The sequence below is a fragment of the Oryzias latipes genome, chromosome 4, assembly GCF_002234675.1.
Source record: "Oryzias latipes chromosome 4, ASM223467v1".
NCBI lineage: Eukaryota > Metazoa > Chordata > Actinopteri > Beloniformes > Adrianichthyidae > Oryzias > Oryzias latipes.
The window spans coordinates 13,228,050-13,372,228 of NC_019862.2; the positions used below are offsets into that span (position 1 = coordinate 13,228,050).

General features: G+C 39.2%; 5 protein-coding genes and 1 pseudogene across 9 annotated transcripts; 5 read left to right on the plus strand and 1 right to left on the minus strand.

Annotated features, from left to right (window-relative positions):
• Positions 1-9,205: 9,205 nt before the first annotated feature.
• Positions 9,206-15,772, minus strand: LOC105353938. The gene is made up of 5 exons (XM_011474093.3): positions 15,533-15,772; positions 13,832-14,146; positions 13,387-13,539; positions 11,344-11,390; positions 9,206-11,272 (listed from the first exon to the last, which is right to left on the minus strand). The coding sequence occupies exons 1-5, from the start codon at positions 15,600-15,602 to the stop codon at positions 11,075-11,077; spliced, it is 783 nt and encodes a 260-aa protein (XP_011472395.1). The 5' UTR covers positions 15,603-15,772; the 3' UTR covers positions 9,206-11,074.
• A 5,625-nt stretch (positions 15,773-21,397) lies between these two features.
• mast3 (microtubule associated serine/threonine kinase 3) lies at positions 21,398-54,001 on the plus strand. Of its 4 annotated transcripts, XM_023954235.1 has the most exons (28): positions 21,398-21,690; positions 24,590-24,679; positions 34,019-34,107; positions 35,327-35,399; positions 36,548-36,568; positions 36,864-36,942; positions 38,816-38,973; positions 40,408-40,483; positions 40,742-40,951; positions 42,272-42,373; positions 42,467-42,599; positions 43,423-43,490; positions 43,600-43,691; positions 44,021-44,229; positions 44,302-44,440; positions 44,561-44,693; positions 44,788-44,953; positions 45,219-45,320; positions 45,519-45,641; positions 45,822-45,934; positions 46,113-46,279; positions 48,343-48,464; positions 48,571-48,771; positions 49,523-49,749; positions 49,904-50,026; positions 50,120-50,256; positions 50,518-50,702; positions 50,820-54,001. In XM_023954235.1, the coding sequence occupies exons 1-28, from the start codon at positions 21,644-21,646 to the stop codon at positions 51,941-51,943; spliced, it is 4,509 nt and encodes a 1,502-aa protein (XP_023810003.1). In that variant the 5' UTR covers positions 21,398-21,643; the 3' UTR covers positions 51,944-54,001. The 4 variants fall into 4 exon arrangements, with proteins under 4 accessions (XP_023810003.1, XP_023810004.1, XP_023810006.1 ...); XM_023954236.1 differs by lacking the exon at positions 36,548-36,568; XM_023954238.1 differs by lacking the exon at positions 24,590-24,679.
• Positions 54,002-54,741: 740 nt separating this feature from the next.
• ndufa7 (NADH:ubiquinone oxidoreductase subunit A7) lies at positions 54,742-58,237 on the plus strand. The gene is made up of 4 exons (XM_004067908.4): positions 54,742-55,044; positions 55,292-55,341; positions 57,707-57,844; positions 58,032-58,237. The coding sequence occupies exons 1-4, from the start codon at positions 54,994-54,996 to the stop codon at positions 58,117-58,119; spliced, it is 327 nt and encodes a 108-aa protein (XP_004067956.1). The 5' UTR covers positions 54,742-54,993; the 3' UTR covers positions 58,120-58,237.
• A 664-nt stretch (positions 58,238-58,901) lies between these two features.
• LOC101161302 (low-density lipoprotein receptor-related protein 8) lies at positions 58,902-72,053 on the plus strand. 2 transcript variants are annotated; one of them, XM_011474008.3, is made up of 13 exons: positions 58,902-58,920; positions 59,011-59,088; positions 60,681-61,058; positions 63,763-63,882; positions 64,108-64,233; positions 65,077-65,248; positions 65,622-65,837; positions 66,243-66,361; positions 66,869-67,008; positions 68,100-68,241; positions 69,048-69,236; positions 70,504-70,661; positions 71,210-72,053. In XM_011474008.3, the coding sequence occupies exons 2-13, from the start codon at positions 59,028-59,030 to the stop codon at positions 71,243-71,245; spliced, it is 1,857 nt and encodes a 618-aa protein (XP_011472310.1). In that variant the 5' UTR covers positions 58,902-58,920; positions 59,011-59,027; the 3' UTR covers positions 71,246-72,053. The 2 variants fall into 2 exon arrangements, with proteins under 2 accessions (XP_011472310.1, XP_020558035.1); XM_020702376.2 differs by lacking the exon at positions 58,902-58,920 and having other exon boundaries at positions 58,953-59,088.
• Positions 72,054-87,125: 15,072 nt separating this feature from the next.
• LOC101161544 lies at positions 87,126-97,217 on the plus strand (annotated as a pseudogene).
• Positions 97,218-104,633: 7,416 nt separating this feature from the next.
• ptger3 (prostaglandin E receptor 3) lies at positions 104,634-110,850 on the plus strand. Its single transcript, XM_004067974.4, has 2 exons — positions 104,634-105,545; positions 105,849-110,850. Exons 1-2 carry the CDS (start codon positions 104,694-104,696, stop codon positions 106,158-106,160), a joined length of 1,164 nt encoding a protein of 387 aa, XP_004068022.1. The 5' UTR covers positions 104,634-104,693; the 3' UTR covers positions 106,161-110,850.
• The last annotated feature ends 33,329 nt before the right edge of the window (positions 110,851-144,179 follow it).

Consider the following 144,179-nt stretch of genomic DNA (forward strand, 5'->3'; position numbering starts at 1 on the left):
TTTCAAGACGTCAAAAAAAGACTCATTGTGCGCTGAGACGCTGTCACTTTAACCCAATGCATCATGAGAGATGTAGTGCAAACAGCCGCCGAATGCAAACAGATTAGCGTCTCTGAGCTTCATTGTTTTGTTCACTTGTTCGACGGTCTGATACCACATTCTGTGGAAAGCTACACCACTAAATATGAGCTTTAGCTGGTACTTTTGTAGGAACTAAGCAACTTTATGAGCAGAATCAGAACAAGGAAGTGAAGATTTTAACCACTTCTGATTGGTCAGACTGATGACCAATCAGAGTGATTAAGCCTCCAAGAATGATTGGTGGAGACAGTTAAAGGGGCATGACTTTTCCGAAAACAGCTGACGCTACGGTACCGTCATTCTTATCAAAATGTATTTAATTTAATCAAATAAACAGAAAGAAAAAAGTATTTTACTATCTTTCATATTCCTAACTACTCAGTGTTTTATCAGGCCTGTTTGGATGAACAAAGAACTTATATCCTGGAGATGGAAAATGTTTTCAGATCAGTTATTGAGGGCAATTTTCCACGGCACACCTGACCATCTCCCACGGCACACTAGTGTGCCGCGGCACACTGGTTGAAAAACACGGTGCTAAGACATTTGCAATTTGATGAGATTAATGAGAAATGCAATTCTGTTGTGAACAATTGCCAAGTGGTTTGGAGGTTTGTCTATGTTGTTATGAGAATGTAATTTCTGTTTCAAGAAATAAGCCAAACCAATGGAGAAAAACTGTAATACAGTTAAATTTGACTGTTTTGAACATAGATAAACCCAAATATTCACTTGACTTAAATAAAGTGTGGGATTACTTTTAGGTTTCTATACTACTGATGTGAAAGTTTAGCATTTTTTCTTCTGTACAATAACATTCTGGACATAAAAAAGCCACAATATGCAGAATAACATTTTTTTTTTGTTATTGTAAGACAAATGGTTAATAAAGACTAACAAAAAGGTAAGAAGTGTGTAATGGAGAACAGATGCAAGTGGAAAAAAACAATGTAAAAGCAAGATTTTAATTCTTTAATTCTCCACCTCTAAAGATTCAATTCACAGCAACGTTGAGCAGATTTTGTTACCAGGTTCTGTTCCATAAAACAATAAATGCCTCCATTTAGATGAGAGCCTGTGAGTATATGTTTCCACTTTGGTTCCATCTGCAAGATTCATTTTCCATTTGACTGGCTGCAGAGGCAAACTGTAAAATGGAACTGATAACGGGGCTTCCAGAATGCAGTGTGTTTCATCATAAGGTAGATAGATCATGATCCTGATCAGAAATAGTCTTCAAGGGGGAGAAAAATCAGTAAGTCTGTCTATTTCCACTGAAAACATCAGGTCATGTATAGGTGAGACCCTAACTCTGGGTCAGGGACTGAACAGCACAACAAAATTCATTAATGACCAGAACTAAAGGGTTCAGTTAAGTGGTGGCATCTTTTCAGATTTAATTTAAATAAGATTTTGTCACAGTTTTGTCACTTTCAGAGCTCCAAATTTGTTGACTTAAAGTGGCCAAATAGAAACAACAGCTGCTCAAAACAGTTGCTGTCCAGAAAAAATACTAACTCATTAGTGCCATTATTTTCCTACAACACCATGACAAGACACGTTCCAACCTCTATGTGACTCGCACTCCTGCAGATATAAGCTGTGAGCGCCGTTTTTCTTTTTTACTTGAAATGTCACATTTGTCACTTCTTCTCTTGGGTTTGCTGGATAATCTGCATTGACATTCTCACCAAACGACACCAGCCTTTGCACGAAAGTGAACCAAAACTCTTATATTTTGGTCTGCCTTGCAGTTCAGGTGAACCTAGGTAGGTTATTCCAGATAACAGACCAGGAAGTACAATAAAACCACTGCTAGAATCCTAATATCAATCCATCCGCACTCTCTTTATAGTGTTCTGGGCCGTTGGGGTCATCTCGTCAGCCATTTTTATTCAGTTATATTTGCCAAAACCCCATTAAAAATCCATACGTTACTATGTCTGTCATGCATTCAAAACCAAAAACCAAAAGCAAAACTCATGTTTCTCAAGGTACAGTGTGCCTGGAACTAATGATCCAAAATTCAAACTAAGAATTTATTAAGTGCTGATTGCTAAAAAAAAAAAAAAAAGAGAGAGAATTTTGAATGTTCTCTTTCATTTTCATTGATTAATACCTGCTTTACAAAGTTAAAAAGAGGACAGACCCATGCATGAGGAAAGATGTGGTTTTTAACAGTCTGTGTTACCACACTGATCTGCTCCTCACGCTTTCAGTTCATGAGAGCAAATTCTGATCAAGGGGTGTATCAGATATTTAAACCAATGCAAGGAAAAAATAAAGTCAGATGCGTGAGATTCCCGTATTCGACTCGTGAAACTTCTCCATTTTTAGACTCAGGTGGTTTTTGCGCTTTCTGCTAACGTGAAGCTGAAAACAGGATCTATGTTAATTTCACACCTATGAGTCAACACAACAGAGATACGAGTTTCACCAAAATTTACACCATCGAGTGTTTGTGTGCGTGCTTTTCTTCCAACACCAAACTGGTTTCAGCCTGGTTTGTGTCAACTAGCAAATCATTTAAAGTAACGTGAACTTATGAGACCCCAACTTCTGTGTGTTACTCAAGATATGTGATTTGCTGATGTAAACTCTGTTTTGGAATGTGGATGCTTTTTCTTGTAGTTTCTTCCTCATTAAACTTTAATTGTACAGCAACCTTTATAAACAAAGGTCATTCAAAATGCTTTACAAAGACAGAAAGTTTGTGGGAATTAAAACCAAATTTGAATAGTTTGACAAAATATGGCCGAAAATGAGAAAACATGGTAAGAAATGCATATGATCTAGTTTGAAAAGTGAGTAATTATGGTAAATCACTCTTGGAGATAACATATTTGTAAAGACTCTCATTTATCCAGGGTGGTTACATTTTTTTTCTTCTGGACTTATTACTTTAACTTGAAGATGTCACTTCCCATCTCTTATCCAAGAAGCTTTCTTAATTCTAAATTAGCCCAAATATTTTGGCTAAGAAGCAAAAAGAATGAAATGTTACCAACTTGAAAAACGTCTAGATAAATCTTTTGAAAAATTCCTATGCGAAAACTCACTTAAAAAAAGAAAAAAACATTAAGTTGGGATAAAATACAGTGGTGCTTATTGGTGCTTTAATGTGATTGCCATTGTTGCTTTACAGCAATGAGTTACTGGCCCAAATCCCAACAAAGCCTTGATCTGAAGTTTAATACAGGTACACCACTTTCCTGTCAAATTCTAAAGAATGGATTTAAACTTTTTGACCATAATTTTTCTTTAGATGTCATTTTATTTTTTATGACCGTAAGGCCTTAATATGGTTGATGATTCTGAGATTGATTATTATCATCCAGTTGGTACCACGTTTAAATAAATCATGTGTAGAAAATGGATGTGATGCTCATTTTTTTACTAGTTAATTGTCATTGCTCCATTCATTTTCTGCTTCACTGCTAAGACACAGCTGCATAGCGTCATGCTAATGCTCTTGGATACCATAGTGTCTTCACGTAGCATTCTTCCTGCTTCAAGTTCCAGGAAATATCCTTAATGCAGGCAGAAATGCCGTCATTGCTTTAGGTTGTACTGAAACCAATTTCAGTGTCGGATTAATTTCTTCTTCTTTGGATTAATGAAGGGTTATTCTATTCTATTCTATTCTATTTTATTCTATTCTATTCTATTATGAAGCAGCTGAGGGTAGACTAATAGAGGTGTCAGACTGCAATCTGGCTGGTGTCCTGCTGGTTTTCCAACACCCTCTGCCTTTGCAGCTTGTAATTGGACAAACACACCAGGTGATCAGCAGCAGGTGGGGCAGGGATTTCTGAAAAACCAGGAGGAAAAAATAAACCTCAAGCCTTGTAGTTCAACACCATGAGTGTCACAAATGACAGTGGTATTCACCATCGTTCAGAGGAAGATCCCAACTAAAATGCATTTTAAAGAGATTCCAGCTGGTTGTTCTCTTAAGCAAAGAACTATTGAATTAATCAAACTTGACTTGTTTATTAAGAGGTTGGCCTTTTGACTCCGCTCTGTCCTCACCATTATACAGTACTCAGCTCAGCCATGAGGATCTCATTAGAACCACTTGAGTCTGTGCCAGTTGGCTGATTTGCTATCACAACCATTTCCTCCATTGCTTACAACAAAAATTACCTGTTTTTATTTTCATATTTATGTATGAATGTTTAAAGGGATACTGATTTTAGACAGGGGGACATATTCAGAGACAGGCATTTGGGGAATGATTGACAGCTGGAAGTTAGGACATTAGCTGCAAATGCTAAGGTATCTATAAGAAGTTGGAAAATGTTTTTGTAGTTTTCTGTTTATTTCTGCGAGCTAACTCAGCTAGCTTGTAATTAAGTGAGTAACCTGGTAGGATTTGATTGATTGTTTCATGAAGTTTGAAACTGTGTGGTTTTGCCATACAAAAGTGGGGGACACCAGAACACACAAACGACGTGTGTGTCCAAAAAATGACTGCATTATCCACTGGATGTTAGAATTATTATTTTTATTTTAACATTACTTCGTTTTTTTTAAGTCTATAATTTATTGTAATTTATCAGAAATATTAGTCATGATAAGGAAAAAAAGGGTTGTATATTTCACAGTCATCTAATGAATCTAACTTTCTTCAATATTTGATGGGCAGAACAAACATTTAATTGTTTGCACTTTAAAATAGAAACATTATGGTTGATTTTTTAATAAAGGATAAAGTTCAACAAAAAACCTGTCCTAACTGTGCAAGCTGTCAGGAGTCAGGAGTCAGAGCTCTGTAACCTCCACCCGGTCACTGGCAGGAGGCGTTTCCGGAGTGCTAGAGCACTACATCTCCCAGCAACCCCACTGCTCACTTTCTGGATCCCGCTCACCTGAATCTCGTTTGCAAATCAATCACATGACACTTAAGCACTGCACAGAGCTTTGCTTAGAGTGAAGTATTGTATGCGCTGCTCTGCCTGCATTACTGAGCGGGCTTCTGATTTTCTGACCCTGTTTAAGCTCTGTTTGCCTGCTGCCTGCCCCGACTCTCGCATGGATCCTGACCACTCTAATTGCTTCTCTGATGCTGGTTGTTGACCTCTGCCTGCCTGACCCTAATTTAGCTTTGTGGACTTTTAGCTGTGCTAATAATAAACCTGCTGCACTTGCAACCAGCTGTCTGCCCATTTTGTGATACAAGCAAACAAATAGTGTTGTTTAAAATGTTTTTAAAGTCTCACTTCAATCATCATTTGATCTGTTTTAAACGTTCCCAGTGGTCTTGTAACCCTTGTGGTATCCTAGGCACTTTAACATTGGTAGTTGGGGTCATCTAGACCCACTAAACAGTGCTCTGAACCTTTTTTCTTCAATGATTTGTGATCTTCACTGGTGTCCATGGATTACATGAAATCTTTCCACCTTTATCCACCTTTGTCATGTCAATGTAAGGGTGGGGTCATCAGAGGTAGCACAAGGGTTAATCATGATTATGCAGCTTTTAGAGAAAAATGTTTAAAAAAACCCACTGTTTTCTAGAACATACTTTCTGTATAAAAAAAGCTCATCAATTCACATGAGATGATGCATGGTAAAATTAAAACTTAGTATTTCATTATTATCCTTTCCTTCTGGAGAAGAAAATTATGTCAACACAGAATTTCTTCAGCAAACGGATAAAGTTTAGCTTTGAAAAACGTTTGCTTCCACAATGGACATGACCTGTCAATAATGAAGTAGTACAATGTAAAACATTCTCTGAATTTGCTTTATTAATGTGTAAAATGCATAGCTCAATTAACGTCCATGTGCTGCCGGAATGAAGATCTTCTGAAGCTCATTTTTTTTAAATTGCAATATCTACAAGAAATGATATAATGTAGGTGGGCGTTTGGATGCGCACAGTGCACCGTGCAGATACATCATTTGTTTGTGACGCTGAGTGCAGCAGCAAACGTGCAGTGAAGCAGAAGGCATGTTTACCTCAAAGAGGTGGGTGGGCGGCCGCAGCTTTCAGTGATTATCTCTGCAGGCCTTTGCTCAGGAGATGCTGAGCTGACACAAATGCATCTGCTCTGTTGCAACTACACAGTTCAATATATTGGTTTGGAAAATGTTTGTTAGAAATTATTTTTGCTTGCTAATTCTGGGGAGAGGGTTATGTGGGAACGTGCCAAAAATGCACTGACCTGGATCAGAAATTCTAATAACTCTCTAAACTTATCCAATAATGTGTTTTCGTTTTCCATTTGTCTTCTGTACTCCTCATTCTTATTTTTTATGCCTATTTTGTCCAGATTGCTGAATTAAACCCAATTAAAGCTCATTTAGTGTAATTTAAAATGTTTATGGTATCTTTATACTTTTGGGTGTTAAAAACTACTTTACTGTCAGACCAATAGCATCAAAAACAGGTGTTAGTACATTTTAACACAGTTCTGACTGTAAAGCTCCACCATACTTGCTAATGCTACCTAAATGTGTGTAGTTTGGTTACTAAAAAGTTGATTTTGCAACAAATTACCTTTGCAAAAAGTGTAAGCTATTGAAACAGTTTCATACGGAGCCCGTGTCCTGACATTAAGATATAAAAATATATCTTGTTCCCACAGATTAATATCTTGTTCCCACAGGTTATTATGTCGTTCGCACGAAATACTATTCCGTTCCCACAAGATACTATTCTGTTCCCACAAGATACTATTGCGTTCCCTCAAAATACTATTCCGTTCCCTCGAAATGATTAACTCGTGCGAACGCAATAATTATGTCGTTCGAACGCAATAATTGACCTGTTCGAACGCAATAATTATTCACGTCATAAGTCATTCACGCGGATATGCTCTCTGTACGCCGGCAAAACTAAGCCGCTTTCAGCGGTAACTTCCGTGTCTCTGTGACCCATATTCGTTCAAAAAAGGAACATGAAAAACAAAAATGATCACTTTATTACCGTCTCAATGAATATAAGAAAAATATCAAAAGATTTATGATAACTAGGCTGCTTTGTCATACGATAGCTCCTGCTAGGCTACTACTAGCTCCGCCGCAGAGCTCTCTGATCATGTATGCCGGCATATGGGCAACTGGCTGGTCTGTTGTCAGACAGCTGATATTGTAGTTTAGGGTCGAATAGCAATAATAATATTCAGGACTTGTCTTTTATTAACTTTAGCAGTCAGTATCTTTACATTCGAAGCCTATTAGGCTACATGCTAACTGACTAGCCGATCATTTCCTGTTATTAATTTACGTCATAGATTTACAGCAGATACCTTCACATTTCTCTCTGTGTGTGTCTCATTACATCGCATTGAAGACACGGAGGATGTTTAGAGAACAGATTTATTTATTTCAAAAAGCACAAAAGCATCCATCGTATTCACGTTCATTCACATGATGATCTGGTACGCATCTTGCTGCAAAAGCCGCTCCCTGCCGCTACTTCCGTGTCTCTGTGAGCATTCAATAGGGGTAAAAATAAAAGCAAGAATGGTCGATCTGTTATTTTCTCGATGAAAATCTGAAAAATATCATATTAAGCTGGATGCTTCGCCTAAAGCACTTACCTTTAGCTTGTAACATAACAACAATAGCAGTACGTCCCGTTTCCCAGGGTGCTTTGCTGCCAATCACTGGCCAATCATTGGTCTTGTTGTTAGACCTTGGTCACAGGGACACGGTGATTGGCCAGTGATTGGCAGCAAAGCACCCTGGGAAACGGGACGTACTGCTATTGTTGTTATGCTACAAGCTAAAGGTAAGTGCTTTAGGCGAAGCATCCAGCTTAATATGATATTTTTCAGATTTTCATCGAGAAAATAACAGATCGACCATTCTTGCTTTTATTTTTACCCCTATTGAATGCTCACAGAGACACGGAAGTAGCGGCAGGGAGCGGCTTTTGCAGCAAGATGACTGAAGGCGTACCAGATGATGAGAACGTGAATACGATGGATGCTTCTGTGCTTTTTAAAATAAATAAATCTGTTCTCTAAACATCCTCCGTGTCTTCAATGCAATGTAATGAGACACACACAGAGAGAAATGTGAAGGTATCTGCTGTAAATCTATGACGTAAATTAATAACAGGAAATGATCGGCTAGTCAGTTAGCATGTAGCCTAATAGGCTTCGAATGTAAAGATACTGACTGCTAAAGTTAATAAAAGACAAGTCCTGAATATTATTATTCCTATTCGACCCTAAACTACAATATCAGCTGTCTGACAACAGACCAGCCAGTTGCCCAAATGCCGGCATACATCAAAGAGTTCTGCGGCGGAGCTAGTAGTAGCCTAGCAGGAGCTATCATATGACAAAGCAGCCTAGTTATCATAAATCTTTTGATATTTTTCTTATATTCATTGAGACGGTAATAAAGTGATCATTTTTGTTTTTCATGTTCCTTTTTTGAACGAATATGGGTCACAGAGACACGGAAGTTACCGCTGAAAGCGGCTTAGTTTTGCCGGCGTACAGAGAGCATATCCGCGTGAATGACTTATGACGTGAATAATTATTGCGTTCGAACGGATTAATTATTGCGTTCGAACGACATAATTATTGCGTTCGCACGAGTTAATCATTTCGAGGGAACGGAATAGTATTTTGAGGGAACGCAATAGTATCTTGTGGGAACGGAATAGTATCTTGTGGGAACGGAATAGTATTTCGTGCGAACGACATAATAACCTGTGGGAACAAGATATTAATCTGTGGGAACAAGATATATTTTTATATCTTAATGTCAGGACACGGGCTCCGTAGTTTCAAGCTTTTTTTACGCTATTATGTCACCCTCTCTGTGATAGATAGACGTCATTAATTTCAGCGTTGTGTTTACTGTATGTTGATTTTGCAGGATTCAAAAGGTTCTATAGTTACGTGCAACTATGTTGTAAAAAAAACATGGATGCAAAATACACAGAAAACTAATAAAATTACAGATTTGCAGCTGATTTTGAACTCTTTGGAGCCCTATTGACCTAGAGCAACTAGAATTCCCCCCTTGAAAATTAACTATGGTGCCAAATTACATAAATACCATAAATTGATGAAAATATTTTGATTGAATACATTTAAAAATAAACAAAAAAATAATTTATGGTAAATAAAAAAACACAGCTTCATTAAATAAAACAGCAGCTTTATTTAACAGTCAGAAAAATAATATGAAAACAGACAATAAAAATCTGACAAACACATTTTTCTCATTTAACATCTGCCACCTTTTTTATACCCCTGAGAAATTCTTTTTTAGTCAGCAGTTTTATTAAAATTAACAGCTGACAGAAAAAAGCAATATATGAAGGTCCATGTCAAATTAATTACAGTGGTTTAAAAAAAAAAGTCTTGAGTTGGTGTTTGGTTGCATGCCAATGAAAAAACCACACACCAGTCGAGCTTCCTTGGTTGGCTGCTCATCCTCTTGAGCAGCAAGCAACTTCCTGGACCTGATTGCTTTGCTGCACACATATATCTCATATATTGCTTCACACCCCAATTGATTAAAATGAGAACTCGATTCCGGTTCTTTTTTTTTTAGATGTCTGTCAAAGATCTTGGTGAGCACCATTAAACGGAGAACTTTCATGACCGTGTAAGAAACAATGACAGTGAGATATAGTGTTTGATATTTTGTGTTTGAGTAAATCTCCTGTGTTTTTGTGTAGATTCAGAAAACATCAGCATTTAATTCCCCAAATCAAACTGTGTGAATTCTCTGAGCATCGGTTTGGGTGGTGAACCAGAAGACAGAAAGTCTGAAAACCAAAGATCCAAACACTCTTTAATGGAGCATGCTCGACCTTTCAGTTATGCACTAAAAATTAATTACTTTAACAAAATAACTGATTACCTATATGTCACCTTAATCAACGTTCGACTCTCGTCTAATTTCATTTCATTTGCTCTCATGGAATCAGTCTATTTAAAGGTCCAATCATTTTTTTTTTAAATAGACAGGATTTTTTTTCTCTATAACAGTTTGTCTCGTTAGTCTACAGGTCAGTCAAAACACTTCTTGATTTTAAAAGTAGCTGCCTGGCAAATCCAGCTTTGTGATGTATTTTGTTGTTGTAAGGGAGCACAAAAACCTTCACATCAGTTACTGTATCCACTGTTTCTGCCTGATTTTAACATGCTTTAAAAAAGAATACCCTATTCTTCAGCCATAAGTCGCAGCAACCATAAAATGCATGGTAAAGAACAAAAAACTCATATATAAGTCACTCCTGAGCATAAGTTGCACCCCTGGCCAAACTATAAGGCGAATAACCAACAAAGATGTTTTGCTGATAACAAAAGGAAAAAAGTAACTCCTCTTCTGATCGTAAGATTCCAACTGAAAAGAATAGCAATTTCTATACAAACATAAAGTTTATGTTTATTATAAACAGTCAATGTAATAGCAATGTTTTTAGCACGCACATGTCTCTTTTAACAGGTCTGCTCATCTTCCTCTCTGATCTAGAAAAAGAAAAATAACTAAACGTGTATTTGTTTTTTCTAAATTAGAGTAAGCTGCAATGAAAACCCGTTAAGTTTTTAAAATCCATAAAGTAACAAATCTGCCTGACTCCCTGTAGTTTTTCCATGTGACATGCTCATTAATAGTTTCGTGTTAATTTCTGATAAAGTTGCTGTCCAATGAACCAAATTTCCTGAATCTAATCCTGCCAAGTCTTACTGAAAGGCTTAGTCATTCCTGTGCTGGATTATTTAAATCACAAAACGATAGTATGGACACGTCGGAAACTTTTCTAAAATAACAGAAAATGTTACAGGGTTAGAAAAGAAAAGAAAAGCAAAAAGCAGATATTGATTGTCCTTTTGCCCATGCAGTCTGTTATTTGATTGAAACTTTCGAATTTCTGTGTTCTAACAGCTTTACACAAAAGTGACATACCTGCCTAGAACAATATCTTTGTGCAACAATAAACTACAACCCAACTTCACCCTGAAATAATCAAAAATAAATATTTTCATCAACTTCACAAGGAATCCAGCAATCACATATGACACCAAGTCGAGTCAGGTTTGCTTTTAGGTCTGTGAGAGTCTTGTCTTTGGTCTGGGGGGTAGCTGACGTGAGCGTACTCTGTGTCATTGGGATCAAACTCCACCACTGTAGGAGGTCTCTTAGGGAAGTCCAGGACGCTGTAGATCACAGAAGGTCCAGGCAGAGATGAATAATCTTCTATCACTTCCTGTAAAGACAGAAAGTGTTTTTGGAGTCTGGGTTTTATGTTCGTTTGTGTCCAAGGAAATGTGTTTGTACCTGCATGGTAGGATTTGAAAGTCTTTGAGGTTCGTCGTCCCCCTGGTCTGCAGAAAGGAGAAAAGGGGACACATTAACTCAATTTTTATGCAATTTAAAAAAAAAAAGGTGCTGATGTCAGGAGTTTTTATCTAATTTCTGAGAAACTTTTACAACTTGTGTTGGATGGAATACATTATTGATGTCTAAATATCTACTTAACAAATTTTCAAATGTCTACATTTGTAAGGCAAAAAAGTTGTGACAGGATAACTTTCATATTATTAGTCTGTATCCAAATTGTAAGCTACAGCATTTAAAGGATCTTCTCATTAAATCAATCTAAAGTTAAAATTAAAAATAGATTTCAGCCAATTTCCTTTCTTTAAGTCCCAGTATGACAAACACAAAAGCAAAAACACATAAATATCTTAGAATTATGTGATCAAAGGAAAAAAAGATTTCAGTGTTATGTCTGAGAAAGGAAAAGGCCAGAATGGAGACAAAATCTGCCTTTGAAATGATTTTTTCGCCCTAAAATGCTGTTTTTTTTAGGTCTAAAGAGAATAAAATCAACTCGATGACTGCATAAATTTGATTCCTTTTGTCATGTTTTAACTTTTTTTTCAGACTTATAAAATAATTTGATTTTGGTTGTATGTTAAACTTTTAATTAAGTCAAGTTATATGGTCTCCAATGGTCCTTTAAGGTGATATTTTCACCCACTCATATGCAACTGCTCAGCTTAATGGACAGTTTTGCTGGACAGTGCTGATAAGAGCTGCATTTATAAGATGTTGATTCAATCCTGCTCTGTGCTTATTTACCTATTCAATTTCAATTGTTGTTGTTTTTTAACTCAGTCTAATAAGTAGTTAGAGGAATACCCAAAAACCTTTTCTTTTTCCAAAAAGTGCATTGAAGAACTTCTGATTTTGATCATATCCTCTGCTACAGCTTTAGAAAATAAAAATTAATAAAGTAGTTAACAGTGTTAACTTTCAAGACCTTTTTCTGACTCATTGCCGTCTGAATGTGACCTTTTTTTTCTTATCTCAGTAGAAAAGTGCAGCAGTTTTTTGCATTCAAGACACAAAATATCTACTTTTATCATAAGTATCTAAATGAACTGTGTAAAAGTTCATTTGTATTTGCAAAGAAGCTGATGTGTTATATCAGGAAATGTGTTAAACATTCTCAAAAAAAATTTAATCTACCTAAATAAAGACATTTTGTTTCAAATAAATGATTAAAAGGCAAGGTTCAACAAAACCGTGTTGATTGTTTATTCTTGTTGCATTGGTCAAAATGTATACAATTAAATTTATGTTTTATTAATTTTGTTAAGTTGAACTTTTTCAGTTAGATTGTTTTATACAAAAATGGAAAACTTTGACTATTTAGGAACGGAAACAACAAAACGCTGATGCTTGCTAAAGTATGAGCAATTATTATTTGTTTAAAGACCGCCCAGTCAGCATAAGTGTGCCGCTGGATGTGCATGCAGGCAACTGCTAGATGTGTTTTCTGAGGTCATTTCAAAGCTTTGGTGATCCTTCTAAACGTAGGACAGGAGAGGTTGCCTCAAGAAGACTGAAAACTCATTTGGCAAAAACAATAGCCTGAGTAATGGTTTTTTCCTTTTCCATTTTTCTTTCTTTGATAGTATTTGAGGCTACATTTGCATGTTGCGAAGGAGGAATTTATTTGCAAAAAATGTGACTCATCACAGGCATTAAAAGGATACGAAACTGCAATATGGTTTGCATTTTGGTGCACATCACCACACAGCTGCAAATATTTTCCATCAAATAAACATTAGCTTTCTTTTCATCCATGTCTTTCTTTGAAGAGTCAAGGTCATTTACATGTCTGTTCTTCCTAAATTAAACAGGAAGTGCTGCTTTTTAACTATAATTTCAATTTCCTTGTTTTTTTTATTTGAAAGTTTTGGTCACTTTAGTTCAGATTTACTTAAGATTTCATTTTCTCACTTTTATAATATCAGTTAAAGTTCTAATTAATGGTAAAAAAAAAAGTTATTGTTGTGGACTTTTATTTACCTCTGGTTCTCAAGAGACAGCAGATGGAGAATGGCAGCACAGCAGCAAACAGGGCCACTGGCGTAACCACGAGGAGCATGACGACATGAGAGGAAAAGAAACTGGAACTTCCACTGCTTGGAGGTTCTTTGTGGTCTGTCGTTACCGGAGGAACTGTGGGAGTTAAAAGAAAATGTTCAAAACAATTACTCATCCATGCAAAAAAAAAACAAACGATGAAAATATTCTGTTCTACCACGGTTGTAACAGGCAGTGAGTGAGTGTACAGCACAGAGGAAATTATTTGATGTGATTTTGTTTCTGTAAAGTTACGAACATCGCTGGAAATAATCAATGACTAAAACCATTTGTGGTGACATTTTTCCGAATGTGTGAAAAATACGAAGCTGAAAAGTTCATAAAGTTTTTACTTTTTTTTACCTTTAACCACAAAGAATGTCCTCACCTGAGGTGTTATTGTTCTCCTTAATAATCAGTTTCACCCTGTTGCTGCAATTTCGAGACAGGAGGTCATCAAACGAAGAAATCCAATAAATGTTGCTATGATTCATACTCAGGTTTGTGATATGGTATGAAACAGTATTATTTCCAGGGTTAATTCTAAAGCATTTGGAGTGTGGATATTCTGAGATCTTTTTTTCCCCTGTTGTATAAACTCCAAATTTGCTGTTCGTTGTGATGTTACATTTGCGTTTGTTAAATTTAAACTGAAGAGTCACATCCTTGTCAAGCATCCCAACAACTTCTGTGTGGCTCGAGTCTGCAAGAAAACAAAAGACACATGAGGGGTTAAGAATGTGATGACACTCTTTTGCACAAACGAAAGCAATAAAACTGGAAACAAAAAGCTCTTCACAAATAAATGTCTCCCTTTTTTTAATTCAAGAAAAATTAAGGCAGCAGAAATTCAGTATGCAGTCACCGGCAAAACATTTCTTTTTGTAAAATTTTCTAAATAAAAGTCTTGTAAAAATTTGATTTTCTTTTTTGGTCTCATGATGACCATCAGTTTTGTTGAGAAAGAGGAATTAATAAGAGGTAAGAATTCAGTCATCTTCTAAGCCAGTTTTGTCCCTTTTGGGGTCACGGGGCTGCCGGGGCCACTTGTGGGTGAAGGCAGGGGACATCTTGGACAGGTTACCAGTCTTACAGTGCCACAAATCACCCATGCACACTCATATTTATGGACAATTTAGAGTAACCAATTAACCTATGAAGCATGGTTTTTGGATGGTGGGAGGAAGCCAATGTCCTCGGAGAAAAGCCACACATGCATGGTGAGAACATGCAAACTTCACACAGGAAGGTCCCCCTTTGGTATTCTGTTTCAGGTCCCCCAGCCAGGACTTGAACTATGGCCCTTCTTGCTGTGATCTAAGACTGCTAACCACTGCACTGCACAAAGTTTTTTGTTTGTAGCAAAAAATGTATTTACCAAACCCAAAGGATGATATGAGAGTTAAAGCACTCAAAATCATTGTGTCCTAAAGTCCCAAACACACTGAGTTTCAGTTAAAACAATACGAATGCATACTATTTTGATGCCAAAAAAAACAACAACAGTTGGCGGAACTTTATGAAACTAAATTGTGAATAAATTTGCCATTAATTCGTGTTTATTTGCTTGTTTGTTCACATATTTAATTTACACTTCATTATCTTTTGAGAAATACGAGAAATCTGGAAAACTTCACCTAAACTTGTCAGTACCAGGTATTTATCTCTATGAAACACACTGGTTGAAATTTTGGCTAGAGATGTACTGGATCGATTTTAGGTCAGTGAATCGGATTGAATCGGATCGTTTAAAATGAACTAATACAGACTATGAAACAAATCAACAGGCACAAATTATGATATGAATTGAATTTTTGTTCAAACGAATTGTTACACACCAACTTAAATATTCTGAAGTAATAAAAACCCAAATTACAAAACAATCTCAGTATAGTAAAACTGAGTTTAAAGCTAATACTCTTAGCTCTTCTGAACCAACAACTCGCAGCTTTCACAAGTGTCATTTGGTCTTGCACCATGTGTAATCAAATAAAACATTAAAATGTTTGGAAGGATCTGAAGTTGTACAGGCTAAAGAATAAGAACAAAACTTTCTAATTTTCAAAGTCAAGTATAGAAAACATCTTACCATTCAAAACCGTGTGAGCCGTGACGATTAAAACCAACCCTGTTAGTTTGATGAAGAAATCACAAACCATTGTAGAGATTTTTCTGCTAATCTGTTTGTCTTAAAAGCCTCTCAAGTCTTGAATTGTATCTGTTTTTGCTTACTTGAGCAGTACTTTGAGATTTTTAAGGATAAGTGTCAGATTTAGAGTGTGACAGGAGGAAACTGCAGACAGGAACTTGCACACACACTCATTTATCTGCCTTCAGTCTCACAAACGCCTCCTGTAGCGGAAGACTTCAAAAAAGGTTCATGGACATGTGGTGATGACAGTGAGGAGCACAGCTGAAGAGGCTTTCACTCACAAGATGCGTGCACACTCAGAGGAGCAAACCTTTTCCTTTGCATGAAGCCACTGAAGATACAAAGCCTCTGCACATACACTGGGTTAGCTTCGTTTTTGGCAGAAATTGCTCTTGAATCTGCAATGCTTTTAGTATTTTTTTATTTTTGTTCATACAATTACATCTGCAGTTCAAGCAGGGTTTTTGCCATGCTCTTAAAACACAAACAAAAGAAGAAGAAAAAAGACTTTGTTGAATCATTTCACTAAGCTTGAAAAAAAAGCATGTTACAGGAAAAAGCTTTTTTTTTGTTTGTTTTACCTGGTTTACTTTTTAAAATATTATTTTTCAGAGAAATTCTGAATCAGTGAGTTTAACCCTTGAATGCACAAATTAACTAATGCAACTTCCACTTATTTCGCAACACTACAAAAAAACTGCTCTTAAAAGGTAAAGGGAACAGCATCTCTCCTCATATGTGTCAGACTAGAACTGCATAGAATTAGATTATCGTGCAAAGTGGAATATTTTAAAAAACATGATTCACTAATGACGCAACCATTATTTACTGCAATGTTTGTGCTGTTAACCGCCAACAGTGAGTGATATGGACAATAGGAAGCTGAAGCTGATAGTTTAATCGATTTGAACATGCAGGGTTGGATCTGTATGTAGATGTCAGTCAGCTGTAAAGCCCAAAAGCAAATATAGTTGCTTATATTTTTTGGACATCTTAAATCCCAGTGGTTAGTCTCCACGTTTGCAAAGACAAAACTAAAGCACATTGCATCTTGCAAAGTCAGGCTGCAAAAGAGTTATCTTAAACCAGTCGTGCTGCCATACCACAATTTCAGGAAATCAAAGATGAAAAGATTAAATTTTGCATGTTGGTGCAAATACCTGCATGTAAGAAACAATAAAAACAAGCTTTATTTATGCTTCGTGGCCTTTAAGCCATTCACCGATAAAATTTAGTTTTTAAAGATGAAAAATAATTGAATTATAAAAGTGTTATATGTCTATATCATTACTTTTGACTGCAGCCCCTACAAGTTCCTTTCAAAATAAAATACATCCTGCGTCAAATAAGATCTCGATACAGTAGATTTACCTGCAATCATACTTTAAGGACTTTGGCTCTGAACAGCAACTAGACATACAACAATATTATGAGTTTAAACCCATTCTAAAAATACACCACTCTGACAATAGATCTAACTCTTTTACCATAATTTAGCTTAGTTATCTGATGTGTTCATTTTGGAGAAATGGCAAAGTTCTTAATGCCTCTTGATTTAGTGTCATGTCAGCAGTGGTTAAAAAACAAAAAACAAATTTGAGTTAATTTTTATTTATGTAAGATCATTTCAGTTTAAAAAACTAAACTTAATTGACAAACCCCTTATATTTATTAAAATTGTTAGCATTTTTCTTCTAAGCCAAAGAGCCACACTGGAGGAGTAAAAGAGCCGTATGAGCTTCGGAGCCTCAGGTTGCAAACTCTTGTTAAGATCAAAATCCACACAATTCTGCATGAACTTTTGACCAAAATCTTGGTTTTTGTTTGACTGATGAGTACCTGAGAGATGGGTCATGTCGTCTCCGGCACGTGCAAATATTTCTCAAAGGGTTTGAGACCTGGACTCTTTAAGTCCACTAGTGAACTTTTTTTCATGCTCCTCTGACCCTGACATTGACTATTTAACTATGTTCATGTCAGTTGGAGAAGTCAGTCAAGATAACAAACATACTGGTCAGTGATGTGACTTCCCAGTGATACTTTAAAAACAAAAAAACATGGATTTAAACATAAAAACATAACATAAAAAATGATAACATTTCCCATTATTTAGCAATAAATAATTCTCAGCTCACAAATTTTGTTTGTTTTTTAAGAAAAACACAATTTATGGGTGTTTTTAACAGTAGTTTTAATCCTCTCTGACGTACATGACTCCAGTGAATAGGAAAAAAAAATTCATTAGAGCTGATCATAAAGTGTAAAGTCATGAAAAAAATGTGTTTATCTGCATATTCATGCCTGTAGCTATTTATGCTAAAAACACCAGTCAAAATCAGTAACACTTTCACCACAGGAGAGGAAGTTGGGGGGATTCTCTTGGTTGAATGTTTGGTTTCAGCATCACCACATAAACGTGACTGAAGACCACCCAGCTCCTACTAAAGGTCTAGACTCAGCTTTGGGGGGAAACACTTGTTATGCTTACAAGCAGGGGCGTGTTGTTGCACAACCAAGAGAAATTGAATTTTCAAGAGAGTGTGGTTTTTTGTTGTTTTTTTTTCTATAAAAGGGGCTTTATTGAGGAGTCACACTCCATTTTTTTTCCAGTTTGTGATTATTTAAAAAAAACATAGATTTATGCCACAGTAACCAGACTAAAATAAAGGTTCTCAGGATTACCATTTGATTGTTTGTTTACATTTTAAAGTAGATAACAATATTTTGAAGCTTCAGCTATTTAATATGGAAATCAGGAGATTTAGTTTTCCACCAAGGGGTTGCGGCAAGAACTGCTGCCTTGCAGCCATGAGTGTTTGAAGTTCAAATCTTTTTGTGCTTTTTTTAAATTCATCCTACATGCATTTTTTTAGCTTAAGTTTTATTTTCAGTGAAGCTTTTAAGTGTAAGCAAGCACTGTTTTTCCATTTTATTTGAATATTTCCCCTGCTTTCTACATAATATGGAATAAAAAACATGTCAAAATGTTTAGCCTTAAGATGCAGCTTCTAGCTGTAATTCTTGCAGCTGCTTCAAAGCAAAAGCAGGATACACCCTGAACATGCAGCCAGTCTGTCATGTGGCCCTATTGAGGGAAGACTTCTGACACACTAAAGAAGAGATTTGGGCGCAAACAGGGTTTTCCAGTCTCAACATTGTAGACCTGCGCCCTCTTGTGGACTGAATTGTAACAGGAAATTGACTTGACACGTGATGCCACACACCTCTCATGTTTTTCTCTCAGTCACGAGTTACACTTGCACAGATTACAATCCATGTCTTCTGTTTTTTCCCATCCAACACAGAATAATTAATTATTTCTGCATGCTGGTCTTTTAGAAACCTGTTTTTAATGACAACAACATTTAAAATCTTCTACTCAATTATTCCAATTGTATTGTTGATGCACTTTAAACTGGAATTTCATTATTTGTGATGCTTGCATGCATTGCATTTTTTATTTAAATCATAACATTTCTTAATCATTGTGCATGTAAAGTTGATATTTAATTAGGCTGGAATTGTCTTTTCTTGAACATAAACATGCATTTACTAAAAAACACAATTTTCTACACTACCAAGCATCAGATGAATCCCCATCAGCATATGTGAATTGTCAGTTTACAAGCACTTTCCTCTAGATGTCTGTAGAAAGTTGAGAATATTTTACATGAATTTCAAGCCTGCAATATGGGAAAATTTGGAAACGTGTTTGCATTTGTCACAGTTTTGACTGCAATTCAAACTCATTTTCAACGGTGGACTAGCACAGCAGACAAAACAAAAGATGATGTAATGCTCCCAATCTGACATTGCTGCAGAGCAATGCTTGTTAAAGCATTTACCTAAGCTCCATCTCACAGCAGAGGTGGGAGAGAGCAAACAGGCAGATGGGAAGAGAGGAGCAGGAAAGCCCTTATTGCTATGGTAACTAAGATATGGGCTCTCTTTTTTTTTTTATTAAAGGCGCCGGTATTAAAGCAAGTCATTTGAAAATGGGATTCCCATACCACCATGCCCCACCCACCACTCAAAAGCACATCCAGATGCAGGTTTGCGGAAAATACCACCAAGCTTTCTATGAAAATCAAGGATTTTCACAGAAAGCTGACTTTAATTTAAGCTAAATTCATGTGAGAGAGTTCTGCATCCCTCCTGCACATGGAAAAATAGAAACTGCATTCACATCTGCTGAAGAGTCAGATCCGTTGGCACAACAAAAAAAGAAAAAACAAACTCAATGATGATGGCTTTTATTCATCTGCTAAACAGGGCTTTTATAAGTCAAAGATGCTCACGAGCCCCTTTCTGCAAGTCAGTTTATGAAATACCACAAATAAAATGAAAGTATAACAATTGTAACAATTATTCAGCTTGACTGATGAATTGATTTATAACCCTATGTGATCCAACCAGATCAATCTGTCTGAGGCAAGTTATTAATTGAATCGGTCACACTGTTATATTATTGTTTCAAAAGGAAACGAGTGGATTACATTGATATTGATAAATACCATATGAATTGAAGCACCATAGATTTATTCTACTATTATATAAAAGCCGATCAAGTGTCACCACAGCAGACAACAGACATGTGATGGCTGCATAAAATAATCACGCCGTCATTACAGCCCAATATGTGTTTACTGTTATTTGGATGTGGAGAAACAACAGTGGGCTGAACTTGAAACTAAAATGGATTTGCCATTAATTCTTGTTTACTTGTTTGTTTGCACACATATTTAATTTACTCTTGATTATTATACAAGGAATCTGGAAAACTTCACCTGCACTCTTCAGTGTTTATCTCTGAGACACACGCTGGTTGAATTTTTGGCTAAAGATGTTCTGGATTGATTTTATGTCACGGAATCGGACCAAATCGGATCGACTATGAACCGGATCAGCAACCACAAATTATGATAGGAATCGAATCATTATTAAGATTAATCGTTTAACTCCTAGATAAGTCAAAGATGCTCATAAGCCCCTTTCTTCCAGTCAAGTGTAGTGGTTCAATTTGCATTTTACTGTCACAGACAGTCCTAAAAGAACTGATGGGGACACATTCAAGTTTTTCTGAAGCCCTGCAACTAAAATGTAAGTATGAAAATTGTGAAAACCACAGTGATGTCATGGAGAAAGGCGCAAATCCCATCTATGCCGATTTAAAGATGAAGATGGTCCTCAGAGTCATGGGTGTAAGCCAGGGAGATACCTGGTTGGTAACTGTTGCTGCACGGGTGTCACACCGCATTCCCTAGCAACCAGGCAAACCATCATCAGCTCCCTAGCAACCAGGATCAGGTGTGGAAGCTGCGGTACAAAGTGTGAAAATGACATCCCCCGCTGTTCTGACACGTACCTGCAGCTCAGACTGCCTTTCAAAGCACACGTACCTGCAGGCACGTGCGAGAGAAGGCTGGCTCTCGCGCGCGCTTCCTCGTTGAAAGTGAACAACAGTTCATTTCCTCTTACCTCAAACGAGAAAGTAAGAGTTTTTAAACGAGTGCGAGCGCTTTTCAAGAGCCACCTTTGAACCTGCAGCTTAAATCGTGATTCATTAGGAGATAAAACGCGAAAACTTTCATGTGGGAGTCGTGTTGTTTTGGTTTTGCATTGACAGAATGAGACCAAAACAAGAGTGGCGCGTTTTTACATGAATTTATTTAATGTTCTATGTTTCCCTCGCCTCCCCTGACCCCCCCCCCCCCCTCTCTCTGCCTCATCCCTCCCTTCACATCAATCACATGGCGGGTCAGCGGGGACCCGCCGCTCGCGCGCTCACTCGCGCGCTCGCTCGCTGCTTTTCAGTCTCGCGCCGGAGCTCCGCGCGGAAGGAAGACGAGCGAAATCTGCCCGCAGAGGAGCGCCTCCCCCGCCGCTGGAACCGGAGCTGCGTGTCGCTGCCTGCTGCTGTTTCCCACTGGAGTCTAAGGCTAAAAGACGGAACTCAGTATTTTTAGTTCGCCGCAGAGATGAGTGTGCGGACAGCGGCTGTCAGAACAGGCTGTGGCGCGCTGTGTTAAACCAGGCTGAACCTCCAGAATGAAGTCCAGGAGAGATAAGCTGAAGATCCCCTCTCTGACTCTGGAGTAAGTTCTGCTTTTTTTTCTTTATTTCCTACTGGAGGTTCTGCCTCATCCATTATAGTTCTGAGTTATGAAAACACATTGTTAATCTAAGAGGGACTTAAAGTGAAAATGAGTGAAGCTTGAAAGTGAAATCCTGCAGTGTGGTTTGGAGAAGATTTTCTCTTCGACTGTTTACCTCCAGATGCTTCAGGAGCAGGAACCAGGGGTCAAAACGGTCTTCCTGTCCATTAATCTTTAAGCGGATGTAGAAAAAGTGTGTTTACACACTTTTGTTTACACACACTTGATAAAATGTGGAGATTGGGCTATTTTGACCAAAGCCTGGACCTGTTGCAAATCCTGGAATTATTTCTTTTCTCTCTTTTTGTTTTGTTTGTCAGGTCAAAGTTTTTTGAGGATAGGCTCCAGCCCCTAATGTTTATCTTGATAATCTTTTGCAGTGTTTGTTTTTGTTGTCTCTCCACACTCTGATCCCTGCATGAACCACATTTACTCTCCTTCACATTGCTGTTGGAGTCTTCCAGTTGAATCATAGCAACTGGACTTAATGTCCCACTCTGATCATCTTCTAATCTATTTTAAAAGCATTCCCAGTGGTCTTTTAATCACGATTAAGACGCTTTTGCCCCCCGTATGGTTTTCTAGGACATTGTTTTTTTTCAGATCGCAGGAGTTCATTAGAAATCCCCCTTTGAGTTGTGGATGGAACTGTTGGACGGAGTAAGCGTCCACCTCACTTCCCATCATCCCTTTGTTTATTCACTCTCCCATTAGCTTACAGCTGCTCACATATGGAAGCGATTATATGGCATAATAAAAAAATAAAAGTCAATACCAGAAATGCTTTTTAATTTTCAAAATGAAGCTGCATCAAATGACTGAAAATTAAAAGGAAAAATCAATCCTTCAAAATGCTTTTTCCTTTTCTACTTCAACACCAATTTACAATACTATTTTCTTTATAATTTTAATTAGATGACAGAATAAGCAGTGTTGAGGAAGAAAATGAAAAAGCATTTTGAAGGATTGCTTTTTCATTTTAATTTTGAGTCAAAAATGCAGCTTCATTTTGAAAATAAAAAAGCATTTCTGATTTTGACTTTTACTTTTAATTATGCTCCGGAATCGCTTCTCACACCCCCAAGCCAACATTACAACAAAAATGGTGAGCAATATCGAAGCTTTCCATCAGACTGGAGCGGCGCAGGGAGCTTGTGGCCTGCAGATTTTAAAGCTTTTTCCAACAGCATTTTTTAATCTGCTCCTGATTCACGATTTGAACATAGAAATACTCAGATACTCTTTATATATGTCCTTCATCATGAGAAAAATGCCACAAGAACATGCTAAAACACCAAAAACACAATTTTCGTTGGAGTGGGTCTTTACAATCTTCTTCCTTGAAACGTTTCTGAGTGGTGACAGATTTCAAGGAAGAAGATCTTAATTCCAGTTGCTATGACTCAACTTCAAGACAATGCAACCTTGTTGGATGAGAACTTTCACCGCCACTGCTGTAGCATGTCCATCATGTTTAGACAGATTTGTTTCCCTCTAAAAGCACATGGATTCACCCACTCTTCCTCCACAATGCAGCTTTTGTCTTTATATGGAGGGGGATTCACGGTGCCCACTACATGCAGATCCATAAGGCGTAGGAGCTTCCCTTCTTACATCCTCATTCCCTGATCCATACATCTGCCTGCATTGGCTGCGGCTGAGCATGCGCTGCTCTCATGTCACTTTCATTTTAGACGCTCTGTTCCTGCTCAGGAGCAGAGCAGAAATACAGCGAGCTGGGAGAGGTTTAAACTTTTAATGAAAGCTGCATGGATGTTCTGAACTGCAGCATTACACTCCAGAAGTGACCCTTGTTTGCATTCAGATTCACTTAATGCAGAGAAGTGCGCCTTGAATGCACTCGGACAGAGACATGGTTCCCTGATATTTGAAGATATTTGAATTTGGACTACTGTGAGAAAATCTGCTCCTTCACCTCCCAAAAAATCCAGGAAAATCCGAAAACTAGGTGAAAATGTCACCGCTGAGCCCGTCTGACATTTTCTCTGAACTGGAGCGCACGTAAAGATAGGAAATCATTGTATTAGTCACCCCAAGCATTGCTGTGGACTCAAATTTGACAAAAATGTAATGACAGCAGCCATGTGTTGTATAATTACGAGCTAGCGCTACGCAAAGAGGAGTCTTTGTGCAAGGAGTTGTTTTTCCTGCCGTCCTTCCTCCATTACTATGACAACACATTCATTAGTGCCGCTCCTGTCAGTGCAGCGTTTAGGACTGAGAAGCTTGGGCAGGACCAAGACAATAGGAGCACTCTGGGGCCCAGAATGCAAAGCTTATATCCAAATAGAGAAATCAATTGGCAGAAGCCTCAATGCTGGGTCAGCATCAGTCCAAAACAGACTTTAGGGTGGCTAAGTATGCATATTTTGTTGTAAAATTCATGCATTAGGATGCTAATGATGTGAATTCATTATTATTCCTTTAACATGGTTCCTCTGGTAGTGTGGGGATTTGGGGAGGAAGCTTGCAACAACTATCTGGCACACCTAACGGTGTGATGACAAAACAAACATTCACTTATTTCATGCCGGGTGTTGAAATTTCCTCTCAGAATTTCCAAACTTGAGTTGTAAATATGTACATATGAGCTGTCAGAGAAGCAGATGAGGCCACGCTGCGAAGCCTCCAAACCCTCCAGAAATCAGCCCCCCCCCCCCCCCCCCCCCCCCCCCCCCCCCCCCCCTTAAAATCGGGGAGTCTCCTTCCATCAACTGAGGACGCCGCCAGAAAGTGGCGGGCGCCATAACCTCTTACCCGGGAACAAAGCTCTCCACCACCACCCAGTCGGGTTTTTAATTCATGTCTTGCCTTGCAGTTTATCCCCCACTTGCCAGAGCCCCACCCTCCTGAGCCCATGCAGTCCCTGCAGCCCCTGCAGCCCTTTGCAAACCCTTCATCCCTGGAGGTAAGAACCCCAGGAAAACACACAGGTTGAGCTTTCAGGAAGATCTTGTTCCTCTGAGCCACATTACCATTTGCCAGGATGTTCACAAAGACATTCCAAAGTTTTTAATAGTACTTAAATGCTTTTGTAATACTTTAAACCATTTTACGCCCCTAAGAGGCTAATAACCAGAAAATAAATTTAATGGATAGAAGGAAAAAAATAAGACATCCTTAGTTCATTTCATTTTAGTCTTTGTAGGAAGAAATCTTGTCCTATAACAACATGTCTAGTTTGTTTGGCACAGAAACTACAAAAAACAGCAAAAACTTTGACCACCTGATACTTTTTTGGAAAATCTTTTTTTTTGTACAAAGTTTGACAGCACCAAATCTATAATCTATGGCACTGTTCCTGTGGTGAAATATATTGGAACAACTAACATTACAATAACTTTCAGTATGTACCGTGAGCTCCTACAAACTGGACCAGTTTGCAAATCAATAGGATTAGATCTTTTTGCAGAAAAACAGATAGATTGACAAACTGAACACTTTCAATAGTCCAAAAATTGAGTTAATTGAGAAAAATGATATGTACCATAAGTTGTTTGTTTCTTATAATACACTGAGGTGCTTCTTTTTAGACCTATCAGTTGTCCCTGTGTGAGTTGCTTGGCAACCGTACTGGGTGCTGTGAAAGCGGGAGACAACACTGCAAACAGAGGCAACTGCATTCAGCATGTTTCTGCATGTGTGAGCGCTGCCTGGCTGTCACTGAACAAGCAGTAATGAATCTCATTTGCTCTGCAAAAGAAGCTGATTTTTTACTTGGAATGCAAACATCTGGGCATAAGATGCAAGGAGGGTTCCCTGTATCTGCTATGCCACACTATGGCACATCGTGCTTTTGTTTTTCACTCTGGTTTGCACTGAAGACACCCCACATCTCATTTTGTTTCACCATCCAGAAACATACTCATTCTCTTGCATCAGTTTCTATATTTGGATGCAAGTAAATTGCCTTCTCATATGAGATTTTGGCTCTGGTATCTTTCGTGTGCAGTAGTTTAGCTTTGTTAATGCCAAAATAAAGGTATGTTTACAACAAACATGATGACCACTTTTCTGGTATTGCTAGTTTCACTAAAGAATGAGAAGGAGACAATTTTTTTTTTATTTAAAACACAGGCCTTTGAAGGAAACAAACCTAATAATTTCTGTTTAATGCCTTTATAAGTGAAATATCATTATTTCGAGTTTTCTGAAAACTGGGGTTTTAAACATCTTATTATACTCCAAAAGAAACCCAAAAACAGATGTACTTTTCTTTTTTTAGTTTCTTAACAAATACCATGATTTACAAATCAAGCTCTAATTACATGCTCATAAACACAAAGATGTAAGACTAATTTTGTGCAGCGGAATGTACCACTTTCTACAAGTTTGGCAGGAACCTCCCATTAACCCTCCTCATGGTACAATCTACCAACATCTAAAGCTGCTTTCAAGTACAGTCAGGAATTGTGACTTTTTCAGAGCCCCCAAAAAAGTTCTTTTTTTTTACAGCTTAATTCTTATTTGGTTGCATATAACACAAGTTTCTTATCAGTGGTCAGATGTGGTTAAGATTATTCAACTTTACCATGTTTTGGTTGACTTTAATGTCAAAACAACACATCTACTGTTATATTAACTAAAAAAAATACTGCTGTTAAATAATATCAGGCAAAGCAGAAAATCTGCTGCCTAATCTTTAGCTACAATTTCTGTCCCAAATGTGACAACTGATAATTTTCTTAAAACAAGAACAAAAATTGTTTTCTTTTTCAGTTTTGCCCCTGTATGTAATATTTTCTAAAGATTAATCTTTTTTTTTTAGATATCCCTGATTGTTGTTTAGGTTTCCTGACACATTTAGCTTATTGGTTTTCAGTAAAATTAGTCGCATTAACCTTAAACACCTTAAAATATTAGGGGTTTTCTGAGACTGCAGCAAATTTTATTTATTTAAAAAAATGAATAATCCAGCTAATTTAGATTTGTTTTTAATATTTAATTTTCCCTTTTCTGGCCTAAATTATGCTAATCTAATGCTGTCAAGAAAGTAATTTTCTATCATTTTACGTAAAACTTTGATTTAATGCTTCTGCAGCCTAAACTCGCACACGGGCATTTTCAAGAAACGCAATCTTCTAGCAAGAATTTGCTGCGCTTAAACAGAAATAAGCCTCTATATTCTGAGCAGCACTTGAAGGCAGCATCAGGCTCCAGCTTCCTCACACGAGCAAACGCTGCCAGCAGCGGTTGTTTATCCGATGTAAAGTGTACAGCTACGTTAAAAACTCTCTAACTAGCCTGACGGTCTGACATGGGGGCGATATTCCGGGACCTGGACCTTTTACGGACGCCGGAACGGACTATGTAACTGCATCTCTGGTAGAATTAATACCAGCGGTAGAAAGACAGGGCTTGTTGAGCACAAAAGAAACCGCCGAAAAGAAGAGACGATGGACGCAGCGGGAGAAACAAGAACGGATCACGCATCCGCCAGAGTTGTGGTTCTCAGAAATCAACAATAAGTTTGAAAGGGGCTAATGCTGGAAAACATCCGCGATGTCGGATCCGAGTCAGTGGTCTGCGGTACCGAGCCAGAAGTCCAATTTCCTCTCTCGGACGTTGCTAAAGCGCTCGAAAAGGTACCCGTCAGAAGGTTAAAGCTACTTTAAAATGTTGCATGCTGGACTTTTTTGGGGGTATCCTTTCTGTTTTTACAGCTAGCTTGATGTCAAGCTCGCGCGACGTTAAGAGTCCTAGCATGATAGCTGCTGTTTTCATAAAGTCGATTTTAATCCCTCGTTTGTTCATCATGAATTTGTTTTCAAAAAACCGCCAGTTTTGAAACGCTGAAAGACTGATACAGTTGTTTTCTCAGACGAGTGAAACAGTTTTACCTAAAACACACACACAAAAAAAAAACAATCAAAAAACATGAATTCAAGCATTTTAATTTTATCTAATCTTTTACCCAGACTTCAGTGCATCACTTTTGGAGGCTGGGTTTAATGGAGTCAAATCAATATTCACTGACAAATTGTAAAATTAGCTCTTCAGATATGAGAAATAAAAAAAATAGTTTTTTTTTTTAAATTAAAGTGGTAAAAAAATGCTATTAGTTTTTATTGTGGTAGTGACAGTTTCATATGAAAACATTTTCATAACCAAGCTTTCCATTTAAAAAAAGGAATAACAAATAAGTATCATCTATTCAAGCTGAATTATAAAGTTGTGACTCAAAATAAAGATTTTTCCAGTGAGATCAAGCTTTAGCCAGCTATGATTTTTTTGTTTAAAATTTGAAAATAGCACTTTAAAGTCCCCTCCAATCATCTTTTGAAGTATTGTAAAAGTGTTCCTAGTAGTTTTTGATTTAGATTAAGCCATTTTTAGTCAAAATATTTAAAAAACAAAAACAAAAAAAACCCTGTGTGGTTTTCTAGGACATAGTTTCTGCCGAGTGGCAGGAGTTCATTAGAAAATCACCTCTGAGTTGTGGGCAGAACTGTTGAAGTGGAGTAACCCTGCATCATTCACCATCATCCCTTTGTTTACGCTCTTTACTTATAGATTACAGCCCCTCACAACCCTAACCTGAGCCGAGCAACAAAAATGGCTTGCAAAATCCGAGCTATCAAGTCATACAGTTTTGACATGCCTCATTTTGGATGAGAAAAACGAAGACGTACATGGATCTATTTGACTGCAAGTGGATGTATCAGAATGAGCCGCCAACTGTAGCACCTAAATCTCAGCTACAGGCCTTTTTAAACTGCTTTTTTTTCTGTCTGCTCCTGATCCATGATTATCTGAATAAAGAAACAATCAAAAATGCAATTTTTATCTTAAATTTGCTAATATATGTCCACCATCATAGGAAAAATGCTACAAGAACACGTTAAAAACACCAAAAGCAAAATTTTCATTGAACTGGGTCTTAAAAGTGAAAGTTAAATCATTAAAAAAAAAGTTTATTGAACTTGGAGAATAAATAAATGGCAAATAATTTTAACAGTTTTAACTTGAAGTCTTCAGAAATTAAGAACATAGTCATCACAATAATTCAAGGTCAAGTAGTTATTGTTTTCATTTAAGTGGAAATTGTATATTTATAAAAATAATCAAACAATTATTTGTTGAAGAGTTTTCAAGACATTGAATTCTTTTATCTGAAACCGGTTTTAGTGGTTTGATTTAATGAGAAATCTGGGAGTGAAACCCAGCCTGCTGTTGCTGTGCACAGTCACACACATACAGGTTGGCCTTGAGTTTTTCATATTGTGGCTCTCATCTGCTTCACACTCCTAATCTGAGGTAGCCCATGCTGCTGAGTCCTGCATTTTTCCCTGCAGTTCCAGTTGCATAACTTTCCTCAAGGCAGAGCTGCCCTGAAGGCAGAGATAATCTCACTGGATGAATGGCGTTTCAGCGAGTTGATACAAAGTGATTGCAGTTTGTCATATCATAATATTATTCTGTAATACATGAAAAAATATCTTTATTAATATGAAAAAAACTGCATCTGTGGAGAGGGGTTGTTCCTATTCAGGTTTTTGTTTGCCTCAGATGCTCTTCACGGATGTCAGGAAGATGAACTTTAGCAGTTGTGTTAGTATTTGCCTCTTTGGTGTTTTACAGACGCTTCTATTGCAAATGAGGTGGAGGTGAAGAAAAACATTCAGATCTGCTGTAAAGTGACCTTGGTTCAAGCATGGAGTGCTGTTTTTGTCTGTGAAGTACAGGAAAGAAGTCTTAGAAGTAGGGCTGCACGATATGAGGAAAACTCGCGATATGCGATATTGGTGATTAATATTGCGATAACGATATAATTTGCAGTATATAAACAAATATCAAACCAACCAAAAACATCATTTCCATTTCAATGCAACTATAAAAATTATACTCCAAATGACCCTCGTCGACATAGAAGGCAAACATCAAACATAAAAGGGCTCACATGATTGATCAACAACGTAAACGGGTCCTTCCAATTGGTTAAATGCATAAAGGGATTTATTTCATTTGTTCAATATTTCAAGCTGCCATGAGTTTGTTTTAGCATATTTAACCCTTGTGCTATCTAGATGACCCCCCCCCCCTTCCATTGATGTGTTCTCCCTACCATGACAAAGGTGGATAAAGGTGGAAAGATTTCATGTAATCCATGGACACCAGTGAAGATCACAAATCATTGAAGAAAAAAGGTTCAGAGCACTGTCTAGTGGGTCTACATGACCCAACTCCCAATGTTAAAGTGCCTAGGATAGCACAAGGGTCAAGGTAACCATTTATTGCGATTTTCGCCGTCTTTTGCGGTATGCATATTGCACAGCTCGATAAATTTGCGGTATATTGTGCAGGCCTACTTAGAAGTAATACCAGTTAAGCATGGCTGTATTTTGAAGTCATCTGGTTAGATCCTGTTTTTAGAGCAGAAGAAACCTCAGCAATGACCATCTGCATCCATTTTGTGAGGCATCTCTGTAAAATAAAAATAAATGGTACCTCTGAAATGTAAGAAGAAACCTTTTAAAATGCAATTAAGTAAAAGTACAAATATACTTGTAAAAAAATCCTCTCTGACATAAATTGCATAAAAAGAGTCGTTGGCATTGTTGTGGATGAACCGCTAGTTTCGTAGGACATTCATCTGGTGTGCTTAAGCCATGAGGCATTTTTGAAGTGGATCCCAGCTTTAGTGGGATTAAATTGTTGATGCCGTGGCATCAGCCTGGATTCCAGGTTTGTTTTTTTAATGAGGTTCTGAACTTGTCAGTAACATCCTGTCAGGTTTTTTTGCTATCAAGCGAGATTATACTATAGACGTAAGCAGCACAGGATTTGGAAAGAGGTTGTCTGTTCTCTTACTTGCATTCGACTTTTGTTATGTTCACAGGTTCACATGTGATACGTGTTCAAGAAAGCACTAAATGAGCATTCTTGAACATGCTTTTTAGTATATGGTTTTCACATTTGTCAGGTTTGGCGCTACCTGATGCTAGTGCATGTACCTACAGTTGGAAAAGGCTTGGTGTGAAACATGGAAGCAGGGCAGATCTTGCAAATCGTGGTCCAATTTTTTTCTTTCACAGCTGTATTGCGATTTATGAAAGACTTGGTGTCATATTTCTCCTTCAAACCGCTATTATTAATTTAGTTGGCACTTCTGTGTTTTGAAAATAATGCTACCCATATGTCACTACCCAGTCCAAGTCCCTGATTGGTCAAAGTTCAACTGCTTTAACTTTAAACTTGCGATAAATTGCCACACGATTTGTAGGTAGAGCCCAAAAGTGGACTTAAAAACTTGCTTGAATGCAAGAGTTTTGAACGCGAAATGCACATATTCGTGCATTTACATTGACTTTTCATTAGACACTTCAACTTACATTTCCAAGCCTTGTGTGAACACATCTGAGACATAAGTGATAAAAAAAACCCGTCATCCGCCTCTTTCGATTATTTGTTTTGTTTTATTTCATCTTAAAAAACGTGTGTTAAATAAATCAAAGACCCAATGAAAATAGTCTTTTTGCTGTTTAACATGTTCTTGTGGCATTTTTCTCATGATGGACATATATTAAGAAAATTGAAGTTAAAATTTCCATTATGAGTAATTCTTTATTCAAGTCATGAATCAGGAGCAGGCTTAAAAGTGCCGTTTAAGAAAGGTGGTGCGGGCCGCAAGCCCCCTGCTCCATTCCGATACATCCGCTTGCAGACAAATGGATCCATGCAAGACTTCATTTTCTTCATCTGAGCTGGCATCTGGCTCCCAACTGTACTGCTGCATAGCTTCGATATTGCTTGGAAATTTATTGGTAAATTTCTAATAAATCCTGCCGTTTTGCATAAACCGTGTTGTGAAAAATGACAGATTTTTTAAAATTTTGGCCAAAAATGACATAATCATATTTAAATGACCACTGGGAACGCTTGTACAATAAATCAAAAGCTGATTGGAGTGGGACCTTTTAAACATTTTCAACAATTAGCTTTAGGTTTTCCAGCAAACTGTTTTTAGAAGACAATTTTGTTTGTCTCTCAAATAGATTTAACACATTTTACTAACTATTATAACCTCCTTTATAAAATCAGTAAATGTATAATTTTAGCTACAATTGTAAAAAAAAATCTCTTCGCTGATGGGAAGATAGCTGCTTCAATAATGCAACTTGACACTTTTTAATAGACTTGAATTATTTGAATTATTTGAATGTAAATATATGAGTTACAACTACCGGCTGTAAGACTGGTGGACAAAGGCAGCATAAAGCTGATCATTGTGTGCTGTAGTTTATTTTAGAATTAGGAGGCAAATGGTGACACTGTAATGGTACTGTTACTGCAGTCGACAGTACAAACCTTTCAACTGAAGATAACATGCTGACTTGAGATGCTAATGCAATAACTTTCCACATGATGTAAATACCTTTTATTTAAACGAGTTGGTCATTTCAAACAGTCGGTAAATTTTTATGTTTTTAAATCATGGAGCAAAATAAAGTAAAACAGAAAAATCCAATATTTATCGTTCTTATTTAAATGTTTGTAAAATAAATCAGGTTTTGATGTTTAAACTATTGCATTTGGGTTTCAGATAAAACAGAACTTTTTGGTGATAGTATCTATATTTAAGACTTTGCTTTGAAGGTGGCGTTGCATTCATGGACATAAAGCGCATTCAGATACATTTACAGCAATGTATTATTCAGAAAGCAGCTGCGTTTTTGAGCAGAAAATGGACATTAGATAATATAGTGCCTCATTATTATTCCTCATTTCCAGTTTTACCTAGATGTTTGTGTGTCATTTGCTGTTTTATAACAGTCAGAGCTTACATTATGATAGTGTTCCACTTCTAAAAGGTTGAGAGGTCAAGTGTTTCAATTGGCCAGCGTTATACTGTCATGAAGCTTCTGTGCTGGCATGTTTGTAAGAAATATTTTGTTTTTTATATTTTTAGGTTGATTACATCTTGGCATTTGGAATAAAAAAAGTTTTACGTTTCGCTAACATTCCAGCAGAATGGCCGATGGTGATAACAAAGACAGGGAAATGACGATTAAAGTGCGATGTTGTTTAGAATGGATCATTTGCAACATGGAGGAGTTTAACGTGTCAAACCGTAAAATGAAAAGCATAATAAATTTACTAGGGTTAGCGCTAAAGTTTAAGGATTCGATCCATATCATGATTTGTCGTTGCCGATCCAATTCATAGTCGATTTTGGTTCATTTTGAACGATTCGATTCACTGAACTAAATTACAACCAGTGTGACTCACAGATGAATACCTTGGTACTGAACAGTGCAGGTGAAGTTTTCCAGATTCCTTGAATGATAAGTGGAAATTAAACATGTGCACAAAGAAGTAAACAAGAATGAATGGCAAATCCATTCACATTTATAGTTTCCTAAGGTTTAGCCCACTGTTGTTGTTCCAAATCAAAATAATCCAAAGGGAACATTATTAGAACGTTCTACCACACTGTATGGTCACGTGCTAAATTCAAGGTGTTTCCACACATTGGACTATAATGATGGCTTGATTAATTTTATGCTACCATCACGTGTGTTGCACATGTGATGCCCATGGTCATTTTTACCTTGTAGTAAAATGAACTTACCATGGCTCAGCCTAAATGTGTGTAACAGTTGGTGGAACAGTAAATCAATTGATTTATTTCTGTTCCTACAATCCGACCAGATTGATCTGTCTGAGGTAGAATAAAAAGAATCGATTTAATACGAATTTTATGAAAAATTGTTTCATAATTAGATAAATCAATAATCGGATTTATATTGGAAAATACCATCTCTGAGTCACACTGGTTGAATTTTTGTCTAAAGATGTCCTGAATCGATATTTAGACAAAAAAGGTCAGTGAATCGGATCGTTTAAAATGAAAAATCAAAAGTGAATGGAATCTGCAACAACAAATATCGAATTGAATTGAATCGTTTTTAAAATGACACCAATAGTATGTTCTGATATCAATACAGGTCAGTTCGTTTAAGAGCTTGTATCAGAAAAATTAATCTGGAAACCCCTCAAATCTACCATAAATTACTTCTAACCGTAAAGAGAAATGGGACAAAGACGAGTAAAAATACTTTGTATCTAAAATGTGATTTTAATTTAAAGAAGAAAAAGAAACATTGTAAAAAATTACTAATCAACAATTAAATAACTTAAAATAAAATAACACATAATTGAACACATATGTGTAACAATTTCGAATATTTTGACTGCTTTTGAAGATAGCAGGCTGTTGACTTTTGTTTTCCTGCTTGTGCTTCAGCTGTCGCAGCAGCAACAGGAAAAGTCTGGGTATTGGGACGCCTTCACCCACGCTGTCCCGTCCTCTCTCCCCACTTTCTCTTCACACTGGTAAGATGTAAAGATGTCCACCATTTGTATAAAAAACAACAACACACACCTTTCAAAAAGATGAAGCATTGGTGTGAATACCGTCTTAGTTCATAATGTCTGTTGAGCACTGAGATGTTGAACATGACTGTTTACATGTTCTGTAAACCATTCTCCATCTAGAAGCAGGTCTTGTTGCCATTAATTGTCTCTTGCAAGAACAGACAAGCTAGCATGTATGTGGCATTGCCGTCGGCACAAAAATGCCAGTTTTCCTCTTTTTTGTGATTATGGTGAGAAAGAAAGTGTATAATCCTGTGGTTTCCAGTCAGAGACGTCCGCATCACCAACAGACTGTAAGTGTGTAGAGGATCCAATGGAGTGAAGAAGTTACTGCTCATGTTTGGATGGATATTTTTCCATTTGTTTTATCATTTGCTAAATACGAACACAACTTTATAGTTTTCTGAACTTTAGTCTGCATTTCAGTGCCTTCAAATTTAGATTTTTTTTCCATTTAAATATATGGTGCAGAACTCCTGTGTTGTTCAGGGTGTTGTGCAAGCTTTAATTCCACACCACACCCTCTTTTATACTCACTAATTTAAACATTTGCTTATCCTGCTGCAATTTGGAAGAAGCCAACATCAGGATTTGGAGGCTGGCATGAAAGCATAGCAACTACAAAAAAATGATAGAAGATATGCTGCAAACTCAGAATAAAACTAATCCAAAATGAGGTCATTGGAATTACAACAGGTTTGTATGTCAACACAATTAAGGAGTTTGTGATGTTGAAGAGATTGGCGTCATCCTTTTTCTTTCTGAGGCAGCAGTCTTTTATTCCCACCAAACACCTGCACTCTTGAGAGAAGAGCTTGAGAGCTCTTCACAGCAGCAGAGCTTTGTAGCTTAGTCATACCAAAAAAATTATCTAATCATTAAGTAATATTAGGCTGTAATTGTGTACTTAACATGTAAACGAGCACAGCCGCTCATCGCTCAGAGGTCCAAACAAAGCAAAGCAGGGTGGAGCTGACTGGACGGTGTTTTTATAGCCGGACAGTGGAGCGCTCAGAAACGTAAAAAACCAAGATAATACGTCTGACCTTTGAACGGCAATATGTCTTTAAATGATGATAGACATGATGTCATCTCCTTGCAAAACAAGCCGCGCGGTCTCTGTTTGTTTTTACACATGTTAACAGTCAAACGGATCTGCTTGTGTGTCCTCCTGCAGCTGCCAGCAGCCCTTTAGACAGCCCTCGAAATGTCACGACTGGTGCCTGCGTCAACTTTCCGTTTGCCCGAAGGTAGGTACCTCAGACTCTGAAACCTGCAGTCCCCTGCAGGGAGACTTCAGATCCACGTATGCCTTGTTTTCACTGAGGGATACAGTCCAGACCAGTCCGGTATTTCGAGCGTTTTTCATTATAAAAATGGACCCAATAAGCCGGACTGAACCGTAGCATTTTCGGGCCACAGTTGGTTGTACTTCCATAAAAAAAAAAAAATGGAACGGACTGGTCAGGGCGGAGCTACTTTTGAATCCCATTGATTGGCTGACGGTCATTACGACAAAAGAAAGCGACTGTAGCGTTCATTCTGTAATCAAAGTTCTGGTTTCTCTTTGGCTTTTTTTGCCACAGTGAATCCAGCCGAACAAAAAAAATAAACTAGAGAACTACAAATAAAAAAACAAAATAAATATATGTAAGGCTCATTGGTGCTTTAAGGGGTTTCCTGTGAGGCTTACTTTGTGTGCTGCAACAGAGTCAGTCAGTCTACAAAACACAAGGAGGTGGGGAGAAACAGCAGTGCAGTAACTGAGGCTGACTCAGCTCAGCCTGGAGCGTTCACACCTTCCTCCCTCCTCCAGGTCTTCCCACAGCTGACTCCCCCTCAGTTCAGCCAGATAGAGGCTACCCTGAAAGGCACTCCCACATCACTCAATCACGTTCCCGTGGCAACATGGATAGAAACCCTACCAGGGAGACAGCACCTTGAAGAAACCCAAGCCCAATCATTAAAAACTCATGAGAAGCTGAGGTGCCTCGCCCATAACTTATATACTAAGAGAACATTTTTGCTTGCATCAATAAAAAAACTTTTTTTTTAAAAAGCATCAAAGTTTTAAAAAAAAGTGAGCAGCTGGATGAAAATTTATTCGAGAATTTGTCATTTTAGACCGTCAGGATCAAATCTATTTAAGGACAATCTTAGCACAATTTTACTTTTAAGACAAAAAAATGAGTGTTGTAACCTTAACAATACTCCCCAAATTATTATGGAGTCCTCCTTGGCTCTGGATAAATGAATACTGGCAAGGAAGGCGGCGTTGTCAGTACTAATCCCTCAGCTGAATGCCAGAGGTCACAGGAGCACTTGTGCAAGAATCTTAAAATCACTGAACACTTGTTTTGTTTTTGCTTTTCTCTCTCTTTTGCTGTCGTGATCTCAGCCACTTGGCTCGCGCTGACAGGTAGCTTCTTTTTCAATACTCATGTCTTTGCTTGTTTTTTTTTTGCAAAGATGTTCCCACCTGGCTACATTTCGTATAATTCTACAAGTCCATTTTTTTCTCCAAAGAATTGCTTTTAAGATGCAATGCAAGAGAATTTAGACACAAATGCATGAATTTTATGCTCTTATCATAACAGGACACCTCCACCGCCTGTTATATAAGGGCTTTCTCATGTAAAATGCTAACTAATGCTTATTCTGCCGAGGCTTACGTAACATTCACGTTTTTTTGTTGTTGAATATTTTTGTTTTAGAGCTGAGGGCAGACGATGGTCTCTAGCTTCCCTTCCTTCATCTGGCTATGGAACCAACCCGCCAAGCTCCACTGTCTCAGTAAGTCACTTCAGATTGTGGCACTGATCACCCTGGCCTGTTGTCATTTTATTTTTTTTAATTTTTTTTCACGGTAAGATTCAGAAAGTGCCAACATGAAGATGACAAAGTGCTAATTGTTTTTCTCCCATCATCTGCTTTAGTGAGTCATTCTCGCTGTGCTTGGAACTTTGGGTTGGAAGGAGTACGCAGTCTGCATATATTAAAGCTCAGGAAAATTCAATTACAGAGTGTGAGAGAAGTTTCAGGAGATTATTTACAGATTCCTGTACAGTTTTTCATACAGAGAAAAGTGGCCCAAAAAAAATGAGAGTAGTTGGATTGAGGCCGACTCTGAGAGTGTGCCAGTTCTCAAGTGTTTGTTGCTTAATGGAAACAGCACACTGTCATTCTCAGAAAGCTTACCGGTATATCTTCTGTGAGGAAATGCCACAGATGCTACTGTCGTCCTATTTCAAGCTGTAAGTTCTGGCTTCAGATTGCTTGAAGTTTACACCATGTCCTATAGAGTTTAGAAAGTCTCCACTCATCACCGTTCTTGTTTATATATGTGAATAACCTACGGCTTCATCTGTTCCCTAAACTGGCAAATGGACGTCTTTTTATTTCGATCTGGTACTCAGAACTCCTAATAATGTTTAACTTTAGTCAAGGTACGCTGAAATACTTAAAACTCCTTTTGAGAGTTAAAAATTGTGTGGAATAAAAACAAATGCAATCAGTAACAGAATGGCGAAGAACACTATAGTAGGAAAGTTTTACTAAGCTTTGCTCAGCAGTGGAAACTTTTAGCTGCTCCACTTTAATCACAACTTTGCAAACTTGCCTAAACATGCCAAGTGTGTAATTTTTTTTTTTCTTTTGGACACGCTGCTTAGACTTTTGTTCCAGTGGCTGAAGGGCTGGACTGACAAGTGACAAGTGGTGTTCCTGACAATAGCAATGTTTGTTTAACACTTAAGCTTGAATCTATATGATCCGATCTAGCTGATAACATGCAAGACAAGCATGCTGTTAAAGCTTTCCTCTGCACTTTTGCAGTTCATTGTTGAGATGTGGTGCGTGTCAAGTTTTTTTTCTTTTTCCTTTTTTTGTTGTTTTTGAAAGGAGCTCTGACTCCTGAGCCAGACGCACAGTTGTTACAGCTTTGTTTTATGTTATTAAATCCCAAGCATAGAATTAAATATTACACATCTCTGTGGTCGTTACCATGGAGATCTCGGGTGACACCCTCTGTGGTCATTGGTGGGGTAACTCCTCTTACAGATTTACAAGATATCTCCTCGTCATCTCCTTAAGTGGAGATTTATTTTTTCTCCAATGTTATGTTTTTATTATAATACTTAAACAATCCAAAAAACGTGTTTATTCCTCAAAGACCCACTTAGATATGTCTTCCATGTTAGGTTGGGGTTAGGGGGACTGTAAGCTACTGGGAGAGCATGTAAACCGAGAGCTCTCAGCAACGGGGAGTGGCAAATAGGCAAATTTCTAATGAACAAACAAACAAAAAAAAACATTTCTAATGAACTACTGCCGCTCTGCAGAAACTATTTTTACTTTTGTTTTGAAAAGGCTTTAAAAAAAGTTTGATTTGATTGTTGTTAATTAATCATGTTCAGTAGTTATTATCAATTGTTCATTTTTATCAATCATTTTTCAATCAAAAGTAAATAAATCCATTCATTTGATGTTTTTTACTTTTATTTGAAAAGGATAAAGTGCTGGGATAGAAAATAATGCACCTGGAGTTTTGAGTTTTCACATTTACCACTGCCATAAAAACCTCTCGAGTCACCTTAGGATTTGTGTATAAATATTTAAAAAAAAAAGATTTTATTCATTTCACTGACTGGTTTATATTGGTGTGCAGTCTTCTTCGTCCTCCCAGGAGCGTCTTCACCAGCTTCCCTACCAGCCAACCCAGGATGAGTTGCACTTCCTCTTCAAGCACTTTCGCAGTTCGGACAGCATCACCGATGAAGACGGGCGGCCCTCTACAATCATGCGGCCCCGGTCTCGGAGCCTCAGGTACCAGAACAGTATCACAGATTGCGTTAGAGCCAGTGTCCAATCCACAACAGCAAAAGAAACTCCTTCCTGTGGCACAAATTAACCACATAATGCTACAAACCGTGTATATAAAGAAGTTAGGGCTCGGTGGCCCAGTGGTAAAGGGGCTCTTGCCTCAAGCAGGCTCCTGGTTCCCAGCTGGGAGATTTAAAACAGAACACCAGTGGGAGACCTTTCTGTGTGTAGTTTGCATGTTCTCCCCGTGCATGCGTGGGTTTTTCTCCGGGGACTCCTCCCACCGTCCAAAAACATGCTTCATAGGTTAACTGGTAAATTGCCTGCAGGCGTGGGTGTGCATAGGTGAGTGATATGTGGCACTGCGACAGACTGGTAACCTGTCCAGGATGTCCCCTGCCTTCGTCCACGAGTGGCCGGGATAGGCTCCAGCAGCCCTGTGACCCCAAAAGAGACAAAACGGGTTTAGAAAATGAATGAATGAATGAAGGGCTCTTCTTAAGTGTTAACTAGCATATATGAGGTTCCAATTATAAAATAAAAATTTGTTTATTTAGGTGATCGGTCTTGTAACTCCTCTTTTAAACTTATGAATTTAGAAGGATTTTTTGTTGTTGATAGAATGTTGGCTATTAACTGTGGGTTTTGGACATTCTGACCCTTTGTCAGTCTGACAGATGTCAAAATAACTCATCAGTGGAATGCCCCCCCAAAAAAACACAAGTAAATGCACACTCATGCTCTGAAAAAGGCTCATACTGATCACATGCGGCTGTTGGTCGACATGCAGGTGGATTTCTGACCGCAAAGTTATGTGATTTTGATCTTTTTTGCCTGTTGGTCGTGCTCTGTGCTGTTATTGCAGTGCTTGAGTGCTCCATGTTCTGGCACCATGGTGTGCAGTGTGTGGGCGTGCTCGCTAACAGAACGCCTCGGGGCTTAGGCTGCCAAACTACAGTTGAGGATGGGTTGCTTTCAGAGGGGCGAGGCCTGATGCAGAGAGCCACAGCAAACGGCAGCAGTGTGTGTTGGGCTGCAGCCCTCCACAGCTACAGAGGCGTTCTTTTTCTACAAAGAAAAGTGACTCATGAAATCTGCTCACGTGTGATGGGTTTTCCTCTCATCTGTTCCTTTTGAAGCATCAGTCACCGCTTTAAATGATCAAAATTCTGAGATTTGGATCACTTTTTCCTTCAGCATCCCTTGGTCACATATTGCTTTGGCTGTCTATTTGTTAATTTACTTAAAGAAAGGCCCATAACAAGTGTGTTTGGGTTTATTAGGCCTAAATCTGCCTCCATAACAAATGCATAGGAGGGTGTTTGCCTCAGAAATGAACCTGCTTCCATATGACTTCCTTCCTGTAGAATGCTGTAGAATGATTGGATTGTGTACATTTATAACTATTTATTTAAGCCGATTTGTTTTCTGTTGTAGCCCGGGGAGGTCCAGCGTCTCCTTTGATCACGAGATAGTCATGATGAACCATGTTTACAGAGAACGTTTTCCAAAGGTATGTTGCAGAACAATATATTTTGTTTTATTTATTTCTCCAAAAGAGAAGACTTTGGGTGTGGAACATCTTACACCTCTTTATATTGTATATATTCCTGTATCTGAGACTTAAAGGTTTTGATGTCATTGGTGTAGACACAGCCATATAAGTCCACCCACATTTGGCATTTGGCTCCACCAGGAGAGTTTAAATAGAAAAAAAGAGAACTGTTCTTTTGAAAGTTTGAACCGTTTTCTGTGCCTGCCCTCCCTGCAGGCCACAGCCCAGATGGAGGAGCGCTTGTTGGACATCATCACCCACTGCTCTCCAGACATCTCGCTCCCGTTAGCTGACGGAGTGCTGGGCTTCATCCAGCACCAGTTGGTGGAACTGGTCAGAGACTGTCTGGATAAATCCCAGAAAGGCCTGGTTACTTCTCGGTATTTTGTCGAGCTCCAGGAGAAGTTGGAAAAGTTGCATCATGAGGTGAGAAAAAGGCCTGCTGATACTGCTCTCGCAGGAGGCATGCCAAGCACAGAGTTGATTTTAAAACAAACTTCAACAACTTTTTTTTCCCTGCTGCCATTTTGAGCATAAAAGCTTCACGTTCTGCACGGGTTGACTTAGCATCAGGTCAGGCAGGTCACTCAATAACCATCTGATAGCCCAAAGGTCTAACTATAGACGCAGTTGTTGAAACATCCAGTGATAGTTGGAAGCGCACTTTTGTCATAGATCTTATTTATACTGTCAATAACAAAAAGTTTCCATAACAACCTGTTCTCGAGTTTTTCTTCAGGCTGTCAGACAGCAGGCTTGCCCAATTTTCTGTTCCTCCAGCTGACCTGATAAGTCTGTTCCCATGCAACGGAACAAACATGCTTTTATTTTTTACCACATAGATGTGTTTTTTTTTTCCTCAATGGACCAGCAACTCCAGGCCTTTATAACCACCGTCTGAGCCAACCACTCTTGTTTTGGCAGCTTCTAATTAGCTAGACACACCGCATCCAGGTGATCGACAGTTGGTAGAGCCACGATACCTGTGGCTCTTGTGGCCTCAAGGAGCCAACTCCTCTTCTAAAGCAACAGTATTTTCATGACATGTTAAACATTTTCATTCAATTTCCTTTCTTTTTCGATAAAAATTGGAATAAGTACGGCCACTTACCACATTTTCTCAGCAAATCCTTTAACCATGTGATAATAACGACCCACAGAATGACACACAGCTAAGAAAATGCGCCTCTGGCTTTTTAAAAACAAAAATGTTTTTCATACGCATTCAAATTATGACATTCTCAGCTTTTTTTTTGAGCATGATCACAGGATTAGACCATAAACCACTTAAGCTAAGATGTAGATCCTGATTACCGCAGTGACCTGCTATGATCTTAAATATGAGAGGAATGAAATGAATGCAATCTATTGTAACGGTGGAGGAGATCTTCCACGAAATGCAGCCCCCACCTTCTGACAAACTACAGTTTTGTGAAAACACACAAACCATAACACAGAAATACACTTGCTGGGATTCAAACCTGGAACCGTCTTTCTTTTGGGTGCAGGTGCTAATTTTCACACCAGCCCACAGATCTCTGAGAACGTTCATTCAGTTTTTGTTTTTAAGTTGTCTTGATTTTTTTGTTTTTAAGAAAACATATTTTTACACACAAATGTTTCTTTTCTTTTTTTTCATTCTCCACATTAAATATTTTAAGAGAAGCAGTATGTGTTTGTAGCTGTCCGTGTGTCAAAGTGACATCTTATTCAGCTTTCTCTTCCTCTCCTGGACTTGTTTTCCAGGCCTATGATCGCTCCGAAAGCGAAGAAGTAACGGTCATAACCCAGCTGGTGCGCAAGATCCTCATCATAATCTCCCGACCTGCTCGTCTTCTTGAGTGTCTGGTAAGCTGTGCAAAATAAAACATTTATTTTTAATTGTAATAAATATGAATCTGTGTGAAAATCAAAACAATGTCATATTTGTTACTCGGACAGGAGTTTGATCCAGAGGAGTTTTACCACCGACTCGAAGCAGCAGAGGGTCAGGCCAAAGTGGGGCAGGGCATTAAGACAGACATCCCACGATACATCATAAACCAGCTGGGTCTGACCCGAGATCTGCTGGAAGGTGAGTTATCGAGCAGTCTCATCGTTGAGACTTCATAACCTGCTGGACAAGGATTGTATCAAAACCTAATGGGCTTCTTTTACCTATTTATGTGACTGTATGTGGCCACATTTATTCTGTATTAAGCTCTTTGAATTTCTGCAAACACTGAAAATTCAGCTAGAAAGTGAAGTGCATCTGGAGGTTAAAGTAGACTCAAACTGGCACAGGCCATTCATACATCGTTCCTGTATTTGGCTATAATTTCACCATAACTGAAAGAAGTGAATAGAATTTGCCTAAAACACTTGCACAAAACATAAGGATGCATGAAATGCATTATTGTAAAATGCTGTCTGTTAAAGCAGTTGGAGCACTGGACCATTTTAATGTGGCACTTAACATCTTAAATTATCTTGGAGCTTAAAAGTATATTTTTACCAGCTCCTTTAAAGAAATCAGATATACTTTTCTCAATAAGTTATACATGTTTTTGCTGTGCATTTATAATGCAAAATTTATAGAAAGTGTAAGAACGTAAAACATTTAAATCCATTCCTATTTGAATTTTCATCTTCAGTTGCTTTTATGTGTATTCCTTCCACCAAAAGCTCTAAAGCAGAGACCCAGGATTTGTCTGGATTTACCTCAAATTTGTAAAGCAGCATAAGTTTGCTCAAGGCACCACGTTTGTACTGCTAAATACTTGCACCACAGGACAAAGTTTCTGTTTAACATCAGACACCAAACAGATAAACACAAAAGAATATGGAGCAGGAAGTGGGTGGAAAGACTTTTTTTTTTTGTTCTGAAATGTTGAAGACTTTCTTTTATTTTTTTTTAGACATGGTGCAGTTTGATCAGTATGATTCCAGCCCCACAGTGTCAGTGGAACCTGAAGTTACAACTGAGGTAAATGTTCAATTAGTACTAAGAACAGAATAATAATTCTATTGTTAATAATCCTTATCATGTGTCTGCAAAAGAGCTGGAACAAAATGTTTTTGCTTCATCTGTTTAGAATAAAGCTCCCCAGACGCTGACTCCAACTCGGAGGAAACCCCTTGAGAGTGACTTTGAGACCATGAAACTCATCAGTAACGGAGCTTATGGGTGGGAGGAAACAGCTTTCACCTGTTATTGCCTTGCAAAGAAATTGTTCAACATCTGTCTAACAAAATATAAAAAGTTTTGATGAAACCTTTTAACCCTGGAAACCCCAAAAGCAAATTTCTTCTGGGCTTTTAAAGTTAATTTGACTTTTTGTTTTGTTTGTTTGTTCGCCAAAAAAAAAAAAAAAAAAAAAAAAAAATAAGCAGCCAAACCTGACCCTCTGGGTTCTCCAGAGTTAATTATAATGTTGTATGTTTGTACAACAATGCAAAAGCTGTGAATGTAGAAGATCAGAAGTCTAATTCAGGTTTTGATCTCATGTCAAACAGCGCGGTGTATCTCGTCCGTCACAAGGAAACTCGTCAAAGGTTTGCCATGAAAAAGATCAATCGTCAAAATCTGGTACTGAGGAACCAGATCCAACAGGCCTTTGTGGAGCGGGACATCCTCACCTTTGCTGAGAACCCCTTCGTTGTGTCCATGTTCTGCTCCTTTGAGACGCGGCGTCACCTTTGCATGGTCATGGAGTATGTAGAAGGTAACGTTCAGAGAACCTGCTGCATCCGTTTCAGCTTTTTAATCCTAAATCAGTTTCTTTTCTGTTGTGCAGGTGGAGATTGTGCCACTTTGCTCAAGAACATGGGTCCTCTGCCTGTGGAAATGTCAAGGATGTACTTTGCAGAAACAGTCCTGGCGTTGGAGTACCTTCACAATTATGGCATCGTGCACCGGGACCTTAAACCTGACAAGTGAGAACATCACTTCTCCTACCATTTGGCAATTAATCAAACTTTTACACTTTACCTTTTTTTGCAGACTTGTATTAAAACATCTGAAAATAAAGACAGTGCTTTTGTTATTTCTTACAGTCTTTTGATCACATCCATGGGTCACATCAAACTCACAGACTTCGGTCTGTCTAAAATTGGTTTGATGAACATGACTACCAACCTGTATGAAGGCCACATGGAGAAAGACACACGGGAGTTTATAGACAAACAGGTGAGGCCGTTTGAGATGGAAAGGAAAGGAAGTTAAAAAAAAGAGAATTCACACTAGTTTGGTTCAAACTGAGCTTGGATCACTGCTTGTGCAGGTGTGCGGCACTCCGGAGTACATCGCCCCAGAGGTGATCCTTCGACAGGGATACGGGAAGCCGGTGGACTGGTGGGCGATGGGAATCATCCTCTATGAGTTTCTTGTTGGCTGTGTTCCTTTTTTTGGAGACACCCCGGAAGAGCTTTTTGGTCAGGTTGTCAGTGGTGAGTATTTGTTAAAAAAAAAAAATGTTTTTTTCAATTTATTTATTTATTTTACTAAACTTGAACAGCTTCATGCCAATATGGTCATAAAATAGTCCACAGCTGGCACAGTTACCTTTTTTTGGTCTCTCAGAATTCGAATTAGTATTAAAATATACTATTACAAGTTATTCCAAATTTATATCTGGCTCCAAACTCAGAGTCATTCGGATTTAGTGCCTTGCTTGTGTTTGTTGTTTAATTGTCCTGTTTCTATGGTGATCAGATGAAATCGTCTGGCCAGAGGGAGATGATGCTTTACCTGCAGATGCTCAGGACCTGATTACCCGCCTGCTGAGCCAGAACCCTCTGGAGCGCCTGGGAACAGGTACTGCCGATGAATATGGAAAACCACAGGACTTGATTTAGACTGGACAAAAGTCAGTTTTAAAGTAAACAAAAGAAAATGAAATTTTGCAAACATGTCACGCAACTGGCTTGAGATAAATGCAAGAAGGACAAGAATTTCTTTAACATCAGTAAACCTCGTCTGGTGTTTGATTTACTGAAAGCTTTGTGGTTGCAGGCGGAGCCTCAGAGGTGAAGCAGCACCCCTTTTTTCTGGGTTTGGACTGGAATGGACTCCTCCGGCAAAAAGCTGAGTTTATTCCTCAGCTGGAAGCAGAAGACGATACCAGCTACTTTGACAGTAAGTCTGTGCTTGCTATAGAAGCTGGACAACAGCATCTTTTAATCCAGTACTGACTGACAAAAAAAAAATCTATAGATGTTCGATTTTGGGACGATAATTGTATGAAATTCTGCATTTTGTTTGACATATAGACACTAATTTCTGACTTTTTGCTTGTTATTTTCTTTTGCTGTTCAGCTCGGTCAGATCGATACCATCATCTAGCATCTGATGAAGATGAAGAAACTAATGATGAGGAGTCTTCATTAGAAATCAGGCAGTTTTCCTCGTGGTCACATCGTTTCAGCAAGGTAAATATGACATGGGAAAATGAGACAATAAAATAAAAGGTTTGTGCGTTTTACATATGTATACACACACATCCCCCAAACACACATCTTTACCACATGGTGGGAAAACATTTTCACGATGCTGAAAACATTGTGAGCATCAAACATTTTGAAAACACTTTTTCGTCTGTTCTTTAAGGTTTATAGCAGCACAGAACATCTGGCGACGCCGTCCAACCTGAGTTTCTCCTCAGACCGCAGTCACAGTGAAGAGAAAGAGGAGCGTGGAGAAGTGGGCGGAGTTGGACTCTCCCCCAGCTCTGCCGAGAGCAGTGTGGAAAAGAAGCACTCTGGACGCATGGCCAGGTGAAAACTGCTGTGAAATAGAAAGATTTTCTGCTGAAAGCAGACAATTTATTAAACACAAATCGTGTTTAGGTTCTTTTTAAAGACCATGCATGTGAAATGTCTTGCTGCATTTCTCCCACCCATTTGAATGGACTTTTTTACGTGAGAAGAAGCCAAAAAAAATGAATAAGAACAAATAGTCCAAGCAAGCATACCAATATGCAAAGATCATTAAAGATAGGAGTTTAGTCTTGAAAGCAAAAAACACATTTATCATTTTTACAACAAGCTGCAGCCAAAACACCACAATGCAAAGCAAAAAACCCTCTGCTCTGTGTGTTTTCATCTCACAACCCAAACCAGACCAAAACTTAAGTATGAACTCGGGTTATCCTTGCAAGAAGATGTAACTGTGGTCACACAACATACAGAAGGTGCTAAACAGTTCTCATGTTTGATACAAACACGGAATCTGGAGTCATTCCCCCAGAGGGGAGTGGGAAAGAGGGACAATGCATAAATTGCACTGCACCAAGCAGAGGCATGGAGAACTGAATAATAAATAAATGATGAAGAATAGAGAGAAGAAGTAGATGAGAGTAGAGGACAGAACCCCAGTGCACCATATGTTCTCCAGCTTCTGGTAAGGGTTAAGTTTAGGGTTCAGGTCAGAGCTAGGCTTAAAAAAGGGGGGGGGGGGGGGTGTAGAGGGATAGAGGGGAGTTTTGTCAGTAGTCTGTAGATAGATTGTAGTTCAGGCGGGATCTGGAGGCCCCCTTGAATGGGATCAAATCGTCCCTTGAAGTGTGTGGTGCAGGGGTCGGGTCAGGTCGTAGATTGGTAGGGATGCAGGCAGGATCTGGAGCAGCCTACTAGCAACTAATTGTTATTGTTAACTGTAAGTTAAATAATCTCTGAGTACTAGCTCGTCTGGCAATAAGCCTGTCCAAAGAGAACTGTTTTAAGCATAACTTTGAATGTAGAAACTATGTCGGCCTCCCTTACATGAGCTGTGAGGTTATTCCATAAAACAGGCTTGGTGGCTAAAGGCTCTACCTCCAACTGTACTTTTACAAATTCTGGGAACCACAAGCAGTCCTGGATTTTGTGGAGCAAAATGTTCTGTTTGGTTGGTAAGGCACTATGAGGTCTTTGATATAGGATGGGGTCATACCATATAATGCACTATAGGTTAGCAGGAGGATTTTTTAACTTGATTCTAGATTCAACTGGGAGCCAGTAAAGTGCAGCTAACACAGGAGTGATGTGTTCTCTTCGGCTAGTTCCTGCTAACAATCTAGTTGGTGCATTTTAAACAAGATTTAAACAAGCTGAAGACTGTTTAAGGAACTTTTAGGGAACGCTCCTAGCAAAGAGTTACAGTAATCCAGCCTATTATGGATGAGTTTTTTAGCATCACTTTTAGACATGATATTTCTGCTCTTAGCTATGTTGCACAGGTGAATAAAAAGCAGTTTTCCAAGCCTGTGATATGTGAGCCTTAAATGATGAAATGAAAACCGTTTGGACCGGGCCCAGTCTGCTTAATTTGGTCCGGATTGAGTCCTGAACCTTGCGTTTGGTCTGTATTCAGACTGGTGTCAAGGGGACTTTCCTGTCCAGACTAAAGCTTGTAAACAAACCCCGTGACCTAAAGATCTCTTCACTCATCAGTGAAGAATTGCGAGGGTGGGGCAAAGCAACTGGCCGCGTGCCGCATAACGAGACGCAGACAATCATGTAAGAAGCGTTTTCAGCTGTGTTAAAATAAACGTTGTAACATATAAAAAGTTGAAGCCTTTTTGTTTTGTTTGATAACACGACAATCTTTGCTTCATATTTGTCCACGGCTCATTAGTTGCTACATTCCTCTTGGTTTACGTCGGCCACGGCGGCCGTTTAGTTTCAGTTGCTCCACAAACGGGAACGGATTGTTTTCAGACGGGAATCTCAGAGCAAACGGAAGTTCAGTCCAATTGGAAACTAACTGAGACCACCTTGAAGCAAAGCACTTTAGTCACTGATGCTGTCACCTTATACTGGCTGATTCAATGATCCTGTTGGTCTTGGACTGGTTTCAGCCTTCGTCCTCGGGCCTCCTCCAGTTCTTCCCAGTCTGAGAGGAGCACCAGCCCTCTGGTGATGAGCAGCACTCACAGCCTGGAGACAATGCCCCGCTTTGCCCTGTCCACTGATGACGAGGGTAAATCCAGACCCCTCCTACTTTTTGCTCTCTTTAGCTGGAGATGCTTCTGCCTCCGTGCATCAACGGTGAGTGCACTTAAACATGTTTTATGTTTCCGCTGCAGCTGAGGTGGTGGTGTCTAACCTGCGGAGGATCCGGATTCGCAGCAACAGCACTGGGGCCAAACACTCGTCACCAAAGGATCCAGCAGGAACTCGGCGCTTTGGAAACCAGCTGGAGACACCGGACAGACAGAGGCTTCCCTGTGCTGGAAAGGTTCCTAAATCTGCCTCTGTCTCTGCGCTCTCCCTCATCATCACCACAGGTGTGCTGAAGTTTGACTTCCCTGAAGGTCCAGAAGAAAATGGACTTTCTCAAAGCTGAACTGCTGGTTTTGTGTGTTTTACAGTAATCATAGATTTCAGCTCAAACACAATTAATGGGTCCAGACTTACACTGGTCTGTCTGCGGTGCGCCTCCCTTGTGTTAGGTGGGAAGTCCGTCTCCTGACGTCAGTTATTTTACATTGTTTCCATTCCGTCTCCGTCACCCCCTTCAACCCTGGCTCCCAGGGGGGGTGGTTTGTCCTGCCACGCCCATGTTGAGTATGTCATCCAAAATTTAAGCAACCAGGCCTCATGCCCTCTCCGTCCTCACTGAGTCTCGTAAAATGCATAAATTGTGTTTTTGTTCCTCTAAAATTAAACTTTTGTCGTTCGTGGTGAAAATGGACGACAAAAGCGTTATCTGCTGTGTTAATGTGCGTTATCGCATGAGCACGTCACCCTAAATATAAAATTGTGTACTTTGTTTTAAAATTTCAGCTGAAGTTTTTATTTTGAAACCCAGACCTGTCAGTCCCAGACATGACGGAGGCGATGTAAACATTCTGATTGATTAATGAACGTTCTATTTTTTGTGTGCTAACGCAACAGAGATGCCCCACAGACGGACCAGTAGAAATCAGGCTTTAGTATGTGAGCTTAGCACTGATATCACTTAAATGTGGAAGTAAAAAGGATCCAAACTTAAAATACTATAAACTGGAGTTGCTTGTTTTTTTATGTCTCTTTTAGATGATTCGCCCATCGGCCTCCAGCCCAGTCCCATCTCACCTCGCTCGCTGTCTTCCAACCCTTCTTCCCGGGACTCGTCCCCCAACAGGGACCTGTCGCTCAGCTCTGCCAGCCTGAAGCCTCCCATTGTCATCCACACCTCTGGGAAGAAGTTTGGTTTCACAGTGCAGGCCATCCGGGTCTACATGGGAGACAGCGACGTCTACACCGTACATCACATGGTGTCGGTGCGTTATTATCAAAGCCTTGAAGACGAATAAATGAAACTTCTTTGTGTTTTGAAACATGAAGCTGTTTATGATCCCAAACTAGAATTGAGTGCTGCAGGTTACTATCTAATACTGAAATGAAACTCTTCTTTTGGCTTTTCTTTTTATAAAGAGTGTGGAGGAAGGCAGTCTGGCTTACCAGGCAGGTCTTCGGACCGGAGACCTCATTACCCACGTGAACGGGGAGTCCGTTCAAGGCTTGGTCCACCCAGAGATGATCGAGTTACTGCTGAAGGTAGATTCTGCCTGCACAGTAGCTTACCTGTTACTATACGCAAGTTTTTGTGGCCTTGATCACCGACATCTTTGATTCCTTTGAACCCCTTAGAGCGGCAGCAAGGTGACTCTACAGACCATAGCGCTGGAAAACACTTCGATTAAAGTCGGCCCAGCGCGGAAAACCAAACACAAAGGCAAGATGGCTCGCCGCAGCAAGAAGAGCAAGAGGAGGGACAACTATGACAGGTGAAGATCTGCAGTTTGGCTCTTGTTCCGTTGAGCTGCCCCCCACCCGGTCTCTCCCGGTCTCTCATCATCGTCATTTGTTTGCTCGCTGTTGCCCTCTAGTGTTAGAAACTGTTAGTATATGAATGTAAACTAAAGCAGAGGATGCTCAACTTTATTACTTTTGATGTGTATACGTGGAAATAAATGGACATGTGTTAAAAAAAAGAAAACTCTTTTTAAATTTTGATGAAATCTCATTTATTCTGGTTCTTCTTTCAGGCGACGAAGCATCCTTAAAAAGCTGTCCAAGCAGAGCTCAGTGATGCACAGCAGTCGAAGCTTCTCCTCAGGTCTCCATCACTCCGTTTCCTCCAGCGAGAGCCTTCCAGGTTCTCCCACTCACAGCCTCTCTCCCGGTCCCTCCACGCCCTGCAAGAGCCCCGCCCCTGACCATCAGGGCTGTGGTGAGTTCAGTGCTACTGTACTTTAACCATTGAAGATAGTAAAAAGGAGGTAAAGTCAGTGGGTTAGTGATGTACAGTACTTAAAAGAAATCAATTTTTGCTGCTTTTGCTTCGCAGAAAACAACTCTCCTCAGAGTACATCTCCATGTTCGAGCTCTCCTAGTTCTCCAGCAGCACACATCCGGCCCAACTCCCTCCACGGGCTGGGCTCCAAACTCAGTACGCAGCGCTTTTCAAAGGTCGGTCGGCGGAAGTCGACCAGTAACATCCCGCCCTCGCCCCTGGCCTGCAACTCCTCCTCTTTGTCTAACCAGCCCATATCTCCTCAGCGCTCGCCCTCGCCCCTGCCAGGTTTTGCCAAGGCCCTGCACACGTATCACGGCAAAACCCTGTCACCTCCCACTATCGTTAGACATGTTGTCCGCCCCCGCAGCGCAGAGCCTCCCCGATCTCCTCTGCTCAAGAGGGTGCAGTCTGCTGAGAAGCTGTCTGGCGTATATCATGCTGACAAGAAGTCATACGCCCCCCGCAGGCACACGCTGGAAGTTCCTTTTTACGGGGAGGGTGACCTACTGGGCGACACGGAGACAGAGGGAGCGTGTGGAGGTTTTCATATTGGGGCAGACCACAGCAGACTCGGGGGGTTCATCGGCGGGCAAAGAATGCGGGACTCTGGAACGGAGCGATCGGAGCAGCTGGTTGTTATGAGGAAACTCAACCTGTCGGAGCGGCGGGACTCCTTCAAAAAGCAGGAGGCAGTGCAGGAGGTGAGCTTCGATGAGCCCGATGAGAAAAACGGCAGCGCGGGGGCCACGGCTCCAGGGGAGTCAGCGCAAAGCAAACAGCAGCACAGGGGGGTACCCTGGATGGTCATTCGACCCCAGAGCGGGGAGGAGGTGGAGCTGGAGGTGCCCGTCGTAAGGAGGTTCACACTGGTGCCCCAGATCGCCGTGCAGGGCTCAACGGAGAGTGAGGAGCAGGATGAGTGGGAGCCGTGCTCAGACGGCGAAAGCACCAACGACAACCCCGAGCTGGAGATGACCTCCTGTCAGCAGCAACAAGCAGCACTTCCTCCTGCTGGCAGCAGTCAGGCAGCAGGAGCTGCTTCCTCTGAGTCAGCAGAAGTGGTTACTCCCTGCACACCAGCATCAGCTAAGACTGACTGCAGAGATGAAACCCCCCCCAAAAAGAACATGCGAGAAAGTGACGGGGCATCATTAAAGCAAAAAAGGTTAATTTGAACTGCTTTTGTACAAAGATTACCAGCTGAAGTCGTGGGGAAAAGGTTTTACTTGAATTTTGTATTGTAAATATTTGCTTTTAGGCAACGCAAACTCTGACTGTATTTATTAAGTTTGTAACGTGTGAAAGATTCATGGCGGGGAATGAAGGAGCTTGTTAGAACAGCCAAGGCTAATCTTTTTTGTACCCATATGTGCTTTTATGTCTTGAATGGATGTTTTTTTTTTTTTTTCTTAAAAAGAAATGTCTATTTTTTTAATTGAGATGCGTCGATATGGAGGTAAAAGCTGGAATACTGTAGGACCAAAATGTCTGAAAAGTCTTTACAGAAGTCAGGGCAGGCCTCTCTTCCTCTCCGTCCCTCTCAGTGGCTGTTTACACTAGAGTAGCAGAACCCAAAACACGCGTGGGGAACAACAGTTTTTTTTCTTGCATCCCCTTTTCTGCAGGCTTATCAAAATTGGAAACGGCTTTATGAGACTACAGCCATGCTGGAAAGAAGTAAAGAAGCTACTGACCTGTTGTTATTCATAATCCTCCCAAGTGTGAAACTCACACCATTGTTTCATCTTCAACCAGTCAGTGTTGCAGATCGTGCTGAGACACAACCTGGCTGCGACTTTGAAGAACAATCTATTGCAGAAGCCGACACGAAGGGCTCAAAGTGCCAAGATTTGAGAAGACTGAAAAAGGTGTCAGTTCTCTGGAAGGCTTTTAAACTTCTAAATTTGAGCAATTCAATTTGACATTTTATAGATGTATGCATTCTCTTCCCTGCAGTCATGTTTACATCAGACAGAATAGTGCACTATTATGAAAGGTGTGTGAGAACCTGTGAAGGGCAAACTTGGAGAAAAAGCAGAGGGACATATTTTGGGTGAATCCAAACCCAGGGCTTTTTTGAGCAAAAATGTAGGTTTTTTTGTCTTGTATTATTCTGTTTTGTACAAATATTTTTTTAATATTTTGGTACGGAGGCAGTCTATAACGTCAAATGTATTTAAGGTTGTATAACTGGTACGCACAAAGAACAAGAATTGGGGAGATTTTAACTTGTAGAACATTGCTGATTATTGTTCCCCTTTATTTTCCATTTTTTTCCTCCCACAACCACATTGGAGTATTTTTGTGTAGGTGAGATGTTTTTTTTTGTTATTTTTACAGCAGAGGTGGAGTTTCAAGTTTGGGTCGATGGTTTTGGACAACTTTTATGTATACTTTGGTTTATGCAGCTTTAAAAAACCCTTTCAGTTGAATTGAGCCGATGTCTCAGTAATTTCTGCAGGCTAATGAACAAACGAGCAAAGTACTGTACAAAGGCTTGTGGATGTTATACGATGAAGCTCCTCTTTGATACATCCATGTAAAACCTCTCACAAGTTTCATACCACTTTTTGTTTCTACTTAAGCACCAGACTGGGAAAGGTTTTTGTATGTTTTCACATACAGGAAGTAGCATTTTTTTTCTTGGCCTGTTTTCTAAGGATTGGTGTGTTTAAATGATCATTTATCCTATCCGTTTTTGCCCAATCGATTTATTCACTTTGTGGACATGAAATCCGTTTTTGTAAAGATAAAAAAAATGACAACTTACTATTTTTGTGGTAAACTAATCACGGAATCTAAAACACAGTTCATACACGGTGTGCACATTTCTGGATGTTTTAAGCGACACGTTTGAGGGGAATTTCAGTACAAAACATTTTGTCAACAGTTTTTTTTAAAGAAAAAAAAAACAAACGGCAGGATTCTTGTTGTGAATGTAAGTTTACAGTATTTTCTCACTGTGCAACCCTCCACCACTTCAGTGTCTGATGGTTGCAGCTGGAGCCACAGGAGGTCAGTAGATGTAAGATACGCTGGTGTTCAGGCACTATAAGAACAAATTGTTGGATCAAAGTTTTGTCTGTGCACATGTTCTCCTGTGGATTCTCCTATTTGGTGCATGCTGCATGAGACAAGCACACAGGTGTAATACTTGACTGCATGGTATATCGGCATTGCCGCCCTGTACTGTGTTTTTGTGCAAAAATAAATCGTATTTTCCTTTGAGTTGAGTTTGATTCCCTGCTGGTCTGTGAGATTACAAGCACAACAGACATTTACACAAAAGCCAAGCTGAGCTTTCATACTTCATGGAATTAAAATACTCGTGATTCTCATAACAGCTTTAAAACAAAATATTTTTTAGGATCCTATTGAACCATATAAATGAGGTTTATGTGGGGTCATTAAAGGTTCAATCCCCCACCAACCCCTCATTTACTGTCACTCTACTGGCATTGTCTTCGATTCTTTTAGCAGACACTTTAATATAAGGAAGAGATTACAGGCTTGTGTCAATTGAGGTTAAGTGTCCTGTGCCAAGACTGGGATTTGAACCATTGACCAATTGATTAGCAAGAGTTGCTCAAACTCCTGCAAGGATTTATTTGCACATAACGGTTAAATATACAATTCTGTCAAATTTTATTTAGGTTAATATGTGTCCTTTGGATCCTTAGAAAATGTTCACCTTTGCAAAAAAGTAGTCTTAGAAGTGTGCTTACAAGTATGCTTAGTCTGTATTGAAAATTAGACAGTTTACGTGTTGTTTACTTTTATTTACTATCCATATTATAAACATACAGCGTTCCAATTCAGGCTGAAGAAGTATTCAATTGCTCAACTTTCTACACTACACGTACTCAGTCTATACTACCTGTAAAAGGCCCTACCTGTTTGCTAAGGGCATCTTTGAGTCACACAGGATTTGTTCTGATTTCCGAGTGTCAGTGAACGCACCATGAGCGTTAACAAGAAAGGGTAAACGTAAAAAATAAAAACATAATAAATAGAAAGCCCTACCAATTTTAAAAATTTAAATCTGTTTAAAACATACAAAAACATAAAAATCGCCCCCGATATGTTTTTAAAGATAAAACGTTGCAAAATGTTAGTTAAGGACAAAGTGTAAGCTAATAGTACAGCGCCAGGTGTCAGTACTGAGCTGAGGACTAATTGGACAGACGACAGTAGAAGAAGACCGGTGTCCTTCACAACATCGAACATGGCTACAGCTACCAAACTAATTCAAAGGCTGCGAAATTTCTTATCAGGGGTATGCCACTACACTCCGTTTTGACTTGAAAATATATATTTTTTTAAAAAACTGTTTGTGGGATTTTTTTTACGTAATTCACGTCCAAAAGTTAAATCAATAGTCACCTATAGCCAGCTAACTGACTCTAGGCTAGCTAGTGTGTCTGAAATGAAAACAGGTGAAGAAATGTCCTTAGTTAATTTTGATGAACTGAGGTTAGAAGTAAACGCATATTCACAATATCTTGTGTTTTTTTCTCCCCCAGCACGACCTTCAATCTAAACTGCAACTGCGTTATGAAGAGATAGCAAAACGGTAAGACGATGTTGACACACAGAAGAACAAGAAGAAGCTAGTAGTTTTTTACGGACGGAAAATTGTAGTTTAAGGACCAGCTGTTACACCATCCTCAACTCTAGAGGATCAAAGTAAATCCATGAACAAAATTCTGTGCTGTGACATTTATAGGTCAATCATTGCAAATTGAAAACATTTCAAAAATTTGTGTAAAAAGTATAATATTAGCCATTCCACATCAGCCATTTTATTTAGATTCCCTTTTAGAATATGCTAAAATTATACAAGTTTTGTCACATTTGTTTGTAAATCATGTTTTGGTAAATGCCATGCCTGCAGAGGCTGAATACAAACACAAACAATGAGGTAAATGTATTTATCAGTCACAGACTCTGCAAGCTGTCCCTCTTAAAAAGATGAGAGATGTCTAATGTTTACCAGAGATTAACTTAAACTGCAAGAGACAGAAGTTAAAAATAATCCAGGTAATCACATTGTATGAATTTTAATGAATTTAGGTTTATAATAGCATAGAAAACAAGTCTTTATCTCCTAGAAAGCAGCAAGAATTCGGTCCCTATCCGACCTGTTACTTCTTTAAAACGCTCTTTTGGAGTCCACTTTTACCTGGATCAATAGCACCTTTTAGAACTCTTTATCTGTATAAAAAATACCTGTCAACAACTTTAAACAACCGGACTGTAACCTCTCCACCATGAGCGAGACCAAATAGCTGTCTAAGGACACCAGGGACAAGATTGTAGACCTGACCCAGACTAGGATGAACCAATCTACAATATTCAAGCAGCTTTGTGAGAAGAGATCAACTGTTGGAGCAGTTATTAAGATATGGAAGAAACACAAGATCACTGAAAAGATCAGTCCCCCCTCTAAATTTGGGTTTCCATGGAAGATCTGACATGGTGAGGTACAAATGATCTGTTAAACAGCAAAGAACTTCATCGGAGAACTGGTCAATGACCTGAAGAGAGTTTGGACCATAGTAACAAAACTTACTGCAGTAACACATGATGTCATTATGGATGCAAATTCTGCAGTGCTCCATAGGTCCCATTGCTTGAGCCAGCACATGTCCAGACCTGTTCAAAGTTCTCCAGAGACCATCTGGATGATCCAGAGGAGGATTGGGGGAATTTGGTCTCATCTGACCACATGACACTCTTGTATAAACGCCACTCGCTGTGTTTGGAGATGGAAGAATGCTGAGTTGCATCCCAAGAACACTTTGAAGCATGGGGGTGGAAATATCATGCTTTGAAGCTGTTTTCTTGCGAAGGGGGCAGAATTGACTGATCTGTGTTAAGGAAAGAATGAATGGAGCCATGTATGGATATATTTGGGGCTAAAACCTCCTTCCATCAGTGACACCACTGAAGATGAAACATGGCTGGATCTTTCATCATGACCACAATCCAAATACATTCCCCCTAGCAACCATGGAGAGACTACATGAAACGCATTTCTAGGTTCTAGAGTTTTCTAGCCAGTGTCCTGACATCAGTCCGAATAGAGAATCTGTGGAGGGAGTTAAATGTCTGTGTTGCCCAGCAAAAGCCCCAAAGCATCACACCCATTGTGAAGATCTGAATGGAAGAATGGACCAAAACAGCCCGTGTGTGCAAACTTGGTAAAGACATGCAGGAAACAGTTAAAGTCTGTCATTGACAACCAGGTATTGAGGTGAACATTTGTTATTGATCAAATACTTATTCTCTGCACCATTCTACAAATAAATTATCTAGAATGTGATTTTACTGGATTCTTTTTTTCCTATTCTTTCACAGTTGAAGTGTATCTGCAGACCTCGAGAATACTTTTTTGCCCCACTGTATGTGTAGGCTTGGTCATGTTGCATTAGTGATGCTGGGTATCTGTCGCTGTGACTGCTTGCCTCCTAGCAAAAAAGCCTCTGTTTAAATCCCTGCTGTGTCCTCTTGGGTGAAAACATAATTAGTTTGCATGCTCTTCTAGTGATTACACGGATTTTCACTCCCATAAACCAAAATCCTGTTTGGCGCATCGATTGGTGACTTTATTGTGCACTCCTTTGTCTGCGGTGCTGCTATCTGCCCGTCTCTACCCTGTCATTGCTAGGATGGACGCCAGCAGCCACCGTAACCCTTCTTAAGATGAAGAATTGACGAAGAACAGATGGACAGACAATATCATTTTTTTTCTTTTTCTTTTCCCTCACTAAAAATGTAATGAAATTTAGCAAATTTTATTTGCGTTATCCACTTTGAAAGATAAATCTATGTAACTAGTGTTACACATGCTTATTCAATAAGCTGCAGACATATTGGACAAACACTAAAATAAAATGCTTTTCCATGACTGTTTTGTTTCTTTTTTTGTATTGCAGAACGCAGCCACCACCTAAACTTCCTGTAGGTCCAAGTCACCAATACGCCAACAACTACTATTTCACTAGAGACGGCCGCAGGGAGTCTGCACCCGCCACAGTTGTGATGTCTTCACAGAAGGCTCTTACGGCTGGCAGGTAAGAATCAAAAAAGTCTGATTACTGTTACAACACTGCCACAAAAAACTCAAAATATATGCAATTTGTGATATTTACCAACATTCTGCACATTTGCAGCATATCTGTAATTCAGTTTTCCCACATCCAACGTCAGATCATTTGTTCTGAAATGTTTTAACATTATTTATATTTTGATCTCTTCCAGTCAAGTTGTGGAGACCTCAAAGGTCCCAGTGACACCAGGATCTGTTTATCAACCCCCTCCGCTCTCCACAGACCAGCCGTACCTGTGAGCAGATGAACAAAGCTCCTCACCTTCTCATCCTCATGAGCTGCAGAGAAAACCCAGATGACAGCTGCTTTTGGTTGTCTTGTACATTAGAAAGTCTGAATAAAATGTTGTTTCACTAACTTTGTGCAGTATTTTTTGTTCATGTTGGCATTTGAAGATGGATTGTATGCTTTGTGACAGTTATTTATTTTAAGGGGAAATGAATTTGCCTAGTTTTTTTGCACCAGTGGGTCTTATTAAAAATTAAACGTTTACTCACTGGTTGAAATGGCTGGTAGGTTGCTGGTTTAGATTTTTAGACGGGAAATAACTCAGTAGTGTTGCAATTCTTATGCACTCAATAATAAAGAGGAAAATGATGAGTGAAAGGGATACTGATCCTGACCAGGATGCACAGGTGTTCCAGTAATTGTGTGTGGGAGAGCTAATCAAAAAACATTGGAAACACCTGTATTTCCTTGTATGTGTAATATTTGTTAATAAAGTTTAAAAATGAAACACCTGTATTTCCACACACACCTGACTAGAAAGAATGTTCAAGATGATGCTAATGTATTTATGGCGCATGATCAAGTGTCACAACTCCTTATGGCAGAAAGAAAAAGTAATTTTTTGCATTTTTGTCATAAAAAATTATCTTGACTGAAACCTTGAAGAAACGAGTTTCATCCGCGCAGAACACACGCAACAAACCAGACTCCTCTTTAGCTAAAAGAAAACAGTGAATAAATCATGTAATTTAATGTATAATTTTAAATTTTGTATGAAAAATAATGTCACCTTTAAAAAAAACCCAGCAGAGGTATAAATATAGGTTTATTCTATTCACCTGCCGTTTGACAGAAAAACGCTGACGTCATTTCTATGCGCCGCGTGTGTCTCGTTTCTGCAGAGGGTGGCGGATCAAGCATGGGGCACCTTGGATGTTTGGCTCTCCTGGTCGCGCCGCTCTTTATCCTTCAGATATGTGGTAAGATGCGGGAGTCTTCGCTGTTAAATGAAACACGCACGTTTTGCGTGTCCTAGTAGCTTTGAAACTGTTTGTGTTCACTTTTGGCACTCCAAAATTGACATGCAGCCTCGGAGGTGACCCACGCCTCTTGCAGTTGTACTCGCGGTTTTTTGTGATTTGACAGATGTTACATCATGAAGTCTTATCGCAGCATTAATGAGTGTTTGCACGTTTTGCCCTAACATACTGAAACCTTTCCTGCCTGTTTAATGACATGTTTGCGTGATTATTGCCTGCACTTTTGCACAAAAGTTGAAGTCGTTGGAAAAAAGGCAACTTTGTTTTGCTTATAAAGTTGCTACAATTATAATTGTTTACAATTTAAAATCTAAAACAAAATTCCTATAGATGTATATTTATTGTACTGGAATACGTATTATTTTGGATTTCGGGTGGATAAAGTTATTTGTGCAGGAGATTAATGTAATGTACAAAATCTTGTAGTCTTTGGAATTTATTAAACAAAATTTCAGTTGTGGTTAAAAATTCAAAGAAACTGAAAGGAAAATGGAAGGACGCAAATTAAAGTAGTTAATTTAACTTTATTCTTTTCTTTTGAAACAAGCATTTACAATCTTAAAAAGGTACCAGAACATTCAACCTTTTAATTTTTTTTAAACACTGTAGTCTTTGAGCTTTTAATGAGGATGAACGTTTTGCTAATCTTTCAACACATGTCAGCGTTATCCCCTTTTTGTGGATTTAAATTAATAATTTTTTTTTAATGTAAGATCATGTCATCATAGATTTTCATTTCCAATCCCATTAAGGTCACGGGAGCCTTTGATACTAAATTCCTGAGAGGTTTAGTGGGAATCTGCTGCTCCTGAGATCAGTTCTCACACATTAAAACCACATCTGCACATTTAAGCAGCAGGTATTCACCTCCCCTGTGCTGCCAACGTTACTCAATAGTACTTCTTAATAGTCCCATTCTCCATGCTGCAAAAGTTAAAGGGTAACATTTTTTTAAACTGCTTTACGTGGAAAATCTTCTTGCACAGTGGACAGAGTTAAGAGATCATATGACAATTAAAAAAAAAAAACAGAACTGTATCGCTTTACTTTGTAGGCTGTGTCAGAACCTGATATGTGGATCTGACTGAGCGGCCTTTCTCAGCTGCATGAAACTGAAAACCCTACATAAATGTTTAGTTTTTTCTGTGTAAATCTTGAAGAAGTTCCTTGTCTTCTGGACTTTGATACACTAATGTTGGCGTCTACCTCAGGATTCTCTTTTTTAAATTATTTTTTAGTTATTGCTCTGATTTGTTGAGGCTCCAAAACCGTTCAGTCTTGTTTTGATTTGTCTTTGTATTAAAACGACCACAGCAAAAGTTTCATGTCTTCATCAGAATGTGATATCTTATTGGTAAATTGAGACATTTCAATTTTACAATTTGCAAAAATATCTATAATTCTTAAACCTTATACATTCCCAGATGTATAAAGTAGTTTAGGCAAGTGCTTATGCAACAGATGTTAGGTGCAGTATGTGATGTAATAACCTCAATTCTGTCGTCCTTCCTGCTGTGTTTCATAACTTGCAGGTGAGGAATGGTGTAAAAAAGATGAGTTTACCTGCCGCAGCAGTAGGTGCATATCAACAAAGCTCTTATGCAACGGTGTTGATGACTGCGGTGACGGGAGCGACGAGGATTCCTGTCAGAACTGCACCTCTGGGCTCTTCTCCTGCGGCCCATCTGACGCCTGCCTGCTCAAAGACAAAGTGTGCGATGGACGAGCCGACTGCACAAACAAACGGGACGAGAGCTGGGAGCTGTGTGGCTCGGACCAGCCTGCCGCTCAGACGGCGCCGACATGTCCTCCGTCAGAGTTTCAGTGTGGCAACGGAGAATGCATCCGCCATGTGTGGAGGTGTGACAACACACCTGACTGCTCTGATGGCAGCGATGAGGAAGATTGCAGTGAGTATTGGGGAAGAAAAAGAAGCTTATTCATTGAAATTGTTAAAAATCTGGGTGACTTTCTTACCTCTACTAGCAATCAAAGAACAAACTTGAAAAACTTGGAGACATTTTCTCAGGATGCAGGAGATGCAGTGCGGTATAAACCATTTTGTATGTCTTTATAATTTGTGTGGGAAAGTCTTTGTTTTGCTTTTGGCTTTTAAATTAAAAAACGTTTGACTTTGTCAATCACTTTGAGTTACAGGAGTATGAAAAGTGCTTTACATAAAAAGTTTGGATTTGATTTTGGTTTACACCCCAGTGCAGGAACACAAACTGAACTAAACCTGAATCTCAAAATACAAATAAACGGATTATATTGAAAGAAGTTGTATTCAATTATAAAAATCTATAATTTTTCCTTTAATGCATTGTCTGTATTTTAGAGGCAAAAAAAAAATTCGGTGCAAGATGTTATAATTTTATGGATGAAATTTCCACATTTTGGTTAAAATAAATTATTAGGATATTTCAAAACCAATCCATAGGATTGGATATTGGAATTAATCATAAATTAAATTGTGACTTTGAGTCTACGCCTAAGGCAAAGTGTTGATCTTCATAACTTTTTTAAACGTTTAAAATGAGCAAAAAGAATGCAGTAGCGCTGAATATCCAGCAGAGGGCAATAAAGGGTTAGTCACTTCCCTGTCTCATTATCATTGGGTTGTAGTTTTAACAAATAAAAGCACTAAGAAGGAAAAAAAACCCTCAAGATGTGATAAAACCTTTATAACAAAATAATTAGAGATTATCTAACTGTGAACTTGTTCGTAACAGGTTTGTGAATACTTATTGGTTTATTTGTTTTGCAAGAAGAAACATACTCCTATAAACATTGATATTTTAATTTATTCCTCAGTAAATTTGGGGATGTATTCATGTTGTATAAGTGAGCTTTCTCGTCATGAGGAAATGGGGGGGGGGGGGGTTAGTTGGTAAAAAATCTGTTAACTTATTTTTTATTGTAAAGACACTGTTTTACACACAAACCTATAGCGGTGCATATATATACATTTTTTAATTGGAGTTCAAACAAAAACCATAAACATTTTGACTCCTCAAGGCTCCAGTATGTCTTACTTGACTTAAAACCATTAATGTTTTTTAAATTAGTTTAAAGAACAAGTTCTTAAAACTTTTTTTTTTTAATATTTATTACACACAAGTGCAATAAAGTTCTACACTCATGCTCTTACTGCAAGCACAGCGTCCTGTTTGCACTTATTCCATTGTTTGCAGCTATTTATCTCAGTTGCATTTTTATCAAGTTCTATTACTCTTATCAAGGAGGTCACAGAAAAGTCCACATTTTTATGTTTCATGTTTAAAACAGTTGGTTTACTGGTGGTCAATTTTTCAATTTTTTTAATCCGGTCTCTGATGGCCCCTGACAGATGACTGGGCTTTAGTGTAAAACTGATCCTCTGAGTGTGAAGAAACTGCAATCGGGACAGAAAAAAAACACTGTTGGATGATCTAAAGCTCTCCAGTGTGGGGGAGGAGACAATGGCATTTCCTCTCCTCCTCACTTCTTTTTGTTTTGTTTTAATTCTGCTGTAAAAACAGTCCTTGGTACTTTATCGTTGTTTTGCAAGGACGTGATGAATGTTGGCACTGCATAGTTTACATCCAGTTATGTGTAGAACAGCCTCATCAGACTTAAACAGTCTTTACAACTGCAAGAAGTACATTCCTTAATAACCACAGGGACCTTTTACTTTCTAATTTTAACAATTCCTACCCAAATATTTTCTGTATTTTTAATTGCAGAGTATTTCATTGACATTTACAGCTTCATTTTTATTTTATTTTTGTTTTTTACCAGTTTTAATAAGTAAATGGTAATGTTTCACAAACTATTTGGGGATTTCATAAAACGTCTGGATAACGTAAAAATGTTTTGTTTGTTTTTTTAATAAATGCTAACTAGGGCTGCACGATATGAGGAAAACTCGCGATATGCGATATTGGTGATTAATATTGCGATAACGATATAATTTGCGGTATATAAACAAATATCAAACCAACCAAAAACATCATTTCCATTTCAATGCAACAGTATAAAAATTATACTCGAAATGACCCTTGTCGACGTAGGAGGCAAACGTCAAACATAAAAGGGCTCATCTGATTGATCAACAACGTAAACGGGTCCTTCCAATTGGTTAAATGCATAAAGGGATTTATTTCATTTATTCATTATTTCAAGCTGCCATGAGTTTGTTTTAGCACATTTAACCCTTGTGCTATCTTATATGACCCCCCCCTTACATTGACGTGTTCTCCCTACCATGACAAAGGTGGATAAAGGTGGAAAGATTTCATGTAATCCATGGACACCAGTGAAGATCACAAATCATTGAAGAAAAAAGGTTCAGTGCACTGTCTAGTGGGTCTAGATGACCCAACTCCCAATGTTAAAGTGCCTAGGATAGCACATGGGTCAAAGTAACCAATTATTGCGATTTTCCCCGTCTCTTGCGGTATGCATATTGCACAGCTTGATGTCGCGATAACGATAAATTTGCGGTATATTGTGCAGGCCTAATGCTAACTCATCGCTAACATTGATTTTTATTTTTTTGTTTTATCAAAGTCTCTCCAGTCCAGCATTATTATATCAGTAAAAATAAGAACCATCGTTATTGTTTTCCTGCAGATCAGAACGAGTGTCTGGTCAATAATGGCGGCTGCTCTCATCACTGTGTGGACCTCCCCATGGGTTTCCTCTGCCAGTGTCCTGACAACATGAAGCTCGTCGACGACAGTTTGTGTGAAGGTGAGTCACACCGTTTTTTCACAACTATCCCAACAAAGTGCTTTTATGATGCAATTCCCTTATCAGGAACTGTTGTTCGCATTCAAATGTGAACAACAAAGCTTGTGTTGTCTGAGCAGAACTTGTTTGCGTGTAGTAACTGACCTCTTCTTAGTGTTTGCATGTAGCAGCCCGAGCGGCACATTCATAACACGCATACTGGAAGGTGTTTCCCTGTCTTTGTAGAGGTTGACGTGTGCCTGGAAAGAGACGTATGTGATCAGCTGTGCGTTCACAGCAGCCATAGCATCACCTGTGACTGTCACGAGGGTTACCGTCCGGGTTCAACCACAGGGGCATGCACAGCTGGAGGTACAGCAGACGATCTCACACAGGTCCACTAACACAGCAGAAACAGGCTTTACTTTGCTCATGTTTCATTAAGAATTCTCAAAGGACACATCTTTCATGTTGTGATATTTAAAAAATCTAGACTTAAAGACCCACTCTGATTAAAAAAATTGTGTTTTTTAACATGTCATTGTATCATTTTCTCATCATAGAGAACATATATTTGGAAAATTAAGATTAAATTGCATTTCTGATTATTTTTTTGTATTCATTTTGTTGGGAATCAGGAGCAGATGAAAAAAATTCTGTTTTGAAAAAAGGCTTATTTGTGAAGTAGAATATATGCTGGGTGGGCCACAAGCTCCCTGCTCCGCGCTCCTAAGCAACAGAGACGGGAAGAGGGGCGGGGTTGTTCGGCCAATGACTCACAGGCAAATTTCTCCTGCTGCTCTGCAGAAACTGACCTAGAAAACGACAGGTATTTGCTTTTTGACTAAAAACCACTGGGAACACTTTGAAAGAACAATCAGAACTGAATATGAATCTATGTATTCATGCATTAAGCAGATTTGGCAGGAGTCATCAAACTGAAGTTTCTGTATTTTTTTTTTCCAGTGCTTCTGTATGATTAAATTTTTAACATAATTGAAAGGAAAAATTGCAAAACTTGACATTACTCATATGGGGGTTAAGTTGCACTATATAAATAAATAAATAACAATAAAGTTTTCTGTATTTGTTTTTTTCTATCGGTTCTATCCATGTTGCCTGTGCTGCTTACTTAGTGACAGTTTTTCTTTGTTTTCCCAGGCTGTGGCACTGATGTGCATATCTTTCATTGAATCTGTGTTTGTCTTCCCCCAGGAGATGAAGCTCAGCTGGTCCTCACCACTTCTAAAGGAATACAGTTGATGAGCCTGTTTGGCACGGATCATGAGACCCTGGCCCCACATTTACCAGGGCGGGGTCCATTGGCAGCCGTGACGTCCAACCGCACACTGTACTGGGCCCAGCAAGGACAAAACTTTATTTACAGGTAACAGAAGAACCCACACACACCTCCCTTTTATGTTTGCTCTCCATTATATTACTTTTCTTACAACCCACTAAAATAAAAGCATGAGCCTCACAGATGTAGCAGAATAAGCCAGTAAAAATGTTTCTCATGTCTATTAAATGAACCAAGTGGCATCCTGGAACTTTTGGAGCACTTAGTTGTTTTCTAGACAATTCATTTTATTAAGATGAAGATATGTAACACAGTTCATCATTACACACAATAATGGTGAACCAAGCTGTAGCTTTACTTTTGTAAAATATTTAATAACTAGAAAAATCCTGATTTAACCGACGTAAAACACGTTTGTTTCAAGTCTGGTTCAGGTGTCTGTCTTGTGGATTTTTTTCAGGATATCTTTGGATAAAGAACCCCAGGAAGCCGTGCTGGTGCAAAAAGCACAAGGTTCAGTGTCGGGCCTAGCTGTGGACTGGATCCACCGACTTCTCTACTGGACCAGTCCAGACCAGGGTTCTCTAAACGCGGCCCTGATGGACGGTTCACCAGAGCACCCACTTATCACAGGACTCGACGAGCCCTCTGCTGTGGCTGTGGAGCCTCTTCAAGGGTGCGAGACCGAAATGCTCAGTCGGTTCAAAATGCCCTCTATAACATAGGTGTCAAACACAGGCTTCCAACTAACTTGCCATTGTAGCTTGTCATTAGGGAAAACACATCTGATCCAGGTAATTGGCAGCAAGTCGGTTTTCTTAAAAACCCTAAAGGCCTGGAGGCTCTTTGGTTAGCTTACAATCTGTGCTTCATCTGCTCCTGATTCACCACGATTTGAATAAAGAAATGCAATTTTAAGCTTAATTATCTTTTATGTGTCCTCGATCATCAGGAAAAAGCCACAACAACATGTTAAAAACACCAAAAACCGAATCTTCATTAGAGTTGGTCTTTAACTGTGTGGCACCAGTGCTGGAAAATAAAAGCATAGCATTAGAAAAAACCAAATGTTATTTCTCAGGTTTGTCTTCTGGACTCAGTGTGGCAGCGCCCCGAAGATCGAGAGGGCCAGCTTGGATGGCCACGGACGGACCGCTCTGGTCACATCCTCCTTAAACCAGCCTTTTGCCATCACTCTGGGTATGTTTGCAGCTTTTTAGACTATATAGATGACATTATCTGGAAGACATAACCTTTAAGATGCAGCTTCAGTATTGATTTAAATTCTTAAAGCATCCCTATAGCATTTTTAAACCTTTTTTCCTTTTTGCAAAGTACAGGCGCCCTTTTTTCTCATGCACTTTAAAATCAAATGTTCCTTTTTCCAAAGCATATTGATGCAGAAAAATTAAAGTTAGGCTGCGTGGACGTTCCCTGGCGTGAGTCAATATCCCCTGTTTTTGCAAAAGTACTCAGCAATATCAGATTTCAGATTTATTCCTAAATAAGGTTTTGTGATGCGTTTTTGTTTTCTTTCTTTTGTAAAGCCAATTGTCCTTTTGGACACCCCAATGTCTAAAGAAGACGTTTTTATAATGGGGACATTTGAGAACAAATAAATCAAATTCTTGTTTTTTATTTTTATTTTTTACTTACAGTAATGCTCTTAATGGTACAGCTGTTTATTTATTTATTTATTTTCTCTAGACATACCGCGGCAGCTCCTTTACTGGTTTGACCAAGGAGCCAGGAGCATCTCCAGAGTTACCTTTGAAGGTCGCCACCGTAAAACGGTGGTAGAATCTAATGGTTACCTGGACCGGGTGTTTGGACTCGCTGTTTTTGAGGTATGTTTATCACGGCCCACACATTGAATAGGAGTGTTGGGCTTTCATGGGTGCCTGATCTGAGTTCTTGAGGGTTTTTTTCAATGTTTTGCTTCATTCCCACAAACTTCTATTTTTATTTATTTATTTATTTTTCTTGACGGCCAAATGTACCGGATTTTGTTCACCTGCAGTAGGAATGGCAGAAATATGTTGTCAAATATCAGAATCAGTTTAAATCTCAAAAGTACACATTAACTTGATAGAAATATTGAAAACTGGAAAATGAAATGGGACATTTGATTTTTTTTTTCTTTTTTATTCAAAGAAATGCTGAAAAGCCTGAATACAACACTATAAATCTAAAGCTGTTGCAAAATGAAAAAAAAATCTTATTTTTAACAGCTGCTGTTTTTTTGTGTAGATTCAATTTTTGTTTTTTCATTTGTCTCCCTCTTAGCTTTCAGTCTGGAATTTTAAAGTTTCAACTCAGACTTTTTCTTTTTTTTGGAATTGAGCCTAATGTAATGTGCAGGGGAGGGGCTTTGAGCCCATTCGCTGCTGGGACACAATTGAGATGGGGTGACAGAGGTTATGGTGATGTCATTTTTGCTCCAGTAGAGCGTCTGTTCTTGGCGCAGCCTGTGTCGTCCCTCCAGAGTTTGGTACATATGTAATTGAGGACTGGAAGCAAAGCGGAAGAGAGAACAAAAGCAAAAATTTTAAATGCAAAACAGCAGCTGTTCCATATAGACATTCTTCTAATTTGGCTATAGTTTTAGGTTTATCTTTTTTTGTTATTCAAGTTTTCAGTATTTCTTCAAATACTTTTTTTTTCAAATTGATATTTTTATCTTTTCAAATTTTGTGCACTTTAAAGTTTCAAACAGTTTTCATTATTATTTCAAATGTACCATTTCGTTTTTCAGTCACTTTAAGATGATCCTGGTTTGACCCCATACAAATCTTTCAAAAGCCAAAAACGAGCAGGACACAACCCTTGGGGACTGGGACTGGACACTCCTGCCCAATGAGCTGCAGTGAAAATACAGTTTTTTTTAACTCTATTCAAGACATACTGCAACGGTAACCATGATCCTTCACTGCTTTAGGGGTATTTGTATTGGAGTGAAGAAGTGACTCGCTCAATCTGTCGCGCAAACAAGCACAATGGTAAAAACCTCCAGGTGCTGCTGTCTGACATCCCCTCAGGCGGAGGAGTTGCCATCATTCAACCTGTGCTCCAACCAAACGGTAAACCAAACACATCACCTGTTAAATCAGACATTTAAAGTATTTCATCTCAAAGACCAAGTGCCTTTTTTTTTTTTTAATGTTACATTTATGTTCCGTTACTTTCCTGATCCCCTCCTCTCCTTTTTTAAGGCCATGTCACTCAGCCACTACATACATTTTGCGAATTTTCCACGTATGAAATTTCAGTCTTTCGTGATACACCCGTGATAAATGTAATTCATGTTTCTTGTGTAAATCATTCGTCAATGTGCACAGATGTCCTTTGAGGGTTTTGGCCGATGAGTTTCACATGAATTCAGTCTTTAGCTGTTCAAAACTTTGGTCGGTTGAGAATTATGCAGTTTTTACGTAGTTTACACACCATTATTACATAAATCTTACGCATTTGTGCATGATTTTTGCAAGATGCATACCCAAATTTGTGGCTTTCTGCGACCGTTCCACTTTTCATGCATGTACCACCGATGTATAACTTTTAACTTGCGTATAGGGCGCACATATCATGTTCAAATTACGTAATTAACGCTAAAATCACTAGTGAATTACACATAAACAGTGCAAAAATCACGTATTGTTCATGTTCGACATTGATGTACATGTTTGTTCTTTTGGATGGTTTTTGTCGTTTTAAGGTGGTTCGGATGTATCATTCGTGTTACATCTGTGAAAATTCCACATAAAAACCTTTTTCATTTTTTTACGCATATTCACGTATGACCAATTTTCCTCAATCCAACATGGCGAAAAATCTATGTAGTGGCTGTGTGACACAGCCTTTAATGTATATTCTGGTGCTTCTGAAGGCCCAGCTGCGTGTGGACGCCCCGGGACGCTGTGCCCTCACGCCTGCCTCATCGACCTGCAGCCTGAAAGATTACGCTTCAGATGCGCTTCCACAGAGACGAGGATCAACAAACCTCAGACTCCTGAGATCTCCGTTCCGGCATCAACTTTTTCTGTTCTCACTTTTGCTGGAATTCTGTCATTGATCAGTAAGACGGTTTCCATTCTTTCTAAACTTTAACCACTCGCCTACAGTACGAGCTTGCAGCCTGTCCACACTAATTTCATCATTTGTCTAAAACAGGAGTCTTCCACCTTTTTTAAAAAGTAAAAACTATTTGGGCCTATTTCCTGCAGATTGTGAGTTATTTTGTAAATTCCTGCAGATCAAAACCTATTGGAAGCCGCAAATGAAAATTGTTTAAGAAAATTTAATGCTGCTTTGTGTTCAGTCTATGTTAACTTTATCATATATTATATTTCTCTTTTGGCATGAATATAAGCAGAGATATAAAGAGAAACTAGCGTTTTCTCAAAAAACGTTTTTTTTACTTTTGACAAAAGCTGGTTTGACTTCCTTTCAAAATAAAATGCATCCTGTGCCAAACAGGCTAATCCCGGTGCAGCTAAAAATCTCAATACAAGAACGGCATTTCTCTTGATGAGCCGTCATCCATTTTCCTATTAAGTACTGCTGTTAACTTGAACACGGACACAAATTCATTGATTTGTGATTTAGTTGAAAAAGCATAAAGAAAAGTCAAATATGTTTTAGTAACTCCCCATTGGAGGCTACTGTCGCTGTGCAGCATATTATGTGCTTTACACAAAATAAACTGATCAATTAGAAAATATCAGACCTTTTTTTTTTTGGTTTTTTTTTGGAACCAAAGTTCTGCGTAGTTTTTGCAATCTGAGAACCCCTCATAAATGAGGGAACAGTTGGAAGAAAACCCTTTAACAGAAACACTTTGGTCAGGGTCAGAGAGGACAGGAAAGAATCAGAATCATTTTAGCGTCTTCTCCATTCGAGTAAAGAAGGTGACAAAATATCAGAGGAGGCCTTGTCGATTTACTTTTAGAAACTCTTAAGATCTGAGCTAACCCTCTGCAGACATGGTCACAGGGCTCCAGTTAAGTGGAATTACCATACCTACAGTGGTAATATAACCCAAAATATGATGTTCACGCCTGTAGACGCTATGTCTTAGGAGGTTAAAGAAACAAGTACAGGACAGTCTGTTTCTGAATACCTGTTTCTATTTTATTAATGTCTTAAAAAATGACTTTAAAGAAGTTCTTTCTTCAGTTTGATGGATTCCCATGTAACAAGAGTGCACATTGAAGGGTGTTGCTGGATAGACGGCTGTGGTCAGTTGTTCCACTTGCATGTCCCGTCAGCTGACATCATAGAGTTGACATCAGTGTCTGAGCGCAGCCTCTGCACACAGTGATGGGTTTGTTTGTGTCTGTCAGTATTCCTCAGTGTGCTGCTGCTGGGAGTGGTTCTATGGTTGTGCAGAAGGCTACAGCCATCCAGGGCTTCCTCTGCACTGAGCTTCTCCCTTAAGGATTCCCAGGACCCGCTCATCAGTCAAGAATCACATTCGTGTACAAGGACGTTCCTGATTGAGGCAAGTTCAAAGGCAAAATGGCTTCACGTCCTCCTGAGAGGAATCTCGATTTAGTGAAGCATCTGTACACATAAAGATTGGCTGTTTCTGGGCTTTGTTTTGGTCAAATCATTTTAAAAATGGTCTTCCATTCACTTGCTCTTTCATCTTTTGAGTGGATGAATCTGGATATTGTCTTTTGGACAAAAACAAGCATAAACCTAATAGGAACAGAATTGTAAATCTTCTCAAAAAATGTATTCCAGTTTCATTTCTTTGAATAAAAATTATCATTTTATGATTCCGGTGGCCCATAATGAATCTTAATTGTGTTCCTGCGGAAAAAAAATCTACACACTTCTACATTGATCATTTTAAAATGGTCTTTCAATGAGAGCTGATCAGATTAAGCCCTTTCAGGCTTACTAAGAATATTACATTTTTTTTGTAAGTTTTATAATAATTAGATTTGATTAATGAGGGTTTTAGCAGGCACTAAGATGATACTGACCCGGTTTAGTTTCCTTAAACCTTCTGTGTGAACTTGAGCAGTTCTTTCTCCATTGCAGGACTTGCTGCTTAAGGTGGACCTGGACAGTGATTGAAGATGTGAAAGGCCCGGTCAGCTGACTACGCCGCTCCTGTTTATTGCAGGGCGTTGAGGCGACCTCACCCAGCTGGTCAGCTAGCGCGGCCTTTCGCAGGTTTGCATCATTAATGAAATGACATCAGGGCTTCTGGGAGTGGAGGAGGCCCAAGTGTCATTACTGACTGTTTTCTGGCACTTCAGCTTCACTGAAGGCTGCTCCACGTGCCTTCAAAGTTGTTTATCTTGATCATGAGAACATGTTTTTCTTCAATCCTTGGGGTCATAAGGTTGTATTTTTCAGTTCAACCAGCTTTGGAATACAGGTCTTTGATTATTCCTATTTGGAAAAAAACTAACTGGTAGATATATTTAATGCTTACAATTGAATTGACAGCTAGACGACCACTTCACTAACAGAAACTGGAAATGAGAGAAAAGATTTAGTATTACTTTGATGTAGTTTTTTTTACTAAAAAAAAAGATGAGTTAAAAAATTTTTTTAATATAATTTACCAATAATTTATTTTTTTGACAATGTGTTTTACAGGCTTTTCTTTAGAGATGAATCACACAATGCTGACTGAGCATTGTTCTGAGCAGAACTCGGTCAGTAGTAATGGTGGTTGACCGCTGTAAACGCTGGTTTCAAAACGGGAGCAAATATTTTAAATATGGCCATCACTGAGAGACGAATCTGTGAGTCTGGGCTGCTGAACACGAGCTTAATAGAATATATTTATGTTGCTGGGTTTTATTTATTTTGTTGCATCACGGTTTTGTCAGTTTCTGTGAGTGAATGAAATAAAGAACTAGAAGTTTGTAAATGTGTTTGTCACTGAGTCATTTGAAGGCCTCCACACTCCGACTTTCACATCTGTTTATTAACTACAGTTTGACATCACTGCTAGATGATATTGGAAACACTTCCACGAAGCAAAGAATCACAAAATCCTAAATCCCATTTGTTCGGTCCTACTTCAGCCTGATTGTAAAACAACAAATCGAGAAATCAGCCTTCGTCTCTGCACAGTTTATGGTCTGCATTTGTTCTAAGTTTAGATATTTTAACAGTTGACTCAGAAGAATGCCAAAACAAAAAGAAACCAAATTGTATCAATTATATTTATCTTAAATGCTTATAAGTATTTCACACTCTGCTTTCTGATACAGGTTTTCTCCAAAGATCAGCATTTTAAACATCAGTTTAAGCTAAGATTGTTTTCCTTTGCTTGTGGATGTAAGGTTGAAAACTATGAATACTATCCTGCTTCCTGTGCCACAGGAAGTTGAAGCGGTCCGCTGTGACAGCATTCAGGAAATCCAGGTTTTCCTCTGTTTGTGGAAATATGATCACTAACCCTAAATCAATGAAAAGAAAATAGGCCGTATATTTTCTTTTTGTCTGGATGTGACGGGAGGAAGGGGTGTGCGGTGGACATTGTTTCTCTTTGCCTGCTCTTTGCTAAACCACTGCTTAGTATATTCCAATTCTGCACTCTGTCTCCTTTACTAAAGGCTTATTCAAAGCTTGTGGGGTTCTAATTAGCTGAATCATTACTGCTACAGCATGGAAACATGTAAATGTTACAGGGAAATGACGCTCAAGGCCCTGGATGGAGAAATCCTGCAGCAGGTTATCAACATTTGCAGGGAAATTGGGCCCTATACTGAAGGCAAAACTTCTCATGCAACAACAGGAAAGCGTTTATTCAGATCCAATTGCACTTACTAATTACACTGATGGTGGCAGATTTGACAATTGTGGTCCCACTTCCTGCCAGATAGATTTTTAAAAGTATCGTTTAGATTTTCTAAAAAATATGTTTTGCATTTTCCATTAGCCTCTCCCTGAGAACAGTACATGTGAAAACCACTGAAATAACGATTAAGCTTTCACAAACTGATTTGTTTCCGTTAATCTTTCATTAGATTACCAGGTTAATATAGTAACTGGATATCAAAGGACCAGGATTACTTTGTGATCTTATTTAAGGATCATCAGTTTCTGACTGGACTGACGAACAAGATCTTGGAAAGTGAACATTTGAGGAAATGAGAAGTGTTCTGGTTTTTCAAAACAAGGGAAATGTTTAGAGATGTGGAAACATTAGAGTATTAAAGCTGACGAGTCACAATGAAGTTATGGGAAAGAGTGGTGTCTGAGGTCACAAGTGAGCAACACTATCGTTTCAAGCTAGAATGAAGAACCACTGAGATGACCAGAGAAGGTTGGTAGGAACAGAATTGTCTTTGTTCATCTAGAGTCTGTAACAGAATACAGAGAGGAGTTGTGGTTTGGATGAGGAAGTCTGGAGTGACGGAGAAGTACTTTAGCATTGTTCCAGGGAAGACAGAGGAGTTCAAGGTGGATGTGGGAGTGGCAAAAGGATCAGCTTTGAGCTCCTTCTTGCTTATTGTGGCGATGGACAGCCTGACGGATGAGGCTAGACAGGAATGTCTGTGGACCGTGATGTTTGCAGATGATGTGGTGAACTGTTGTTGGAGCAGATGGCGGAAAATGTCTAGAGAGGTGGAGGTTTGTTCTGGAAAGGAGATGGTCAGCTGCAAAAAGAATGTGTGTAAAATAGTCGAAGAGTGAGTGTTTACAAGGGGCAGAGGTGAAGGAGGCGAGTGTGATAAAGGGATAAAGAGCCGCGTGCAAGCAGGAATAGGTGGAGGAAAGTTTCAGATGTGATGTGTGACAGTGTCAGCAGGAACAAAATGAAAGGTGTACATGACGTAGACTGGATGGACCGTGATTGTGTTGGGAAAAGGATGCAGAAGTTGGAGCTACCATGAAATAGGCCAGGAGAAAGACTGCACAAAAGTAGTCATGGATGACACGACAGGGTTGGTGTGAGTGAGGAGGATGCAGAGGACCGGTTTAGATCAGGCATCAAAGGCTGCTGTGTCTACAAATTTTCCAGATATCACTGCCCTCCTCATAGCTGATGACCTGGATCAGGAGTGTCCAGCCAAATTAGTAGAATCCAGAGGAGGGTATGTTTTTAAAACGAGCAAGAATGTGGCCCTCACTCCCCTCTGCTAGTTTAGATAGAGGCAGATGATTCTCTGTGGTGGTTCCTAAAGGGAGCAGCAAAAAACAAAGAAGAAAAGTTTGGAAGAGTTTTTACTATATTTTTGTATAAAAAAACACCTCTTTTGCTTCCTCTCCGATCTAGTGGTAAATATAGCAAAAGTAGTCAGAGGTGGTTACAATCAAGGAAATAGATTTTTTTTTTCTTCTTCTGCCTAAGGTCCTAAAGCCAAAGCTAAACGGAGAGAGTAAACGGCTCAGGAAATCCAATTAAAAAAAAAAAGTCAAAACTGCACAGGGGACAGAAAATCGATATAGAATATGGAATTTAATCTTAAAAGTGAAAACTAGTTTGTGATGGTGTTCCCCCTGAGATTGAGGTTGTGGGTTCAAACCTGCAGTTAAGACTAAAAATGGGGCCCAATGCTTCCCTGCTTGACACTCAGCATTCAGACGGGTTAAACCACCAAATGGTTCCTCCCACAGGGGATTGGTCCAACGTGGAGAACACATTTCACACGCCCAGGTGTGTGACAATTAATGGGAAATTTACTTTCACCATTTAGGATTTATGTGGTTTAGTTGTTCCTGTAAGAAAACAATATTTCAATGAACTTTTGTAATTATAAACCCGTAACAGACCATACTGCAATTTGTCTTTATCAATGTTAACAGTAGTTTTGCATTTGAAAAGACCTTCCATAGTATTGTATTTATTTGTAAATGAATTGCTGGATTAGTATGGAGTCCTATACTGTTCATAATTAAATAAATAAATATTAGATTAAATAAATAAATGTGACCTCATGCAAATACACAACCAACCAATAAATATCTTATAAATATATAAAAAGACCATGAAATGGTGAAAAACCCGCACACTGATTTTAAATTAGCCATTATATTATTCAATATATTTCATTTTGCTTTAAAAACCTGTTCATTATTTTAAAACAGCATTTTAAAATATTCATTTTTAATTATGTGGAATATTATTATAATTCTACGTCTTTTTTCAGAACCTTGGATTTCAAAATCAATATTTTCCAAAGTAGCTTTGTTTTTATTTCATGTTGCTGTTTTTCACAATGGCGTATTTATTTCATGAAGAGCTTTTTCAGGGGCCTGTTTCAGAAAGGAGGTTCAACCAACTCTGAGGTTGAACTTGAACTCTGAGTTGGTCAATCGGGAGATTAACAACTTTGAGTTTTCAGTTTCAGAGAAGCTGATCCGAGTTAGATCAATCAACTCTGAGTGGACTGATTCGGAGGTGAGCGTGCGCACCGCGACTATAAGAAGCCATTATTAATGGAGCGCAGATATCACGAGTCACCATGGCAACCGTGAAAAAAAGAGGTCTGCGTATTTTTCGCCAGCTGAACTTGACGTGCTGCAGCAGAGTTACATTGAATATGAACACATATTCCGGAACAAAAGCAACACCGCTGCATCTGCAAAACAGAGACAGTTAGCGTGGAAAACATAGCTGCTCAAGTTAATGCGTAAGTTTGCATTTAAATCATTGTTATAAAATATTGGCTGTAATAACTTTTTAAATAGCGTAAGGAGTGAAATAAAAAATGGCGATATTTAGGTGTACTTTTGAAGTGTTATTCCTGGTGTAAATGCATGAAATGCTGCATAGTGTACAGAACCAATCTGGGGGAAAATGCATTTAACGTTGATAATGTTTAGAGGACTTTTTTGTTATCCTTCCCCTCTTGCAAACGTTGGTCAGTTTAATATTAATACATGCAATTGTGTTTTTAAAAGTGAACTTTTGTCTACTGTTGAACCTTTCGCTGCGCGAAGACTTCTCCTTTCTTTCTTTTCTCTCGTCTTTCCGACCGTGGTCAGAAGCGCAGGGGAGATTTCCTTCAGGGCCGAAGGGAATTCTCCTTCGGGGTTCACTTCCCGTTCGAAACCCTCAACGTCCAGAGCGGATTAAGAATGACTCCAAAACAGTTATTCTGGGAATGACACCTTCTCTTTATTTAACTAAGTGCTCCGTCCTCCGAACACACAATATATTCCACGCACCCCCCCCCCCCCGCTCCCCCCCCCCATCTGCTCCTGCAATCGCCCTTCCCCTTGTCTCTCGTGGATTGCACCCCGCTCAGCACACACACACGCTGCAACACTACCCTTGTATTGATCAAGTGGTATAGGTCTATATGGGATTAAGAAAGTAAGCAGTGCTAGCAAATTGTGTTTCCAAAAAGTAATTGTTACATTAATCTAATTCAATGTCCCTGATTTCATTTTCATGTAGATGCAATCCTGCATGAATTAAAAGAACATGGCAGCAGCTAAAAATGAAGTATAAAAAAATAATTCAATCAGGTCAAATTTGAGCATGTCATGGATGTAGGCTTTGTTGACAATATTTGACATATGAAACATCTACATAGCAATACATATCTAATGTTGTTTTCATTGTAAATATGTAATTGACTGCAACGAAAAACGGTAAAGCTCAAACAAAAACGTATGGGGAAATGACAAAAAAACGAGTCATCTCAAAATCCTCGTACGACGTAAATGTAATTCTCTACGAATTAATGCAGCCTCCTCATCTATTGGGTCCTCCAAAAAAGGACAAGCCATTCTTGTCACTTGTCTCTGTGTGACGGACATTTGGGCAATGAAGGTTAAAGCGAAAAATACCGCTTCGTCTTTAAAAAGGGGAGGGGACCGGCAGAAACTTCGAGTTTGGAGAATAAAACCTGCTCCCGACCAGGTTAGGTTCACAGCATAAGTAACCATGGATACTGACTCCGAGTAAAAGTTACCTCTCTTTCAGAAACGGGTTTGACTTACTCTGCTTTCTCTGGTTTAACAAACCTCCCATTCTGAAACGGCAAACCCAGGGTTTCCCTGATTTCGGGGTTAATGCACTCAGAGTTTACACTTAACCTTTCTGAAACAGGCCCCAGGAGAATGGGTCTATCTGTCAATAAAACCAGACAAGGCGGAGACACTTTTGTGATTGGCTATTCCTTTACTCAGACATGAGCAGCAGCACCCTGACTACATCGATCGAAGATGCTTCAGTGAACGTGACGGCGCGATGCCCACTCCTCAACACTAGGGGGAGTATGCACCTCAACACATCCACAGTGTTACCAGAAATTGGGCAGTTTTGGTTCTAAATTTGCGGATAAAAGTGGCTTTGGGCGAGTGTGCATAATTCAGGTGAATTTGTGGTCGGTTCTGCAATTTTCATCTTCTCATGAACATCTAGTAGTGGCCTAAGTTAGGCTGAGTGGCTGTTGGACTTTCACAAAACTTCTGTGAACTGGAGTTCAATAAACGCACCATGCCGCGTGTGGGAGGAGCTAGCAGCTAATGCTTTTGCCTGATAGCCACATGGAGCGATTGCCTGTGTTTATCTCACTTACAATGCATGGATGCACAATGCACATGGAGAATGTTAAGAGATCAGGTTTATTTATTTGGAATAGTTCCACAACAATGTTTCCATGTTTGAGTTCATGAGATCATCCCAGAGAGTCTTCAGCTCCTGCAGTCAAACTTATAAATCAGAGCGCCCAGCGCAAAAAGTGTGTGTGTGTGTGTGTTAGCGCAAGTTAAGGGTCTGTTGTTCAGTTCGCCGGAAAAGTAATAATAAAAAAGTATATCCAAAGTATAGAGACTGATTCTTTTAATAACCAGCTCTGAGAGGTCTGAACGGGGAAGTGATCCCAAATCAAACCCCGGATCTCCGCTGCGTTTTACAACCAGAAAGAGAAACTTTTGCAGGAAAGGTTCAACATTTTCCCCAAGAGGGGAAAAAAAAGCAGAGGACCTGATTTAAAATCACTGTCTCAATGAAAATAAAACAATATCACAAGGTTCAGGAGGCCCGAGCGGGCTTGTTCCCCTATCCACTGCTGTCTGGTCCGACTGTGTGTCGGTCCGCCAGCGCGCCTCCTGCGAGCCGACATAAGGCACGATGACGTCAGACTGGATCTGTGAGCTCAGACAGCAGAGCTGTTAGCTGCAGAGCAAAGGAGAGCTGTCTGAGTGAATTGCGTAAGATTCAAGAGTGTTTCACGGGGAATTCGAGACGTGGACGACCGGAGCTCCTTTGGTCCACACAAACCCTCAAACTACAAAAACAGAGTGGTCCATGTTTGCATCTTCTGCAGCAGACAGATTGTTTGTCTATATTTGATCTCTAATGTCAGCAAAGCCGCGCGGATATCGCTGAAATATATCATCTCTCGGACTGGCACACCGCTGAGCGGGTATCCAGGAATATGAGTCGATTTCCATGGATGAGCCAATGAGCGTTTAGATCCCGCCCACTTTCACTGATTGACAGATAGACCCATTCTGCTGAAAAAGCTGTTCATAAAATAAATACGCCATTGTGAAAAACAGCAACATGAAATAAAAACAAAGCTACTTTGGAAAATATTGATTTTGAAATCTAAGGTTCTGAAAAAAGACAGAATTATAATAATATTCCACATGATTAAAAATGAATATTTTAAAATGCTGTTTTAAAATAATAAACAGGTTTTTAAAGCAAAATGAAATATATTGAATAATATAATTGCTAATTTAAAATCTGTGTGCAGGTTTTTCACCTTTTCATGATCTTTTTATATATTTATGAGAGATTTATTGGTTGATTGTGTATTTGCATGAGGTCACATTTATTTATTTAATCAAATATTTATTTATTAAGTTATGAACAGTATATGACTCCATAGATTAGAAATCTTATTGAGTATATATTTTTATTTTGCAATTATGTACTGATTATCAAAAAACTAAAATGCTAATGCAATGACACTCCTTGTCCCTCATGCTACACCTCCTCTTCGCTCTTAGGTGGTGCAGGTCCAGTGAGTGAATTGTGATCATCTCTCTGCTGCTTATTGTTGTACTTAAACAGGAAATTATCAAATTGGTCATGTTCCCTTCTATTTGAGCCTCCTTTGATAGTTGTTGACAGAAGATACAGCTTATCTTTTTGTTTTTTACTGACTGTTAATATTTTCTTCCGTTTTTTTATTTTCAGTTGACTCTTAGCCCAGGGCCACAGTAGTTGTGGCTTCCTCACAGGATGTTTGATTGGAAAAGTGCTACTTTACAGTTTTCTCTCACAGGACAGAAAGCATATAAAAAAGAAAAAGTTCACTAGAGACATTTCCAGAAGCATGAAACTCTCTAGAGAGACCAAACCGTCCAAGATTTGAAACCTTGATAAGAGTCCCTAAATGAGGGGAAAAGGCTCAGGGAGAGAGCATTTTTTCCTAAGACTGTTTGCCATCCAACATCCCAACACACAAGACCTGTTAGTTATCAACAAAAAAATGAATAAATAAACAACAAAAACCTTGCTCTGCTGCCATAACATGAGATAAAGGACAGAGTTTCAAGGATACAAACAGGAAAGTCTAATTAATCTCACATGTTGTGGAAAAAACTGTACTTGATCTATTCTGTTGGCTACAACTTCTATGCATGGGAAGAACTTATTTGAATTCATATGAAAAAGTTTAATGTCTTCATATTTAAGACTTATCGTATTGGGACCTGCTCAACTCGTACAGAGGTTGTAGAAAAATCTTAAAAATTCAATGAAAATCTTGTTTTTGCTGTTTTTAGCATGTTCTTGTGGCATTTTTCTGAATATATATATTTATATATGGGAATTTTAGATTAAATTGCGTTTCTGAGTTTTTCTTTATTCAAATCTTTGTGATTCCAGAGCAGACGAAAAAATGTTGTTGGCAAAAGAGCATGTTAGTAATGTAGAAAACATGATGGGTTGTCCACAAACTCCCTGCTCCACTTCATTCTGATGTGTCCGCTTCTGGACGACTAGATCTACATATGTCTGTATTTTCCTTGTCTGAGCTGGTATCTGGCTCAAAAATGGACAGCTGGATAGCTCTAAAATTGCTCAACATTTTTGTTGAACCGGTAATGTTATTTGGGGGGGGGGGGGGGGGGGCTGCAAGCTACCAGTAGAGAGCGTAAAGACCGAGCTCTCTGGAAGGAGAAGGGGGAGTGCTCTGCATCAACGGTACCGCCCACAATTAAATGTGAATTTCTAATGAACTACTGCTGTTCTGCAGAAACTATGTCCCTGAACAGTGTTTCCTAACTCTGGTCCTTTGTCCTGAATGCTTTCCATGTACCCTGCTCGAGCACACGTGCTTAAGCTCCTCATCAAACTCAACAGAAGCCTGATAATGGCAGCTATCAAACATGCAGGTGTGTTTGAGGAAGGCACGATTAAAAAAAATCCTACTCTGCTCAAACAGTGGTTCTGGAGGATCACGGTTGAAACACCCTGTCCTAGAAAAAGAGTTTATTTTTTTGGTCTAACAATGGGACAAACATAACTAAAAGACCACTGGGAATGTTTTAAAAATAGATTAAAAGATGATTGGACTGGGTCTTTAAAGTTGTGCCTCTGTTTTAGTAAAACTGGCCACACTCTCAGAGCAGAGGAAATGTTTTGTTTTGCATCTTCTAGATTTTGAAACGGCCCACATTCCAACCAAAAAGACTTCATTTTGAAAATCTTTTGTGTCAACAACGCTTCCTATATAAAATAATGTGATGTGAGACGTTTGTACGAGTGAAACGGAAGAAAAGAACCTCAGAACTCAACTAAAGGGGGAAAAAAAGCCTTCCTACGCGAGTGGAAAGGAAGTGAACAGAGAAGTGTTTGGTGTGTTCACATCTGAATGACCTAGATAGCAGAAATTATGCTGGAGACAAATGAGAAGCACAAATAAAAAGCTGTCAGGAATTTAGAACAAGTTACTTCAGTTTGATGCAACAAAAGCATGTATGGCATGTAGTCTTACATTTGAGATTTAGAACATTTTTTTTCCTACAGTGTTTTTTGTTGAGCATAAGATTAACTCCTTAAGAGTTGGAGAACTTCAAGACAAATGTCTTCTCATTTTAATGTCATTTGTTTCCTAATTAGCCTGTTGTTAACATTTTTCATGGTTGTACTAAATTTGAATCTAATTGTTTTTTGTTAAAAACAACCAAGTAAGAAAAAAGGTTTTTTACATATGGAAATGATGCAAATCTTGTTGTCATTACGGTCTGTGGCATTCTGGTTGTTTGAGGCCAGATGTCTGCCACCTTTAGCATTAGAAATTGCAATTTGGGTCTTTTTCTTACTGTAAAAACCCATCAATAGCCATGAAATCCCACTTCATCTGTATTTATGTTTTTGTGGCAATATCTCATTCTTTTTTTTCACATAGGGCCATTTTCCCTTATTTTTCTTTGCTTTTTCTAAATTTTTCTGTCCAACAACTGAGCGAACAGAGGAGAGCTGAAAACCTTTTGTGTTGGACAGGTTTTTTTATTACAAGAAGAGGTTCTGTATTTTTGTGTAACCAGGGTGTACATTTGTATAAACCCCTGTTTGTTTTTACTATTTTTTATTTTATGTTTTAAGTACCTGTGTGTGTGTGTGTGTGTGTGTGCGTGTGTGTGTGTGCGCGTGTGTGCGTGTGTGCGCGTGTGCGCGTGCGTGCGCGCGTGCGCGCGTGTGTGCGCGTGTGCGGGTGGGTGTGTATATATATATATATATATATATATATCCAATTAGTTACGAGCCCATGAAATGAAAGGATTGTGTTTAAAAAATGCTTTAGTTTTTCCCTTTTTTATGCAATCTTTTTGTTCAACCCATGGAATAAAAGCTGAAAGTCTGCACTTCAATGGCATCTGAGTTGTTTTATTTAAAATTCACTGTGGTAATGTACAGAAACTAAATTAGAAAGAACGTCTGTCCAAATATTTATGGTCCTGACTGTATATATATATTTTATTTTGATTAAAGGGGAGGGAGAGGGGGAAAGTGCGTGTGTGTGTGTGGTGGTGGTGGGGGGGGGGGCAGTGAGGGGATACAAGTGCAGAGTTGCTCATTTGAATACGTTAGGATTTTAAGCTGTGAAACATTTATGCTAAATCTGCTGAAAAGAAAAATATATTGCATCCAAAATGATATTATGACACTAAGATAAGCAGAACATATCTGTCCATCAATACACTGTGGATTAGGAGGAGGGATAAAGAAGACAGGGAGCAGTGTGACTGTGCACGTGCCTGTAGGGGTGGAGCTACATGCACGCTGCCGAAGTGTGTCATGTGATCATAAGCAGAACTAGAGCCCGGGCGGGGGGGGGGACCGCCCATCCACCCAGCCAGGTGCAGAGGAGGTCCCCCACAGGGGCCCCTCCAGGACCTGGAGGCATAGGCGAGCCCGGCGTCAGGACCCCTGGGCCACAGGACAGGCCACTGGGTGCTGGACACCGGGACGCGGGCCAAGGATGAAGCCAGGACCCAGAGGGCCCAGGAGCCGCCTACCACCCCTCTGGAGCCTCGTCACAGCAGGCCAATAAGATCACAACGTAACCACAGCTCCACCCCTACCTCCCCACACTACACTACCCTCTACAGCTCCCTCACCGAACACGTTCCTCAACCCCTCCTCCCGTATCCCCCCCGATGCCCTCCCCACTCTGCAAGAGAGAGGGTGAGCCCCAGCGGGTCCTGGCGAGGTAGCCTCCAGGCCTGTCCCCTCTCATGCACTCTCTCACACACACACACTTTCTTCTGGTTGCCCCTCGTTGCCACACAGTAACCCCCTCGAGCCCAGAGACCCCCCAGCACCGCACGCCCGGCCACCGCTTCGGCCAACAGGCCGCCCTGAGAGGACGAGGCGGGTGAAGGCGTGTGAAGACCGATCCCACCTGTTTATTGTGGTGTGGTAGTGCGCGTGTGTGCTGCAGGTAAAATGGGAGGTCTCCAGTGGGGGGGCGGGCCCCAACGCTGCCAAGCAGCAGAGCCCCCCCACCCCAGGGTCCTTCTGTGTGTGGTGCCAACAAGCCTACACTTATTCAGGCTGTGTCAGATTGTCTCAGTAAGCTGTCAAAATCAAGCCTCTCTGACCCTTTTACCTGTTACATGTTTGTTATGACCCCTGTTGTGATCATTGGACCTGGATTTGGAAGATGATTCAGGAAGAGACTGATGACTGCGTGCCACCGTTTACTTCCTACTTCCTGGATTCACCTCTGTCAATTCTCCCCTACATTTACTGCTGCACCTACTAAAGTTGCCTATTCTTTGCTGTCCAAAGTTTAACTGAGTATTTAGATATAGTGCTGTTCTATGTAAAGAAATGAAAAGTATCCCTTTGCATTTATTTATCAAATAGTTAATTTCTTTTTAATGTAATAAGGTTTCAAAGAATGCAAGCCATTTTTTTTTATTTGGCCACCACACATTTTCACCCGACCAGACCTGATCAACTTAAAAAAAAAAAAAAAAGTTTGGAGACCTCTGATTTAGTGTAAAGTCTGCATCAGTACTAAACAACATAGCCCTTTTTTATTCAAATTAGAACCCTTTTTCCCAGACAGTCACAATGGAAGTAAAAGTAAATGGAACAGTAAAAGAGCAGTAGGTGGCTCTACTCTGCAGACTCAAGTTGCAGATCCTAAAATTGAACCAAACTTTATTACAAAATGGATCAACAGAGAAACATGATGCAAACCACAGCAATGTTTGAATTTTTACATTGGGCGTCTCTGATTAACCACGTCAGTTCAGACCACAAAAACAAACAAACTGTGACCTTAAATTGGCAACTTGTTTGCCGCTAAAATGCTCCTTAAATCTGTAGTCTATTAGAAAGATTAGAGAAGCTCAAGATTTCCTTTTATATTGATTACAAAATTTCTCCCCCCCGCCCCCCCCCCCCCCATCATCATTGTGGTTTGGCTTTAAATGCCTGGTTATGAAACAATTGCAGTTTGACTGCATTGAGTTTGATCGTCTGGTTTTTGACAGATCGTGACAATCTGCATTCATGCTGTGATGACATTTCATCATTTGCACTTCCTTCCCCATCTGAAGAAATTCTACTTTCACAAAAAACAAAGTTGAGTTTTCGCTTGAGAAAGATCCTCAGACCAAACTTTAGGAACATAATTTAGATAAAAACAAAAAACTTCCTTTCTTTGAGCATGCTCATTTGGTTTTGCTTAAGGGTTATTTGTTCCTGATATTTAAATTAATGAGTTTACATCTGAGGCAAGACTCCCTGGAAAATGATTTTTTAAACTATTGTTTTCTTCAACTTTAACACATTAAGCTCACTAAAACTGATTTAAAAACACACAAAGAAACACAGTCTATAAACTACATCAAACAAAATCAAAATCTAGATAACATAGTAAATCAACTTCATTAAAGTTATGAAAAACAACAAATAATTGTTGTAACAGTTTTTCTCCTCAAAAAAAGAAAAACAGACCTATGTGTTGCCCACAAATAGATGAAAGCCCTTTCAAGCGCAAGATATTTAATTTCCACGCCTAAAGTTCTCTTTTAAGTGTATTTAGATCATAGAATTACAGGTAGAGCGAGACTTCCTCTTCTCTTTTTTCAGTCAGAGTTTCTGATGTTGAGCGGAAACTGGAGCAATTGTGAACAAACACACGAGTGCGATAAGTAAAAGTACACTAGATCATAAGTGTCAAACTCCAGGCATCCTGCTGGTTTAAAAAAAACAAAAATCCTGTCTTAAATGCAGATGATTACCTGGACCAGGTGTGTTTAGCCAATAAGAAACTGCAACTGCGGGTTTGCTGGAACATGCAGGACATTACCCATCGAGGTCTGTAGTTCAACACTTGTGCGCTAGATCGTCCCAAAATTTAACACACTGGTAAAATAATGTCAGCCACATGAAAGGAATATGGTAAAAGCTAAATAAAGCAGTCCAAAGACGAGAAGCTAAATTAATGATTGTGGGTCTTGGACAATTGATTGTCATCATACATGGGCACAATTTTGGTTGCTTTTTTTTTAATTTAATATAAGTGTACAGGGAAAACATGTTATTGTTGTCAAATGTGAGCACAGAGCTGCATTTGGACATTTTTGTCTCATTTTATTAGTTGTGTCTCACAATAGTGACACTAACTTAACCCTTGTGCTATCTTAGATGACCCCACCCTTACATTGACGTGTTCTCCTTACCATGACAAAGGTGGATAAAGGTGGAAAGATTTCATGTATTCCATGGACACCAGTGAAGATCACAAATCATTGAAGAAAAAAGGTTCAGAGCACTGTCTAGTGGGTCTAAATGACCCAACTCCCAACGTTAAAGTACTTAGCACAAGGGTTACATAGGCAGCAGCTGATAATTACATAAATGTTGTGATTAAGGCAGAATTTTAATTATAAACAAACGCTAAACCTGAAAGAAAGTTTGAACAGTGGATTTAATTTGATTTGTTTTTGAAGGTTTGATTCTAAATAAATTAACATCCTTCTTTCTAAATTGTACATTATTGTGATCAATTTATGATCAAAATATTTTCTTTTTTGGAGCAGCTGTAAGAAGGGGCAAATAGGCAATTTTAAGGCCTGGATTTCACAAAAGGAGCAAATTGAGTTCTATTTTGATCATGAGGGCGACTCACAATGGATATACAGTCTTGTGACCGGAGCTCTGTCGCTTTTTTTAATCTATGATTCAGACAAATGATTTCAAATGTGATATCTGTTGCAAGTCTCAAAACAGTGGTATTTTGGTAAAATATTTAAGAATGCTGGTGAGAACTTTAAGAAAATTAGGTTACTAGAAAGTTTATTTATGCCAAGGTTGTAATTGGCATATCCTTAATTGTAGACAGAGTGAAGGAAATGGGTTATCTCAAACTAAAAACCAGAATTGGACTGTCACACAACGTCAAGACCTGCAAGAAAAAAAAGACAATGCTGCAACATTTTGGGGCTCAGTCCTTCATTAGGACAGCCAGACCAAACAAAACACAATCATGCAAAAAAAGTCAAAAACCTTTCCTTCTTGTCTGTAATCTCAGACCTGTGTTTCTTCCTGGCTGATTTGATGTTAAATGCATCAAATTCAAAAGCTACCATGTCCCGCATCATTGCAAACAATTCCATATATTGGATTATGAATGCATACTGGAGCAACAAATATCCCTTAACATCAGTTTAAGAGAAAGTGTGTTGTCCCAACAACTGTTGGGCGAAGACAGGTCACCAGTCTGTTGCAGGGCCATAGTAAATAATAAATAAACAAACAATAACTGCGTTCAGTGCTCCAATTGGTCCAGTCATTAAAAAGAGTGATTGATTGAGTGATTGATTGAAACCATAGACTGGAAAAAAATGGACAAATCGAGTTGTGACATGACCCATAGAAAATGCCTTACCTGTGGCTCTCACGAAATAAGACAAAATCTATCATCATTGCTTCCTGCTGCGGGCGCCGCCATGCAGAATCCAGTCGACAGTGATTGGTCCGAGTCACCTTGACACATTGTATCTATAGCAATGGCGACAGTAATTGCCATAGATATGATGACTCGGAGCGACTCGGAACAATCACTGTCGACTGGTTTCAACATGGCGATGTTGAGCTGTCCACTGTTTTCATGGTCAATGATTGAAATGAGCGATTCATTTTAATGTTTTAGCATAGCTAGAACATCAATGTGCCAGAATTATGCTAAGTGACATATGTTGCTCTAAGGCAGTTAAAAATAAAAGAAACATAGTGGGGCTGCAAAAGTAACAACCCTGTAAAAAAAAAAAAAAAAAAAAAGGGTGAATTGTTCTCACGTCATAAGTCATAAGTAACTTGTAAGATAATATTTGAGTTGAACTTGTTGCACACTCTGACTATGATTTTAAAATAAATTCTGGGTTACTTGTCTGACAAAGTCACTTTTTAAAAGTAAATCTAACATTTGTGTTATGGGTTGGATGAAGTCCCTCGAAACACAGAGTGACTGGTCTCCTGCTGCGTCCGTCCATCTCAACCATCCGGTGACGCAACATGACCGTGAGGCACCGCCCTTCAGCGGCGCAGCCTCGCTTTCTCCCCGCTCAGTACGTGCAGCTGAGCCTCCTCAACCACCTGACGGTCCCTTTCATCCCCAGGTAAGAAGAATTCAGCTCCTCAATTTAAAACAGCTTCATACATTTATGACTCGGTCTTCAAGGAAACACTCCAGGAAGTTTGCGCCGACCTCGCGCGAGGGGAGTCCGCGCGCGCACCAAACGGGAAATGCATCTTTTATAAATAAAGTCTATGTTCGATATTGAAATCAACGATAAATTAGCAGCTTAATTAAAAATCATTTCAGCACAAGTTTTATTTATTTAGTTAGTTATACGTGATGTAGTACAAATGTTTACGTTGTGGTGGATCCTTTTAACCCTGGAGAAATGTTTGTGAAACATTTTGTTTCGCCCACTGTTTTTTTTAATGATTATTATTAAAGGAGAATTTGAACTTGTGATAGGTTTAATATATTTGAACATAATGTTTTTATAACAAAAACAGAGCCAACAAGTAAGGACGACAACGTTTTACTACAAGAAAAATAAATGAAAATTGGAAAAAAAATATTAGTTTGGCAAGAAAAACATTTTATTTGTATCTTAAAAAGACATGCCTTAAAGAAAAACTGATAAATATTTGGAGGGTTTCCACCGTAGTAATCTACCACATGTATGTGGGTGCAGCACATAAGAGGTGTGTGGCTGGAAATGACTTTCAGTTTCCATTCTTTAGAAATGTCATTGTAACAGCAAATTGTCACCAGTTTGTCTCTACTTATACTAAATTAATAAAAAAAATCTGGCGGAAAATTGTGAAACGTAATATACTCTTTTATTTTTATTTCCTTTTTACAAACCCTACCAAAGTAAGAATTACTCGATGGAACTGAAATATGATCAAAACAGAACAAAAATCTGAGCCTCCAGGTTTCATTTGTGCTTTATCTGCCTGATTAAGCTAAAAACCATAGTTTATACTAATAATACTCATCTTTTTATTTAGCAAGTGATGGGTTTCTTTTTGAAAAGCATTTTAAATGGTATGGGATTCATTGACCAAACTTAACCTGCATCTTTGCTTTTTTAAAATAAAAAGAATTTTCTAAAATACTTAGATACCATATGGTAGCAACAGAAGTGTAAATGCAACACTTAAAGAGTTGATTTTGACTCTGAGCCAGATACCATACAGTTCTTATCTATACAGTGTTAAAGTGCTACCGAACATAGTGTTGAATTTTCAGAGTTAACATAACTCTTTTGGGTGTTAATAATTGACACTATTTGTACAACTTTAAGACTAAAATGATCCCCTCAGAGTCATTTTTATTCTGCTTATTTTAACTCTGAACACTAAAGGAAACGCTTGGAAAATGGCAGTGGGGCTTTACGCTTCCTGTTATAATAACTTTGAAAGAGTCAGATCAGTTTGACTACGAAGATATGACGCTGGGGAATTTGTAGATGGAACGCAAAAAGTGTGGTTTTATAGGATAGCATGGTTTTGTCCTAAGAACTTACCGTGTCTCTGACAGTTCTATCTGCAATCGGTGGAGGGAACATTAGAGAAAAAGTCTCTTTTCAAATCAGGGAGGCATTTGCACAATGGTTCAGATAGGAGTCTTATCAGTCGGTATAGCAGAGCACAGCTTTACATCTGACTCATTAGTGGGAGGGTCTAAACAGAGAGATATGCAGAGCTTTACCAGAAGGCTTTGAGTTTGGACACCTTTCTCTCTAGCCTGTTTATTCACTTCTGTGTGGCTGTGAGAGTTTGCAAACCGCGAGCACTCTTCTCTTTTCACACAAATAAAGAGTAACATTTGAATTCTTTGTTTCAAAGAAAAGAACAAAAATCTATTATAATCAGTCCTTTAAGAGTCTAATGTTACTCTTTCTTCAAAGTTTACTCATTCTTTTATATATGTTTTTCACTTCATTAAATCTTTAATTCTCTTCAGACTCTGGTCATTTTTAACAATTCTACAGATTTAACAATACAGCTGCAGCTCAGAAAAAAAGGAAATGACACTGATTGTGGTCTAATGTGTCTAATCTTGGAGCAAACATTTGAGAGCCACTTTCTTTTTGAATTTGGGAAATAAAAGTGTAAAGCACTATTCAGCTTTTTTAAAGGATACATTCCGTTAAAGACAGGAAGTAAGCAGGTATGTGTTGGTGCGTCTGTTTGGTGTGGATTGTGCAGCATCAGTGATGTATTAATTGAAAGATAAATCATTAACTCTGTGACTGCGCCCAGAAACTGACAAAGGTGTGTCCTTTGCCTTAGTCTGCTTCCATCCTCTTTATGTGAGGATTTTAACACGCATAAAACATATGAGTACGTCTTTAAACCCATCTTAAATGATGTTTTTTTTAAAACCTACTGAAATATGATCAGAAAATTGAAAAGAAATAAAGGAAAGTGAAATATTAAGAGCAGCTCTTGCTTCTTTGGAAACCCACTGACATTATTTACTCCAAGTTTTCAAGTTGAGGCAAAGATGTTAAATATCTTTAAAACAAAAAATCTATGTTAAAGAAGATGGTTCCCACTGGACCACAAGGAATTTGAGAAACTTGAGAAAACAACTCAGCAGAATTTTTTTTCTTTATTTTTTTTTCATGTGTTTCTCTGAAGATCAGTTTCTCTGAAGCTCTGAATGCTTGGGTGGGGGTTGTATCCCCAAAAGAATGAACTTTATTGCAACATTTTTTCCCACTTGTTGACTCTACATAGCTTTGACTGTGAGGGTGAAAGTTTTTTGTTTACAGATTTCTGTAAACCACTTTTATGGCACAAATGTCTATTTCTAAAACCTATGACAGACTATGAACTTTTATTTTGAGTATTTTTCCATCAAGAAAATTCCTTGTGGTCCAGTGGGAACCATCATCTTTAACATAGATTTTTTTTTAAAGATATTTAACATCTTTGCCTCAACTTGAAAACTTGGAGTTAATAATGTGAGTGGGTTTCCAAAGAAGCAAGAGCTGCTCTTAATATTTCACTTTTACTCTTGACTCTGTGTTCAGATTTGACTTTCCTTTATTTCTTTTCATTTACATAAAACAAAAAAAGGTCTTACACGAGTTCTTGTGCCTGTGAAATGAAAGGGAAATGAAATGAAAGGGAACCTTTTACACACTTAGAAGAAACTGTATCTAAGCATATCTGCAATATAGCACATAGCAGGGCCGCATCTAGCCAGCCCCTGTTGGGGGGACAGACAGAATAGCTGGTGAAGGCAAGTATACTGAGAGGTTGGGGTTTAAATCCTTCCAAGCCCCTGAAATGCATAAAAAACTATGCTAACTGTGCTGTGACTATTGTCTGCTGTGATCCACTCGACCTTTCTTCAAGGTTTTATGTAGGATGACATTCCTGACACCACCCTCTGCACTTACCTGCGCTTGGGACAAATGCAAAAATGGCTTATCCCCTGTTGAGGCTATATTTTTAATTGTATTTATTTTTGAGTGAGTGAGTGAGTGAGTGAGCGAGCAAGTGTTGGAGTAGGTGATTTTTAGTTACTTTTATTTATTTATTTTATGCCTGGCTCTCTGTTTATCAATCTGTTCTTTCTTTTATTTTTTAACATGTATGTATTTTTTTATTACATACTTTGTGTCACTTTTATTTATGAAGTTTATCCTTGGTTTAGTTTTTTCTTCTTCATTCTATGTATTTTTTGTCACTTTTTTATTTACTTATTTTGAAATCTATCTATCTTTTAGCTATGTATTCTTTTGAGTTTTTTTGTTTTGTATTTATTTTTTATGGTTTTGTCAATTTAGTTTATTTAGCTCTGAACACACAGCATGGCTCATATCAGTCATTACAGGATTCGCAGTCGTCTGTTTTTTTGTGCTAATCCCAAACAAAAACGCTCATATCCAAGCATCTTGTCATGGCCTTCTCATGAGCAAAAATAACTACATTTTGGTTTCTTTTATGTAGCACGGTGCTCGAAAGGGTGTATATGAACTCAAGACAAAGTAGAGAGAGTTTTCACATGATGCAGATGAGACACCAATCACACACACATACAAGATGGAGCTGAGGAAAGGCATTCTTATACCCATGTAGTAGGAAAGCATGGCTAACTAACAGGCCATCAACAACGATGGTGCACACACTGTACATCTTCGAAACAAGTGAGAATTGTGGCATCTTGAGCATGCTGAGGACTTTCCCCTTTCTGCACAGACTTTCCTTTTCTGCAGTGACTCAGTGATCCTCCCTGGAGCGTGAAGACATGTTAGTTAGTGCTGCTACTATATTAGCGCATGTAGCACCTGTCTGCTCTAAAGTTCAGTCCACCTGTGTGTGCGGAAACAACCCAGAGATTTTATTTTCAATGAAAAAGGTTCCTTGTGAGATCGTGTTTTGTTATATTTTTGATGAGGATCACTGTTTAATCTAAACAAATACAAGTATACCTTTTTGTTCACTTTTTAAAACGGTTTCACATGCTTACAGTTCCAAGTGCAATATTTTTTGGGGCATAAGCAGATTTTTGCATATAGTGGCCTGGGGTTCGACCTATATGGGATGGTTTTTTTTTTTGGTTTAAATAGCAACAACTATTCGAGGGCACTGTAGTTTTATCAGTATTTGCAAATGACTGCAATGCAAAAGAAGTCTGACGCCGGGCTGGGCGAAATTGTTCCAAGGTGACACAGAGGATGAAGAATTCAATGGATTCAGTGATTTAAAGTGATTTAAAAAATATATTAAAAAAAACAAACTTGTTGGTATGTTCTTTAGGCTATGGTTATCTGAATAATTGTTCATATGTAGCACAAATATACTAGTGCTACTATGCTAAATACAGCTGCGGTGGTAAAACATGCATATAGTCAGTCTATTATTTTCTATTCTGTCCTTGGTTCCGTATTTTGTTAAAATAAATTTATCCCAAAAGTGCAAGTTATAAATGATCTTTTTTTTAATTCTCAATTTTTTGGCTGCAGGAACCTATACTCCAGAGCGACTTATAGTTGGAAAAATGTGATAGTTAGTTATATACCAGGCTAATCAATGGAACCTCACTTAGTGAGGGTTGTCATCCATTCATAAATTAGTCTTGGTTTTGTGCGCTGTACCCTCAGAAGGACTTTAAAGGTGAGTTTAGTTACGCTAAGGTTAGAAACTGATACTTAAACCTCCTTAAAGATTCAGCAGTCCCTCTTCTGATGCTTCAGGAATTGACACCTGAAACACTCACTCTTGTGTTGCTGAACCCCTGTTCCACTGTGAAACATATCAGTGATGGTGTACCACCGATTGTGGCTGGATGGGATCAAATTCAAACTGCTACCAGTATAGATGGAGGTTTGGCGTTGTGTGTTTACAGCTTGTTTCAGCGTTCTTTAAAACAATGGAGCGTGAATAAACCCGGGACGGCCAAGTGAACATGAGAAAGAAAATCAGCAAAGCTGTGAATAAAGCAGCTGAAGTTTACTATTGTTTGTTCATCAGTTTATGTTGGTCATGAGGAGTAAGAGAATCAAGAAACATTAAACTGGAGACTTTGTGAATATGTTGATAATTTAGTGTTGAGCAAATGTGTAAAGTCAGGATTTTGTTGTGTATCAGTCACTATTAATGTTAATGAATAATTTTCAGTAATAACTTTCTCATGTGTCTTCAAATAAGGTTGAAAGTGGTCTATTTTCCTGACTTTTCCTGACTACCTCACATTCTTATTTTTGTTAAAATCACTTATTTTGGCCTAAATTTTATTCTGTAAAACCACATACCCACATCAGCTTTTTAAACCTTTTTTTCCTTCAGTTTTTTGTATCTTCTTAGCACCAATCAGTTTTGTTTTAAATATCCTTGCACGTTTGTAGCATCTCTTCAAGGTTAAGAGGATGCACATTATCTGCTCCTCCATTTAGAAAAAAGGTGGTTCAACATCAAGTGTCCTCATGGAAAAAAAGTGTAACATTATCCTGCACTGTTGGGCCACCATTCTTCTTTTCCTGTTCTGCAAGCCTGGTAGGAAAAAGGAGAATACACAATCTTCAGGGGTCTGCAACCTGAAGCTCTTGATCCTCATACGGCTCTTTCATCCTTTCATTCTTGCTCTTTAGCTCTGAAGAAAAATGCTAACAATTTACATAAATAATGTGGTTCAGTTGTCATAAATATTTAGATTTTTAACACGTCAGCAAAATGATGCACATATTGACGCATATGAAGCACATATTATTCTTGTGGACAACAGCGTTTAGTTGTGGTTCAGAGGCAAAGGATTGAAGGATATATATTTAACTGCTTTTACATGTTTAGATAAAAACATTCTACACCAAGGTTGTCATGTTTATATGCGATAGTAAAAGGAGAAAAGCAATGAAGGCATACCAGTCATATTAATAGAAAATGTCACGTTAGACTTGGCTTTCTTGGAGTTTTAGTTCTGTAAATCTATGGACTGTAAATCCTGTACATCTGCTACAGCAGATCTGTGTTGTATTTGACACGGAGTGTATTTTATTTTAAAAAGGAACTTGTTGCTAAGAAAATAAAATTTTTATCATAGAAAAATATATCACTTTATCTCTATATTTATTACTAACATCTAATTATTGCAAAGTTTTAAAAGCTACATTTTATAAACAAATGAATCAATGGTTAAAAAAAAACACCATAAAATGTATTTTTCTAAACGATGAGAAATTTGCTCTTGCTGGGTTTCAATTAGTAAGAAACTGGTTCAAATGGCTCTCTGGCTCTTTAAGCATTAAAGGCTGCTGACAGCTGATCTGGAACTTTTTGATCCAGAAGTGGTATGACCCAACTTACTAGCGTTTTTGGAGATATAGAGAAGTAAAACCAGATTGCCAGAATAAATATGATTTGTGAAGGTGGAAATAAAGTAGGTCTTTAAAAGGAAAGGTTAATGTTTGATGGAGAAACATTGTTAACACTCAGCAGCTTCCGACTTCTCCTTTTTTTTCCCCAACTATTTGCTTTGAACAGATAAATAAGTAACCAATTATGAATCAATTGCTTCAAATTGAACTGAAATACTCTGGACAATGTTGGGTTGAAAAGTGGAATTAGAAATTGAAGATCCTCATCATTCTTTAATAATGTAAATCTCACTAAAACATCTTGAGTCTAAAAACTTTTCTTTTGCCTTTCCGCAGTTTCCAGGATGAGAAGACACAAAACAAGAAACATCATTGTGGCAGCAGTCCTTGGTCTTTTGATCCTCCATTTATATAAATTCTCTAGTGATGATAAAATAGTACACCTCAACGTGAAGGAGATTCACAACCAAAGATTGCAGCTCACCAAAGAAAGCTCTTCTGTGTACTCGTGGTCAAACTGTCAACGAAACAACTCAGCGGCCAACATTACAGGTTTTGGGAGTCTTCCTCAAAACATCCGGGATTTTCTTTATTTTCAGCACTGCAGGCACTTCCCCATGCTGCTGGACCTGCCAGGAAAATGTGGAGGAGCGAATAAATCTGGAGAAGTCTTCCTGCTGTTGGTTATTAAAAGCTCCCCTAATAACTACGACCGCAGGGAGGTGCTCCGGAAAACCTGGGCTGAAGAGAGGCTGTCAAACGGCGTTTGGATTCGAAGGATTTTCATCTCGGGAACAACAGAAGCTGGTTTTGAGAAGGAAAGACTCAACAAACTGCTCCAGGTGGAGCAGCAGGAGTACAATGACATCCTCCAGTGGGACTTCAGCGACACATTTTACAACCTCACCTTAAAGCAGGTGCTCTTCCTCGAATGGATGGAGAGAAACTGTCCAAACGCTCACTTCCTGTTTAATGGCGATGACGACGTCTTTGCGCACACTGACAACATGGTGGTGTTTCTCCAAAGCCTCCATGACAACAACGGGAGTCGGCATCTTTTTACGGGTCATCTGATCCAAAATGTGGGACCCATCAGAGCAGTGGAGAGCAAGTATTACATTCCTGAACAGGTGCACAAGTCGGAGTCGTACCCACCGTACTGTGGTGGGGGAGGCTTCCTTCTGTCTGGCTACACAGCAAAGGTTATACACCAAATGTCCAAATCCATATCCTTCCTTCCTATCGATGATGTCTACATGGGGATGTGTTTGGCCAAAGCGGGTCTCCGTCCAGTCTCCCACATGGGTGTGAAAACGGCAGGACTGCACGTACCCTCTGACAAATTAGATCCGTACCATCCCTGTTTTTATAAAGAGATTCTGTTGGTACACAGATTCCTTCCAGCTCAGATGTATCTGATGTGGAACAGGATAAAGGATTCAAATCTGAGCTGTGGCCCCACTTAGAACATAGAAATCGGCACCAATAAAGCTCAGGGTTGCGGCACAAGCTACATCGAAGCTAAATGAGTCCAATGCTTTTGTTGGAAGCAGGAAGTGAATTATTTTTTTGGTGGGGAAAGATATTTTAAATATATTTGCTTCGCCATGGAAATATTTGTATAAGCAGACGAAGAACACTGTTGTATATAATGAAGTGAGACCTCACGGTTTGAAATGACTATGAAAGGGAATCCTCAAGGATGTTTTCTCTGTCACCAGCAACAAATCAATAATAAGCAAATAAGCCTCATTGCCTTTTTCTCAGTGGATGAAACCTGCCTTTTGGTCTGTTACTATACAGATGGTTTATCAAATCATGTTTTAGGGTGATGGAGTGACATAAGAGTTACTTTTTGCACCCTTGGCTTAAAAATAATCCAGAATGTTTCCTTTTATTGTGCCTATTCAGCGTACAGCTGTCTGTGTGAACAGGAGAATGCAAATGACTACATTTGGAAAGCATTTAGCAGTTCAAGTAATAATCTGTGGGCTTCTTTTGTATTTGGCCAAAAGGTAGAACGCTCTTCAGTCTGAGGCTTTTTGGAGACAGGTGTTCGGCAGCGTCATCTGAATTTATATGATGGAGTTAAAACGTCAAGTCCCCATTTTTCATATCACCCAAAAAGAAATAATTGACTAATTTAATGTTGCAAAGACTGACGAGAGCACACGTAACAGACCAGACTTTAACCCGCTGATTAATGTAAAAAGCACTGTGGAGCCTCTCGGGCGTGTTGCGCTGTTAACATTGTTGTCACAGCTCTTTTAGTGCTGGTTTCGTCACTATTGTTATTCAAGGAATTTATGAGGACTAACTTTAAGCAGTTTAAGCTGTGGTATATTTATGATTGTCCTGAAAGGTTCAGGATTATATTTTATTGTAAAGTAATTTATTCTCATATAGGTGCCAGCCCGAACTGCTAAACTCCCTAGCCCTCATAAACTCACTCATTAAATGGACATAGCTCGTTTTTTTTCTACAGCAAAGTTGCATTTTTTTATTAAAATGTTAAGTTGCTATGAAAAACTAAGATTAAAAATGTGTCATTTAAAAACTTAACATTTCTTTTTTTCAAATCATGATCTTGTTTATTTTTTTTGGTCACCTAAATGAATTTTGAAAGGGATCATGGACGTGTATTTTTTGTGAAGATACAGTTGTGTCTCTGTGAAAATGAAACTTTTTTGGAAATGTATGTTCTATAAAGCTTTCTTGTGTCCCGTCTCCAAATGCTGCTGGGAATCCCTTATGTGTTTTATCATAAACTGCATGCCCTCTTACATTGTTTATTCTATAAACAAGTTGCTCACAGACAGGTTCACACAGCTTTCGGCTCATCATGCAGTTCAAATATGAACCAGCTAGTTGATGAATAAAGCTTTGTTGACCCCGTAGGATGTGTTCAACCATTGACCTTTTTAATGCCCTCCTAGTTTGGTCACCATACTGGCACAAGTTTGCTGAAAAAAAGTTTAAACAGTTTGGGTGTGAATGACACTTTATGGTAGTTAAATTAGGGTTTATTATGATAAAATGTAAAAAAGGATTATTTTGCTCATACTTTTTTATGAGATTATGGATTAGACAGTACAGCCTGGGATATTTTTGCGGGTAAATTGAATTAAGAACAAACTTATTTTAAAGGTTTTGAATGGTAAAGGGAAAGGTCATGATAAACACTTTTTTCATGTATTTAATCTTTGTAAAATAAAGTGGACTGACACAGTATCTGCTTTAACATGTGCTTTCTGTGTTTGCATAGCAGAATCATTATTTACTTAGTTACAAATGAATTAGGCTGTATGCAAGATGTGCAAAAGCAACAACAAGCAAAGATGTGGTCACTGAAGCCAACAGTTTGAATGTTTATCACCAAGCTCTCAAACCACATTTATTTTTTTTAAATCGGAAATAAAGATATAATAAAGATTACGCCTTTTGATCTGGGAGATTTTACAACCACACTGCCTAAGAAGTGTCAGAAGGACACCTTTGTAAAAATGTATTCAGTTTTATTGTCAGATACAGAGACTACATCTGGACTAAGTGGAGACTGTGCTTTCCTTTTTTTTCAATTTTTTATTTATTTTTCTTTTTTTATCCCATCTGTCCACCTTATTGAAAATCTGCTAAACTCTAGAGATTTCAAAAAGTACTGCTTGGGACCTAAAAAAGAGCTTTCAGTGAGGTTGTGGTAGACACAGCATGACACTTAACCCTTGTGCTTTCTTAGATGACCCCGCCCTTACATTGACGTGTTCTCCCTACCATGACAAAGGTGGATAAAGGTGGAAAGATTTCATGTAATCCATGGACACCAGTGAAGATCACAAATCATTGAAGAAATAAGGTTCATCGCACTGTCTAGTGGATCTAGATGACCCAACTCCCAATGTTAAAATGCCTAGGATAGCACAAGGGTTTCAAACTTAAAGGTCAAGAATAAATTTAAAGAACTGTTATAGTCCTTAAAAGAAAATGGAAAGGCCACATTTTTTAAAGTAAATAACTAATTTAAGAAAATTCCTTTTTGATTAAATAGATTTATTTATAGATGAGCAATTTTTCAAAATTTAGATAATATCTGCAACAGAAGCTAAAAAAATGTATATGCTGTTAAAAAGAATATTATTAAATATTGCATAAATATCTGCATCAAGTGTCTTAAATGTGACAACATACTTAAATGTTATGGCATTAAATGCATCTAAATGTTACAAATAAACTCTGAAAAATTAAAGGCTTTTCTAATATTTAAGAATTTTCACACCTGTTGTTTTCCTTATGTGTCAATGAAAACAATTGAATCATATGATATTTTTCAGAAACTTCTTGCTTGTTGTCCTGGCCACTTTTCCGATAATGTTCAAGTCTTTTGGAATACTGGAATTGCTAGAAATTATTACTACAAACATTTTACTTAAATTTTTGTGTACTAAAGACATTAAAAGAAGGTTTCTAACAGCGTCAAAGTCACACAGTGGATCAAACCATTTTGATGTTTTTTCTATGGATTTGTGTCGCCCTCTTTAGGCAAAGGTTTGAAACTGCAATACTGCAACATCTCAGAAGATAACGCAAACAGATCAGCAGAAACGTAGCTATTTTGCTGAATTGTGGACTTTAGACGTACCAAAATGTTGTTAATTATTAGCAAAAACAATCCAGATAGTGTTTTATTTAAAAAAAAAAAAAGCTTTTCAAAAACAATAATAAAAAAGGCTATCATGTTCTTTGCGGCTGAGGAAATGTGGATTTTTTTTGTTGATTGATAAAACAAGACCACAAGAATCGATGTTTTAAAGGCAACCCACACCCTTCTACTTAATAAAAATATTTTATAGTGTCCATAAATTGAACAAACTCTATTCAAATAGGATTTAATTCCAATGTGACCACTGGATCTTGTTTTTTTGTTTTTTAATGTAAACGTTATTCTCTCTCTACACACACTGAGAATTTGTATTTTTCCATGTTTACTGTTTGTTTGTTTTTTTATGTTGGTTGCTTCGGTCAGCACTTCGGTTGTTATTGTTTGTGTGTTGCTTTATTTTGTTGAAAATTATTTTCACCTTAACAAGAAATACCTCATTGATGTTCAAACAACAATTTTTCTAGAAATTGTTTGTATCAGTCTGATCATTTTTTTACGTTTTGCCAGTCTCTGCTTCTTATGATTTTGCAATTTGAGTCATTTTGATCTTTAGTCACATTCATGTTTTTATGGCATTTTTAAGCTCATTCTGGTCATTCCAGTCTCTGCTTTGGCTAAACTGCATTTGTTTTTGGTTATTTTTGTTTTTTTATTCACTTTAAAGGTCTGCATTGCTATTTTGTCTCTTTTATAAGTCATTTGTATTTGTATTTCTTTTGCCACTGTATCAATTAATATATTTTATTTTCTACACTTGAAGACCATGAAGGGCAAACATACCAACAAATGAACAAACGTGTTTTCTCATGGGTTTATTGGGCTTGGGTCAAACAGTTCAGCCTCATGGGAGGTGACAAAAAAGTGTTTTGAAAAGGATAAAACAGGTTGATGTTAAAGGTGTGATCTGTGTTGAAGAGGCTCGTGGAGGTTATCTAAAGGTCAAACAAACACAGTCACCTGTTGAGACTGTTGACACTCTTAAAACAGCCAGCTGATGAGAACAAATCAGTAAAACCTACACTGATGTCCCCTCTGACATTAAACTCCTAATTTGGTGCTGATCCCATCGCGTCAGTCAGAACTGGGACATTTAGGTTTTTCTACTAAAGACCATATTTACAAACAGCATTATTTAGAGATTTTCTTTAATTTCCATGTTTTTAAAGATCAGGTTTGTTATACAACTGCAACATTTTATTGATTTTTGGTGCTTTTCTAATAATTTTATAAGGAAAACATTCATTTTGCCCCTTTTTGAAATGATGTTATGCTCATGTTGAATCTTGGTTTTTCTTTTTCTGCAGTACTTTTGTTACCTGCGGCAAAAACCTGCATTGCTCTGGAATTGCTAAAGCAAGAAGAAAGAAAGATCAATGTCAAGTGTGCTGCACTTGTTCTCTGTGTGAGCTGGCTTTACAGCCATTAAAATATCTCTGAGCCCCAGAAATAGAAAGATTTATGTAAGAACTGACACTTCTTTAAGCAAAACAAGAGAGTCAACCAACTAAAGCAGCTTTAAAGTTTTTATTTCTTTGTTTATTAGTTGGTTGCTTCATATGTTAAACACTGAGGTGCTGTCCAGCAGGAGAAGTGCTATAAATAAAATTCAAGTTTGGTCTTGAAATCAAAATTCAACTGTTTTATAGAGAAGAGGAGGACACTGGGAACAATATGTGTACAGAAATTGCTTTCACACTTGTTTATGTCACATTGATGAAGATGGGGAGAAGCAGCCAGCTGTTAGTAATTCAATCACTTTCTTTAATTGATAATAAGCAAGTGTGAGTTCATGAAGAAACAGATGCTGTCTGTACGCCAAACGACATGACATGAATCAAATCCCGCCAGAAAAAAAAATTATATGAAAAAGGACTTGTGTTGTAATTAACAAAAAACAGTGAGGTTCCAAAGAAAGGACTTTCTATTGGGACCATCTGTGACAATCATGAAGCCTTCCTTGAATACAAAAGAGGAAGAAATAAAGATGCAACACAAGTCTTACAGAAAAAGAAAACCTAATATGGTTTTTAAAAAAAATCAATCATTCAGATTTAGAGAGGAAAATGTTCAAGCCACTTTGTTCGGGTATTAATGGGGCACAGCATTCAAAACATTCATCCCTGATATTGTGGTGACCAAACTCTCTGACGTCAGACTCCACCCTCTCATCTGTTTCTAGAGCAAAGACCTTCTCATAGATCTACCACAGACAGTCCAGCTTGGACCCACGTTTCCTCCACCAGGACACTGATCACAGGATTCCCACAGGGATGAGCGCTAAGCCCACTCCTTACAGCCTTTACGCTGCTGACTGCAGACCAGCACACACCAGCAACACCATAAACAAGTTTGTGGACGACTCAACTGTAGTGAGGCTGAACACAAGGATGAGGTGTTCAAGTTGTCTCCATGGTGCCAGGCCAACAACCTCATTCTAAACACCTTCAGGAGACTTCAGGAGGTGAGGAGGTGACATCCCCCATCTCCACATACACAGAAAGTGTGTGGAGAGGGTCTATAACTTTGCTTTCTTGGGGACCAACATCTCACCAAGTTTTCTAACACCAAGACCATCCTAAAGAAAGCCCAACAGCACCTGCACTTCCTGAAGGGGCTCAGAAGGACCAACATCAACCATGAGCTGCTGAGGACCTTCCACCGCTCTGCCTATCCTGTCTTGCTGCATCCTGATGTGGTTTCCCCTTCACGCGGGAGCAGAACGCCAGAGGCTCCATAGAGTGGTGAGGTCAGCAGAGATAACTATTGGCCAGACCCTCCCTTCCCTCACCAATATCTACGCTGGCTCAGCAGAGTGACCAGCATTCCCAAAGACTGCACCCATCCAGCCCACCCATTGTTCAACCTATTGCCCTCCAGCAGACGCCACACTAGACTGAGAAAAAGTTCTTTCCCAACACTGTAACAGATTTCTGTAAACTGAGCAGTATTTTACTGCAATGTCAACAGTAGAATACTGTACAAAGGCTTTACAGTATTTCAATATAAACACCAATAAATTGTGAGAGTTTACTGTAAAAATCAAAGGATTATGGGAATTTCCCATGTCAGTACTATAATTTCTCACTTACTGTGAATCAGCAAACGTCAAGAAAAACACCCACAAGAATATAACCAATCACAAACAAGTGTCATTACTTTTTCATACCTACTTGGACTAAGTTTAACTAGCTATTATGAACAAGAGCAATGACTGTTTATTGTAAGCAAGTTCCAAACATTGTTTACATGTGGTGTCACTCACAGTAAAAAAATCTATCCCCCGATACCACTTTTTAATTTTTTTTATTACATCACCGTGTTTTGGATCCAATATAATTCTCTTTGGAAAGTTATTTTTTGTTTGTTTTCTTTTTTTTAATGAAATAACCCAATGGATAGTTTTATTTGAACTACAACTCATCTATTTGTGGACTGAACATCAGGCTCACCTGCTGTCCATTATTTAAAACACTCTAAAGACAGTTTCCCATACAAATTAGAGCATACACTATAACTGTGAATTTTTCAGTATTTTGTCTGCAGCTGTTTCACCAGAAAGCTAGTGTTTCCTTACAGTTTACGGTAAAATGACTACAATGAGGTACTGTGGATTATTTTGAGGTGCCTTACAGTATTCTGCATACATCAGTTTATATCCATTTCTCTTTTTACATCTAATGGTTCAATTTCTTATTATTACTGTTATAACCATCAAAATGTAAGAGATATTATTTCCTGTTTTTATTAATTGTATTTTTTGCTCCTTTTTTCTTTGTATTTAGACACTGCATTTTTGCACAGTGAATTCCTTTCATTTTGCACACAGATGTCTTTTTGTTTCCTTTGTTTCATTCCCAGTCTTGAGTTTCTCTACTTTTATTACAATTTACTATTGCCATGACAATGAAACTGATTCTGATTCTTATTTTGAAAATTGCTGCATTAAATTAAACCACAGAAAAAGATGTTTTGATCCAACAATCTTTGGGATTTTTTCAAACTTACAGATAAAGTACTTGTTTTACCTTTTTTTTTCCTCTACATCAAACTTGAGCATCCTTCTCTTTTTCAAAGATTTAAATAAAACCTTAGTTGCAGATGCACCATCTCTAGCTGAATGCACTCCAGAGTGCACGTACCAAACACAAATGACTTGTTCAGCAGTGAGCTCTCGGGGGATCAACATGATGTGAACAAATTGAAACCAATTTTTTAGCAAATGGATTTGGATTTTCCACACTGTCACCCTGAGAACCTCAAAGGAAATTGTGTCCTTCAGACGCTCATTTTCTTTTATATGAAGAGTAACACACAAACCTTCCAAAAAATAAAAATAAAATTCAATACATAAATAAAAAGGAAAATGAGGGTCTACAAAACTTTCAGGCGTTATGAGCTTCAATTGAGGAAAATTTTGTAATTAGATTTTTTCCCATCGAACAGTAGCTTCATAAAATATTTTGTAAGTATTTTTAAAAAAAAAAAACTAGCTTAACACCTTTTTTTCCATCTCTGCAGCGTTTTCAAATTCCTCATAAAATGGGATTTACTTTATTGTTTACCTCTAAAGCACTTTCATGATAGAACATTGGCTGCAATGAGTGGACTTTCTCCCTAATTTTGTGCTGTCATGCTGTTTCATAATTAGCTCAAGATCTGTGAGATGGGCTATTAATGGAACACTTTGGGGGGAAATTGCTTCTTTTTCAAGCAGCTGTCAAAATTTAGACTTTTTTCTTGTCAGTCTACTAACCTACAAACTTCACTGAACCTACAAACATCACCAAACCTTTCTGGACAGACTAACATTTTGTTTCAGGCCTCCAACCTTAAAAACAAAAGTATATGTTTTTTAAAAAACCTAAAGCATCCTGTGTTTAAATGTAGTTTTTCCTTTGTGTGTCTCTGTCCTACCCAAACATTACATTTAAAGTTTTAAGTGAATAACTTAAAAATGACTTTTACTGCTCTGCTACTGAAACGGCTAAATGAAAAGAGTTACCATTTAGCAAATTCATTTTCAAATCCACTTTGAAAATACAGCAAACAAAAGGAAACAATAAATTACTATTTAAAGTTCATTAATTGCAAAAGAAAATCTGTATGCCTTTATTCCTATTTTTGATTTATTTATTCTTTTGGATGTGTTTGAAATTCTTGACCAGTAATTTACTATTTGATCCTGGCATTTTTTGCTGTAAATGATTATCATTTTCCTTACATTATTTGAGACAAGATCCAATTGTAGGTTTGCTTTGACAGATTTTTACATCAATGGTCAAGAAAGGGATCATTTTAACATAACAAAAAAAAGCTGGATAATAGAAAAAATAACATAATAAAGAAATAAGGCCTCATAAAGAATAAATGGGAGCTGAACTTACAGAATTAGGGTATTTGGTTTTGTTGAAAATACGCACACGGAATGTTGTAGTTTTGACAGCACAGAAATGCTTTTTCAATATTTGCATCTCACAAGCGTTGGAGGCTTCGGCTCATGGAGACTCAGATATCAGATGTCTTACATACAGAGACAGTATTCATTTGTATGGACAGTGTTCATTTGTGTGGACAGTGTTCATTTGTTTGCACATATTTTTGTTCCATGACAAAAGTCAGGCCAAAAGATATAGTCTTCTGACTTAGTCACAAAAAAGAGTTGTGAGCATCTCTGCATCTTAAAGGAACAGGTGCATGTGAGCATTGTTTTGACTCAGATGCGTGTTTAGGCACAAATGGAACTCCATACAAACTCCATCCTATCCGGGAAACGCTCACAATGGTTTTTGCTTTTTTTCCCAGTTGGCCTACTGATTTTCGTTTGTGTTATTTTTTAACAGTTTGTTTTTAGTTAAACGGTCTAAGACACTTAAAAAAATCAATTAATGCTAATTTTCTGTACATTTGCAGCGGAATCGTTGTCAGCAGGCAGCGAGACCCGCCTCCGGGGCGTAAAAGCTTCGATGCGCTTTTACGCAGCGCATTCGCTTGGAGAAGCAGGAGGCGCAAGATGACAGCAAACGAATAAACGAGGGATATGAGCTTACTCTTTCCTAAAAAATGACTATAGGTTGCTGCAGTTCTCTACAGGGCTCAGGAACCACCGTTCAAGAGATGCTGTGCTCCAACGTCTCCCTGGCGCCGCTTGATAACAACAACGTCAATGACTCCGCGTGCAGAACAGTTTCTGTTGGATTCCCAATAACCATGATGGTCACTGGTTTAGTCGGGAACTCTTTGGCTCTTATTCTAGTGTACATATCTTACAGAAGGAAGGAGAACAGGAGGAAAAAGTCTTTCTTGCTTTGTATTGGATCTTTGGCGCTGACAGACCTGTTCGGACAGCTTATGACAAGTCCCATTGTCATCTCAGTGTACCGGGCTGGTCGCAAATGGGAAAACATAGACACAGATGGTTGCCTGTGCTCATTTTTCGGGGTTTGTATGACAACTTTTGGATTGTGCGCTCTTTTCTTGGCCAGTGCCATGGCGATAGAAAGAGCCATGGCGATAACGAACCCGCACTGGTACTCCAACCACATGAAGACAAGTGTGACTAAACAAATTCTGGGCGTCATGTTTCTTCTCGTGCTGCTCTTTGCCCTGCTGCCCATCGCTGGAGTCGGGGAGTATCAGAAGCAGTGGCCGGGCACGTGGTGCTTCATCAGCACCGGGGACAGCAAAGTGCCAGGAAACACGGTTTTCGCCGTCACTTTTGCCGCGCTTGGGATTTTCTCTCTGCTGGTGACCCTGTCCTGCAACGTAATGACGATCCGGGGTTTAATAATCCGATGTAAAACTAAGTCTGGCGCGTCTCAGTCTTCAAAACAGTGGGAACGACTCACCACAGAAACTGTCATTCAGCTGATGGGCATTATGTGCGTCTTGCTTATATGCTGGTCTCCTCTGCTGGTATGTTTGTTTCCATTTTTATTTATTTTTATTCTTTTGCAGCCATGTAAGAAAGTGTACATTTTTACAGTGCACGTGCATAGAAACTGTCAAGTGTAGAGATAAAGCTGATAAAATTATTGCACCTCTTTAAATGACAGTTATAACAGACTTAAAACTGCTGATCCTGAGCTTTGTCATTGAAACTTTACTGTCTAGTCATGCAGAAGCGAATTTACCCGCTCTGCTTTCTGTTAAACACCTTAAATTTAAGGTGGACTGCAAAAGCCTCATCCCTCAGTATGACATCTCCAATCATTCTAGGTACTGATGCTGAAGATGATCTACAATCAAATGTCATCCCATGAGTGTGGCCTATCATCAACAGCTAATAACAGCAGGACTCTGGATTGCAACTTTTTTCTGACAGCGATTCGTCTGGCATCCCTCAACCAGATCCTGGATCCATGGGTCTACCTGTTGCTCAGAGAGATCCTCCTGCGCAAGTTCTGCATTGTGGCTAACGCTGTCTCCAACTGCTCCACAGAGGATCAGAAGGGGACACAGACAGTCCTTGATGCTCTTAACAAACAGAACCAAAAGGGTAACAAACTTGGCATAAATCAAAGTAATTGAACCGACAAAGAAGATGAGGATTACTTGGAGTAGTTGAAATTGGTTGGAGATGGAGAAAAAAATGGATGACTACTCACACACATTGTGCAGTGTGTTTGAGTCAAGCCTGCTCTGAGCATTTGTGTTGTTCGCAGCACTTACAATTGAAACTCTCTTAACCAGCATGTGGAAGCATGACCATGTCTCACAAGACTCACAAAATCTAAATGATGGTGAATTTCAGTAACCTCAAGCCATAAACTGACCTAACACACCCCTGCCATGGCTGTGTGCTTAAAACAAGCCCATAAACTCAGCTGTAATTACATTTAAAAACGCACAGGCCAAATGTAAACTTAAACAGAAATGTCTCAGAATAAACGTTTTTCTTAAAAAAAAAAAAAAAAAAAAACGTTTTTTTTTTTTTTAAAGCCAATAAGAATATTTATCTTTTTCATTATAACATATTACTGCTTTTGCGCTAAATTCTCACAACTCTGCCTGTTTGGTAGAAATTGCTGTAAATTTATAACACGGCTGTCCTTGGCATGCATTAAGAAGTAAGAAATGTGAAGCTGTAAGTTTGTGGGGTGCATCCCTTCCAAGCATAATGTATCATTTATCATGCAGCAATTTAATTAATTAATTGTATACAATAGTCCGGGTGAATACTTGATTCTGATTGGCTGCTGGCTGTGTGTTAAAAAGTGATATACCACAGGATAACCGCATTGTGACAACAGAAGTTCCGGTCACCTAGCTTAAATGTTTTGTATCACTGCGCCGGCTTCTTTAAAACAACCTTTTGCTTCATCATTTGGACAAAAATAAGCGGTAAGAGGCGAACTTTATCTCTGAACTGATGCTTTATTCAACCCATCGGCAAGGTCAGCATATATATATCGCTTTATATCGCCGAATCTTGACTGCAGCAGTGGTGTGGCGCAAAGCGGACTTTTTGTTACATCGCGCCGTACCACGTAACAAATAGCCCGCTTTTTTTGAGAAAAGTGATTCAAATCCTCATGGAAGCCTTCCACGGCGTGCGTTAAAAAGTGATAATGCATACTTCGTCGGCCATTAACGCTTAATTATTATTGTATCTGTGCCATTATCAAAATTCTGATTTCAGGAGAGGGGGTTGTAAATTAGGAGCAGATTGTGCCGGCATTGCCTGTCAAAAAAGATAGAAGTGCCATAAGTCTACACCAACTTTTGTAGAAAATGAAAGAAAAGAAAAACGTTGGATCACAAAAGAGTCATATAAATATCCAGATAATGCACCTGGAGCTAAAGTTTGTCATATAAATTTACCTCTAATTCTAATTGCTTTAAAATATAATATCCTAGATTTCTTGCAAACCATTGTGTTGTATTCATTCTGGGGGTCTTTTTTCTGTCAGGGATTTTGTCTCCCCCCACCCCCCCACCCCACCCACCTGTAGTCTGATGCCATAAAATGATACGTTAAAGGCAACAACATGCAGATGTGACACTGTGAAATATGCTGTTAGTGGAGTTTCCCTCCTCTAACATCACTTTATTATAAGTAAAGGGCATTTTTATGAACAATTTTTTGAATTTCCATTTTTTTCTTTTTGCTTTACCTCTTTGTAAATTTGGCGCAAACTCCAAGTAGAGGCAAACATTTATAGTCTTTCAGTTGCCAAGTACAATTAATCTCAGCCTTTTACCATGTACCTTTCGATTGGATGACAGTTTTTTTAGTGCCAAATTTCTCAAAGAGGCGTTTGTCCTTCAATTTTGTAAAGGTTGTTTTTGTGCAGCTCAGTGCGCAACATCTTCTAATTGTTGGTCAGGCTGTTAATATTTTTATCAAAGCTGGTAAAAGAGATCACTTCAAGGTTTGGTGCATTTACTGTCATGGCAACCTTGATGTTTTAGGACAATATTTCCACACAGCCAACATCCAGCTCTAACTACAAGATGAGGTTAATGTGTGCCATCTGTCATCCATACTCTTCTCTTTAGACTTTTAGCTCCAAAAAGACACACAGGCTCAGTGGTGATGATGACCCCATCGGAAATTGTTATCTTTGAAAAAACACACTAGGAAAAACATTTTCTGCTCCCGTTCATGCCTTTATCTACCAATGGAGACAGTGCAGAGATAACAGTTGATCTTGTGTAGATTTTAAAGCAATTTGCTTTTAGTGAGGCACTCAAAGGATTAGCCTTGTTTGGTAAGAAATAAAAAAAAAGCATAAAGCAAAGAAAACTGACTGAACATTTTATGAATTGTCTTGACAGTTACTGCTGATTTTGGTCCTTTGCTGTGACAAAAAAGGGGTGTTTGTTAAACAGAGAGTGTTTTAGTAGTACTTTTTTGGAGAATAATGAGCTGAAGTTGTGGGTCTGCATCCCAGACTTTAATTTAAACATGTAACAATGAGCTCAGAATGAAACCCTTTGTGGTTCCGTTTTCACATTCAAAACAGTGAAAGTATCTACTGATCCAGCTGTCCAGCTGATGTCCATCCAATTCTTGCAAATGTTTTGGCTTTTCAAGGCTCCTGCTTGGCAAGGGAGAAAAACAAATCATTTTTGGAATATTTGTTTTCAGTTGTCTCGTCCTACTCATGGCTATAAGATTAGCAGCAAAAAAAACATCCCAACCTACCCCCACAGTAGAGGAGAAAACAGCAGTAAATAATTTAAACATGATACATTCCTTAATGGGTCCAGAAAAGCCAACGCAATATTTACAGGGAGCATTTCCTGTTGTCGCGCCGCAGAGTTTTACTTATTATAAATTATGTACGATTATCCGATCCGAGGGAACTACTGAGTAATATCAGACTGGAAGCACCTTCACTTTAATAATCCACAAGGTGCAATCATAAAAGCCAATAGCGGTTAATGTTCAACCTAATTAAAAGTTGTCAAAGTTGTGAAAGAGCCTCTATAGGACAGCATTGAGTCTTACAGTTCAGACTGGAAGAAAGGCTGTGCCAGGAACAGGTCATTTTAACCAGGATTTCCAGGAGTGTGCTGTGATCTAATGAGTTTGTGAGACCAAGAGAATCAAGAAATGTCGGATAATTCCTTTTTCCTCCTTCAAGCTACTAAGCTAAGCATATGACTTGATGATAAATAACTTATTAAAAATGTATTAAAATCTTCCCCAATTTCCAGTTCCATGATGTTTAACAGCTTTTTTACAGGGTAGTAGTTGGGAGTTTGCTTACTTGAAAAATGTTCATATGCCTAAGCACTATTTAATTGTATTATTTATGCCTTTTTTTCAAACAATAAGGTCTAACAACCTCTGCCTTGCTGTTTATGCCGCAAACCATCAGAATACTCCTCCAGATTTGAGGTGATAGTACTTGCTGAAAGAGTGCTCAGGTGATCTCTGTTGAAACTGCCTGATAAGATCTCGCTAGTTTCTTGTTTTTGAGGCTTTAAGAAATGACAAACACACCGAGTGCCATGATTTGTTCACCGATAAGTTATCTTATGGTCTCATGCTGCTGTTTTGTCAGTCATGAAAATGACTTGAGAAAGTTTGTTCAAACATTTTCTACAAAAATAAACAGATAGCGTGGCTTATAAATGACAAAAATATATTTACTGTACAAAAAGACATCAGTTACCATTTAAACAATAGATTTTTTTAGTGATTGAAAGTGTTCGTCCGACATGCACACTGACAGCTTTGGTCTTACCAGTCAGCATTCCATTGATGAATGTAAAAATAGATTTATCACATGCACATCTTACCTTTTGTTTGTGTGATACTTTTGAATTTTAAAAGAAAAACTTAACAGATTTAAGTTTCTCTGAATTGTCAAATTGTGTTTCTCCTAAAACTGAGACATGAATCTCAGATGAGGGCTACCTGGACTCCATCCCAGCCATCAGTGCCGTGCTCGCACTGCTTTCCTTCAGTTTTCATCTAAAGAATGCTGTAAATGTTCCAGCCTTTTGTATTTCTGTCCTTCAGATATTTAACATCATCTGTCACAGGTGCACTTATGTAACAAGCTGCTTTGACCATTTAAATGTCTAAAAATGTATCTTTTTAGTGCGTAAAATTGCTGTCCTCTGATTGAACCATATCAGGGTGTTGTAGTTTTAGTACAGATAATTAATGAAGTTTCTTTACATGCATTAGGATTGATGCTGCTGTTGTAGCACATGTACAGTAGTAAATTAATACTTAGCTTCAATGTCATCCCATGAATGACTGTGACAAATGGACTGTGTTTTACAAGAACTGACCCTCTTAATGATGTATCATCAAGGGTGAAAACAGCAATTTTCTGGCCAGTGACAGAGAAATTAGGGCACCCGGATACATGATCATTAAGTAACCCTTATTTAAAGCTGGCAAGGCAGCTCTGACAAAAGATTTTACATCTTGTGAGCTGTGGTGTAGTGCAATAACAAACACATATAGAAGATAATACTAACCTAAACTGCTGTTTTAGGGCAGAAAGCTACTATGTGGTAATAAGCAGAAAGAGAAAATCAAAAGCTCATTGAGTGAAACAAGGTCCGATTTTACATATTTGTAAAGATATTATTTTCTGTGCATAAGAGGCAGGATAAAGTTATTGATATATGCCTGCAAATAAGTGAGGAATTATAAAAATGTTGAATGTTTTTGTGGTTGAAACTTGTACAGACTTCTGTTGTTTGTAAACCTTACATTATGTGTAAATAAAGCTATATTGTGTTTTCTAGATGCAGGATTTGTGTTTAATTAAATTGATTAGAGATATCATTAATTTTTTTCATAACAAATGCATGTTTGTCCTCAAAGCTACAAAAATAGTAACAGAGATTATCTTTTTTGTGCTTTAAAATAACTTGTTGCATTTTAGGATTTGGCATGTCAATATTTTGACAATCTGCTAGATTCCTCCTGTTAGCTCACATTTCTTAAATTCATGCAAAAGAAATTGCTCAGTTTTCCCTCATTAACTATAAATTGAACCAATTTGGCTGTTTTTTTTCTTAGCTTGAGATATGAACAATCTAAAGGCAAATGCTCCTTGATAGGTTCCTGTAATCCTGGACCACCTCAGTTTTCTAAAGTTCTTACTTTATTTTCAAATTTTGATTTTCTTTCTCAAAATGTATACTGCTTTTCCCAAAAGTGACTCACTATTTATTTATTTATTTATTATTCATTTTAAATTCTGAACTTAATTCAACCAATTTTTATTTACATCCTGACCTCTTTCTTTTGGACCCCTGGTAACAGAATTCAGCAGATTTGTGTAAAATGCATTAACTAATGAAAAAATATTGGAAAATTTCCCCCCAAAGTTGTTTTGCTGACATGAGATGAGCCGACTCTGCAGGCCGTTTGCTTGGCCTTAATGTCATCTTGAAGAAACCAGTCAGCAGCGCTGAGAGTTGTGTGAGATGGCAGCAAATCCATTAGATGATGAGTATTTATAAAAAAAAATACTTTGTCAGCAGTATTAATCCAGTAGACTTCAGGTACTAATGGTATTTGGTGCTTTATTTTGAGTAGTTGTTTGATTTGGGTTTTACTGCACTGCATCCTTTTAGCCACATATGACAATTTGCACCAAGAGGAAAGAATCTGGGTCAAAGGTCTCCAGAATCATCTGTTGTCACACAGAACCGAAAGCCAGATTGGGGGTTTGGGACAGGACTGATCAATTTATTTATCCTGCATAGAGCAGGTTCTGACCTCACCATCCAAACGTTGTCATTGAAAAAAGACTTTGAGACCAGATGATCATGAGAATCACTTCCAGCCAAATAGGCCCACTTGGTTTGACCAGCCCTTATTTTCCCTTTTACCTGATCAGAATGGCCTTTTGTGTTCCATATGTGCCAAGGAATTCACGTATTTTGAATTCAGATGTGACCTTTTTTGGATTTTGGCAGGAGTTTTCTTTTCAGCGTCCAAAACCATCACCTCTTACTTGGAAACAGCTATTGGCAGCAGTTTCAACTTGCCAAGCCAATTATTTAAGTTTGGATCAAAGCTTTCCTTGATTCTCTGTTGGACACTTTTTTTTACAACCATGTGTGCAGGTTTAAAATAAAGGGGTTGTTAAACTCAAGGCATATCTCACAGAATTGCCTGTTTTCTTTACTAGAAACCTGCAAGCAATAACAATAGCATCTCTGTGTTAGTGTTAAATTAGACTGTTTTCTTTCACCTTTGGACATATGGGTGTGCTGCATTATCATTCTGCAGTTTTAAGCGGTGAAAACAAAGTTAAATGAATGTTTGATGGAAAGTTCAGAGCATTTTTCATCACTTCGAGTATCATCTGTGATTACATTGGGATCCTAAATTCCAACACTCGTGACCTGTCTACCTCAGTCTCCTTGGAGTGCACACCGTTTAGTCATTTTATTGCTGACTAAGGACACTGTCTGCATCTGATAAATTCCATTCAGCCCATTAAGGCCTTAAGTGCCCCATTAGTCTTTGTGGTTAAGCTCAATAGAGTGAATATATCATATAATCTATTAGGTACGCACGGATAGAGACTATTAATGACAAGGAATTTAATGTGTTACAAACACAAAGACAGGATAAACTTGTATATGTTTATTATTTACATCAGGGAAATGTGTTTTTCAATCTAGTAGTAAATAATGTCTCAGTGTGAATACAATAAATAATTAAGGCCTTAATGTTTACGACATTTGAAATAAATTAAAAAAACGTTCCAAAATTCAAAGGAAGAAGGCTGTGAACATAATATAGCAGCAATGTCTGAAGTATTAAAAAATCAAAACATTGTAGTCACAATCACTTTTATTAACAACAAATTATCTTTGATTAGAGACCCACTTCAATGAAATTCATATTTTTTGTGTTATTAACATGTTCTTGTGGCGTTTTTCTCATTATGGAGGTCAAATTAAGATTAAAATAGCCTTCCTGAGCGTTTCTTTATTGAAATTGCAGTGTATCAGGAGCAGAAAAAAATTCAGTTAAAAAGCTTGTAGCTGAGACATAGAAGCTACAGGCCGTGGGCCACAAGCTCCATTCTGATACATCCACTTGTAGACGACTAGAACCATGTACGTCTTGGTTTTCCTCGTTCGAGCTCCCGTGCTGGCATCTGCCGCTAAACCTTACTGCAGGATGGCTCTAATATTGCTCCACATTTTTGTTGCACCGGTTTGGGGTTGTGAGGGGCTGTAAGCTAGCGGGAAAGCCTTTCACGAAAGAAATAATGGGAAATGAAGGCAGACTCACTCTGCGGCCAAAAGTCCCGGCCTTAACTCAGAGGCACATTTCTAATGAACTCCTGTTGCTCTGCAGAAACTATGTCCTAGAAAACAACACAGGTTTTTTTAAATCTTGGCTAAAAATGGCACAGGCATAATCAGAAGACCACTGGGAAGGCTTTTACCAAAAATCAAGATGTGATTGGGGCGGGACTTTAAAGCAGTGTTTTTCAACCTTTTCTGAGCCACGGCACACTTTAACCTTAAAAAAAATCCCGCGGCACACCAGCATCCAAAAATTTAAAAAAAGAAGGAGAAACTCATAGTCTGTATTGATCTACAGCCCCTCCACAATCTCACATGCATTTTTGAGATAATTGTTGCAGAAAAAGCTGGAAACTGCAGCTGTTTTTTCTCTAAAAGATTCAATAAAAGTTAATTTAGAAGATTTAAAAATAGTTTGATGTGTGTTCGTTGGTTTCAAGACGTTTAACGACAGATCTCCTTGTGCCCTGTCACTCTCACAACCCAATGCATCATGGGAGATGTAGTGCATAAAACGGCCGGAGATCGGTTTTCGGAGCCTCATTGTTTTGGTCACTTGTTCCACGGTCTGATACCGGATTCTGTGGAAAGCTACAGCGCAAAAGACGAGCTTTAGCTGGTATTTTTGTTAGAACTGAGCGACTTTACGAGCTAAATCGGGACAAGGAAGTGAAGACTTTAAGCACTTCTGATTGGTCAGACTGATGACATGTGATTAAGCCCCTCAAGAATGATTGGTGGAGACAGTTAAAGGGACGGGACTTTTCCCAAATACAGCCGGAGCTGCAGCTGAATCGCGGTACGGTCATTCTTATCAAAATGTCTTTAATAAAATAAAATAAACGCAAAGAAAAAGTATTTTACGATCTTTTATATTCCTAACTCCTCAGTGTTTTATCAGGGCCTGTTTGGATGAACACAGAGCTGAAATCCTGGAGATGGGAAATGTTTTTAGATCAGTTAATGAGGGCAATTTTCCACGGCACACTTGACCATCTCCCACGGCACACTAGTGTGCCGCGGCACACTGTTTGAAAAACACTGCTTTAAAGGGTAGCTAAAATCGTGACATTTCATAGGTCATAGGTCGCATTTATGGACTCATTTCTCGCAGAATACAGCCCTGGTAGATGTTTAGTTGAGCTGTTTGGTAAGGCTGACACATAATGCTAAAATGGAGAAATGCCTGTTTATTCTAATAGGTGTAATTACTCCTTCAGGACCTCTTAGGAGGAGAAGTGTCATGACGCTCTAGCGTGAGGACCCAGATGCTGTAACCCAGAAGGAAGACAGGTGAGGGATTTGGCGAGAAAAGGTTTATTATTCCTGCTAGGACGATGGTAGGAGTTGTAGCTGGGTGAGGTCCGGACTTGACAACGGCTGGTGGCGTGGCTGGAGGGCTTAGTGCGGTTAAAGAGAGCCGTGGGATCCTCAGGATGTCTATGAGCAGCAGGAGGTAAGAGAGCGCTGACGTCACTCGTGAGGTGCTGGTAATCCTGAGACAAAAGGCAATGATTAGTTTGAGGCTTGGAACAAGACAAGAGTTTGCAGAGCATAAACTTAAGACCAGGCATAGTCACCATAAGGGGTAACGATCTGGCGTTGAACTGATGAGTAAGGTCTCCTTTTAAGCAGTATGGCCGATGAGGTGAGTGGCGTCAGCTGGTGGCAATCAGGGAGCAGAGCAGGCAGAGCTGGAGGGGGAGGAGTCTGACAGGCACCATGACAGTACCCCCCCCTCAACGACCGCCTCCAGGCGGTCCGGGACGACGATCCGGGTGGGCCCGGTAGAAGTCGGATATGAGGGTCCGATCCAAGATCAGGGAACGGGAGACCCAGGAGCGTTCCTCCGGACCGTAACCCTCCCAGTCCACGAGAAACTGGTAACCGCGACCCCGGCGGCGGACGTCCAAAATCCGACTAACAGTGTAAGCCGGTGCGCCATCAATGAGCCGGGCGGGTGGAGGGGAAGCGGACGGCGGGCAAAGGTCGCTGTTGACAACAGGCTTGATCTGTGACACATGGAAGGATGGGTGGATTTTGAGGGCAGCCGGGAGTCGGAGTCGAACACAGGTGGGATTGATGATCTTGTCGATGGTGTACGGTCCTATGAAACGGGGGGCAAGCTTGCGAGAGGTGGCCTGAATAGGGATATTGCGGGATGAAAGCCAGACCTTTTGACCAGGACGATAGGCCGGTCCCTCCACCCGGTGACGGTTAGCCGCACGGCAGTTGTTGTCTCTGGTACGGAGCAGCGCTGCCCTGGTTTGGTGCCAGATTTCCTGGCACCGGCTGAGATGGTCTTGTACCGAGGGAACAGCGAGGTCCAACTCATGTGAGGGAAACAGCGGGGGATGATAACCCAGGGAGGCTTCAAACGGGGATAAGCCTGTAGCAGAAGATGGGTGAGTATTGTGGGCGTATTCCGCCCAAACGAGATACCTGGACCAGTCCGAGGAGTTCTGATCGACAAGGCAACGTAGCGAGGTCTCGAGCTCTTGATTAGCCCTTTCGGCTTGGCCATTTGATTGAGGATGGTATCCTGAAGATAGGCTCACGGAGGCTCCCAGTGCTCCGCAGAATGACTTCCATACTTGGGAGACAAACTGGGGGCCCCGGTCGGAGACGATGTCAGCCGGGATACCGTGGTGGCGAAAAACATGCTGGACGAGGACTTCGGTGGTTTCCGTAGCAGTGGGTAACTGAGGGAGTGGAATGAAATGAACGAATTTTGAGAACCGGTCAATGACTGTGAGAATTACTGTGTTACCCTGAGAAGGTGGGAGACCGGTGACAAAATCCAGAGCAACGTGGGACCAGGGGCGGCTAGGAGTAGACAGGGGATGCAGGAGACCAGAGGGTGGAGAAGTGGAGGACTTTGAGCGAGCGCAGGTGGTGCAGGCAGCAACGTACTCCTTAACGTCCTTATGCATGGATGGCCAAAAGAAACGACGACGGAGGAGGTTGAGGGTTCTGGTAACTCCGCCATGACAGGCAATGCGTGAGGCATGGGCCCAGTTGATGGCATCGGACCTAAGGGAACGGGGAACATAAAGGGTGCCGTTAGGGGGGTCCGGGTGATCGGGATCCTCACCTTGAGCCTGTAGAACTTTATGTTCAATGTCCCAAGTGATGTTCCCGATTATACAGGTCGAGGGGATGATGGTGGCCTCTGTGTTGTCCTGGTCGTCAGAGGAGCAATATTTCCGGGAAAGGGCGTCTGGCTTGATATTGCGGCTTCCTGGTCTGTAAGTTATGGTAAAGTTGAAACGATCGAAGAAGAGACACCAGCGGGCTTGACGGGAATTCAAACGCTTGGCGGAACGGAGATAAGAGAGATTTTTATGATCAGTCCAGACTATAAATGGATGAACCGCACCCTCCAGCCAATGACGCCACTCTTCAAGAGCAAGTTTAATAGCTAAGAGTTCACGGTTGCCCACGTCGTAATTGCGCTCTGCGGGTGTAAGTTTCTTTGAATAGAAGGCGCAGGGTTTTAACTTGCCAGTCTTCTCCTCACGTTGGGACAGGATGGCTCCTACGCCTGAGTCTGATGCGTCGACTTCAACCACAAATTGTCTGGTGGGATCCGGTTGAATAAGAATGGGTGCTGAGACAAAAAGGCTTTTAAGGGTGTCAAAAGCTTCCTGGGCTGCAGAGTTCCAAAGAAAAGCCCGGGCCGTGGAGGTGAGCTGTGTAAGGGGGGCGGCAATAGCGCTGTAATTTCTGATAAATCGTCTGTAAAAATTAGCAAACCCCAAAAACTGCTGCAGTTTCTTGCGCGTATTGGGGGGTTCCCATAGGGAAACTGCTTCAATTTTTGCAGGGTCTGGACGGATGCTACCAGCCTCGAAGATATATCCTAAGAAAGGGATAGTGGTGGCGTGAAATTGACATTTTTCAGCTTTAACAAAAAGCTGATTTTCAGATAAACGTTGGAGAACTAGACGAACATGATCGGAATGTTGCTCAGGATTTTTGGAATAAATGAGGATGTCATCGAGGTACACAAAGACAAACCGGTTGATAAAGTCCCGAAGGACGTCATTAACAAGACGCTGAAAGATGGCAGGAGCGTTGGTTAGCCCGAATGGCATTACGAGATATTCATAGTGACCAAGTGGGGTGTTGAAAGCAGTTTTCCACTCGTCACCCTCCTTGACCCGAACGAGGTGGTAAGCGTTGCGCAGGTCAAGCTTAGTGAAGATGCGAGCTTCCTGAATGGAATCAAACACAGAGCTGATAAGTGGAAGGGAGTATTTATCCTTAACGGTGATCTGATTAAGTTCTCTAAAGTCAATGCACGGTCTGAGGGTTTTGTCTTTCTTCTCGACGAAGAAAAACCCCGCCCCGACTGGAGATGACGAGGGACGGATGTGTCCCGAAGAAAGCGCCTCCTGGATGTAATTCTCCATGGCTACTTTCTCGGGACCGGAAAGATTAAACAGCCTACTCTTGGGAAGAGGGGCACCATCTAATAAAGTGATGGAACAGTCATAGGGCCGGTGAGGGGGTAAGGCACCGGCCCTAGCTTTGCTGAAGACTGTGCGTAGATCATGATAACAGCTAGGTACATTGGAGAGGTCAATCTCCTCCGGGGAACTTAACGGGGAAGAGCTAATCGGAGGTACCGCCGATTGTAAACAATTGGCGAGACAAAACTCGCTCCAACCGGTGATGCGATGACGCACCCAATCAAATTGAGGGTTATGACGCTGGAGCCAGGAAAAACCCAAAACGACTGGATTTTGAGGGGTGCGAGTGACAAAAAAACGGGTATTTTCTCTATGATTACCGGAAGAAACAAGTAAAACAGGTTCGGTGTGGTGAGTAATGATAGAGAGATGCTGACCCCCCAAACCAGCGGCTTTAACAGGCGACTGAAGGGTTTCCGTGGGCAAAGACAGACGTGACACGATACTGTGATCAATGAGATTTTGTTCAGCACCAGAATCAATTAAGGCATGGAGTTCTAAAGTTTCCGAGGCATGACATAGCTTGATGGGAATTTGAAGAAAATCTTTAGGAGATGATCTGACATAACCCGCCCGTGGCTGGTCTTCTAGCGGGGAAGCTTGGGAGTTTGAACGTAACCCGCAATGGTGTACCTGGTGTCCTGATTGTCCACAGTAAAAGCACGCTCCCTCTGCACGTCGTCGCTGCCTTTCCTCTGCGGAGAGCTTGGAATGCCCGATTTGCATCGGTTTGACAGGTTGGCTGTGGGGATTTATAGATGGAATTACTGGTGGGACGTGTGGCTTCGTACCTTGTGCGGGATTAGATGAGCTCGTGCGTGTGGGGGGAGGACTCTCATGCTGTCGTTCACGTAAGCGTGTGTCCGAGCGGAGAGCTGCAGTGACGAGTTCCTTGAAGGAGTGAGTCTCAGGTTGTAAACACAGGTGGTCCTTGATGGTTTCATTTAAGGATTTGTAGAAGACCCCGTGTAGCGCTGGATCCGTCCAGCCTGCTTCCACCGCCAGGATTCTAAAATCAATAACATGGTCGCTGACCGACCGATTACGCTGTTCGAGAGCGAGGAGCTTGTGTGCGGCTTCCTCCTGCTTACGGGGTTGATCAAACACCAGCTTGAATTTGTCGATGAAACATTCATATGTTAACTGAGAAACAGGATTGATGGCTAGAAACGCCTGAGCCCACTGTAGGGCTTTATTACGGAGTGAATTAATAATCAAAGTAATCTTGCTGAGGTCAGAATTATAGTACCTTGGGGCTTGTTGGAACAGCAACCGGCATTGCAGCAGAAAACCTCCGCAAGCTTCGACGTCACCGAAATATGGCTCAGGTTGTAGGCGGAAGTTTTCAGGTGACGGAGCGGAGGTTGAAGTAGCGGCAGTGACGGGAGCAGGAAGAGTTGATACGGGAGCAGACATTTGGCTGGTAAAAATCCTTATAGTATCGTTGATACCGTTGATACGTGAAAGAAGATCCTCTTGGACTGTGGTGACACGGGAGATGGCGCTGTACAGGAGTTCCAAATATAAACTGTGTTGGTTAACGGCGAAGCGGAGTTCTTCTGGGTCAGCTGGGTCCGGGGAATGGCCAGATCGTTCTGTCATGACGCTCTAGCGTGAGGACCCAGATGCTGTAACCCAGAAGGAAGACAGGTGAGGGATTTGGCGAGAAAAGGTTTATTATTCCTGCTAGGACGATGGTAGGAGTTGTAGCTGGGTGAGGTCCGGACTTGACAACGGCTGGTGGCGTGGCTGGAGGGCTTAGTGCGGTTAAAGAGAGCCGTGGGATCCTCAGGATGTCTATGAGCAGCAGGAGGTAAGAGAGCGCTGACGTCACTCGTGAGGTGCTGGTAATCCTGAGACAAAAGGCAATGATTAGTTTGAGGCTTGGAACAAGACAAGAGTTTGCAGAGCATAAACTTAAGACCAGGCATAGTCACCATAAGGGGTAACGATCTGGCGTTGAACTGATGAGTAAGGTCTCCTTTTAAGCAGTATGGCCGATGAGGTGAGTGGCGTCAGCTGGTGGCAATCAGGGAGCAGAGCAGGCAGAGCTGGAGGGGGAGGAGTCTGACAGGCACCATGACAAGAAGAATGACGTTAGCTAAATAATTAGTATGCTCTCAGGAGCCTCACATACACCTTGCTCATGCTTAAGTGTCCACTTTGAAGACAGTGGAGAAAAAGCATTTATTTTAATTTTTATGTGAGCAAAGAATCAGAAAAAAACGTGTTCTGAGCATCACATGAGAGTAACAGTTAACCATCAGCATGAGTGAAAAGGCTGTGGGGAGGATCCAGCAGCGTCCCATGTTGAGAAGAAGCTCTGACTGTTTGCTCTGAGAAAATAAAGGCATTTAAACCCCAAACACAACAACGTGTATGTGTGATGCTCAGTCGGTGTCTTGACGCCTTTGAGCTGCGCACATTTTGCGCACATTTTACATTACATTTTACATACTGACAGCCTAACCTAATTGTAGAGTAATTAATCCACCTTTTCTGCTTGAGCTTTTTTTTCTTTGGAAGAATTTAATAGAGGCCCAATAACAGTCTGTTTTGGAAGCTACTAAACAACCAGGCAAGTGTGAAATTCACATGTCACCCCCTTGCTGAACCAGCTTCATTGGCTCCCCATACGTTACAGAGTGCATTTTAAAACCCTGGTTCTAACATACAGAGCTTTGAAGAGCCAAGCACAGGTTTACCTAACAAACCTCCTACAGCCTTACACTCCAAACAGGTCCCTGAGATCTTGTGACCAGGGTCTGCTGGTTGTTCCAAGAACTCGGTTGAAAACAAAAGGTGACAGAGCATTCACAGCGGTCGCTCCATCTCTCTGGAATTCCCTCCCCCTTAGCCTCAGATCTGTGGACTCAGTACTTTCTTTTAAAAAGAAGCTTAAAACGTATCTTTTTAAAATGGCGTTCTCTTAACCTTGTCTTATTTTTATATGTGTATTATATCGTGTGTTTCTTGCCTTTATGTTTACTGTAAAGCACTTTGTGATTCTATATCTTGAAGGGTGCTATACAAATAAAGCTTATTAATATTATTAAACTGTGAGGATCTTTATCAAGATTCTGACAAAGGTAGTTAGATGATTGAACCAAGCACGTCACAACAGCAGGAGCTGTTTTCTGAATCTCCTGATGAATGCTGGGGTCTTCTTCTTTCCAGTGAGTTTGAACCTTTTCTCTCTAATGCATCTAATCTTTTCCGAATATCACTTATGAGCAAACTTCATTAGCGTGTGATCATGTGTGTTAATATGATATAATAGGTCTTGGGCCTCACTTCTAGAGGTGTGCATAACTTACTGTCAGTATTCCTAAAGACATCTGTCAAAAAAGTGCTCATTTGCGCATATTTTAAAATCACGGCAGAGGGTTTTTTTTTTTTACTTAAAGGCACAAACCTATGAGATATGTTTTTGGGAGAAAACCGAATGACAGGAGAAAATCCATGCATAAATGAAGAGAACATGCAAACTCTACACAGCTGTAATTCAAACTGGGCCTTCATGCTATGAGGTGACAGTACTAACCACCACATAACTATCATGCAGCCCTACACTTACTTTGCTATTTCCTTCTCTGCTGACATCTCTATTATCAGTTTCCTGATTGGCTGAACGAAGTTGAATGTGTGCATGTTCCTTTCTTATTAACCTTTGGAGTTTATAGAGATGCCTGCTTGCAAGCCTGCCCTGCACACGCTGATTTGGACCATGTTTGACTCTGCAATAAACGCTGTTTTATTAAAAAAAAAAAAAATGTTAATTGGATTTCATGTTCAAACATTTAGCAGTTTGTGGTGACACTGACAGAATACTAAACTTGTTTGGCAGTAATGAGATTATGTGCTGCTGTGGACAAGTGTAAGAACGACTGCAAATGACAAAAGACTGAGAGACTGTGTGTTGCCGGGGAGGCCAAGTTGATGCATGTCTAGATCAGACTGGAGGGGATGCTGGTTTTGATGAGAGATAAGAAAGTGTCATGGTCACAGTGACACATGAATGAAGTCGCACAGGCTGCCGGGTTTCATTTAAGGCATGTGGGAACTGCAGTCTGCTCAAAAGGAGAGATAGAAAATGTTAGTGGACATCCTGTTGATTCCATGGATTCAGATTAAGGCCATGCTGCTTGTCTGGTCCTGCTGGGTTAATGATGTCAATTTTCTTCAGAGTAAATCTCCAAAATTATTGGGAGTTGTGGGCCTAAACTCTGCTAGTTTGGTTAAAAATAAAAATGTCAGATAGCAACAGGAAGCCCGGGGTCATATAAGGGAGGCTCTTTAAAGCTTTATTGATTTAAACATGTTCAATTTATCAGAGTTTTTTGCTTTTACAGTGTCTTCTTGTGTCTTCCTTCCATCGGATTCTGCAGGAAGCCAGACAAATCGGACCAATAATTTTAGACCAGCTTTGTCTGCTTGATTCCATTCAATTTAGAGAAGAAATTAGGGTACCAAATCGGCCAAGAACTTCAAGAACATGTTATAACCACCAAAAGCATGAATCTTTTGGCTTTTCTTCCCAAAAATGCACAGCACTTTTGTTACTTGTGCTCTTTTTTTCTTGAGTTAACACAGCCACTGAACAGAAACAGAAACCTTTATTTTAAAGTGGAGTTTGCCTGATTGATACACACCAGTTGAGCTTTTACACCTGCCAAGTAAAACAGACAAGCCAAGGAAACAAACTGCTGAGAACCAAGTGTGAAGAAATTATTAGAGGTGTTTTTTTGTCAGTAGCTACTAGTCTGAAGCTATCCTGAAAGTTTTTGGGGTTTAACTCTATTGTTTTTAATGGCATTCTGGTACAGAGGAGCAGTGTTGCTGTAGCTTTAGCCATCATCCTGATTTTTAGCTTTAGCAACTACTGATCCTATGTAAAATGGTGATGTCTCTGAAAGAATCACTATCAGTGAGACATGAACAGATGGGCTTGTGTGTGAAAACTTTGCAGCTTAATGTGCCCCTGTGCTATTGTCGGATCAAAAGTATTCAATTCCTGCGATGCAAAATGCAATCGCTATGATTAAGGTATGTTAACAGCCCCATTTGGATGAACTTTCCTGTAGTTGTTAATGAAGTTGGGCAGCTGCTTCAGAAAAAACTTAGCATTAGATGTAAACACCTGTGATTCAGAGGGCAGTAGAGTCTCAGCATGAAGAAAGGTCTGCATTTCTAAGTCAAATGTTCAACATGGTTACATGGTTAAATATTCAGTCTCTAAATCCCTAAATGCATCATGTGAACATTTCAAAACACAAATGTTGTATTGTGTCTTCAGACAATCACATGGATGCATGTGTCCGTGTGTTTTCAGGGGGGGATGCATTTAAAAAAGAAAACAAAGCAGGATGCTATGGGAAATGCTCTGAAGGGAAATATAGGGCATTCCTTTGACAAACACAGTTTTGGATGTCTACCCTCACCATTGCAAAAATGGTTCAACGTTGTTTGACTTTGTGGCTTGTAGCTACAAAGACTGATTAAGGATCTAGGGAATGTGTCATGGTGCCTCTGGCAGCTCTCCTCCCCCTCCCCTCTCTGCTCTGCTCCTGAAGACTCCCAGCGGTTTCCACTCATCTCATCAACCTCCAGCAGTCTTAAGGAGGAAATAGCCCAAGCATTCATTGCCAGTTCGTTGCTCCTCAATGGTGCTTAGTCTGGTGGCTCATGTTCTTGCTCTTTAAGCTTAAACCTCTTGTTAAAATTTTTCCTACGCCTTGTTTTAAGGAAATACATACCGCAAGTGTTTACCTGGGATTCACCTCCAGAGCTATCGGTCCTCCTCAATGTCGCCTGGATTCCTGTTCATGCCAACCCTCCAGCTCAGCCATTGCAGAAACCCTCCAGCCACGCCACGACTCCAAGTCAGGATTCTCCGTTTCTCATCCTGTTAATCATCTGCAATCTACAGCTGTTATCCACGCCATTGGATCTGCGTCCTGAAAAAATAAATCATCTAACTTACCTTAGATACTCTCGTGTTTTCCTTCGGGGTTCTAGCATCTGGGTCTACCTTGGTTCTTTGAAATCATGACATAGCAAACTGGCCAAACTCCTGACCCAGAAGGATTCCGTCTCACCATCTCACAGCAAGGAGCATTTCTGGAACTACACTCTAACGGCTTATCTCGAATGTCGAAGCATTTATTTTAAAAGCATTTATTTTAATTAGGTCGGATTTATTTTCACGACTTAATGGTATGACACAAACTTAAGAAGTCTCCAGCTTGTTCAGAACGCAGCAGCAAGATTGTTAGCAGGAACTAGCAGAAGAGATCACATCACTCCTGTGGTAGTTTCGCTCCATTGGCTCCCAGTTGATTCTAGAATCAAGTTCAAGATCCTCCTGTTAACCTATAAGGCCTTACATGGAATGGCCCCGTCCTATATTAAGGACCTCATAGTCCCTTACCATCCAATGAGAACACTTCACTCGCAAAATGCAGGACTGCATGTGGTTCCTAGAATTAGTAAAAGTACGGTTGGAGGTAGAGCGTTTAACCACCAAGCCCCTGTCTTATGGAATAAACTCCCAGCTCATGTAAGAGAGGCCGACTCAGTTTCTACATTCAAAGTTAGACTGAAAACATTCCTCTTTGGACAGGCTTATTGTCAGACTAGTTAGTATTTAGAGATTATTTAACTTAATGTTAATTTGTTTAAATTAAACTTAATAACTTTTTCCTTTAAAAGGCTGCTAGAAGCTGAAGCTGGGGTAACTATGGTGCTCCGGGGTTCTGTCCTCTTTTCTTTTCTACTTCTACGCTTCCTCTCCTCTATTCTTGATCATAATTCATCATTTAGTTCTCCATGCCTCTGTTTGGTACAGTGCGATTCATGTATTGTCCCTCTTTTCCTCTCCCCTCCTGGGGAGTGGGAGTGCTTCCAGACTCCTGTTGGCTCATCCGTGCTCCAGTTCCTGACCGTTTACCTCGCCTTCGCTCCTGCTCCTACACCTGGCTGTGGATCCTGCCTCTGGCTCATCTCTGGCTCGTCTCTGCTCTGTACCTGACCGAGTACCTCGTCTCTGCTCCTGCTCCTACACCTGGCTGTGGTTCCTGTCTCCAGCTCGACTCGCGCCCTTGACTGTCCCCACAACCACGGCTGGATGAAGCTCGTCTGCTGGACTTTTATGTATATATATATATGTAGTTGTAGATTTAGATAAGTTAATTCTTCTCTAAGAGTTCTGGTAAATCGCCTGTCCGTTCTGGGGGAGGATCCCTCCTTCATGTGGGCACCCCTGAGGTTTCTTCGTTTTTTCCGGAATTCGTTTTTTTTGGGAGTTTTTCCTTACCGCAAAGGGGGGTCTAAGGGCAGGGATGCCAGTATAGCATAGTCAGTTTGTTAGTTCATTTTAGTATTTTCCTATTGAACTCTTTGTATTCGTGATCCTTTTAAGTTCATGTTTTACTTCGAAGCCCATCGAGACGACTGTTGTTGTGATTTTGGGCTATACAAATAAAATTGAATTGAATTGAATTGAAACCCTTAATGAAATATGAAATAACTGGTCGTTTGTTTTTGTTTTTTCTCTCCCCAACCCTGCAGCATCCCGTTCACCACCCGGTAACATTCCTGCTCCCACCCCAGCCACGTCAGCGGAAAACTTCAGCCATCAGCCGGGACCATTCTATGTAGATGTTGAAGCCTGTGGAGGATTCCTACTCCAATGCCAGCTAATTTTCCAGCAGGCACCCAGGTATTACCAAACCGATCACAGTAAAATCACTCTCAAAATGAAAGCTCTACGAAACAAAGCTCTTCAATGGGCTCAAGCTTTCCTGGCAGCCAATCCCATCTCTCACCTTCCGTTTGACTGTTTCATAGGAGAATTTCACCTGGTCTTCGACAGGAAGAAGCTATCCGGCAATTTCTTAACCTCAAGCAATCGTCCGGTCAGTGAACACTTAATCAATTTCCGTATTCTGGCAGTAGAGGCGGGTTGGCCCGAACCCACACTCAAAAGAATTTTTTTATCAATCTCTCAATGATAACATTAAAGATCATTTGTGTTCCCAGCCAGAAGCCACTCGCTTGGAAAACCTAGTAACCCCAGCTCTATAGATGTCCGGATGTACGTAAATGCCGAGCCAAACAAAACCACCAGAACCGTAAGCAAACTTCTTCCACTTCTTTGTACCACACTTCTTCATCTAATCTCTCTCCTTCTTCAGACCTCGAATCTACTAATAAGCAGAGGAGGAGCCCATGCAGGTTGGTCACTCTAAGGTGTCAGCGGAAGAAAGGCAAAAGCGGAAAGACGAAGGGTGGTGTTTTTACTACGGAAATCAATGCCACCTAGTGAACCAATGCAAACGTCGTTTAAACCCCCCTCCCCTGTTAGTGAATAAACTACAGGGGGAAAAATGTGCTCAACCCGATTAAAATTATCTTTTCTTTCCTGTCAAAGTCTGTCACGATTTCAAGGTTCATGAGTTCAAGGCTCTTATTGATTCTGGCGCTGAACAAAGTCTTATTGATCAACACATAGTAACCCGACTATCTCTTCCCAACGAACCCCTCAGTTCTCCCATCAAAGCTGCTGGGTTAGGTGGACAGCACTTGTCTAGGATCACTCACGGTACTAAACCAATCTTTCTTCTCACCTCCGGCAACCACAGAATATCTACAGTCTTTTGTCACCCAATCCCCCCCAGAAGCACTTCACATCTGGTGATCTTCTTCGCATGGTCCCTTGAAAAGGCTCTGACACAAAGAATAATGCCCCCCTGGTATGTAATTTATCTGGAGGAGTTAATATAATCAATAAACTTCTGAGAAGTGCATTAGGTGATTAGAAGCAGAACAGACAAAAATGAAGAAACCAAAGATTTCCTTGTCGTTTGGAAGTATACCCTCAATGTTAGGACCTAAGTCACTTAATATGTTTGAGCCTGGTTTCATGGCTGCCATAAAATAACACACTATGGGGAAAAACAGTGAGTTGTGGGAAGCAGCTAAGCCCTGTGGGTGTTGGAGAAAAAACAAATTAAAGTTTTTGTTGAAATTAAACCATCTTTTCAGAGGGAGAATCATTTCATTGAAGGGCCAACAGTCTGATAGATGGATAAGAGTTCTGTTTGTAAATAAAAGTTCTGATGTTGAATCTGGATGAATTGGAGTTTTTTTTTTTTGTCTGCCTTTTTCTTAATTTAACCTTAAGCTTGTAACAATTTTTCAGGGGAGCTGAAAAACGGTATTTGATTCTGTCATGGTGCCTCTGGCAGTCTTCTTCTCCCCCCCTCCCTTCTCTGCTCAGCCTTTCAGATTGGACCCAGCTGTTGGCACTCACCTCATCACCAGCCAGCTCTATTTAAGAGTAATCTTCACCAGCATTCATTGCCAGTTCGTTGCTCCTCTATGGTGCTTATATCTGGTCACTACGTCATGCGCGCTGGTCTACTCAACACTGGCTGTCTTGCTAATTCCAGATTTATACCTTGTCTACAGGACAATTTTCCATGTGTGCCAACCTGGGTCCTACCTCCACACGAGCCTGCTGAAAATCCTCAGATCTTCCAGGACTCCTAGCCACGCCACGACTACCAACCACTACACCAAGCCACGCCAAGTCTCCACGCAACTACTATCAGCCGCTCCACAAGAATAGCTATGTCGTTGGAAAAACAACATTCATACTTACCTGCTGATCCTCATCCTAACACAATCTACAGACTGGGACAATAAATCATTAAATCCTGCTCTATCTCCTGTAGTCCTTCCGGGTTCCAGCAATTGGGTCTGCTCAGCCTTGCTGATCATGACAGATTCAATGCTCTTGCTGAAGGTTAAGAATGAAGTGAGATCAGGCAAAGTTAGCTATGGTTGATCAGGGTTTAGGGGAAGGAACCAAAATATTCCAATATAAATTTAAGTTTTTATGATTGTTAGAGCAGATTCATACCATTTATTTGCTCAAAGATGGTATAAACTCTGCATATTGGGTCATCCTCTATTCATAAAACCAACATTGTGTTTTAGCATTTAGCATATCACTAAAACCAACTCCAAAAATCATGTTTTTGGTGTTTCTAACGTATTCTTCTGGCATTTTCCTCACGATGGACATATAAAAAGAAAATAAAGGTTAAAATAGCAATATTTAAGGATTTCTTTATTTGAAATTGCAAATCAGGAGAATACAAAAACATGCCATTGGAAAAGCTTGTAGGTGTAAAAAGCTACAATGCTCTGCTCCATTCTGCTGCATCCACTTGTAAATGACTTGATCCATGTGCGTCTTCGTTTTCCTCACCTGAGCTGGCATCTGGCTCAAAAATATACGGCTCCATAGCTCCAACTCGTGTTATGTTTGGGTTGTGAGGTGCTGGGAGCTAGAGAGAGTGTAAACGGAGAGGACGGGAAGGTGGGCATACTTTGCACCTAGGTTCTTGCCTACAACTCTGTCCTAGGAAATGACAGATTTTTGGATTTTGGCTAAAAACGACATAATTACTATTAAAGAACCACTGGGAATGCGTTTACAAAAAATCTAAATATGAACAAAGTGGGACTTTATAATCTAAACTGTATTGTGTGGACTACAGCTGAGACTGGAAACTGTTGTCTGCCTTGACATGAGTATTTAAGAAAGAAAATGAACACAAGTTGCAAGTGCAAGTAAAACATAAGTTAAAATAAATTATTTCACACATGTGGTTTTGTTTCTGTGCAAACTGTCCAGGGTGCACGAGCCCCTCTTCACCCATCAGTTGCCGGACAGGCTCCAGCAACCCTGTAACCCTTTACTGAAATTAGGAAATGTAGAAAATGGGATGGATGAATCAATGGCTTTCTGTGCGTTTTTATTTCATCAAGTAAAGCCCATTACTACTACTACCAATTAACTTTCATGTATGATGTACTGTATATTTGATAAGAATGTAAACGGAATCTTTAATAAATCCAAGCAATTCTGGATTACAACTTTTGAAATTGCATTATATTGTTTTTAATCAAACGATTCCAGTAGAAAAATAAAATATTTATTTTTATTTATATCACACAAAAATTTCATTTAGTAAAAATGCCTGTAAGATATTATGGTCAGCATGTGAACACACAGCATGATCATCTGTCCTGGTATTGACCACAGTCCTTCAGTGCGTCAATGATCAACGTTCAATAATCACTAAGCTTTAGATATATGGTCTCAAAACTGCTCGTCGTCGATAACCTCCACCGACTTTCATTTGCATTTTTTTTTGATGAAGCATTTCTTGCATGGTGGAACTGTAAAAGAGTGCACAATGCCGAAACATGTAACTGTTGGGAATCCTGTTTTAATCCTACTTTAATCAAACCTGTGGCAAGCTCATAAAACATTATTTGCAACTCCCAGCTGACTAATGTACACAAACGTAGCAACAACAAAAAAAAGAAAACAGCATAACAATGATTGAAATTTGCTACAGCCACAAGCCTCAGGGAAGGATAGCAATAAAAAGCGTGATGTCATTATAAGACAAGCATCACTCAGCTCCCTTGCAACCATGTTTTGATTAGTGTTGCTTTCACATTGAGCCTTTAAACTCTGGTCTCAGTAAAATCTCCTCTTTTCTTTAAAGTTTAGTTTAAATTAGTTGCAGAGATCTCAAAAGACTCATTCCCTGTGTGTCTGACTGCAGCTCTGTGCCCTGAGAATGGTTTAGAAAAAGAAACTATGGGTTTTGGCTTCCTCAATCTGTTTGAACGCCAGCAAACTGAATTCAGGAATATTCATGTGGTGAATGCAGTCTGCCTCCTGTCCAACTGCAGTTTCTCTCCTTCTTTGACTACATAGCAATTGAGCAAAGTCAAAGACTGCACATTTCTCTAAATGAACCTTCTGATTTCAGACTGATACTGTCGAGCTTTAGATAAAAGTAAATGCTCTTTACAAAAATATTTTGATTTGTTTAATGTTCTAAAAGTTGTTTGGGGCATAGCCAATGTTTAAAATGTTGAATTAAAATCTAGATTTAAAAAAAAATCCCTTACAGAACTTTTTTTAGTATGTCAACTGAAAGTGATGTTAACACACAATTTTATTTTATTTTATCATAAATGTACTCAAAACCCTCTCAGCTGAACTTTACTGTTCATACCTTTATTTGACTTTATGGTGCTTCAAATTTCTTGCATAGTGGGCAAAAGTAACATGCTGTCTGACTGGACTCAATAATTTACATGGATTTGAATATGAATTTCGTTTGATTTTATTCTATGAACATTTAGAATTTTGGGATTTTGCTTTGCTCTACAGTGTTAGTTTTTCTCTTTGTTGCAGCTAGGCCACCTCTTCTCCATCACAACAATCTCATCACAAAAAAAATTTTTATTTAATAAAGTGGCAACAGCTTTGCTGCATCTGCTTTACCTACACTGTATACGTGACAGACAGTGAGCATGCAGAAAAATACACCAAATGTCAGCAAGAACAAGTCAGTAAGTGAATAAAAATACACAAGCAAGTATATTGTCAACAATAAAATAAAATAAAAAAAGCTTTATCCCAACAATTTTCTGTTTTTAACCCTGGAAAACCAAATGTTTCATTGTGGAGTTTTTATAAATGGCACATCAAAAATTGCAGGATTTGAAGATAAGCATTGTAAATAATAAGTCAACGATCCACAGCTGTTTTCATTTATGGTAACTGTCCTCAGCATATATTAGTGTTGGATTTTCAGTTCATCCTTGTCTCATCATCTGTTTTATTGCTCCCTCAGGTCATGGGGTCAGCCATATTTAAGATGATTTGGTCCCCTGTATTTTGGGTCCTACACTACCTGTTCCTCCTGTTTTTTTCACATCTTAAGTGGGATAAACAAACTGTGAAAAACTGAGTGAAGGTCGGTGGACTTTTCTCCTCTTTTTGTATTCTGATACATGTCAAGGTTAGAGTAAAGCGCCATGGGCAATTCCTGTCAATTTTCTCTCCTCAAATAGTTTGCATACCTGCAAGTGCTCCATTTTCTCTTGCTCTTTATCATCTCTGGATTTGCATTTACTGATGTTAAAAAGTTTTATTAGCTGATTCATTTGGTTAAATAAAGTTTGCAAGTAAGATATTGAGCAGAAGTGTTTCTGCAGCACACTACTTGAATGACAGTTTGGGTGAACTTTTCAGTGATTCAGCTGTAGAGACTTTTGTCTTGTTCATTGTTCCAGATTTTTTTCATGTGGTGTTTTTCTTGTGGTTGTGATCTTTTAATACTTGTCAAACTTTTTGTACTGTAGCAATTTCTTCATGAATATGGTGCTAGAAGTGCACTTCTGTTGATTCTTTATTCATTTTTCATATGAAATCTGTCGTTTTTTTGAAACAAAAGAACCTAATTCAGGTGTTCCAATTACTCCCATGACCACATGTGTATAAAACAATGTGGTTAGGATTGTAGACTGAACTACAAACATTTCCAAAAGGATGGGCTGCAGTCAACGAGCTCTAAATTCCAGCATTGTTCTAGGATGCAAAAGGTTCAGTTGGCAAATTTCTGTAGGAAGGGGAACTCGCTGATAGTCAGAGTAGGCCATGTCAACTGGCAGATCCAATGAATACTGAGGCAGATTGTGTACAGAAGTCTTAAACTTTTTGTTGCCTTCAGATTTGCCCAACATGTGTCATCCCACTAAATGTCTTATTTGCTGTTCAGCTGCTCAGTTTAGGGCTCACCACAGCAAATCATCTGTCTCCATCTACTCCTCTCTTGTCCATCCTCCTCACTCACACCAACTGCCCTCATGTCCTCCTTCACTACATCCATGAATCTCCTCTTTGGTCTTCCTTTATGTCTCTTTCCTGGTCGCTCCAACTTCGGTATAATTTTACCAACTGATAATATCAAGAAGTGTGTGTGGGTGTAGAGGGAACCAAACTGCTGTATCCAAACCATACATCACCAAGTGCTGCAAAGTGTCAGGTACAGTGATTTGAAGCTCGCCTTTACAGCAGAGGGGATGTGTTCATTGGAGTGATAAATCACACTTCTCCATCTGGAAGTCTGATGAGCAAAAGTCTTTGGGGATTGTTGGCTTAATGAATATAATTGTCAAAGCTGCTTGGTACTCACTGTGAATTCTGGTACGGTGTGGGTTTTTTTTGTGCTTGCCCCTGTAGCTTCAGTGTCAGGAAATCTCTTCAGGCTTCAGCAGACCGAAAGATTTTAAACAATTCCAACCTCCAAACTGTTTGAAGATGTTATCTCTCCTTTCAGCATAGCATAACCAAGCAGTCCAGAAAGTTGCAGACAAGCATTTGGTGTAGAAGAACTCATCTGGCCTTCTTGGCGTCCTGACTTCAACGTGATAGAGCATCTTTGAGGGTAAGCAGGAGCCTGCAAGCAGAACTTCTCATCCAACATCTGTGTTTGACCTCACAGATGCACTGCTGGAATGATGCTCAAACACTATTATAAGCACAATCATGAACCTTTGAAAGAGCTCCCCAGAAGAGGTGAAGCTGTTGTAGGGGTTGGGGTCAATGTCATATTGAACTCAGCAGATTATGAATGGGAGATGAGGGAATTGTTCTGGCGATATGGTTTTTTGACATTAACCCATAACCTTAAGTGATCCATTTAATTCACGGTGCAGGTTAATCTTCATTTAGGTTATTCATCTGTGGAAGAATCTGAATGAAAATACAATTCTTCTAGCTAAAACTGTCATTTTTGTCAATACTATATGATCAGGAGAACTAACACATGAGCTGTGCTCACCACAGATCACTCAAGTGTGACATAAAATCCTTCATAAAATAATCCTATTTCAAGCCCCCCGACAACAAACAGAAATGCAACTATTACAGATGATGTGTCTCTTATGATTTTTTCTAATATCAAAAGATTTCCATTGACATTATTTTCAGTGACAGTTTGTTGTTTTTACATTAAAAACTGACTACCGTGTATCAATAATTGAGTTTGCCACAAATTGTAATGACTTTTCCAATACCACTAATCCAGTCTCTGCAAAAGAAAAACATCCCAGCAGAGCACTAACATCACTCCAATTATTTCTTTAAATGAGCTTTGCAGTTAATTAATTTTAGCAGTGGATGATATTCTCTTCATGCAGTGAACAAATCTCTCTCCTTCCTATTGGTGTTTGAAGTTGAATTTACAGCAGCAGAAGCTTCATTGCTTTTACAGAAGCAAACGCTTCAGCTATGAAGTCAATGTTGTTCAGACCTGCTGCAGGCTTCTACTAGGTGAAGTGGAAAAGATTATTATTCTTCTACTTTTCTATTGCTCTGCATGTTATTCGGAGTAAAGCAAAATTTTACAGAAGGCTTAATACAAAGCTGCCGCAAAAACAAAGGTTAAAGAAAGGGGCACTTACAGATCTTTTTCATGTTCTAGTATGGTGCATACTCTCTGAATCTCATTGTCATTTTTTCTTCTCCTTAATATTTTTTTTCTTTTTGTCCGCATTCATTTATTTCACCTTTTAAGGTGACTATTGAGGGCAGAAGAGAAAGGTCTACTAGGGAATGAACACATGCAAAATTATAACTTTTGGTTGCATCTGAGATATAGTGATCTAAAAGTGGTCATTTTGCCTGCAGTGCAACAACAGAAAAGTAGTGCATAAGATAAATAGCATAATAGAGTTCTGTCATTTGTTTCAACACTGCAAAGTATTTGAAACTTACAACCTTGTTTTTAGACATTAAAAGTATTTTACCAGGTTTTAAGTTGTTTTACTTCTCAACACCTTCCTAAGCCTTTCTCAAAAACTCAATGGTTGAGAATTCTTTTGAAATAAGATCTAGAAATAAAGAAATTATAATCATGGGTTAAAATCCTTTCGGTCCATAGATTTAGACGATGGAAAAATCTGAAGACTCAAAACACGCAAATTACATAAATCTTTGGTTCAATTTTACAGATCAATACATTTTAGCAAGTTAGACTAACATTCATTGTCCTTACTTTGGAAACAAAAATGTAGATTTATATTCTAAGATTAATTGCTAGTTTTCATAGATTTCATGAGGATTTATTAAGATGAGCCAACTTGTACTAAAATTGTATTCTCATTTTGTTCTATAATAAGTCGTTTCCACTCATTACACTAGTTTTTCATAAAAATAAATTTCAAATAAGTACATAAAATTCAAAATGCATATAAGCCATTTCAAAAATACTTATTACTGGCCAATATGAAATTCAATTTTAAGTAATTTGATCTAATAGTTCACTTTTTAGCTAATTTTGCCCTTTTTTGTATGCTTGTATTGAACTCCTTGTTTCTAGATTTTGATGTCTTAGAAGATTTCTTGTAAATCATTTTTTACTCTTACCTGACAGATCGACACTTTTATGTAAGTATGGATACGTGCTCCTCAAGAATCCACGAAATAAGTTGTGGGGTTCCCCAGGGGTCGATTTTAGGGCCAATACTGTTTAATTTATATATGTTGCCTCTTGGGGATGTCATCAGGAGACACGGCGTTGACTTTCACAGCTATGCTGATGATACACAGCTTTACGTCGCCGTGTCTCCTGATGACCTTGAACCGGTTAACACTCTTTTAAACTGCATTTTAGATATAAAGTTGTGGATGGCAGAAAATTTCTTACAGCTCAACCAGGACAAAACTGAAGTTTTAATAATCGGTTCTGAAGACAAGAGAGAGATGATTTTACCACATCTTCATAATTTTAAACCTTCTCAATGTGTGAGAAACCTGGGCGTACTTTTTGACTCTGAGCTAAATTTTATCCCACACATTAAAAATGTCGTTAAGACAGGATTTTATCATCTTAAAAACATTGCCAGAGTCCGCCCGTTCCTCTCTCTTGCCAGCACAGAGGTACTAATGCATGCTTTTATTTTCAGTCGTTTAGATTATTGTAATGCCCTGCTCTCTGGTTTACCCAAAAAGTCTCTTTCAAACTTACAACTTCTACAGAACTCAGCGGCACGAGTTCTGACGAGGACCAGAGGGCGGGAACACATTACACCGGTTTTAAAATCGCTGCATTGGCTCCCTGTGCGTTTCAGGATTGATTTTAAAATTCTTTTAATGGTTTATAAATGTTTTCATGGTCTTGGGCCTTCTTATTTAAATGATATTCTTTTAAAATATGAGCCCTCGCGGACCTTGAGGTCTTCCGGTGCTGGCCTCTTAGTTGTTCCCAAGGTGAGGACCAAAACTTATGGTGAGGCTTCGTTCTGCCATTACGGTCCTCGCCTGTGGAACAGCCTGCCGGAGAACCTCAGGGCCGCAGAGACTGTAGAGGTTTTTAAGAAGAGGCTCAAGACCCACCTTTTTAATTTAGCTTTTAGTTGATTTTAACTGCTAATTTATTCTATTAGTTTTAGTATAGGCTATTTTATGTATTTATTTTAATTTTATGCATCTTATTTTCAAATTTTTTTTTTTTTTATTTTATTTTATTTTATTTTATTTTTTTTTTTATTTATTTATTTATTTCTTTTTTCTTTTTTATGTTTTTAATTTTAGCATCTTATGATTTTAGCCCCAGTGTTTCTTGAGGGGATCTTTTCCTCCAGGGCTTGCCGGCTTGGTCAGCGGTTGTTGCTGCAGTTGTTGCCCTTGCTGGGGCAGCTGGGGTCTAATTTTACAGCTTTATGGCTGTGAGGGGGACCCCGGTGTTGTCCCGGTCTGGGTGGGCACTGTGGCGATGTTCCGTTGGCCGGGCTGGCTCCTGGTATGAAAGGATTCCCAGATACTGTTTCCTTACAGCAGAGCCAAGCCTTACTTGTTTGTTTGTTTATTTATTTATTTTACAGTTACATAGTCATAATTCATTGTACGTGGGAGCCATGGGTCATGTGGTTTAATGGAGGGGAGTGGGAAGGGTGAAGGGTGGGTTGGGGTTTTTATTGTAATGTTGTGTGTTAACTATTTTTAGTGTTAAAGCGCTTCGAGCTGCACAAAGTGCATGAGAAGCGCTATTTTATAAATAAAGTTTGATTTGATTTGATTCAATTGTATTAACACGGTAATTATAAGAAATCCAGGTATATAGTTCAGAAAGAAACTTTTGTCTCTCTAATGAAAATAGGATGTTTTTTATTTTAAAAAAACATAATACTGTAGACCAGTGTTTCACTTATCTAAAAACATATATCATCATCAGAATATCAGCTCTGTTAATACAATTGGCTTAGGTTTCTAGAATATTTGCAAGTCTCTAGACTACAGTCTAGACTACCTGCAAAAGTAAAATCTCAAAAGAAATGAGAACGTAAATTATGGACTGCCATTATTATCCCTCTGAAAATCAACAGACAACAGGAAAACCCTGTTGACTTATTTAACAAACAGAGCCTTTGTGCTGGATTTTAAGTCTTCTTATGGTTTTGCAAATTTAACCCTCAGGAATCAGGTCCTTCTCTTATGAAACAGTTTCATTTTTCAGTTTGGGGGACAGTCCTTCTTTCCTTAAAACAAGACTCTAAACAACTTTTTTTTTTGTTGTTGGCCTGGATGACCATAAACAACCCCTCCTAAGGCTTAGACTGCAAGATCCCATGATGGACAAGTGCTCTAACGTTCCTGATTCAGCCATCAAACTAAGTGTTTGTCATTGTCAAAGCTTTGAGTGGACCTCCTCTCACAAGATCTGGTTTCTTCCTTTTAGGGGAGGTCTTTTCTCCCCACTGTCACCCAGTGTGACCTCAGTATGGAACTGTTTTTGTTTGGATAAATGTTTAAATGGATCGGAATACAAAACATGATGGAACGCTTTGTTATGATCTTATTAGTGAGTCCATGCTTTATAGACCAATAGAACATTTATCGATGAGGGAAATAAAAAAAAATACTCTCAAACAGCTGGAGTAGATTTATTTCTTATCAGATGCTTGATAAATAAAAATGAGCAGGCTTGGAGGAAAGAACGTCTAAGCAGTGCACAATAATTCTTATCAAACTTCTACTCTCAGAAGAGCTTTTCTCTTTAGACCGGCTGTACTGATTTGTGGTTAAAGAAGTAACAGACGGCATCTCTACATGGTTTTTTCTGATATTGCACAAAATATTTTTGGCTTACACTGCTTTCAAATTCAATTAAACTGACCAAGAGTACATACAAAGTACATACAAAACTTTTGTTTTTATACTTATTCAAATGATGGGAAGTATATGAGTTAGTGCCCATTTACTGCACATCATAAAAAACAATCAAACTGCAATTTTTTACTTTTACAGACTGACTTTTTGCTCAACATTTCTTCAAACCAATTTCATTAAATGAAAATGGCAGAAGATCCAGATATTAGGAGCATAAAAGTAAAACTTTACCCTAAATGGTAAAAAAAATTCTGTATTCAGAGACACTCAAACACAAAGTTCTGCACATCTTGGAAATCTTCAAATCTCATAATCCCAATAATTAAGATCCATGTGTTAAACTGAGTTGCACAGCACTGGGGTTGGACTAGAAAAGTTTCCACTGAGTAATAAAGGCAAAGAAGTCAACAACTGGAGACTCTCAAAAGGACACAGTCTCAAAGATTGGCAAGCTCTAGGTGTGGAAAAAAACAGCAAAAAAAAAAAACATGATTAATGATTTCATTTGGAACTGCTTTTCCTTTTTCTTGAGCACAACCAGTTGAACATTAACACACAGCACTGTAATAGCAGGGCTTCATTTGTTGTTCTTATTAATCCAGTGAAACCAATACCTATGGAGGAGATGGATTAAGTTTGAGCTTGGAGCGCCAAAGTGGGTTGTGGCAAAATCTCTCTATAAACACAACGAAGAATAATGTCAGACACAACTTGTGAGGGAAAAGAACTTTGGGTTACAAAAGGAAACGTGAAATGAAAATATGTAGAGCCCAAGCAAATCTCGACGCTATGTAGTTTGACCAAGTGGGGCTACCGTAGTGTGACGTTATCCTCAGTCGAAAGGACCCCGAACGGTTATTGTAGGTGGAATAATTTTGGCACCTACACCGTTTAAAAAAGAGCAGATTTGTGACGCTAGGTGGGACACAAGATTCCTGCTCTGGTCCATTCTGATGCATCTACTTGTAGATGACTAGATCCATGTACACTATATTGTCAAAAGTATTCGCTCACTCATCCAAACGGTCAGAATCAGGTGTCCTAACCATTTGGCCTGGCTACAGATGTATAAAAGCAAGCACTCAGGCATGCAGACTGTTTTCACAAACATTTGTGAAGGAATAGGCTGTACTCATGAACTTAGTGAATTCCACTATGGAACTCTCATTGGATGCCACTTGTGCAACAAATCCATTAGTGAAATTTTTGCTGGCAACTCAGCCACGAAATAGTAGGCCACTTAAACTAATAGAGAGGGGTCAGTGGATGCTGAAGCACATAGTGCAAAAAGGTCGCTGGCTTCTTGCACAGTCAATAGCTACAGAGCTCCAAGTGACCTTCAGATTAGCCCAAGTACAGAGAGCTTCATGGAATGGGTTTTAATGGCCAAGCAGCTACATCCAAGCCACACATTACCAAGTGCACTGCAAATTGTCGGATGCAGGGGTTTAAAGCACGCTGCCACTGGACTGTAGAGCAGTGGAGACGCCTTCTCTAGAGTGATGAATCACGCTTTTCCATCTGGTAATCTGATGGACAAGTCTCGGTTTGGAAGTTGCCATAAGAAGGGTACATTTCACAGCATTAGCTGCGCCTGATTGGAAGAAAAATGCGTCATGTAAACACGAGGTTCGGAATACTCTGCCCCGATAAGACTCCTTTGGATCAAAATTTTTTTCTGATCGAGATAGGAGGGTTATGCCAATTGTTGATCCGATTGTTGTTCATGTAAATGGTTCATTCCGATTGTGTGTCACTACTGCTCTGGTTTAACATCATGCATAGACGGTGTTTCGCTCCAGAGAAAGCTTTGGAGCTCAAACAGGACCGACCCTCTGCTCTGCGAATGCCCCGCTCTCGCCCCGCTCTCGCCCCGCTGGCTCTTTGCCTCACCCCTTTCTTACACCCCTCACGAGAGGGGTGCGGGGAGGGGAGTGCGTCATGCTCCGTGACGTCTGGACCCACATATTTACGTGCAGCCAAGATGCAGATAGCGGCATTTCCCGCATGGATTTTGTGTTCATCAAACAAGGCTAATGTTGTTAGCACGTATTAGCCCACTCCCAACCACAAACAAAAAAAAAAGCACTGACCACACGGATTAAAAATAAAATAATGAGCTAACAGGCGCTTCATAATATTTATAACATTAATAAAAGCACGTTCAGAAGATCATCTTGTATATTACCAAGCTGCTGCATGAATGTATGTGGCAACTCCGTTTGTTTACAACGGGACTCATTTCCTCTTCTGGTATTTTCAACACTACTGCGCATGCCCAAATGATTTATTCTGACCGAAGGTGTGAACATGTGAACATTCGTTCTAATCTGAAAAAGTTTTTCTGGTCCCATGTTACACAGTTGGATTTTAATCCGACCATTGATCCGATCAAGATGTTTCTCCCATGTAACCGCGGCTACTGTTCCTAGTGTGAAATTTGGTGGAGGAGGAATTACGGTGTGGGGTTGTTTTTCAGGACTTGGGCTTGGGCCCTTAGTTCCAGTTAAAGGAACTTTGAATGCTTTAGGACACCAATACATTTTGGACAATTCCATGATCCCAACCTTGTGAGAACAGTTTGGAGCGGGTCCCTTCCTCTTCCAACATGACTGTTACCAGTGCACAAAGCAAGGTCAATAAGGACATGGATGAGTCTGGTGTGGATGAACTTGACTGGCCTGCATAGAGTCCTGACCTGAACCTGATAGAACACCTTTGGGATGAATTAGATTGGAGACTTAGACTCAGGCCTTCTCGACCAACATCAGTGTGTGATCTCACCAATGCGCCTTTAGAAGAATAGTCAGAAATTCTTATGAACACTTCTCAACCTTGTGGACAGCCTTCCCAGGAGATGTGAAGCCATACTAGCAGCAAAAGGTGGACCGCCATCATGTTGAACTCTATAGGTTAGAAATGGGATGGCACTTCAGTTCATATGTGAGTCAAGACAGGTAATCGAATACTTTTGGTAATATAGTGTACGTCTTCGTTTTCGCTGGCCAGAGATGGCATCTGGCTAAAAACTGTGTGGCTGGATAGCTCCAATATTTCAAGCCATTTTTGTTGCACCACTAATGTCAGGTTAGGGGTGTGAGGGGCTGTAAGCTAGTGGGAGTGAGTGTAAACAGAGCTCTCAACAATGGAGGGGGAAAGGGAGGGCGGTAGCTCCACACCATTGATCCTGCCCACAACTCGGAGGCAAATTTCAGATGAACTCCTGGCATTCTGCAGAAACTATGTCATAGAAAACATGATTTAAAAAAAAAAAAATTTTTGACTAAAACTGGCAGACTCATGATAAAAGACCACTGGGAACGCTTTTAATATGGATCAAAAAATAATCAAAGGGGGATTTTAGGGACAGCCATAGCCTATTTCCAAATGATCTCTAATCTCTCCTCAAATATATACTAACCCGCTTCACCTACATGATGACAAAACGTCTGTTTTTTTTAAATTTATTTTTAGATTTAAGAAAAAAAATGCTTTAAATACAGTGAATCTTTTTAAATTAACATGTTTACTCGCACAACACTCCAGCGTGTCACCAATAACTGTCAGGCTTGTTTGTCATATTCTAAAAGACTGTTTTGCTGTTTTCGTGTTTGGCCAATACGGCCAAAAGCTTGTTTTAAATCAACCAAATCAATAGGCGCTCCAAGCACAAACTTAATCCATCTCCTCCATAGGTATTGGTTTCACTGGATTAATAAAAACAACAATTGAAGCCTTACTATTACAGTGCTGTGTGTTAATGTTCAACTGGTTGTGCTCAAGAAAAAGGAAAAGCAGTTCCAAATGAAATCATTAACCATGTTATTACCACATTTAAAAAAAAGGATTATTTATGGAGGGGTTTTTTTGTGCTGTTTTTTTCCACACCTAGAGCTTGCAAATCTTTGAGACTGTGTCCTCTTGAGAGTCTCCAGTTGTTGACTTCTTTGCCTTTATTACTCAGTGGAAATTTTTCTAGTCCAACCCCAGTGCTGTACAACTCAGTTTAACACATGGAGCTTAATTATTGGGATCATGACATTTGAAGACTTTACCACAAGTTGAATTTATTCAAAGGAAGTAATACATGCAATCTGGTTGTGTCTCCTGACATTAGCAGATATTTCTCTAACTAGGACAATTTAAACCAACAGCTTTATAGGAAAAGAAAATATTGATTTGTTTTATTTTCAAACAAACTTCTGCATGTTCTATTGTTTTTACAAGAAAAACTAAATGCAAAAATCCCATTTAAAAAATAAAAAAATTCCAAGATGTGCTTATTTAAATTAATGCATATATTCAATGGCACCTGTTTAAATCATGTTGCATCGTTTTGAGAAACAGATTTATTTTTCTTTAAACCATGATAACTAAAATAGTAAAAAAAAATAAAAAAAATAAGCAAGGGTTTTGTTTTTTTTCGGACTTGGCAACAATATTTGAAAGCAATTTCCTTTTTATGACCAACAAATCTGATGTCTTGTTTTGTTTAACTACCAATCAAAACAGTGACAGTAAACATATTTTGATTGAAGACTAAAAGAGGACAGTTGATTGCCATCTGAGTGATTTATATGTAAATCTATTCATTTCTCGTTAGGGCATAATCCCATAATAACATGCAAGTGATTAAACCAAATTATTGTCGGAAACTCATTTTAAGCGTCATTTTGTTAAGGCACCCTGGAGAGTTTTAGGAAGGGGAGGAAGGAGTGGGAGGCTATAGGAGACAGTCTTCTTGGCAGACTGATTTGTCTGAGAGGCAAAGACATCCTGAAACTCAAGAAATAGGCAAAAAAAGTGAGAACTGTCTAAAGAAACAAACACACCAACATGTATAGCATCGGTTTAATTCTGTGGCTTATAAAAACCAAAACGGACTAAATCATTTGTTTTCTGATGTTAAAGGTCTCATTAGATAATTTATAGTTATTCTATAATAATCCTTTTTATTTTGACTGTAATGATGTTTTCAGATTATCAGACTATGACAGTGAAGCCTCAGGGCAGCAACTATAAGTTGTTGTCTTCTCCTCAGTCTCTAGAGTGAGAACCTTGGTGTATCGTTTCTGCCTCCTGTCGCTTAAGAGACATAATCTCCTGTTTTTTGATGATCCCTGCAGGTTACTGAACTGAGAAAAACAGATCATTTTGAAGTCCTAAAAAAAAAACTGCTTTAAATAACGATGCATAAATAGGTAATAATAAGGGGGTCATTTTCTTTTCCTTTTGGAAATAAATTATGGCGTTTCATCTCTGCCATAAAGTGAAAGGGCGTAAAGTCAACTGAGCCGGCGTATTTAGGAACTGAGTGAGGAACCCTACAACCGCGCAGGCGCAATTCTAACAGAGCGACCCCGCATTTTATAACTGTACGCCTGCAATCCTTACTGAGCGGTAATCCCGCGCTGTCAATTCTCCTTTGCACGGTTGCTTGGATTTGCGCTCAGTGTTAAGGGGGCGTTTTTATCACTTTGGGGCAGTAACCGTTCTGGTTGATCTGATTGGCCGAAATTTGCTGGTCAAATGCGGCGAGGCAGCAGACTTTCATTTTTCAGAGCAGGGGGGGTTAACAGGCGGCTCTTGAGCTGCTTTGTGGCTCTCTGCCTTGTATCATAGTTTCTATATACAGTACTTTCACCACCACAAGGCGAAAATAAAAGTCTTACATTTTCTCCAAAATGTAGAGAGCGGCCCTAATGTGTTTCTGGTTGATCTGATTGGCTGAAATTTGCATGTCAAGTCCAGCGAGGCAGCGGGGCGGGACTTTCTTTTGAGGCTTTAATAGAAAAGAACCAGCGGCTGTAACGTGGATTAAAACGGTAACGAATGCAGTGATTTTCACATGAGAAAAACTTACAGCAGAAAAAAACCTGCCGCACTTTCTTACCTTGGTCTTGGGTCGTTGTTTAATGTTTTAATCCATGTTACATCAGCTGTTTTTTTAAATTAAAGGCTCTAACACAGACAGGGGTGGCGAACAAGTTTGACACAAAGAGCCGAAATTTCTAACTGTGAGAGTCAAAGAACCACACAAAGAACCACGCAATTAAAATCATATCATTTCCAATAACACACTCCTCTCCTTACAATACAACAGCACTGGATTGAACGGCGCCGTTTCAGTTATGAACGTTTTTTCTGTATTTAACGTTAACACATACCGGTAAAACATGCATGCTGGTGTGTTTTTTAAAAAGGCAGCGAGCACAAAACTGTGTTGGTTGTGATTTATTATTTTTTTTCAGTCATCAATCAGCATCCAAAATCCATCAAAGTCCTCATGTTCTGTATCTGGAATGAAGCCGGGCTACATTTCTATCAAACATGCCAGCTTCCATTTCGTCATCCTCAGAGTCCGTCTCGTTGCCGTGCGACTCCAAAGAACAGTGAAAGCATAGGCGTCAGGCCCAACTTTAGGTCTACAGTCCAAAAGTGTGGGTAACTTGCCTGGCGCTGCGTCCCAGTAAAAGGAGCAGGGGATGCACAGCTTTTCACTGCCGCCGGCTCGCTGCATGTCTGCATTCACAGCTTGAAGCGAACAACTCTGATTAAAAGGCAAAAAATATATATTTTTTTTCTTTTGAAAATATTTTGTAGTTCACTCTCTGTGTTAATACAAAAGGATTGAGATACTCGCTGACACATTTGAACGTTTATCAGGATAGTTATTGAGGGCGGAAGTCCAAATCTGTGAAGATCTTTCAAACTAAACCGAACTGCTCTATTCCCGTGTTCCTCCGCGTAGCTAATAGCTTGCAGTTTAAACTGTGCTTCATAATTGCGTCTCGCCCGCCCCGCTGCCTCGCCGCATTTGACCAGCAGTTTTTGCCCAATCAGATCAACCAAAACGGTTATTGCCCCCAAGTGACAAACACACCCCTGAACACCACCCCCCAAGTGACAAAAAACGCCCCCTTAACACTGAATGCAAATTCAAGCAACCGTGCAAAGGAGAACTGACTGCGCGGGATCACCGCTCAGTAAGGATTGCAGGCGTACAGTTGTGAAATGCGGGGTCGCTCTGTTAGAATTGCGCCTGTGTGGTTGCAAGGTTTGCTCACTCAGTTCCTGAATACCTCAGTTGTCTTAACGCCCCTTTCACTTTAATAATTACCATTTATGAGGCCATACATTTAACAAAATGTGAATTTCAAAGTCAATTTTTTTCAGTTTTCAACTTTAACCACCTTGCAGCATGCCTGTGCCATACCAAAGTTACAGTAAAAGGCGTTGTAACTGACGTTGATACAGATGTTCAAAATTGGA

Coding starts and splice junctions, on each gene's coding strand:
- LOC105353938 (XM_011474093.3), bottom strand. CDS start 15,602: ATGGTTTGTGATTTCTTCATCAAACTAACAGGGTTGGTTTTAATCGTC. Junction 14,147..15,532: donor GGCTCACACGGTTTTGAATG/GTAAGATGTTTT, acceptor GTTTTCTTGCAG/ACTCGAGCCACACAGAAGTT. Junction 13,540..13,831: donor GGAGAACAATAACACCTCAG/GTGAGGACATTC, acceptor TAACTCCCACAG/TTCCTCCGGTAACGACAGAC.
- mast3 (XM_023954235.1), top strand. CDS start 21,644: ATGAAGTCCAGGAGAGATAAGCTGAAGATCCCCTCTCTGACTCTGGA. Junction 21,691..24,589: donor ATCCCCTCTCTGACTCTGGA/GTAAGTTCTGCT, acceptor CTTGCCTTGCAG/TTTATCCCCCACTTGCCAGA. Junction 40,952..42,271: donor TGGAAAAGTTGCATCATGAG/GTGAGAAAAAGG, acceptor CTTGTTTTCCAG/GCCTATGATCGCTCCGAAAG.
- LOC101161302 (XM_020702376.2), top strand. CDS start 58,983: ATGCGCCGCGTGTGTCTCGTTTCTGCAGAGGGTGGCGGATCAAGCATG. Junction 65,838..66,242: donor GCTGTGGAGCCTCTTCAAGG/GTGCGAGACCGA, acceptor GTTATTTCTCAG/GTTTGTCTTCTGGACTCAGT. Junction 67,009..68,099: donor TTGGACTCGCTGTTTTTGAG/GTATGTTTATCA, acceptor TCACTGCTTTAG/GGGTATTTGTATTGGAGTGA.
- ptger3 (XM_004067974.4), top strand. CDS start 104,694: ATGACTATAGGTTGCTGCAGTTCTCTACAGGGCTCAGGAACCACCGTT. Junction 105,546..105,848: donor TATGCTGGTCTCCTCTGCTG/GTATGTTTGTTT, acceptor CAATCATTCTAG/GTACTGATGCTGAAGATGAT.
- ndufa7 (XM_004067908.4), top strand. CDS start 54,994: ATGGCTACAGCTACCAAACTAATTCAAAGGCTGCGAAATTTCTTATCA. Junction 55,045..55,291: donor TGCGAAATTTCTTATCAGGG/GTATGCCACTAC, acceptor TTTCTCCCCCAG/CACGACCTTCAATCTAAACT. Junction 57,845..58,031: donor AAGGCTCTTACGGCTGGCAG/GTAAGAATCAAA, acceptor GATCTCTTCCAG/TCAAGTTGTGGAGACCTCAA.